Raw genomic sequence first — 144,179 nt, 5'->3', positions numbered from 1 at the left:
GTGGCCCATATGAAACCACCAAGCATTGCAAGTGGCCAAAACCTGGGACACTGAAGTATTATATTCACAATTAAGGAGACCATCCAAATGGCAGCACAGAGGATCCACTGGAAGAACATTCCTGAAATAGCAGAAATATAGTATAGCCAACAAATGGTTAATATTGTTATATACGTAAGTAATAAATATACTTGTCTGCATCAAAAAGTGTCCTCAGAATAGCTGTCCAAACAAAATAATGTAATTGAGCTTTACCCCAATATGACATCCATCCACCTCCTTAATTAACACACTTAATTCAATCCTTGCCACTCAGGAGGCTGAAGGATATGTCAACAGCAATAGGAACTAGATCGATCGATCGATCGATCGATAGATACATACATACATACATACATACATACATACATACATACATACATACATACATACATACATACATACGAAAATTCATATAATCCAGCAGCAGTATACTGATACAAAAAACAATATTAAATTAAATAGTAATTAAAATGCATGTAAAAGCAGACAATAACTTTAAATAAATTAATGTTAGCATTTACTCCCCCGGATGGAACTGAAGAGTCGCATAGTGTGGGAGAGGAACGATCTCCTCAGTCTGTCAGTGGAGCAGGACGGTGACAAAAGTCTGTCACTGAAGCTACTCCTCTGCCTGGAGATGATCCTGTTCAGTGGATGCAGTGGATTCTTCATGATTGACAGGAGTTTGCTTAATGCCCGTCGCTCTGCCACACTCTTTTAGGGCAGATGTCGACTTTTGTCGACAGGAGGGGTTGAGGGTGAATGTCGACTAAAGTCGACATCCAGGGATAGAGGGCGATAATCAGCTGTTAAGGCGACAAATCTCACTGTCACGTCACAGGCATTCCCTCTGTGCTTGGAGGAATGTTAGACTCGTTGACTCGGCAACTAATCCTAGCGTGTGCGTGAGTTGCGAAATGTAAACAATGGCAAGATGGCATCGACATGTGACAAGGGAGCGAAGTGAGTGCAAAAAAGAAAACACTCGGCAGACAATGTTTTGCGCATTATCGCGGAGTCGGACTCTGATTTTTCAGAATCAGATTTTATTGACAGTAATCAGGAGATTGAGCAAGAGAGTGAGAAGCCGGCATCAGCTGATCAAACACCAGCCGATGCTGCGCCAGCGGATCTGCTGCCAGTTGAGCGCTTCGCGCAACGGAGATGAAGCGTGCTGTGGTATTACAAATAGAGATGGGACAGAACTGGTGATATAACTTCAGGGAGCATTGGTCCAAACATGCTTTGTCCCCTGGTGGCTTTGGACAGGTTATGCAGCATGGTGATAGGTACGTGCTGCTGCTGCAAAGTTTTATTCACTTCTGTAATAAACAGAAGCAAATCCCATGGGGTGAGCCAGGCTATAATGCCATGCATAAAGTTCATAAAGTTTCAGAAGATGAAAAGAGGTGACAATACGGTTTTCATGCGGGAAGAAAACTTGGTGGCAGTGGAATGGCACAATGGCAAAAGGGTGACTTGTCTCTCTACAGTACACACTAACAATATATGTGAGAAAGTGTAGCAACAGACAATTTAAAAGGTAGGCACCAAAGCAACATGTATTGTAAGTAGTGCAATGTGGCAAAGACTGAAATTGGCTGCTTTGAACGAGATCAGACTTTGCTGTGTAAAATTTATGTGATATGTATGTGAAATCATAGAGTATGCAGGCTCATACAACATGCAAGACAGTAACATTTGTCAAAAGTAAACATTTTTTGTTGATTTGATATGTTAAACAATTGCTTTGTGTTCTTTTTTAAAAAATGTTAGTTTTTGGAAAAATATTCAGCCCTGGGAGATAAGAAACAAAAAAAAATTAGCTCTAAAAGAGTTAAACTGTCCAACTTTACTCCTACAATAGAGCCTGCCTTCCTCACCAGTTTGTCCAGGTGTGATCTTTATGCTGCCTCCCCAGCACACCTCCGCATAGAAGAGGGCACTTGCAATAACCGTCTGGTAGAACATCTGCAGCATCATATTGCAGATGTTGAAGGACACCAACCTTCTAAGAAAGTATAATCGGCTCTGACCTTTCTTACATAGAGCATCAGTATTGGCAGTCCAGTTCAATTTGTCGTACAGCTGCACTCCCAGATATTTATAGGTCTGTACCCTCTCCACACATTCACCTCTGATGATCACAGGGTCCATGAGGGGCCTGGGCCTCCTAAAATCCACCACCAGCTCCTTGGTCTTGCTGGTGTTAAGGTGTAAGTGGTTTGAGTCGCACCATTTAACAAAGTCTTTGATTAGCTTCCTGTACTCCTCCTGCCCACTCCTGATGCAGCCCACAATAGCAGTGTCATCAGCGAACCTTTGCACGTGGCAGGACTCCGAGTCATATTGGAAGTCTGATGTATATAGATTGAACAGCACCGGAGAAAGTACAGTCCCCTGAGGCGCTCCTGTGTTGCTGACCACAATGTCAGACCTGCAGTTCCCAAGACGCACATATTGAGGTCTGTCTGTAAGATAGTCCACGATCCATGCCACCAGGTGTGAGTCTACTCCCATCTCAGTCATCTTGTCTCTAAGGAGCAGAGGTTGGATGGTGTTGAAGGCGCTAGAGAAGTCTAGAAACATAATTCTTACAGCACCACTGTCTCTGTCCAGGTGGGAGAGGGATCGGTGTAGCATATAGATGATGGCATCCTCCGCTCCCACCTTCTCCTGGTATGCAAACTGCAGAAGGTCGAGGGCGTGGCGGACCTGTGGCCTCAGGTGGTGAAGCAGCAGCCGCTCCATGGTCTTCATCAGATGTGATGTCAGAGCAACAGGCCGGAAGTCATTCAGCTCACTAGGACGTGATATCTTTGGGACTGGGGTGATACAAATCGCTCCCTGGACACCTTTTACTATTTTTACTACTTGATATGGATTTTTACACTCCGAGACTCGCCTATTCAAGTAGTCAACTTAAAGCACTGAGAAGAAATGCTCATGCTGGTGTGGTTCCTTATTTACCTGACAAGGTAAGAAGACGATATCGGGGAAGCCGAGCAGGCGCAAAGATAAAAGATAAGATAAAAGCTAGGCAATTTGAGAGAAAATGGCGTTATAAACCGTCGGTGCCTTCTGTGATCCTGGGAAATGTGAACTCACTACCAAATAAGATCGACGAACTGGCTGTGCTGGTGAAAAATGTCAGAACCTACACAGAATGCAGCTTGCTGTGTTTTAGTGAAACGTGGCTAACAACTACCATCCCAGATGCTAACGTGGAGCTACCCGGGTTTAGCACAGTTAGAGCGGACAGAGACGCAAGTACCTGCGGGAAGAAGAAAGGAGAGGGACTCGCTCTCTATGTCAATACAAGATGGTGCAACTCAGGACATGTAAACGTTAAAATCTCCACTTGCTGCAGGGACATCGAATTGTTGGCCGTAAGTTTACGTCCCTATTACTTGCCCAGAGAGTATCACTGGAACTTAGAACAGATCAATCGAGTAAGACGGTGCCATTATATGTATCTCTTGGAGAGACACAAGCAATAAATCAAGAGGTATGTGTCTCAATCTCACACCACAATGCGAGAGAGAGAGAGAACACTAGGCACACAAATGCCTTGTTCATGCACACAAGCAAGATGGCACTAAAGTACACAGAGGAGTCTGTCTCTCTACCTCTCCTCTCCTTGAGGAGGAGACTGAATGAGCATACAGTAACTATTGTCTCACTCCTTCTCTTCCAACCCTAGTGCACTCATACTCAGCGGCGAGTAGAAGTCCACTAGGGCACACATCTACTATGTCGTCATGCACGCCACCATGAGTAAATCACAGCAAGACTTTGTGGAATACTTCTTGCACTACTGTGGATGAGAGTGAGCAAGAGTCCCCCTAATGGGCATTTACCTCTTTCTTGCACTGCTATCTGAAAGCACAACAGTACATTAGACAGTCATGCTACAATGACTGAGACAAAACAACATGATGACAGCACAATATAAGAAAAAAGCATGTTATCATTGTCTCACACGTGCACATGGGCTTGACTAAATTTGGTATTGCAGACCAGGGGTTGACAGAGTGCACTAACACCTTTTCTCCTTCTTCTGCAGATACACAGAAGGGAAGCCTGCATAACTGCAATACCAGTCCTCAAACATACTCCACTGCCGGTTCTGATTCCCACCCTGCTTCTGACCTCAATTCCGCCTACAACCCCTTGGACAACATACCTCTCCCTCCTCCCCGACTATAAAGCCAACAACTTTTCTTTGTTACGTTAGTCCATCTTGGACTCAGTCCCAAGTGACTACTCAGTCATACTGTATATTAATTTGCTTTGTGCATACTATTGAGAATATACGGGAACCTTAAATCTTTTTTTGTCTCCGTCTTGCTCTTTTCTCACACTGTATACAATTAAGTTATTTGCTCTATTTTTCTTCCATTTTATTTTTACTGTATATATTATGCTGCCAATTTTTGGTAAGTTGAATTCACATCAGTTTATTAGTGCAAGTTCTACTGTATTTTGTACATACATACTCCTCACATCTGCACTGATACATTAGAACAGAGCTTCTTAAATTATGGGTCGCAGGTTGTCATTGTATTAAATGGGAATGGATCACAAAAACGTTTGTGAAGTGTGCCATGGCGGGCTGCACTGGGGTAAGTTACTAATAGACATAACACCACCATGGCAACTGGCAGCAATTCTCAAAGGGAGTATTGGTGATCGGAGGCACCCAATCTGACAATCATCATCGAATTAATCTCAAAGACATCAAGAAGGGCAAAATTGGGTCATGAGAAAAAAATAAACTCTGCATTAGATACATAGAGTTTGTTACTGCTGCTAAACAAAAAGAACACTAGCCATATCACATACACTTCATTCCATTTTCAGTATTCATAGAGCTGATCATTGGCAAAATAACCTACAGCCTTAACCCCAAACGTGGGTTCAAAATATATCCCAGTCAAATTTTTTACTTTCTTACCATCACCAGTATCAAACTTCTTCACTGGAACAAAATTGCTTCCAAAAAAGATGACAGATATTGCACTTGAAACATAGCCATAAACCAGTGCCGAGCTATTTGTGACATTGTGGCTGCTTGTTCTCATGTGGATATAATCATCCGTCATTTCATCCTGGTTACTTCCTTTGACTAAAGGAAAAGAAAAACAAGCAATCAGGATTCCTTGATTTGAAAAATAAAAAAAAAAGCTGAAAGAAAAATATATATCTTGACTCACCTGTATAATATACTGTTTTGTTAATCAATTAAAATACAGAGTGATTCAAAAATATTCATCCGATTTCAAAGTGCCATATTTATATAACCGTGAGGCACCTAGGAACCAATCACATACCAATTGGAAGAGAGGGTCATAAAGTTTCTGACTGTCACCAGAATAAGACTCCCTTCAGTCTATAAGGAGATGGCGACCCCTGAGCAGAAAGCGGTTTGCGTTCTCCACTACAATAAGAGTGAATCTGTCATAACTGTGCAATATGATTTGTGTCGGCAGTATGGCTGTGAGCCTCCAACAGCTCAGAGCATTTATCGTTGGTACCAACAGTTCAAAGATTTAAAGGGAAGAGCACTGGGCAACCTTGTATTTCTGATAAGGACGTTCAACGAATCTGTGAGAGTTTCCAGCGCAGACCAGGCAATTCTACTAGACGTGCCAGCCGAGAACTATCACTCCCTCACGCGACTGTTAGGAGTGTCTTGAGGCAACGGTTGGTGATGAAACTTTACTTTGCATCGCAACATTCACAAAATATAAAAATGTACAGGTACTTTACTCTATATAGCACAACAATTAAAGGGCCAGTGAAATTTCCAGGGAATGAATGACCCCCTCCTTAATTAGAGAAAATCGATGCTGGTTGGAAAATTACAGCCCTTGAGCATGAAAAAGGTGTTACATACCTTATATATTCACGTATAAGTCGGGGTCTTCAAACCCAAAAAATCGATCATAAAATCGGACCCCGACTTATACGCCCATTCAATTTTTTTTTTTTTATTTTTTTTTACACATTCTTGCTTCCTCCAATATTGCACCAGTTTCTCAGACATCGAATTTTGTTGTAGCAGCGCAGTTACCAATTTCTTTTGCCAATTCAATGATTTTTAATTTAAAACCAGCTTCATATTTTCTTCTGATCGTAGATAAGGGATGCTCTTACGATAAAGGTGTTTGAGGGTGTGAGATACAAAAAACACAAAACAGTGCAAACGTCACTTTGGAATAGTTCGGGTATTACCATGTGGTCACGTAGGCACAATACATAGAATTGTGCTCCGTGGTTACTCTCTCAGGTGGGTGTTATTACAGTAATCCCTCCTCGATCGCGGGGGTTGCGTTCCAGAACCCCCCGCGATAGACGAAAATCCGCGAAGTAGAAACCATATGTTTGTGTAGTTATTTTTATATATTTTAAGCCCTTATAAACTTTCTCACACTGTTAACATTATTAGAGCCGTCTAGACATGAAATAACACCCTTTAGTCAAAAGTTTAAACTGTCCTCCATGACAAGACAGAGATGACAGTTCTTTCTCACAATTAAAAGAATGCAAATAGATCTTCTCTTCAGGAGCAGAGAATTTCAGAGGGAGAGAGAGACAGAGAGTGCTCGCAAAGAAAAGCAAACAATTAAAAAATCAATACTTGTGCTTTTAAGTTTGCCGCGGCATTTTTTAAGAGGAGCGTTAGTATCTTCTAAGCAAACAGCCTCTGTGCAAACAGCCCCTCTGCTCACATCTCCTCCGTCAGGCGCAGAGAACGTCAGAGAGAGAGAGCGAGATTAAAGCAACAATCAAAAAATCAATACGTGTGCTTTTGTGCTTTTAAATATGCCGAGCACCGCAATAAAGCAGCATTTTTTTAGAGGAGCGTCAGTATCTTTTAAGCAAACAGCCTCTGTGCAAACAGCCCCTCCGTCAGACGCAGAGAATGTCAGAGAGGGTGAGAGAGAGGCAGAGACAAGCAAACAATCAAACTCCGCGCGGGAAGCATATCTTATAGCATTGAGGAGTTTTAGTTAATATGTAATACATGCTCTGATTGGGTAGCTTCTAAGCCATCCGCCAATAGCGTCCCTTGTATGAAATCAACAGGGCAAACAAACTGAGGAAGCGTGTAGCATAAATTAAAAGACCCATTGTCTGCAGAAATCCGCGAACCAGCGAAAAATCTGTGATATATATTTAGATGTGCTTACATTTAAAATCAGTTATAGAGTGAAACCGCGAAAGTCGAAGGGCGATATAGCGAGGGATTACTGTGTTATTATTTTATTTTCTTACTGTGTCTCTTATTTTTCTATTCTTCATTATGTAAAGCACTTTGAGCTACATTTTTTTGTATGAAAATGTGCTATATAAATAAATGTTGTTGTTGTTAGCATATCATAATTTTTTAGGCCGTTAGCATCAGTTTTCCGCATTCGACTTATACGGCCGACATTACAAATTATCAGAAATTAAAGAATAAAATCAAGCCCCGACTTTTGCGTTGGAGAACTTAAACGTGAATGTATACGGTAAATAAAATGTATTACGATTCTTGCGTACTGTATGACAGAACACGACAATTTCATTGCCATCTAAACTTTGTAAGTACTCAAAAGTACACTTAGTTATGCTAAATAGTTGTGCATTTAAGAACTGAAACCAATACAAGAAATGTTGACTATACAAGCAAACTACCTAATTACTATTAATACAACATAACTGACATACTAACCCAGCAGAACAAATGCTCTTGGACATGTGGGAAATCTGAGCTTCCGAGTCGGAAATTCTATGTAAATGCTTTACCAACTAGGCGCTACAAGTCAGATAATTTGAAAACAACAAAGCAAACTGAATTACCGAGTTGTGATGTGACACTGACAAACAAACAGGGGCACCATGAAGTAAAAAAGTGTTTTGTCATTTCTAAATGCTGCAAACCACAACCCTTAACGTCTGCAATGTGCACTTTAATCACATCTAGATTCTTTGATTTGTAATTTTAAACTATGGAGCAGAGGGATACATCAAAGAAAAATAAGTCTTTGTCCTAAACATTATGGAGGGCACTATCTAACCTTGTGTGCTAGAAATACCATTTTTTGGTCAAATTACATTTGGAGTGAAGCAGGACACAATTAATATGTTTATTTTACTCTTTTATTTCCACAAAAAATGAATATTGTCTTTAATTGTTTGTGTGTCAGAGATCTTGCACTTATAAAAATCTAACATAAAAATCATGTGAATGCACCGAAGATGAAACATCACAACTCTTTACTTTTAACTCAACAAAAATCAGAAGCTGCTGCTGGTGGTGGTTTGACTTTTATTTCTTTATACTGTGGGTTACACATTAACAATGCCTATTGATGGAGACTAGTTTTACCTTTCAGGAATAATGTAATTGAGCCACATTGTAAAAAGGAACTAAATTTTCAGGTTTTTGGGGTATATATTAATAAATGTACGGCTAAATGGCTTAACATAAACTTTTTTCTGTAACTTTATATATGCTTCTACAAAATTTTCCATAACTAAAAATGTGATTTAATTTATAATCAAAATTAAATTATGCCAACTATTTACTTGACTGGCAAAAAAAACCAAAAAACAAATACTACTCATTTTTATTTATAGAACACCTTTTCCATGCTGACTTGCACTCATCTTTAGCTGTAGTGACGGGCTCTGTGTGCAGGCGAGAACAGACAACCAAATAATCCGTAAGTACAAGAAGTGTGGATGTTTTGTACCTCACAAAAATAACAGAGATTCATCTGGTCTGATTTCTTATTTTTTGGGGTTTTTTTTTTTTGGTACCACAACAAAATGGAAAAAAGATTTTAAAAGGTCAAGACTGAAGCACTTGCTAACATATCATACAGCACTGCCTATGTTAGGCAGAAGGTTATTGGCGGTCAGAAAAAGGAGCTGGAAAACCATCAAGAAGTTGTTTCACTTGACATGCCCCGCAATGCTCAGTCACTTAAACTGTCAGGGTTTACAGGCAGAGTGGTAGCTCAGAGGCTAAGGATCAGTGCTGTCAGTTCAAATCCCATTACTGCCCTTAAGCTGAAAATTACATCAAAGGCTGACCCTGTACCCTGACCCCCAAAGCAATAATACTATTTCCCCTCGGAGATTAATACAGAGTACCATATTTCAGTTGATTTACAGCCGTATCGCCACGCTCATGCCAACTGCATGGAGCTTGCATGTTCTCCCTGTGTCTGTGTGGACCTTCTCCTCCAGTCGAAGGATCTACAGGTTAGGTGAATTAGTGAGGCTGAATTGGCCACGGGGTGTGTGTGTGTGTGTGTGTGTGTGTGTGTGTGTGTGTGTGTGTGTTCACCAATGGCGTAGCTGGGGTAAGGGGGACATCTGTCCCCGGGCGCAGCATCCAGGGGGCGCCAAATAGATGTGACTTTAAAATTCTGCTTATGGTTTATAAAGCCTTAAATCATCTCGCTCCATCTTATATATCGGAATGCCTGACACGTTATATTCCAAATCATAACCTTAGATCCTCAAATGAGTGTCTCCTTATAATTCCAAGAACAAAACTTAAAAGAAGTGGTGAGGCGGCCTTCTGCTGTTATGCACCTAAAATCTGGAATAGCCTGCCAATAGGAATTCGTCAGGCTAATACAATGAAGCACTTTAAAACACTGCTGAAAACACATTACTTTAACATGGCCTTTTTATAACTTCACTTTATCTTAATCCTGATACTCTGTACGTTCAATTCATTATAATTACTATTCATGGTGGCTCTAAATTCTGTACTGACCCCTACTCTCTCTTCTGTTTCTTTTTCCGGTTTCTTTATGGTGGCGACCTGCGCCACCACCACCTACTCAAAGCATCATGATGCTTCAACATTGATGGAATAAAAGCTAGAAGTCTACGTGACCATCATCATCAAGTCCTTCCGTGAGAACCCTAAATACAAAGAGGACTGTTTCACTTATGTTAGGTAGAATGCCCAGAGGGGACTAGGCGGTCTAATGGTCTGGAATCCCTACAGATTTTATTTTTTTCTCCAGCCGTCTGGAGTTTTTTTGTTTTTTTCTGTCCTCCCTGCCCATCGGACCTGACTCTTATTCTATGTTAATCAATGTTGACTTAGTTTATTTTCTTACTGTGTCTTTTTTTTGTATTATTCATTATGTAAAGCACTTTGAGCTACATTTTTTTGTATGAAGATGTGCTATATAAATAAATGTTGTTGTTGTTACGAAATTTTAGAATGAAATGTTTTCCATTTTTAAATGCAATAAAAAGTAAATAAAAAACATTTGCAAACTCAGTCCATCACTCCATCAGTATGATATGTTGTTCCTTTGTTTTTTGTCTCTTTCGGATTTCGAAGCACGTATTAGTTCTATATACCCAACAGACAATAATTTATCATCTCCGCTACTCTAACGTGCTTGACTCCCACCCAGAAACATTTCTGACGTTATTAAACAGGTCGCGCGACTGATATGAGGCATTAGGGTATCATTGTCTAAGTTGTTGCAAATATATATTTTTGAACTACCATTGTTGTCTTAATTCTTTTACTTCGTTCTTTATAAATTTAGCGAAACCTTGAAAATATACGCATAAATGTGCTTTAAAAAATTTAAAACTATTTAAAATAAAAAATGACTTTTTTTTCTTAAAATACTGTTATTTTAAATCCATTTTTTTAATTTTCTTTCCCTTCCCCATTGCATTTTGGCAAACAAAAGGGGGAACGAAATCTTCAGTTTTCCCCGGGCGCTGAAAACCCTAGCTACGTCTCTGGTGTTCACTCTGCAGTTGTTCCTGCCTTCAGCCCAATGCCTGCTCGGATAGGCTCCAGCACCTCTGCGATCACTCTTCGATTGAGTGTGCTTAGAAAATGGTATAGCATTTAAATGATGGACTAAAATGACAACCTGGCTTGGATTGAAAATCGCCACCCAAGACTTTAAAGCGTCTTTGCTAAGCACAACGCCAGCGTGCAAAATGTAAACGTTTCATTGTTATTATTATTACTACTTTTTTTGTAATCTTATTATTTGCTCGATACCGATTTATGCCAGCTCTGAAAGTGGGCATCGTACAGTCAGAAACACTGAAAATACTACAAAAATAAATGGTACCTGCTCTCTCCTCCGTACCGGACAGGCAGTTCGTAACCGCACACAAAGCAAGCAGAGTCACGAACAGCGTCGTTTGGCATCGCGCGGCTCTCACCGAATGTACAAACATCCTTTCGACGTTTTCACAATGAAGATATCAGAGCAAATATAATTTACTCGATTTCTCATTCCCTCTCCCGCAGATTAATTGATCGGAAGCACGGAGCTGGAACAGAGGACTTCCTTAAAATTCAATCAGCTGACTTTCACACAATCACGTGACAGTGTAAAGCGCGATACACCGCTGCATTTTGTGCGACTCCCTTTCAAAGAGTGTCACTCTTCCGCGATATTCGTTTGCTGCGCAGTCATTTAAACCTTGTACTTTTGTGCGGTGTCAGCGTCTTCTTACTGTAATGCGTTACGCTATCAGTTTCTTCCGCTTAAATGGTCTTTGGAGAACTTATTTCAGTGAAGCGATGCGTGCTTCAGTTACATCGTACCTCCGCGTTTATTTAGATATTACGGTAGATGCGGTGAGGAGTGTTCGTCTGACCCCAAACCTTCCAGAGCAGCGGATCTCAACTTCAGTCCTGGGTGGGCATCTATGGTAGCAGATTTTTGTTCCAAACAGTTTCGCAATCAGTCAGTTGTTGTTACCTTTAGTTGATCTCATTGTTTAATTAGCTGACCCTTTTTTCAATTTATTTTTCATTTAGAAAAGTGCAATGGTATCAGATTTACACTTATTGGAAATGAAGACATATGTATATGTTTTCTGTATCTTTAAAAGCTTGCTTTCTTTTAGTTTACATTTGCTATGGAGTTTGCTTCCATAATTGTATTAGAATTCAGACAACAATTTGTGTTGATCAGAGTAGTCACCAGCAGTAATGTCTCTGAAAGGAGCAACTCCTTCAGTGTCACCCACTTGTCTGCATATTAGGAAACAATGGGCTAAATAAACAAAACATAAAAAGAAAAAAACTTAAAAGGAAAAAGAATTCGTCACTCATCTAACACAAATAAAGCCTTGCTTCATTCACTAAAAATATAGCAAAGATAGATGGAATAGGGGAAATTTGACTTTTTACAGAAGCTCTTTGAGTCTTTATATATATATATATATATATATATATATATATATATATATATATATATATATATATATATATATATATATATACCACTCATTCATGTGAAAGCTTTTGACAGACACAGTTTCTGCTCTCTCAGCTCTTTTAAATTTTAACATTTTCCTCACTTTTAAGTTCTCAATTAAAGAAGATGTATTATGTCTAAATCTTATTGAAGAATTTTATCACAAAGGGTTATCAACTGAAAAAATGACAACAAGGGGGAATCCAAGAACCAAGAAACGATGAAGTCAAACAAATTAACAACAAAAATGTTGATCAGTTGCACGGCTAATTGGTTAAATGTATATCAATAGACTATGCTGAAATAGTTGGTGGTCATGGTGCAGAAGATGAAAACATTAACTTACAGAATCCCGAAGAATATCTACAACCATTAACACCATCCGCTCTTCCACCGAATGAATTACTGTAGAATGAAGAATGTTTCCAAGAAAGGTAATGTACATCTTCCACGGATAATATTACACAACAAAGGAGATCACTCGTATTAATAGTTTCCCGTTAGAATAGCTTTTGCAAAGACAATTAACAAATCTCAAAACCAAACATTCGAAAAAGTCGTTTTATTTAATAGAGAGAAAGAAACGAAATTCAATCATGGTGGGCAGAACTGGCACTCCAGCCACCATAAAAAACACCTCACACTGTTCCACTCCATCTGAACTAGTGTGGTGCTGAGGTATCACCCGTTGCATGGCTGCACTCGGGTCCTAATCTGGATCCTGTGGTGGGTGCGGCAATGTACTGTAAGAGTGCATGCTCCTAACCTGTTGCTCCTACAGTTATACATTGCATATTTACAATGATAGTCCAAACACAGTATCAAAATTCAATGTGATATTGACGAAAATGTAATTCCAAATAAAGTACTTTTTTTCTGAAGTTCTACAGTAAAAGTGTAAATTTAAAAAAGTATTTGCATGTTAATTTCAAAGCCAAACAGAACGAAATCATATTACGCAATAAATAACACAACATGAAATATAATTTCCTTTCAAATTATTACATTTTACTATTTTTTAATATGGTTAATTACTCACTGTAATGTAAAATAGTTCTATTATGCATGTGTAACAATTCCCATGAAAATAAAAATCTGTTTAAATTGTACATCCACATCCCCATATGCGAGCGACAGAAACACAATGAGGTTTGTGCATAGCGCAGGCACAGGGGTTAGCAAGCGAAGTGAGCAGGGGGCAAAGCCTCCTAGTATATACTGTATATAAGGTATACTAGTATACTTAAAAGGGTTTGGGGTAGCCACCTGTATATTATCCCTGGCTGCAGTGGGTTGATTTTGTACAAGAAGTGTCTTGTTTGGAGTCCAGATGCAAACTGATGAGGGTTTTTAAAGATGATGTTTTTAAGTAGTCAGACCAGAAGTGACATAGGGGAACCAGACGTGACCTTCTTCTGATGTCAGTAGAGGTGCCAGAACTGGAAGTGATGTCCTCCTAGGCATCAGAACCGGAAGTGACGTCTTCAATGCTGAGTCAGACAGGTTTTTCAGCATCTGGTCTGTAGAGATAACAAGAGAAGATTTAGTGCACCCCGCCACCCCCTGTCCAAACCTTCACTTTGTCCACACAACGCCCTCCTACCCACACGTGTGTGACAATATATACATATATATAGATACCATATGATCTGAACACACACCAGAATGACTTAAAAGGAAGACAAATTAGAAAAGAAAGAAAGCGTCTCTCTTGGCAGTCCGAGTCCTAGTGAACCATTATACAGACATGGCTACTACTATAAAGGGACCCCAGTTGTGTTTCTTCACACACTTCTGCTAAATAATTTGTTGGCTGAAAGTCCTCAGTGTTGGTTTGTCAGATAGCGGATGTGCAGCATTGTTCACAATGGCACTGAGTTTTGTTTTAATTCTCTTGGGAGGTCCAGATCACATCCCATAACTGAACCTGCCCTTTAATTTAGATTGTTGATTCTCTTAAAATAATAATGTTACCAGCCCAGCACACCACAGCATAGAAAACTTCACAGGCCATTACAGACTTGTAGAAGATGTGAAGGATGTCACTAGCCATACTAAATGTATTCTACTTCACAGGTCCAGAGTCTTGAGTTTCAATATTCATGTGTTTTTCTCCAGGCATTCAATTGCTCCTTCCACATCTTCAAAAGGGTCTTGTTAAGGTAACTGGCAATTCTAAGCTGAGTTAGCATGTGTGAATTTGTGTGTGGTGTATAAAAGTGCATCATGCTAAAAAGACATCCCATCCATTTTGGCCCACTGCTCTTAAAGCTGTCTTGGTTAGGCTTTGGTTTCCTGTGACCCTGTAAATGTACCTACATTAAGCTGGTTTGAAGATGGATGAACTGAAATCAGATAATGGCCACTTAGTGCATATCAGGGTCAGGTGCGGTGGGTTGCAGAGAATATGTTGGAAGCCTTGAGCCCAAGGGATACACCAAACCAACCGCTGTACAGAATGCCCATCCGTTGAAGAATCCACTCATTCACACAATTATTGACACATCAAAGCCAATTTACTAATTTCCTGTCAAACTAATAGACACATCTTTTGGGAGAAAACTTAAAGTACCCAGACAAAAACCCACAAAGACACAGAGAAAACATGTATATGCCACACAGACAACAACCAGGGGGCGCTGCTGCCTAACAGTAAAGAGACCTGGGTACGCTTCCCGGGTCCTCCCTTAATGGAGTTTGCATGTTCTCCCCGTGTCTGTGTGGGTTTCCTCCGGGTGCTCCTGTTTCCTCGCACAGTCCAAAGACATGCAGGTTAGGTGCGCTGGCGATCCTAAATTGTCCCTGGTGTGTGTTTGGTGTGTGTGTGTATTTGTGTCCTGTGGTGGGCTGGTGCCTTTCCCAGGATTTGTTCCTGTGTTGACTGGGATTGGCTCCAGCAGACCCCCGTGACCCTGTGTTAGGATATAGCTGGTTGGATAATGGATGGATGGACAACAATCAGACCCAGGATTTGACCCTAGGACACTATATACAACTGATTTTGACCGTAAACCTTACCTGTCGCTCTGTGATAGTGAGCCCACATGCTGTTTCCATGTATCTTTTTTGGGATGATCCTGACAAAACTGTGCTGCTCATCCTGCCACCAGCTTCTCACCAGTGAGTACCACCCCAGGATGTCTATTTTGGTTGAAGACTGATTAAATTGATTTAAGAACGTCATCGTAAAAATAATATAGTACATGTTATTTATATAGTGCCTTTTCCATGCTCAAGGCACTTATGACAGTCATCTTTCTGGATTGTTCTTTGTTTGCCCCTTCCCTTAGACATCTTTGACATGGGTAACCTGAATAAGGTTCGGTATGGATGGCTGTGTATTACATGAGGTATTCATGTTCTCTTGCAATTTACTCGTTTTCTTCAGGCACTTACATTTCCTCCCACAGTTCAAAGCCACACTGTCAGATTGACTGCTCAAATGGCCTTTTGCTCATTTAGAGTGATAACCTCTGAATTCCATCTGTAGGCTTGGAAAGTTTGTTCATGTACTGCCAAGACTGTATACAGTAAAACAGAGCGCTGATTTATGACTAAATACAAGAAAAGCTGCAGTGAGGCTAAATGTCTCTGGAGCTTACCTAAAGATAAATGAGCCTTCTAAAAGATAACAGAACATAACATTTCCAAACACACCGGTGGCCAGAGCATAACATGGAGACATTGGATGCAAAGTAGGAACCAAGCCTGCAAGGCCCACCGGTCCTTCACATGGCCCGCTCACACACATACCAACGTGTGGCTCTTTTGGAATCATTAAGTGAGAGAAGGAAATTGGAGGACTTGGAGGGAAAGTCTAATAGATAAAGGGTAGCCATGCAAAATGTCATATGTCTAGCTGAGGAGTGGTGCTCAAGTAACCAGTACACAAATTCTCTGAATTTTTTTTCAGCTTTTTAATACACTTTCCAGCTTTTCGATCTTTGCAAACAGATTACAGCAAAGCAGGTGCTAATAATATACAGCTCAAACAAAATGAAAGCAACACTTTTTAATGAGAGTATAGCATCAAGTGAATTAAACTTGTGGGCTATTGATCTGGTCGGTTAAGTAGCAGAGGGGGTTGTTAATCAGTTTCAGCTGCTTTGGTGTTCATGAAATTAACAACGGGGGCACTAGAGGGGCAACAATCAGACGACCCACAAAATGGGAATGGTTTAACACGTGGAGGCCATTGACATTTTTCCCTCCTCATCTTTTCTGACTGTTTTTCCACTTGTTTTGCATTTGGTCATTTGGTCATATGGTCAGTGTAATTACTGGTAGCATGAGGCCATATCTTGACCCTACAGAGGTTGCACAGGTAGTCCAAATTCTCCAGGATGGCACATCAATACATACCATTTCCAGAAGGTTTGCTGTGTCTCCCAGCACAGTCTCAAGGACATGGAGGAGATTCCAAGAGACAGGCAGTTACTCTAGGAGAGCTGGACAGGGCAATAGAAGGTCCTTAACCCATCAGCAGAACTGACCAGTATCTGCTCCTTTGGGCAAAGAGGAACAGGATGAGCCTACCACAGCCAGAGCCTACAAAATGACCTCCAGCAGGGAGGCCACTGATGAGAATGTCTGTGACCAAACAATCCGAAACAGACTTCATGAGGGTGGCCTGAGGGTCCGACATCCTCTACTGGGCCCTGTGCTCACCGCCTTGCACCATGGAGCTCGATTGGCATTTGCCACAGAATACCAGAATTGGCAGGTCCACCACTGGCGCCCTGTGCTTTTCACAGATGAGAGGAGAGTTACCCTGAGCACATGTGACAGACGTGAAAGGGTCTGGAGAAGCCATGGAGAACGTTATGCTGCTTGTAACATCGTTCAGCATGACTGGTTTGGTGATGGGTCAGTGATGGTCTGGGGAGGCATATCCATGGAGGGACACACAGACCTCTACAGGCTAGACAACGGCACCTTGACTCCCATTAGGTATCGGGATGAAATCCTTGGACACATTGTCAGACCCCATGCTGGTGCAGTGGCTCCTGGGTTCCTCCTGGTTCCTGGAGGATGAAGGAATTGATACCATTGACTGGCCCCCACACTCACTTGCCTGACCTCAGTCCAATGGAACAACTCTAGGACATTATGTTTTGGTCCATCTGACACCACCAGGTTGCACCTCAGTCTGTCCAGGAGCTCAGTGATGCCCTGGTTCAGATCTGGGAGGAGATCCCCCAGGAAACCTTCTGTCATCTAATTAGGAGCATGATGTTGTCAGGCATGCATACAAGCATGTGGGGGCCGTACAAACTACTGAGTACGGTTTGAAGTTGCTGCAATGAATTTAGGCAAAATGGACTCGCCTGCCTGTCGCATCATTTTTTCACTTTGATTTTCAGGGAGTCTTTGAATTTAGCCCTCTGTAGGTTGATGCTTTTCATTTCCATCAAACGATGTGGCATCCTTTCATGGGTAATTCCATTACCCAGTCTATATCAGTATAGATAGCCAGCAGGTTATTTTACTCCCATTGAGATCTGATGTGTTTTCAAAGTGTTCCTTTAATTTTTTGAACAGTGTATCTTTGCTCATCCAGCTTTTTAGAGATACTTCTCTTGGTTTTGTGATTCCAACTTCAGCTAGTCCTTCTCAAAACTACTTAATCAAAGTTAGGGTCACAAGGAGCCTGGAGCATATCCTAGCAGCATTGGGTACAGTGCAGTAAATGGATGAAGCAGCAGTCCATCATAGGGCCACTTTTGTGGACACCCACACTCAACGCAGGAGCCAGTTAGATGTTGCTGTAGAAGTTCCAGTGTTGTTGGCTTTGTTTAATATTGGCCTGTGCCCTGGTTTCTAGGACTCAGTTCCCATGAGCCTTTGTTCATATGCCTGTTTTTTAGCATATATTGTAGGATTCCTTTGATTCTTAGACATGAATTTTATTTAACTCTTTAAACTACCAAGTATTTGCCTGAATGTTTGTGTATTTTATGCTTTCTTGTTGTTTTTGTTAATTTTCAATAATTATTTTCATGTCTATATGGCATTTTTGATAAGGCCATTCTGATTATGGCTTATATTTATATAGCTATTTTGTATACATTTATAATTATTTCTGCTCTCCAACGATGTCATTTTGTTTCAGCACGGGAGTCACTATTTTGTGCTGCTCTTTTGTCCAATGCTAATCAGTTTGCTAGACGCAACAGTGGAGGTTGTGAACTACAGATATCAAAGGCCATGAAGTATATACAGTAAATACCGGGCCCTGGGGTCACTTCCCTTTTTGAGTTTGTGGATACCTTAATACTTTGAATGAGATGTACAAGTTAAGTTGTATCTCATTGAGTCTGTCAAGGTGTGGCGTACCATATAACTCGCGTGTCAGTAAACGGCCACTAGCTTGCTGGTGACCTGTGCTGCCGCATCTCAGTTATCCACTATAGTGCTGCCATCTATTGGATATCCACAGATTTTGGGACAACTTGTGGAAAATAGTGCTATGAATAGACAATCTGTAGTTATGTCTTTGTGAAAGATGTCTAAAGCTGTTGATGTTTTGAAACTACCAGATTTGTTGCAAGATTAATATTTTGATGATAAAGAGAGTGATCAAAATAATGACAATCAGCAGGATGTTGTGGAACCTGTAGGCTCTGGCACTGATGCGTATAATTGCTCTGAAGGTGTTTCTTCAATACAAGGCATCCAATTTGACACGACTGTTAGGAGGGCACTTGATGGACATTCTGCCACCCCTGACTGCACAAAGTCATCAGCTACCACATGTGTTGTACGTAACAAGTGAGGACAGAACAAAGAAATGCATTATATTAATGGCACATGTGCTTTTAAGCCTGCACCCTGTGTGTTGCCATACTTTTATGGCTCTTATTCAATTGCAGACTTTTAGTCGTATTGCTGTTCAAAATGAAGCAATTAACATACATCTATTCTTGATAATAAAAACGTTCCTTTATATTTCCTTATTTATTTGCATAGACCAAAACTGCAGTGCCCGGGTAATAAATGGTCCAGCAGTCATGCAAATGTGATTTTGTAAGTGTGTACTGTCACCTTAAATGTAGTTGTGTTCTTTTTGAATAGAGCCCCAGGAGGCAGGGCCACCCTGATGTCACCACTCTTGGGCCCTTCCTCAGGCCATTTAAACTGGTGGATAATGGTCAGGAGTTAAAGGTCAGTATTGCCATTTCTTGTTGAAATTTCTGGTTTTGTGACCTCTTTCTGTTTTAAGGATCCTGCACTCTTAACATCAGCCAATTCTGATGAGGTTCCTCGCACCATCACCCTCTGCTTCCTGTGTCTGAGCCAATTCTGCACCCATCTACACACCACACACTGAACTCCCACTTTTTTTTTAGTTTGATTCCCATCCTTTCATATCCAATGCTTTTTGAAAGTCAAGACAAATAATATCACATGCTACACTTGCAGTTACAAAGCAAATGAAAAACTGGAGAGAGCTGCTTCAGAAGCAGACCCGATATGCCATCTGGCCCCACTGCATTGTTGGTTTTTATTTGCAGCCACGTTTTCTCTACTTCAGTTATACTGACCTCAACACCAGTAATATTTCTGCCAATCTATCACAATGTCTATGCAAAGCTAACAATTAAATGATTATAATGGTGTTACTTTCATTTTACTGTAATATGTAATCAACTTATTCCTCTGAGATTGTCATGTTCCTTTTTGAACAAATCACTTCTGAGAAAAGAAGAACCCAGATATTTCAAAGAAAGGTCCTCATTGGACTTGTTATACTTGCCGACCGTGGTACTGGTGACATTTCCCATGTTGATCAGACAGGCAAATGAACATTTCTCAGCACCCTGCTCAGGACAGGAGTGCCAATAAAATGTTGACATATCCCTACACTAACACTAGGGGTCACCAAAAGCACACAGTTTAATACACATTTACTATTACAGAAAAAAGAAACTATTGGGAAGAAAAGGATGCCGTGTGGCAGTCACAAACTTTTTGAACTTTGTAAGTTTTGAATACCAACTTTTTTTTTTTTTACCTAATTTTTTTTAATTGAAATTGAATCATGTTATTTAAAAAGAATACTGGCTTTTTTAATTGACACTAGAACTGGTTTTATTGGTTTGTGTTTTAATTAAACAGCTTAAGTTCCATTAGTTTAACTCAGTGTTTCTCAAATAGTGTGGCGCGCCCTCCAGGGGGGGCGCGTGGCTCCATCAAGGGGGGTGCGTTTGACCTCAGGGAACATGCTTTTTTATTTTTCTTTTAAATTTTTTTTTAATTTAGAATGCATTTAAATCTTTTCTGTTACATTTAATAAAGCTATTCTTTGTTGTAAATTGGTCCATATTTCTGTCTTTTTTTATTCTCTTATACGTTAATAAGGATACAGTGTTATGCAGAGGTGTACTTATAACAATTTTATAGACAAATGATACTATTTATAGTCGCGCGGGGGGGCAAGATGTTTTCTTCTTCCTAGGGGGGGCATGACAGAAAATAATTGAGAAGCACTGGTTTAACTGATCATGTTTCTATCTCACATACAGTGTAAAACCATTAGAGTCGTGATGCAGAAGTCCATCCAATGGATGCAACCATTACAGGGTTGCAGGGTAAGAAGTCATCCTTGTGACATGAGGACGAGTAAATTCATTTTGCACACTTCGGCAAATTCCAAATTATATGTCAGGCTCACAGCAGAAGCCTGCACTTAATGAGGTGCCAGGGCACACTCACACACACCACACAGTGCCATTTTGGAGTCTCTAATTAACTTACTGCACTCATCATTTAGATATGTAAGGAGAACCAGAATTAACAACAGCTAACGACCCATTAAGATACAAGCTGAATAGGCAAACTTTACACTGGTTTGAGCCCAGCTTCCTGGACCTGTCAATCAATCAATCAATCAATCAACATTTATTTATATAGCAAATATTCATACAAAAAAAATGTAGCTCAAAGTGCTTTACAAAATGAATAGAAAAATAGAAGACACAATAAAAAATAAACATAAGTCAACATTAATTAACATAGAATAAGAGTAAGGTCCGATGGCCAGGGTGGACAGAAAAAACAAAAACTCCAAAGGCTGGAGAAAAAATAAAATCTGTAGGGGTTCCAGACCACGAGACCGCCCAGTCCCCTCTGGGCAATCTACCTAACATAAGTCAAACAGTCCTCTTTGTATTTAGGGTTTTCATGGAAGGACCTGATGATGATGATGGTCACGTAGACTTCTGGCTTTCAGTCCATCAATGTTGGTGCATCATGATGCTTTGAGAAGGTGGTGGTGGCGCAGGCCGCCACCACAAAGAAACCGGAAAAAGAAACAGAAGAGAGAGTTGGGGTCAGTATGGATTTTGGAGCCACTGTGAATAGTTATTATGATGAATTGAACATACAGAGTATCAGTATTAAGTTAAAGTGAAGTTATAAAAAGGCCATGTTAAAGTAAAGTAAAGTCAAGCTACAAAGTGTGTGGTTGCTTGTTCAGTTCCCCAGTAACAATTCACAATTTCAATGCCCTTTACCTCTTGAATTGAATTAGTTAGTCCTGTACCTTTATTCTGTCTAAGTGCTTCCTGATTGGTCAATGGGAACTGAAATAGGGATTCAACTTACATGACCTCTCACATTTGATGAACTCAGGTTGATAGTGCCTGCTTTTATTATTATTATTATTATTATTATTATTATTATTATTATTATTATTATTATTATTTTATTTTATTACCACGATTATTTTAACTTCACCTGTTTGTTGTCTGGCACAAATCTTGTAATCGATACTTAACCCACTTCCTATTGTCCAAATGACTTGAAATTTTGCACATTTACTTACTTTCAATGATAATACAGTACATGAATCAATAATCAATTTCACTAATTGATCAATTAATAATAATAATAATACGTTACATTTATTGAGTGCCTCTCACAAACCCAAGGTCACTTTACATACAGAGTAAAAAAAAAAATTACGCAGATGACAAAAGTTTGTGGAAGAGGAAAGTTTTCAGTTGAGATTTAAAACTGCAGAAAGAGGAGCAATCTCAGAGAGACTGAGGAAGAGAGTTCCAGAGTTGAGGAGCTATAGCCCTAAAGGAGCTGCCGTCCAGGGTGGAGAGTCTGGTGTGTGGGACAGTATGGAGATGACTGTGTGAGGACCTGAGAGAGCGATAAGGAGTGTAAGGAGATAGTAGCTGCGTGAGGTAGAGGGGGACAAGGTTATGTTGGGCTGTGAAGGTTAGAAGCAGAATCTTGAATTTAATCCTTGATGGAAGAGGTAACCAGTGAAGCTGGGAGAGAACGGGGGAGTTGTGAGCAAAACGCTTTGTGTGGCTGCGGAGTTCTGAATGTGCTGTAGCGTCTGTATAAATTTTGCAGGGAGGACAATGAAGAGGGAATTACAGTAATCAATACGAGACATTAGGAAACAATGAACCAGAGTTTGAGCATCATTAAAGGACAGAAATGGACGGAGGCAGGCAATGTTACGGAGATGATAGACTGAAATTTTGGAAAGAGACCTAATGAGTAGCTCAAAGTTAAGTGATGAATCAAACAAAACACCAAGATTTCTGACAACAGGAACGGGTTTGACAAGTGGACCATCAACAGAAATAGAGAAACTGGATGTCTTAGAAAGTTGGCATTTTGGACCTACCAGTAACACTTCAGTTTTATCGGTATTAAGTTTGAGAAAGTTATTTTCCATCCATAGCTTAAGATCAGTGATGCAGTCAATGAGTGTGCTGGGAGGTGAATCTGTAGGGGAGTCTGTACTAAGAAATAATTGTATATCGTCTGCATAACGGCCCAAGGACTGAACCCTGAAGGATACCACACGACACAGGTGAGGTAAAGGATTTATGTCGGCCAAGTGTGACAAACTGTTGCTTATTAGAAAGATATGATGTGAGCCATTGAAGGGCTAAGCCAGAGATGCCTACAGCAGAGAGATGTGACAGGAGGATTTCATGATTAACAGTGTCAAATGCTGCACTTAAGTCAAGAAAGAGGAGAATATTAAGGAAACCGCAATCTGCAGACCAGAGAAGATCATTGACTACTCTGAGAAGAGCTGTCTCAGTGCTGTGCTCTGTACGAAAGCCAGATCGCAAAGGCTCATAGAGTGTATTATATAGAAGAAAAGCATGGAGTTGTATAGCAACCACACGTTCCATTAACATAAAAAATAAAAGCATGGGTGGTTTTCATCAATCCACATTCAAAAGCCACGCTTTTTTAATGAGTGATGTATGAGAGACTTATTTTTTACTTTTTAGTACACTTTTTAATTTAATATAAGCGTGGTTTTTAAAAAGTATTTTTTTATATATATATATTTGACCTCATTTCATACCTTGCAAGTAGCAGCATTACAATACTCAATGACTTTCTCATGGTGCTTGAAGTTCCAAGCAGTAAAGAGTGCCAAAAATGCCCACTAGAGGGGAAAAACGTCAAACCCAGCTAGTAATAAGGTGTCACACACGTGCGCAAAGGAGGAAGGTAAAGGGCTCAAAGGAAGGTAATTCCACTCCAGAACAGAGGGTGGCGAGGTGCACTAATCCTTTCTCTCTATTCACTGCAGACTCATTACAGGAAATTCTGCCTGGCCTCCATGAAGTCCATTACAGCCACAAGCCCAATGACATCACTTCCGGTCCAGATGATGTCATGTCCGGTCATGAGCCCGATTATGTCACTTCCGGTCCAGACAAAGCCACTTCTGGTCATGAACCTGATGATGTCACTTCCGGTTCAGGTCATAATTACCTCACTTCCTCTTCCACACTTGAAAAAAAAACTAATAATAATAAAATTTATTAGTTTGTCCACTGGTCTGTGCTATAAATTTGTTTTCTGTATGATTCCAATAATTTTGCTCATTTTAAAAGTCAGAATCGCTGAATTGATGCATTTCCTATTCAAAACAAAGGAAAAACACGAGTTGCAGCAGCGCCTCACTTCACCTCACCTCACCTCAGACTGCGCTCATCCTCACACAGGTTGATGCCTGCAATTGGCGTGTGCCTACTGCTGTCTCTCTGCATGTCGCCAATATAATGTCTGCAGGCACGTTTATTATACACCCTAACTGTCCACAGTCTGGCTAATATCTTTAATGAATGTGGGTGACATATTTAGTCTTGCTGATCAGACATAAAACCACAGTGAAAAGGCACAAGGTGAGGCAGACAGTACCGTGCCACCCTGAAGGGGGCGCATGTAAGCCCAACACGTGCTTGTTGCTGAATTGTTTGATTTGTAATTTTAAACTGTGGAGCAAAGGAGTAAATCAAGGAAAAATATGTCTTTGTCCCAAATATTATGCAGGGCACTGAATTTATGAATAATCTTGACCACTTTGCAGAGATCTATTTTTCATTTTGATGTTAAAGAGTTTTTTTACTTTCTCACATATGAAGTGTTGACCTTGAGATTTTAATGAATCTTGATGTTTTAGACCTCCCTGAGTCCGATTTACTTTCTCATAGACGAAGTATTGTAATCGTCCAAAAATTCCATTTTGAGATTTTGATGAATCTCAACGTTTTAGTCCTTCCTGAGTCCAAAAATGCCATTTTTAGAATTATGTCTGTGTGTCTGTCTGTGTGTGTGTGTGTGTGCATGTAAACACGATAACCTGAGTATGCTTTCACTTAGGTCAACCAAATTTTACATACAAGTATTAGGTACAAAACCTTTGAGCTATTTCCACTAACCGGAAGTGATGCTTTTTTATTCATGCAGCTGCAGAGTCCAATTTATTCAACCTTACTTTTATAATAATTGTTCAATATATTATTAATTTGATTTGATTTGTTGTTGATGGTTCTTTAATGTACAAAATATAAAAATATAATCATTGTCTTGCGGTTTACTCCTCAAATATCCATCCCCAAATATGAGTATACGAGAAAATCTAGGGGAGACCACTTTCGATTTTTCTGTTGATGAATATCATAAAAGGCAAACTGAATCCATTATGATTCAATGTTGTGGAACAATAAAATGTGAAAACTTCCAATGGAGTGAATACTTTTATATGCACTGTAAGAGTTATGCACTGTTTGGCTACTCAAAGTGTTTGCACTGCTAATTTTTAGAATAATTTTGCACTTCTCAACTCCACCAGAGAAAACCTTTTCCAGCATTAAATTATACTAGCCAACCCGCGGCATAGCATACGCCGCATAATCAGGCCGCTTTTTAAATGATTTTTAAGCACAGAGGAAAAAATAAATAATTTGAAAAATCCGTAATTTAATAAACCACCAAGAAAAGTAACATTGCAACAATGCACGCTATGAACCAACATACAATTGTCCATGACTGAAAACCGGAGGAGGATGTCCATTCTGCTTCCTCCGTCATGCTAGTCTGCTGATTTCTCGATCAGTATGCACTGCCCGCTTATGTGCCCGCCCCCAACTCCCTACCTGAGTCGCTTTCGTCTGTGTACAGTCCACACGCACCTGTGAGTCACGTTGACTATTAATTTTCCAAACACCGCCTCAGTCGGTTTCCACGTTGACTTTTCATTGTTCTTTGCGGTTCCGGCTGCTTTTCTATATATAATCCACCAAGTCACCCGACCGGGGTGGGGGGTTTACAAAGGGCAGGGACGTAATCAGTGCGAGCGTATGACCCGCACGTACTGGGAATTTCTCGTTCGTGGGGAACAATTGCAAGACCCAGTCTCCATCATGAATGGGGTTCAACGGCTTACCCACGCCGGGTAGACACACGTTGATCCATTCAGTGTAGCGCGCGTGCAGTACCGGACATACAAGTGCATCACAGACCTGTTAATGCTCAATCTCACGTGGCTGAAAGCCACTTGTCCCTCTAAGAATTTGAACGCCGACCGCTGTTGGGTCGTGTAACTATTTAGCAGGCGGGAGTCTCGTTCGTTTTCAGAATTAACCAGCCAAATCGCTCCACCAGCTAAGAACTGCCATGCACCACCACCCACAGAATCGAGAAAGAGCTATCAATCTGTCAATCCTCTCCGTGTCCGGGCCGGGTGAGGTTTCCTGTGTTGAGTCAAATGAAGCGAAAGGCTCCACACCTGGTGGTGCCCTTCCGTCAATTCCTTTAAGTTTCAGCTTTGTAACCATTACTCCCCTCTGAACCCAAAGACTTTGGTTACCCGGTTGGCTGCCTGTTGCGGGGCCTGCATTGGTGAAGCAGGTGAGACGGTAATGAAACAGAGGCACAGGGCTTATTGGTTTTTAAAGACTGCTTCCTTCATTGGGTTTTAACCAATGCCCGGAACGAACCAACACACAATCGTCCGTACGGCGCTCAGGCGCGGAGGGTGGAATGGGAGGAGAGGAGAAGGACGTCCACTCCGCTCCCTCCGTCATGCTTGTCTGCTGATTTCTCATTCAGTATGCACTGCCTGCTCCTGTGCCCACCTCCAACTCGTCACTTGAGTCGTTGTCGTCTTTGTACAGTCCAGATGCACCTGTGACTCACGTAGACTTTTAATTGCTCTGTGCAGTTTTGGCTGCCTTTCTATATATAATCTACCAAGACACCCGACCATGGTGGTAGCGAGGTGGGAAGGGGGTGTGAACAAAGTGCAGGAGTATCTAAGAAGACGCATGTTTGTCGCGGATGCGAATTGCTGTATGTAGCGTGTAAAACAGTTTGCTAAGGTACACGCGGTCGTGCGTCATAACCGAAAAGTCATTTTTTAAAGACTGCTCAGTTCATTGTGTTTTAACCTCAGTTGTAAAGGAATGTTTTAAGGATCCCATGGGATACTCCTCGCAAACAGTTTTACACGCTGCATATGGCGATTCACCTCCACGAGAAACATGCCTCTATTAACAGTCAACGTGGGTCGGAGCAGCATGTGACCTCTACGACAGATGAATATAAATGACGCCGGTTTTTCTGTGTCGTCGCGTTCGAGTTGGTGGGCGTGGCTCTGTGAGTTGTCGTCGTATCCAATGGTCTTGGAGTTGGTGGGCGTGGCTCCTTCCTGCGCGCGACATAGATGTCTCACTTGTCGGCGGCTTAGTGAATCCACGCCCCTTCCGCCGTGCTTTCCATGGTTGTCTTGCCTTAGTAAATTATATATATAGACAAGCAGAATGCCCGCGCTTCACAGCGGAGAAGTAGTGTGTTAAAGAAGTTATGAAAAAGAAAAGGAAAAATTTTTAAAATAACGTAACATGATTGTTAATGTAATTGTTTTGTCATTGATATGAGTGTTGTTCTCATATCTATATATATATATATATATTGTGAAGGACCGAGGAGACAGCAATAAGGGTTGGGGTTTCCGGCCCCGTATATTGTACACAGCAAACAAAAACACCGGTCAAAATTATAAACAAACAGTTCATAATGCGCGACGCCGACTCCTGGCGCGCCATTTTATTGGGGTGGAGCCGAAGTGGAGGAATGCTGGGAAGGACCGCAAGGGAGGATGGGAAGGATGACGCCAGGGCAAGATGGCGGAGGAAGGGCGGAAGTACGCACTGCGGTCAATCCAAGCCTATGGTGCAGGAAGGTCTTTCTTTCTACGAGGAAGCAGAGGGAGAAAGTTAATACCCGCCATTCCTGGCGCTAATGGTTTCCAGGTGTTATCGAATCAATCCGCTGCCTCCTACTCAGTATGTGACAATATATATATACAGTATATATATATATATATCTATATCTATATATATATATATATATATAGCAAAATACCCGCGCTTAGCAGCGGAGAGGTAAAAAGAAAAGGAAACATTTTAATAATAACGTAACATGATTGACAATGTAATATACATATATACACACACACATATACTATGGGGTGCCAAACAGGCAAATACATTGATTTTATGAATATATAAAGTCGGCGTCAGAATATATAAAGTCAAAACTTGAATATATAAAGTCAATCGCTCGAATATATAAAGTCAAAACTTGAATATATAAAGTCAGCGTCGGAATATATAAAGTCAGCGCTGGAATATATAAAGTCAAAACTTGAATATATAAAGTCAAAACTTGAATATATAAAGTCAGCACTGGAATATCCATCCATCCATTTCCCAACCCGCTGAATCCGAACACAGGGTCATGGGGGTCTGCCGAAGCCAATCCCAGCGAACACAGGGCACAAGGCAGGAACCAATCCGGGCAGGGTGCCAACCCACCACAGGACACACACAAACACACACTAGGGCCAATTTAGAATCACCAAACCACCTAACCTGCATGTCTTTGGACTGTGGGAGGAAACCAGAGCACCTGGAGGAAACCCACGCAGACACAGGGAGAACATGCAAACTCCACGCAGGGAGGACCTGGGAAGTGAACTCAGGTCTCCTTACTGCGAGGTAGCAGCGCTACCACTGCGCCACTGTGCTGCCGCACTGGAATATATAAAGTCAAAACTTGAATATATAAAGTCATTCCCAAATATATAAAGTCAAAACTTGAATATATAAAGTCAGCGTCGGAATTTATAAAGTCATTCCTGATTATATAAAGTCAACATCGGAGTATATAAACTCACTCCTGAATATATAAAGTGAAAGTCAAAATCTATTGATTGAAACGACTCTGAACTGAACTAAGTTAACAAAAACGTATTCAGAAAAATCAATTAAAAAAACACTGTTTGGTTAATGTTTTGAAAATGATGCATGTGCCCTGCCCAGGATTGGTTCCTGCCTTGCGCCCAGTGTTAGCTGGGATTGGCTCCAGCAGATCCCCATGACCCTGTGGTCGGATTCAACGGGTTGGGAAATGGATGGATATTCCAGCTCTGGCTTTGTATATTCAGAAATATTCCAACGTCGTCTTTATATACTCAGGTTTTGACTTTATATATTTGGGAATGACTTTATATATTCAAGTTTTGACTTTATATATTCCAGCGCTGACTTTATATATTCAGGTTTTGACTTTATATATTCAGAAACTAGTTTTGACTTTATATATACCGACGCTGACTTTATATATTGGGCCGTCGCCTGCCTGCCTGAATAAGTCACCCTCGCTTCGCTCTTACTTTTTACCGTTCATTTAATCATGGCTAGTGGCAGAAAAATTATAAAATGGAAGGAGGATTACACTGAGTATGGCTTTACCAAAACAATTATTGATGGCGAATTGATTATTCATAAAGCTTCAATTGGTGATCTGTTTTTCTGTGTTAACCTCATATTTTTTCATACTTCTTCTCAAACCAAGGGGGTGCGAGGGTAAAATGAATCGGGAAGCGCTGATCAATGTAATCGGTGTACCAGGAAATTATGCATTGACAGAAGTTCCCCTTTGCTTGGAATGCAAAGTGTGATTAAATGCGTTATTTTTTAATGCGTTATGGAGCACATGCATCGAAGCTTCTCAGCTGTGCTTGTGCTAAGAAAAGGAAACATTTTAAAAATAATGTAACACGATTGTAAATGTAACCTTTTGTAAGTAGTGCCTGGATGATTCAGTGTGGAGAAACTCTACAGACAGCGTGTATATTAACTTGTGGATGTTTCTGTGAGTATTTGGTGGCAGCGTCACAAACTCGCTCAGATACACTGCGTTAGCTGCGGAGCTCAGCTCAGAGCGAAATGAGGTGAATGGGAGGGGAGATGATGACGTGACTCCCCCACCCGCCTTAACTGTCAATCTCCCACAAACACAGTCTCTCGGAATTTGCATAAGCACAGCCCTTCACCTGCAATTTTAACTTAGTTACAAAGTGATCAAAACTCTCGTTTATATCCCGCGCCCTCTCATTAAACTTGTATCCTGCATTACCCGTGGGCATGAGAAACGCCAGCGCAGCCTGTCTATGAACTTAATTTAAAGTTTAGGTTTACTTACTGCTTTCTTTTCGAGGTAGCAGCACTCATGAATATGGTAGTATATGTCACCGCCGCTTCTTATTGTTTCGCTGCCTTCTCAATTATATAATGCATGTTTTCTTCAGCGCTTTTTGGAGGTCTTCCTGGTTTTCTACGCACTGTGTTGACAGTCAGTTCATATGATTACGTGGAGGCTCAACTCCATTACAGTAAATGGAGAAAAATAGGTTCCAGTTATGACCATTACGCGTAGAATTTCGAAATGAAACCTGCCCAACTTTTGTAAGGAAGCTGTAAGGAATGAGCCTGCCAAATTTCAGCCTTCTACCTACACGGGAACTTGGAGAATTAGTGATGAGTCAGTCAGTGAGTGAGTGAGTGAGTGAGTGAGTGAGGGCTTTGCCTTTTATTAGTATAGATTTACACCTGCAGTGTCTCTGTAGCATAGCAGAACAGTTATACAAGAGCTTATTCCTCCCATTCATTCCTCCCACATACCACAGATATGCAAGTTATAGTTAATTAGTTACTCTAAACTGACCCAACATGACAGTGTGTATGTGTTTGGGGTGTTTCTGAAGGGTGTTATTTATATGCCTGAAAGCAGCTAAGTTCATGTGTCTGAGAGATATGACAACAGGTTAAAGCACCAGACAGGTGAAAAAAGCTGTTTTGTTATTTTATTGACATATTTTAATAAAGCATCATAAATATGTTTTCAAGCTTTGTGTACAGAAATAGGGAAATGGCATGTGAATTTTATATATATATATATATATATATATATATTTGCATATAATAATCATATACTGAGAGATAATAAATTATCAAGCAATAATATGAATTATATATATATTGTATACACTGTGGAACCGGACCCGGACCCAGACAGACGGACATCGTTTGTTCACCCAACACACGTTTATTTACACAATATTTACAGTAAATGTTCAGTGCCCGTCCCAGTGCCTCCAGCACCGATCCCCCAGTCCAGGCCTCACAGTCTCTGGTGCCTTTCCTGGCCGCCTCCACTCCTCTCTCCAAGCTCCGTCCTCTTCCACCCGACTCACGCTACTGAATGAAGGGAGGCGGCCCCTTAAATACCAGCCCGGATGGGCTCCAGCTGCCTTCCCGGCAATCCCCCGAGGACACACCCCTGTGTGGCGGAAGTGCTGGTTGCGCACCCGGAAGTGAATTGTTTGATTTGTAATTTTAAACTGTGGAGCAAAGGAGTAAATCAAGGAAAAATATGTCTTTGTCCCAAATATTATGCAGGGCACTGAATTTATGAATAATCTTGACCACTTTGCAGAGATCTATTTTCATTTTGATCTTAAAGAGTCTTTTTACTTTCTCACATATAAAGTGTTGACCTTGAGATTTTGATGAATCTTGATGTTTTAGACCTCCCTGAGTCCAAAAATGCAATTTTTAGAATTATGTCTGTGTGTCTGTCTGTGTGTGTGTGTGTGTGCATGTAAACACGATAACCTGAGTATGCTTTCACTTAGGTCAACCAAATTTTACATACAAGTATTAGGTACAAAACCTTTGAGCTATTTCCGCTAACCAGAAGTGATACTTTTTTATTCATGCAGCTGCAGAGTCCAATTTATTCAACCTTACTTTTATAATAATTGTTCAATTGTGCCGGTTGCGCACCCGGAAGTCCTCCGGGTGTCCCCAGTCTTCTTCCCCCCAGCACTTCCTGGTGTGGCAGAAGTGCTGAGGTCCAGGGATCTTCAAGCACCGGGGCGCCGCCTGGGGTGGGCCCCCAACACAACCAGGGCGGTTGCCCCCTCGTGGTCTGGAGGAGGCACAAGCCCTCCTCCGGTCCTCCTGGACGTCCCAGCTTGGCTCCACCCCCAGTCGCATGCCACAACACACATACATAGAATATGTATTTGAAACTAATGTACAAATTAAATATGAATTATTAAATCACGTATTTTTGATGTGATTAGAGGGGACACCACCTCGGAATTACAGTATAAGTGATCCCTAATAAGGAAATCCTCAATAAGATCTGTGATCACTTGCTCACCTATCAGCAACAGGAGCAGTCTTTACACCAAAGAAGTCTACCATCGAACGGATCTTGGCACTGAGGGTTCTCATGGAGCACAAATGTGAATACTGTTACAGTTTATTTACAGCCTTTGTCATTTTTTATAAAGCTTTTGACTCGAGTTGCCCTGTGGGACATCCTGAGACTTTGAGGGATCCCCCCGAAGTTGCTGGATATCATGGCCAGCCTGTACACCCATTTGATTCTGGAGATCATCAGGGGTGTGTTTTGCTCCTACTCTGGTCAATGCTTGTATGGACTGGGTGTTGGTGTGTTTGGTCCAGTGGAAGTGGGGTGTCTGTTGATGAAGAAAGATTCACTGATCTTGACTTTGCTGACGATGCTGTGATCTTCGTGGGGTCAATGGAGGCTCTGATCGGAGCTCTTGAGAGACTGAGCAAGGAGTCTGAGTGTCTGGGCTTGTGAGTTTCCTGATAAAAACCAAGATCCAGGCCTGTAATGAGCTCTTAGGCACAGCCACCAGAAGTGTGTCAGTCTGCAGAGAGAGTGTTGACCTTGTCGAGAGGTTTACTTACCTCAGCAGTGACATTAATGTCTCTGGTGACTCTTCCTATGAAGTCAGTAGACAGGTTGGGAGAGCATGGGGGGTCATGAGGTAACTGGAAAGGGGTGTGTGGTGCTCCTGATATCTCTGCAAAAGGACTAAGGTCCAAGTCTTTAGAGTCCTAGTGCTTCCTGTCTTGCTATATGGTTGTGAGACATGTATTCTGTCCAGTGACCTGAGATGAAGACTGGACTCTTTTGGTACTGTGTCTCTTGGGAGAATCCTTGGGTACCACTGGTTTGACTTTGTGTCGAATGAGTGGTTAATCACAGAGTCCCTAATGAGGCACATTACCTGAGGGTGCATCAGCTACGGCACTACAGTCATGTGGCACATTCCAAGGATGATCTGGCTCACAGGATGATCATTGTTCAGGATCCGAACGCCTGGACCAGGCCAAGGGAGCATCCACGTAACACCTGGCGGCGGCAGATAGATGGTCTTTTCTGGTGGGTGGGACTGGACTGTGTGTCTGCCAACCGGGATTCCAAGCTGTTTTGTCGTGTGGTGGGTGCTGCAACGTGCTGTACCAGTTCATGTTCCCCAAGCAGACTTCTCCTGACCTGATCTAAAAATGAAGCAAACGACTCAATAGAATCAATTCTCTTAAATGTATAGTTCAAAAGAATTGATTCAGTAAATTGAATGGAAATGTCCATCACTACTCACATGTCAGGCAGCTCTTGCCGAGGTGTTTGAAATGTCTACCAGTATCAGCGTAACAAAGGGCGCTGATGACATTGTGTATGACAACTTGTTCATCCCCACAAACTGATTCCCACTGAAAAGAGTCGCTGAAAAAGAACGAATCGGACGCGAATCGCCCATCATGACCACACACAAATCACAAGAAACATCAGAGAACAAGATTACTGACAATAAATTATTACACAAACAATATAAGCATTTAACAATATTTACATAAATGAATAAAAAATGAACAAAAAAATGAATGCATTAAAATTAAAGATTAAAATTTGGGTGGCGCAGTGGTAGCACTGCTGCCTTGCAGTTAGGAGACCTGGGTTCACTTCCTGGGTCCTCCCTGTGTGGAGTTTCCATGTTCTCCCTGTGTGTGTGGGTTTGCTCCAGTTTCCTCCCACAGTCCAAAGACATGCTGGTTAGGTGCATTGGCGATCCTAAATTGTCCTGTGTGTGTGTGCCCTGCGGTGGGCTGGCGCCCTGCACGGATTTTGTTTCCTGCCTTGCGCCCTGTGTTGGCTGGAATTGCCTCCAGCAGACCCTGTGACCCAGTAGTTAGGATATAGCAGGTTGGATAATGGATGGATGGATGGAAATAAAAATAAAAAATTAAACATAAGCTAGGGGAGAAACCCACTGGCTTATATATGACACTATTTGAAATACGCATTTTGAAAATAGCTCCTTATATACCGAGGTAAAGACAGCTTAACATTTGACATTCCTTAGATATATGGATTTTGAGGCATCACTTCTCCAAAAAGAAAATACCAATGACATTAAAGCCAAATATGGAAAAAAAAAATCACATTGCTCACAATTTATTTACAAGCATTCATTTTTCTAGAAATGTCATTATTTTTTTCATAAAAATCAAAATGCCAAAAAAAGTCAGAATTTAAATTTTATGACAATCTATACAGGGTGGCGCAGTGGTAGCGCTGCTGCCTTGCAGTATGGAGACCTGGGTTCGCTTCCTGGGTCCTCCTTGCGTGGAGTTTGCATGTTCTCCCCGTGTCTGTGTGTGTTTCCTCCCACAGTCCAAAGACATGCAGTTTAGGTGCATTGGCGATCTTAAATTGCCCCTAGTGTGTGCTGTGTGTGTGTGTGTGTGCCCTGCTCGGGGTTTGTTTCCTGCTTTGCTCCCTGTGTTGGCTGGGATTGGCTCCAGCAGACCCCCGTGACCCTGTAGTTAGGATATAGTGGGATGGATGGATGGGACAATCTATACGTATTTTGTGAGTGTTACTGACTGTTTAATTATTTTTAATGACTCCTTTTATTGGCTAACTAGAAAGAATACAATATTCAAGCTTTCATGGCAACTTAAGCCCCTTCTTCAGGAAAGATGTAAAAGGTGACGTTTTGATTAACTTCTTACCACTTCCACAATGGATAATTACCTTTAAGTATATCTTGTATAATTTATATACTATAATGTTTTCCAAAAACATTCAGCAGCCTATTGCTGCTAATTAACCCGTATGCGTGTGTGTGCACGCGCGTGTGTGTGGGAGAGAGAGAGAGACAGAGAGAGAGAGGGCTGAAATTTAAACGGGATAAAGGGAATCACACTAGTTATCTACAAATCTCACCAGGTTTATTTTACTAGACTGGGAAACCCGCTTCTCATCTTCTCTTTCAAGGCACAAAGACTTTTTGAATTGCTACTCCACTTTTAAAATAGTTGTATCTAGTTATTACAAGTTTCTTACACAAGTGAAATGGTAGTATGTAGGATAACGGCACTTCTGTCAGACAGATATTCATATTTTGATTCATCAGATAAAACCGGTGTGTGAAATTCTTTCTCTCTCTCTCTCTCTCTCTCTCTCTCTCTTTATCTTCAGTTGGCTTCTCTCCAAACGCCCCCTCCCTTTTTTCCTGTCTATGCAACTCAGTTGTCATTCACTTCAAAACCGGACGCTGCCTTCGGGCGGACAGAACGTGGCTGCCAACTGAGCTTCGTGACGTTTTTTTTTTCTTTTTTAGAGAAGAGTAATAGTCTGACGGCGCACTGTCAGCTTAGCTTCTTACGCAGTGTCCAGTATTAGCCGTCGGCCGAGGGCTATCTATGCGGTCCATCATGTTTGATCACGATGGACGCATACTTCCCTCATCTTGGCCGCGCTGTCAATGCGTTTCTTTGCCATTCGTGCGCTTGGCTCTTCAGGGCATGGAGCGCCAGGCGCGTCCGCTCGAAAAGAAACCTGTTGATCGCGAGCGCCTGTTTTATATATCTGTTTTTTATCTTCACTCGCGCGGAAGATGTTTTGCAACGGAACAAGACAGCTGCAAATCTACATTTGAAAAAAACACCTGGCGCACAGTGGCCAAATGTCGCAGTCCATCCAGAATTGGATCGCAACCCACCTGAGGAAATCTATTTGGAGCACAACGGTACAAGCATACAGCCCAACGTCGTGTACATAACCCTGAAGTCCAAAAGGAGTAAACCTGCCAATATCAGAGGAACAGTGAGGCCGAAGTTCAGGAAGAAGCGCACGCTTAAAAATGTACAAAGGGGCGCCCAAATGCCGGGGAACCCCGATTTTTTGGCGCAGGACCCGGGAACTCAGAAACAGTTTACCAAAGGAGGAAGGGATGTGCCAGCAAGGATTAAAAAAGTGGCCACCCACCCCGGTGGGCAGAGAGAAGCACAGGAGAGTAACATAAGGATTTACAGCGAGAGCCCACCGCCCTGGTTAAGCAGAGAAGACTTTAGCGCGCTGAGGTTTTTAGCGGACGGCAACATCGCGCAAGTCCGACACCTTCCATTTACCCAGCGGTCGCATCTGCGCCTGTTTGACTCCGAGCCTTCAGACCAAAGCAGCACAGAGAGATCGGGCACAACAGTCTGCCGAGGGCGTTGCGGTCTCATTAAAAGTCCAATGGATATGAGCGAAGTGTTTGCTTTTCACTTGGATCGGATATTAGGGCTGAACCGGACCCTCCCGGCTGTTAGCAGACGTTTCAGCTTCCTTCAAGGTAAGGAAGGGGTGAACAGAGCAATAACTTAAAAGAAAACTCGAATCAAATGGGTAATTTATTTTAGTGTATACTGTATTTCTTAATCACGGCTGAGAACGATGCGCCAGTATTTTAGTGCTACTGATCCTCGGGGATCCAGTGTTAAAAGTTACACAGACGCCCAGAAGGCAATGTGAGGTCTTTAAACCCCAGGTACTCTCTTAAAAATTCTGCTTCTTAAATGGCACTTTGCTGGGTTGTGTGTTTCCTCATAGAACAATTGCTTGACAGAGAAGCATTTCATTCTGGGAAGGTTTCTTTGCATTTGAAATTATGTCTTTGGGCTTTGAAAAGGTTCATAACATGTGAACAAAACATAAATCGTGAATGTATAGCAGGATGCTAACATATCAAGAAAACCTAAACTTAGCCTGTGTTATTTTATCCATTTAAAATCAGAAACCCTATGATATTTAACAAATCTGTTATCATCTGTTGTAGCTATTTATTAATCTTGTGAAATAAATAAATAATGTTTCTTTTATAGGAACTTTTTATATGGAAGGTCCTTTTGAGAACCAAAAATGTTTCCCCTGTGGGATCGCACTGAAGAACCACTTTAGCATCTTTATTTTTAATATAGACAGTGGCCAGCAAGGGCAGATTTTGAGGTTGGGCATCAAACTAAAAGATGCTGGAGTTCAGGGTGTTGTGTGAAGGTGGGTGCAAAACTGGCTCAGACACGGGAAGCTGAGGGTGATGGTGTGAGGATCCCGATCAGAATTTTGTTATGTTAAAAGTGGGGTCCCTCAGGGGTCAGTTCTGGGGGCTGCTGCTGTTTCTAATATATGGAAATGATTTGAACAGGAACATAAATAACAAGCTGGTTAAGTTTGCATAGATGATACCATGATAGGTGGATTGCCAGATAATTGGAAATCCATTAAATCATTACAGAAGGACCTTGACAGCATATGTTTTTTTTTGGAGTTTTTCCTTGTCTTCTTAGAGAGTCAAGGTTGGGGGGCTGTCAAGAGGCAGGGCCTGTTAAAGCCCATTGCGGCACTCCTTGTGTGATTTTGGGCTATACAAAAAATAAATTGTATTACAGGCTTGGGCAAATTTGTGGCAAGTGAAATTTAATATAAGGAATGTACAACAACAACAGCAATTATTTTTTTCTACTGCCCAAAAATCACACAAGGAGTGCTGCAGTGGGTTTTAACAGGCCCTGTTTTTTGCTAGCCCCTCACACTTGACTCCCTAAGAAGACAGGATAAAATAAAAAAAAAGCCCTTCTAGGATAAAAAATGGAATAAATGAGGAAGGCAATTCAGAGAAAGACCCCTTTCAAGGTAGGTTAGGCATGCATTGGGTGTCAAAAAATGAGGTAAATACCACATACAAAACAGAACACAAGTAATCCTCTTCACAGAACTAGATGGCCAATCTATCATGGCCACCTCAAAAATACAATGCAGACGTGGGAAGGAAAAATACTAGGTTTGAATACACAAAGGGAGACCTGAAAATCAAAGTACACCTTATGAGAAGGATTTAGAAGTTATAGTGGACTCGTCAGTGTTCCAGTGTTCAGAAGTCATTAAAAAAGCTAAGGGAATGCTTAATGAGGAGTGTGGAGACCAAGTCACAGGAGGTTCTGCTCAACCCTTGTAACACACTGGTGAGGCCTCATCTGGAGTCCTGGGTGCAGTTTTGGTCTCCAGGCTACAAAAAGGACATAGCAGCACTAGAAAAGGTCCAGAGAAGAGCAGCTAGGGCTGATTTCAGGGATGAGTTACGAGGAACGATTTAAAGAGCTGAGACTTTACAGTTTAAGGCAAGGGGAGTTTAAGAGGAGACCTGGCTGAAGTGTTTCAAATTCTGAAGGAAATGAGTCCAGTGGATCGAGACTATGACTTGCTCTTCTCTCGACCTGTTCTAGTGTCGCTGTGTCATTTTTTATAGTCCAGATACCCAAACTGCACACAGTTCTCCAGACGAGGCCTCACCAGTGCGTTGTGCAGAACTTCCTTGGACATGTACTCTACACATCTTGCTAAATAACCTAACATTTTTCATGGCTTCCCTGTTCAGAATTGGTTCTTTGTGTTTTGTAAAAGTTCTTAATACGAAGACCATCAAATATCTGTAATATCCAGAAGGCCCACCTAGCAGGGTACAACAAATCAAAAAACTCAAACGTAGTCTGTGTGATTTTATGCAGAGAGGGTCCTTTTAAAATCAGGAAAACATTTCCAACAAATCAGGAAACCAAACCAACAAGTCTCTTACCATTTAGTCATGATTATTGATCTAATCTGTCATGGATCTACATAAGCAAAGGCTCTTTGTGGAATCTTCACAAAAGTCACTGTTGTTTTTAATGAGAATGAGTTGTGGATGTTTTGCGATGTAGGCCGCTGAGGATTGCTACGGGTTGATTAAGCAATTGACATTGCTCCAATGGTCATTCTCAACCCCCTAAACAACGAGTAGCAATTCTCCAATGGGGTCTGATTACAGATTGCCCCCCACCCCCAGCTCCGTTCTGACAGTTGTCAGTGGCACTTAACAATATAATAGACTTTGAAGACAATGAGTAGGGCAAAATCTGGTCATTCCAAAAAACATTTAAGGAACCCTGGTTTAGGGAAAGTTAGTGCTGGTCTACAGGACGGTAGTGAGACCGAGTATATTGGGAATAGGATGCTAAGGATGGAGCTGCCAGGCAATAGGAAAAGAGGAAGGCCTAAGAGAAGGTTTATGGATGTGGTGAGAGAGGACATGCAGGTTATGGGTGTAACAGAACAAGATGCAGAGGACAGGAAGATATGGAAGAAGATGATCCGCTGTGACGAACCCTAACGGGAGCAGTTGAAAGAAGAAGCAGAAGAAGTGCTGCTGGGTTCAAATCCCACCTCTGCATGCTATCTCTGTGTACCTTGTGTATTCTCTCTACATGTGGATTCTCTCCAGGTACATCCTTAAGATGTGTGTTTTAGATAATGTTAGAGTGCTAGTAACATTTTAACTTGGGTGTCGATACCAGCTGTTGGTACTGTAGCAAAAAAAAAGATAAGAACCCTCTCAGCCTCCCGTACTCTAGCCTAACTTGTACACCTTACTTTTACTTCACATCAATACAAGGACCTTCCAGTGTTAGGTTTGACCATGAAGTTTGCAGTGAGTCAGAGTTTGGGGAAAGTTCCTCTTCGTGAAGCCTTCATCGCATCAAACCCTTCCTTTATATACTCTACTACATATCAAAAGAGCAGGTGGGAGGACGGATGGAAGGAAAGTTATGTTTACTTCCGGTACCAAAAATACAGAAATGCTGGCACCATACTGCTTTGAACAATATATTTAGAACTGATATACTGGGCAACTGTAGTTTTTGAATGAAAGGCAAGTCTAGATGTGGGAGTGTGCGTGTGCTTGGAGTGGGTCCAATGATGGACTGATGCTTCATTCAGGCTGCCACCTGCACTGTGTCTGATGCTACTAGGAAATGCTCCAGCACCCCTGCAATATTTAGCCGAATTAAATAAGCTTAAAAATGTTATGTTATTATCTAATTGAGAGGTTACAGTAAATATTTGACAGGAAAGGAAGGAGAAATGGAATGCTGTTTCGTTTCCTGGTATTTCTCTTGGGGTAAATAATTGCAGTGTTTGTTTCTGGCTTGGCTGATAGCTCAGTCACTAATATGAGGAGGATATCCTTTGTTGATGAAAAAGAAAAAATTGGCATCTCCAGTGCTTCGTTATGGAAGTCAGTTATGTCACTCCAGAAGTGTCGGCATCTAAGGTACTGTGATTAATGAAGAGACTTGTGATATGTTGTGCCTGGGATGGAAGGAGTCATAAAGAGCTGTGTGAATCAGTAGATTTGTACCTAGTGCCTAGTGTGTGATTTTACTCATATATACAGTGCCCTCTGTGATGCTTGGTACAAAGACACATTTTCTTTTGATTTCCCTCTCTGCTTCACAGTTTAAAATTACAAATCAAACAATTCAGATGTGAGTAAAGTGCACATTACAGATTTTAATTTTAAAATTATAACACTTTTTTATATGGTCCCCCCATTTCAGGGCACCATAATGTTTGGGACAATCAGCGTTGCAGGTGTTTGTGATTCTTCTGGCGTTTTTCACTGCTTCATAAGACATCTCAGCTTGCTTCTACTTTTTGGAGTCTCTAGTTGCTCAACATGAGGAGAAGAGCTGTGCCAATGAAAGTCAAAGAAGCATTGAGCAAGACTTGGATAGATGGTCAACCCTTCATCTCACTCTAGCTGGAAGAATTAACGTTGTTAAGATGAATATTCTTCCTAAGCTTCTCTTTTTATTTCAAAACATTCCAATATACATCAATAAATAATTTTTTAAGCAATTAGATTCAGCCATAACCTCATTTATTTGGAACTCAAAACATCCATGTATCCAAAGAGCGACCCTACAAAGGCCTAAGGCAGAAGGTGGCATGGCTCTACCCAACTTTCAGTTTTATTACTGGGCAGCAAAAATACAAGCTATAAAAACCTGGACACAAATAGATGAACATACACAGGCTTGGTCAGCAATAGAAATAAAATCCTGCAGTACTTCTTTATATTCCCTGCTTTGTGTCCCAATAAATGCAACTTATCACCAATATACTAACAACCCAATTGTGCTTCACTCACTCAGAATTTGGAACCAACGTAGAAAACATTTTAAGACGGAGAATCATTTATCTGTGGCACCTCTGCATGAGAACCACCTTTTTTTAACCCATGCAAACATATACAGTTTTTAATATCTGGAAATCATTTGGGATTAAATTGCTTAGAGATCTTTATATAGACAACATCTTTGCATCCTATGAACAATTACATTCCAAATGTAATTTTCCAGCAACACATTTCTTTCACTATCTTCAAACTGGAAACTTTGTCAAACAGAACCTGCCCGATTTCCTTCATCTCGCACCTTCCTCTATGCTGGAAAAAATATACAGATCTAATTATGCAATTTTCATTACGCTATAACTTATTAAGTTTATTTGAAAATCATCCAAAAAATCCCACACCGTTGAGAAGTGTGCAAACTGACGACATGAAGAATCGTCTTCACGCCGAACTGGAATCGTCCCCGCATAAATCAAAGTCATCCAGACGATCTGGATCTGCATAATTAGATCTAGTCCACCCTGTATTGCTCAGTTTAGAGGATTCACACAGCATTTCTGCAATATATAGAATTATTTTACAGTCCCTTCCTTTCAAAGGACCAAGAGGGCAATGAGAAAAAGATCTCTCACTCAACATCTCAGAAAAGAAATGGAAGGTAGCAATGCAGAGAATTAACTCGAGCTCCTTATGCGCATGCATACAATTATTCAACTTAAAATTATATATCGTGCACATCTGTTTCGCTTAAAACTGTCCAAAATGTTTCCAGGGCAAGATCCAACCTGCAAACATTGCAATCAAGTCCCAGCCTCACTGGGGTCACATGTTTTGTTCCTGCACCAAATTAACATCATTCTGGACAAAATTTTTAAGTGCTTTTCAGACAGCCTTGGTGTCACAATCCCTCCTAACCCACTAACAGCTGTGTTTGGTGTTCTTCCAGATGGGCTTAAAGCGGAGAAGGACAAACAAACTGTGATCGCCTTCACTACACTATTGGCACGCAGACTTATTTTACTAAACTGAAAGAATCCTAACTCTCCTCTTTTAAGTCAGTGGGTAACTGATGTTTTATACTATTTGAAATTGTAAAAAATTAAATTCTCAGTTAGAGGATCTGTACAGAACTTTTTCAAAACCTGGCAGAATCTAATCAATAATATTTTAGAATAAGCTGTTAAAGCACTGAGGAAATACACTCACCTAAAGGATTATTAGGAACACCATACTAATACGGTGTTTGACCCCCTTTCGCCTTCAGAACTGCCTTAATTCTACGTGGCATTGATTCAACAAGGTGCTGAAAGCATTCTTTAGAAATGTTGGCCCATATTGATAGGATATCATCTTGCAGTTGATGGAGATTTGTGGGATGCACATCCAGGGCACGAAGCTCCCGTTCCACCACATCCCAAAGATGCTCTATTGGGTTGAGATCTGGTGACTGTGGGGGCCATTTTAGTACAGTGAACTCATTGTCATGTTCAAGAAACCAATTTGAAATGATTCGAGCTTTGTGACATGGTGCATTATCCTGCTGGAAGTAGCCATCAGAGGATGGGTACATGGTGGTCATGAAGGGATGGACATGGTCAGAAACAATGCTCAGGTAGCCCGTGGCATTTAAACAATGCCCAATTGGCACTAAGGGGCCTAAAGTGTGCCAAGAAAACATCCCCCACACCATTACACCACCACCACCAGCCTGCACAGTGGTAACAAGGCATGATGGATCCATGTTCTCATTTTGTTTACGCCAAATTATGACTCTACCATTTGAATGTCTCAACAGAAATCGAGACTCATCAGACCAGGCAACATTTTTCCAGTCTTCAACTGTCCAATTTTGGTGAGCTCGTGCAAATTGTAGCCTCTTTTTTCTGTTTGTAGTGGAGATGAGTGGTACCCGGTGGGGTCTTCTGCTGTTGTAGCCCATCCGCCTCAAGGTTGTGTGTGTTGTGGCTTCACAAATGCTTTGCTGCATACCTCGGTTGTAACGAGTGGTTATTTCTGTCAAAGTTGCTCTTCTATCAGCTTGAATCAGTCGGCCCATTCTCCTCTGACCTCTAGCATCAACAAGGCATTTTCGCCCCCAGGACTGCCGCATACTGGATGTTTTTCCCTTTTCACACCATTCTTTGTAAACCCTAGAAATGGTTGTGGGTGAAAATCCCAGTAACTAAGCAGATTGTGAAATACTCAGACCAGCCCGTCTGGTACCAACAACCATGCCACGCTCAAAATTGCTTAAATCACCTTTCTTTCCCATTTTGACATTCAGTTTGGAGTTCAGGAGATTGTCTTGACCAGGACCACACCCCTAAATGCATTGAAGCAACTGCCATGTGATTGGTTGATTAGATAATTGCATTAATGAGAAATTGAACAGGTGTTCCTAATAATCTTTTAGGTGAGTGTAGATTCTCTTCCCCATTTTCCCTTTTGTTTTTTGCTTTTTTTTCATCCGCCTATTAAATCCATCAATTTATGTATTTAGATCAGCTTTAAGTTTTACTCTGTTGGCCATACTCTCTTTCTCAGAGGTGGGGGTGGGGTTGATTTGTTTTCAATCCTATTTTTTGTAAAAATGTATCTATCTCTATGGAATGATTACAATAAAGTCAATAAAATTAGAAAAAAAAAAGTCAAAGAAGCATTAAGAGGCTTAAAAATAAGAATAAAGCAATTCGAGATATCAGTAAAACCTTAGGACTACCTACATCAAGTGTGTGTTGTAGCAGTTAAGGCTTTGGACTTCAGTCCCTGATGTTGTGGGTTCAAATCCCCCTACTGACACTGTGTCACCATGAGCAAGTCACATGACATGCCTGTGCTCCAATTGGAAACCCAATAGAAATGTAACTACCGTATATACTTACGTATAAGTCGGGTCTTGAAACCTGAAAAACTGATCATAAAATCAGATCCAGTTCTTCTTGCCTCCTCCAATCTCGCACCAGTTTTTCAGACGCATCAAATTTTGTTGCAGCAGCACAGTTACCAATTTCTTTCACTACTTCAATGATGTTTAATTTAAAACCAGCTTCATATTTTCTTCTGATCGAACGCTCCATCGTAGATAAGGGATGCTCTTATAATAAAGGTGTATGAGGGTGTGAGATACAAAAAACACAAAACAGTGCAAATGTTGCTTCGGAATAGTTCTGGTATTACCGTGTGGTCACGTGGGCACAATACATAGAAAAAAAGGCTGTGTGTGGTTACTCTCTCAGGTGGGCATTAGCATATCATGATCTCTTGGACCAATAGTGTGAGTTTTCTGCATTCGACTTATACAACTGACATTAAAAAAATACTGGAAATTATACAATAAAATCAAGCCCTGACCTCTCCGTGGGAGAACTTATCCGCGAGTATATACGGTAATTGTATCATACATGTTACGAGAAGTTGCCCTAGATAAAGGCATCAGCCAAATAAGTAAATATAAATGTTTGGAATATCAGTAAGGTGAAACAACACAATGTTGGGCTCAGCAATCACAAAGGGACTGGTAGGCCAGGGAAGACCTCCACTGTTGATGACATGCTGATGGTAAAGAAAAATCCCCAAACGCCTGTCTGACAGATCAGAAACAGTCTTCAGGAGGCAGATGTGGATGTGTCAGAGACGACTATCAGCAGAAGACTTCATCATAATTGAGTAAACACAGAGGCCACACTGCAAAATGCAAACCACAAAAACAGGATGGTCAGATTACATTTTGTGAAAGAGGACTTAAAATAGCCTTCAGATTTCTGGGAAAAGGTGTTGTGGATCAGACAAGATAAAGATGAATCTTCTTCAGAGTGATGCAAGAGCAAAATGTGGAGATGAAAAGGAATTGCCTAAGATCCAAAGCAGACCACCTTATCTTTTTTAAGGTGGTGGGGTGTTATGTCTTGGGCATGTACTGTATGGCTGCCTCAGGTACTGGCACATTTTTCTTCATTGATGATGTGACTGCTATTGGCAGTGCCACCATGAATTCTGAGGTGCATAGAAAGATCTCCATTGCCTCCAAACTCATTGGACACCGCTTCATCCTACAACCAGATAATAATTCCTAATGTACCGCTAAGGCAATGCAGAAAGTTTTTCAAAGCTAAAAAATTGAAAATCCTTGAATGGTCAAGCCAGTCATTCGATTTAAATCCAATTGAGCAGGTCTTCCATATACTGAAGAGAAATGTAAGAGGACAAGCCCCCGAAACAAGCAGTAAGTGAAGATGGCTGCATTAGAGGCTTGGCAGAGCATCATCAGAGAAGGTCCTCAGCACCTGGTGATGTCAATGATTTGAAGACATCAAGCAGTCATTGCTTGCAAGGGATATGCAACAAAGTCCAAAATATGATGGCTTTGATTGCTGTGTCTCAAACATTATGGTGTCCTGAAATGGGGGGACTGTGTTGAAAAAGTGGTGTCATTTCTACATGCTGTGACCAAAATGTATGCAAATCCCCTTAACTCTTTGAGGGCTGAATATTTTTTCCAATAAACATACTTTTCTGAAAAGCAAAGGTGTCAAACAGACATCAACATTAAACGTCTGTTGCTACATGCTGTGGCTGCTAGTTTGCCAAGAATGAGCGGCAGGCTTGTTGCCAGGCTGTCTTTGCGTGGCTGGGGCAGCAGCAGCTGTCACTGTTGCAGTGCATTGCAATCTGGGTTCTGCCTCTTGTCATTGTTAAGTGGCAGTCCACCCAGGCGAGCAGTGCCATAGTCGTCTTAGCTACTTGAACCTGATCAGCACCACGAGTAGCGGGGGGACCAATCAGCTGAAGCCAGAACCTCACAATCGTCTTTGATCACTTGTATCAAAATCAGAGTCTGACAGGCAAAACGTCATCCCCGGAGTGTTCTACTTTACAAGTCCACTTGGATCTCTCGCCAGGTGTCAGGGTCAATTTTGCAGTTATTTGTGCCTTGCTACTCATGGGAGTGCAAGAAATCTCAGGTCAATACCAACAAAGCTAACTTTCTTTCTAGCGACAAGACTCCAACTAAAACATAACGGTTGGTTTTGTCACAGTTGACAGTCGATTACTATCGTCAACTCCTCCTTTTGAAAAAAGTCGACATCAGCCCTGTAAGAGTTAAGTTAAAGTGTGCAATGTGCAGTTTAATCACCACCGAATTGTTTGTGGAGCAGAGGAGTCCATAAATCAAGGAAAAAGGTGTCTTTGTGTACAGTGATATCTCCACACTAAAATCACTGAAAACACAAATCACACAGCCATTCGAAAGAATGTAATGCCACCTGGCCACGGGGTTTATCACAAAACTTTTGCAACTGGTAAGTTGTTTGCCTTTTGTGCATGTGTGCAGCATTCAAACTGTACAAAATGCAATTTAGATGCATACAAGTTAACAACACAACAGGCGCCTTGGAAAGCAACTCCTCTGTGCCCGCTATGTTGTAATTTGGTTTTCCTCCTTGAAGAGTGACCAGCATGTGAAGAATACTTTGTATATAATAAGCAGGATCCATGCAGGGACGAGTTATATAATAAGCTTAAACAAATCAGAGTGCGAATAGAGTCTTGCTTATCTGGAAAAAACTACCAAGCCATGGAGCTGAAGCAGAAACCTTGACAGCCTTTTAAGAAGAATCTGGATGAGGCACTGGGACAGCTTAGCTATTAGCTAAACAAACAAGCTTGATGGACTGAATGATCTCCTGTTGTTTGTCCAATTTCTTACATTTCTTACGTTTCTTACGTTTTCACCCATCCGCATTACATAGCCGTGCTGCCTTTTTCAGAAGCATACGACTCTAGAGAACATTTTCAAAAATCTCTGATTTTCGGGATTAAGAAACGCCGGAGTAGTGAGGGTGAAAGGCAAAAGTAGAGACTAATGTCTGCATTTCTAAAAGGAAACCTAGTAGTGTGGCTGTAGTGCTAGACGCCAAGTAGCATATGCTTGGCCATGTGTAAAAAGTGGCGAAGATAAATAAATATCAAAAGTTTGCCAATCAATGGAAGTGGAGAAAGTGGCTAATGTTGTTACCTTCATGGAATATAATACAAAAATGAATGCAGTAATATGGCTATAAACACACTCAATCTGCATCAGCCTGAAAATGTGTGTTCAGTATGTAAGGTTGTCCAAAGTGGTGTTTCCGCTGTGTGTGTTTATTATTATCTACTGTGACAGTAGATGGCGCTATACCAGCGCTTAGCCCGACACTGACAGACACATGAGGCACACTAATAAAACACAAATTGTTTCTATTTTTCTTTTCTTTGCCTGTGGGCAACGCCTTCCTCATTGCCCACAGGCACAACACAGTCCCAATAAGCACTACCACAACAATACAAATAACTCTTCTACCTCTTTCTCCTCCACTCCTCTCCGGCAAGCTTAGTCCCTCTCCTCCTGACTCTGGCTCCTGGAGTGGTGGCTGCTGGCTCCTTTTATAGCCCACCCAGAAGTGCTCCAGGTGTTTGATGATCTATTTCCAGCTGTACTTCTGGGTGTGGCAGAAGAACCACCCACACGGGCTCAGGAACAACTGCAGCACCCCTCTGGCGGCACCCACGGATCCCAACAGGGTTGTAGAGAACTCCATCTCCCACTGAGCCCTGCTGGAATCTGAGGCACCACTGCCACCCATGCCATCTAACGTCCCGGGGGAGGTACTGTTCTGTGCATGCTTGCTCCCCTGGTCCTGTCAGTGAAGAGGCGTCCCGGCCAGACAAAGACCCCGGCGGTCTGTGACACTACATATTCTTTGCGTTCATTTCTGCATGTTATGCACCTTACAGGTTCAGCACCTGAGTTTATGGAGACACTGGTGAAGTCCACTCGGGTCTGCCAGTGGATAGCGTCTGGTGATGCCACCTCTGCCTGGCATCAAGTCTCAATCCAGACTCTTTTCATTTGTAGCTGCTAGTTGGTGGAATGGTCTACCTACCTTCATCTATACTGCTGACTCCCTCAATGCATTTAAGAAGCAATTGAAGATCCATTTGTTTAGTGAATATCTGTCTCATTGATCAAGGGAAAAAAAAATAAACACTTTGCTCTGTGATATTTTATATTGTTGGTTAATTTGTTGTTAGCTTAAGTTTAAATCAATGGTTCTCAGTCTCAGACCTGGGGACCCCCTGTGGCTGAAGGTTTTTTGTTCCAACCAACTTCTGTTTTTAATTGGACTGCTAGCCTAATGAAGTGAGTAATCTGTTTGTTACCCAGTTTCTGTGTTTTGGAGTCAATGTAAAAATGACGAAATTACATTTGCTAATTTTTTATTAAAATGTACTAAGCAGTCATATTGGAATTGTATTTTTTTACTTTTTAACAATATTTTCATTCTGATTTTCATTGTTTTCTTACAGGTTTTCTGGTTATTTAGTGTTGCTTTCCCAGGTGTCTGCTCTGCTTCTTTATAATTGTCATTATTAGGATACAGCGAAAGAAGCAAACTACACAGAAAAAGGTCCAAATAATAGAAAAAAAAATGAGTTAAGCATTTAAAGATATTGAAAAAATAGAAATACTTCTAAATCTACTCTCTATATATAAAATCCTAAGCCTAAAAGTGCAATTAATTATTGTGTAACGATTTTATGTGACGTTTATATGTCACATTTTTTGTCATACTTTAAATCGGGCTTATTTTCCATCCATCCATTATCCAACCCGCTATATCCTAACTACAGGGTCACGGGGATCTGCTGGAGCCAATTTCAGCCAACACAGGGCACAAGGCAGGAAACAAACCCCGGGCAGGGCGCCAGCCCATGGGCTTATTTTGAAACCTACATATATATATTTGGTATCATTCTTTTCAGAATTTATCAAACTTTAATGTGATGTTGTTAGATTTTCAGATTCTTATTCTGTTTTTAAAGTATAAACTAAAAAATATCAAGAACTCATGTCCCGTGAGACAAGACTTTGTGCCAAGAGATGTAACCATGTATGGGGCCGGAAATAAAAGGCAAAGAGTAGATGACAAAGGCAGCTGCTGTACAAGCTTTAAAATGATGCAGATCACATGGCATGGCAGCAGCAGCAGTTGGTCAAGCAAAGAGGAGGTAAGAAAAACAACTGTACGTGACCATCATCATCATCAAGTCCTTCCGTGAGAACCCTAAATCCAAAGAGGACTGTTTCATTTATGTTAGGTAGAATACCCAGAGGGGACTGGGCGGTCTCATGGTCTGGAATCCCTACAGATTTTATTTTTTCTCCAGCCGTCTGGAGATTTTTTTTTCTGTCCTCCCTGGCCATTGGACCTTATTCTTATTCTATGTGAATTAATGTTGACTTATTTTGTTTTCTTATTGTGTCTTTTATTTTTCTATTCTTCATCATGTAAAGCACTTTGAGCTACTGTTTGTATGAAAATGTGCTATATAAATTAATGTTGTTGTTGTTGTATTTGTTTCCCATTGTATTATTTAAGAGGGGGTTTCAGAGGAGCGATTGCATCTCCTTGGGGTGCGTTGAGCCCCTCTCTTCACAATGCTAGCGGTAGAGATGCAAAGTGGCTGGTGCATAGCGCAGGCCGGGAGGGGTTGGCGAGTGAAGTGAGCAGGGGGAACCCCCTAGTACTTTACAAAAGTAAAAATCACACTATTGTGCTTTTCTGAATGTAGAATAAGAGAAGAGAAAAAAGACCAGCTAACTAAATGAGATCAGTTATTGTCACTCATTGGGAATCTGGTTGGCACAAAAGCCTGTAGCCTCAGAGGGTCCCCAGGACAGAGTTTGAGAGCCCCAGATCTAAATGCTTTATCGATTGTAAGCTATGATTGTAAACTTATTATTTACAGTATTACATGTTCCCTTGCTATACAAACAGGCCATAGCCTAATGTTACTCAGTTATGTTTGGAAGTTGCTTTGGATAAAAACGTCTGCCAATCAAATAAATTTAAATGAAATGTAAATGCAATTCATTTCCAGATGTGTTGTATTATTATTATTACTTGGCTGACGCCTTTATCCAAAGCGTCTTATAACATCTGAGATTTAATTGGTTAAATCTTGCTACCTTCCTTACCAATCTATCTGTAATTACTCCAAATATAATTCTTCTGGGGGATTTTAATATACATCTGGACAATACCAATATCCCTCTCACTAGAGACTTTTTATCTTGCCTCTAGAGTTTTGGATACCAGCAGCACACTGATGTTCCTACCCATTGTAAAGGACATGTCTTGGACCTGATTTGCTGCTCTGGTGTTGTTCCTTTTGATCTTACAGCAGATGAACTCACTATAACCGAACACTTTCTCCTCTCATTCAACGCTAAACTTACCTTTTCTGTTCCTAAGCTTCCACGTCTCATAGCCTTTCGTAACATTAAGAATATCAACTTGAATTTGCTGTCTTCTAAAATTGATTCGTAAATGGACTTTTATAATTTATCCACTCCCATAGAACTGGTCTCATATTATGACACTTGTCTTAATGGTATTCTTAATTCTCTGGCTCCGCTAAAAACCAGATCTGTTTCTTTTTCCTTTTCTGCCGCCTGGTTTACGCCTGAACTTCGGCTTCTGAAAGCTAAAGGCAGGCAACTTGAAAGGTTGTTTAAAAAAAACAGACTCTTTGTCCACAAAGAGATGTATAACAATCATCTACTCTATTACAAGGATTGTATAGCTCAAACCAAATCTAATTATTACACTCAGTTAATTACTAGTAATACAGGTAACACCAAGTCTTTGTTTTCTTTACTTAATAATGTTACACAACCTCCAGACTCTTTACCATCTCACCTTTACTCAACTGCCTTCTGTAATTCTCTTATGTCTTTTTTCAATGAGAAAATCCAAAAGATACATCAGCACCTTGGTCCAGATCCTTTCTGTATTTCTTCTGAACTACACTCACCTATTCACTCTTTCTCTTCTTTCCAGCTTCCCACTTCCTCTGAAATCTCAGATCTCATCTGCAAATCCAAGTCATCTACTTGTCAGCTGGACCCCCTGCCTACAGTTTTGGTTAAAGCCTGCCTCCCTCTCTAGTCCCTCTTATTTCTGCCATCATTCACTCTTCTCTTACTACTGGTATTATTCCCTCATCTTTCAAAACTGCTGCTATAACCCCAATACTAAAAAAACCTGGTTGTGATCCTACTAATTTCAATAATTTTCGCCCCATTTCTAACTTGCCCTTTATCTCCAAAATTCTTGAAAAATAGTAGCTATCCAACTTCACACCCACTTGTCTCACAATAATCTATATGGAAGTTCCAGTCTGGTTTTCGCCCCTTCATAGTACAGAAACGCACTTGTTAAAATTACCAATGACCTCCTTATGGCTGCTGATTCTAGGGCTAATCACTATTCTCATCCTTCTTGATCTGAGTGCGCCTTCGATACTATTTGTCATACCACTCTCCTTAATAGATTATCTTTGATTGGCATTACTCACACTCCACTTGATTGGTTTAGATCTTACCTCTCAGGCCGCACTCAGTTCATACAGCTTAAAACTTTCACATCCCAACCCACCGCTGTTACTTCTGGTGTGCCCCAAGGCTCTGTCCTGGGGCCTCTTCTTTATTATTTACCTTCTTCCCTTGGCAATATTTTTCGCAAATATAACATTAATTTTCACTGTTATGCTGATGACACCCAGCTCTACCTTGCTGGTAAACCCACCTCCTCTTTTCCACCACCCTCGCTTATTGACTGCATTTCTGAAATTAAATCCTGGTTTTCTTCAAATTTTCTTAAATTAAACAGTGACAAAACTGAGGTTCTCCTCATTGGTTCAAAATCATCATTATCCAAAACCAATAATTTTCTTTTATTATTGATAACTCTGTTGTTTCCCCATCATCTCAGGTCAAGAGTCTGGGTGTCATCCTGACAGTACTCTATCTTTCCAATGTCACATTAATAACATCACCCGGTCTGCTTACTTCCACTTACGTAATATTAATCGCATTCGCCCTCCCTCACTCCTCATACCACTGCCATTCTTGTTCATAGTCTTGTCACTCTCGGCTGGACTACTGCAATTCACTCCTCTTTGGTCTCCCTAATAAATCTCTTCACAAGCTTCAGTTAGTCCAGAATTCTGCAGCACGTATCATCACTGGAATCCCATCTTTTCACCATATTACTCCGGTCTTGCAGCAGCTTCATTGGCTCCCGATCAAGTTTCGTATTGATTTTAAGATTCTGCTACTAACATTTAAGGCCATCCATAACCTCGCACCTCCATATCTGTCTGACCTTCTACATGTTGCCATTCCATCCCGTAACCTTAGATCCTCTTCCTCCACCCATCTGACCGTTCCTCCCGCCCGTCTAACCACCATGGGAAGCAGAGCTTTCAGCCGTTCTGCTCCCAAGCACTGGAACTCATTACCTGCGGACCTCCGAAATATCAAATCATATTCATCCTTCAAATGTAAACTTAAAACACATTTGTTTAAAATGGCTTTTTCTTCTTCCTCCTGATTATAGTGGTTTTGTTTGGTTTTAATTTTTAGATTTTCTGATGTTTTAAGTTGTTTATAATTGTGTTTTATTTATTTATTTATTGTTTGTTCGGTGTCCTTGAGTTCTCTGAAAGGCGCCTTGTATAAATAAAATGTATTATTATTATTATTATTATTATTATTATTATTATTATTATTATTAAATTCATCCTTTTGGTTTGCCATTTGGAGCACAGGAGGTGATGTGACTTGCTTGTGGTCACACAGTGCCAGTAGTGGGATGTATGCCCACAGCCTCAGGCTACCAAGTCCAAATCCTTAACCACAATGCCACACTGCCTGGCCTTATGTATTTTTATTCTTTATTCTGCTTGGGATTATAAAGTTCACATGACATCCAATGTTGTGACATCTGAAGTGTCACCAGAGTGCTGTACATTATCGAGATATAAAGTATAAAGCATCCCGACTTTGTTGGAGAGGGCTGCTTTACCCAGCTGGGAGGCCATAATGGGTGGATAATGGAATGAAAGAAGCAATCCGGCATTGATGGCTAATGCTTTCCTAACCCAGTCAGGACAGTTGGGGTGTAGTGAATGGACTGGAACAGTTTATCCCCCATCATGGGAGATGGCAGTGCTTCTTCAGTCAGCTCCCAGTTTGGACAACTGCAGGGTATCATGGGACCTGTGGTCACGAAGGGTAACCTTGATGGGGTCTCATGGTTCCACCAGAGGGCGCTGGCAAAAGAATCTCTCCCTTTTTTGAGGAGCTTAAAGCTGACTTGGAATAGCCTCTCACGTTCACCGCCCTGACAATGGAAGATCTCTTGAGTCTTGTTTAAAACGAGTCACCTCTCTTCAACTCAGAGAGTCAAAGTCAGGAGGTGGAGGATGAAGCTCACCTGGAAGAGTGGAAGGAGAGGAAGGAGGAAAAGAAAGAAGAAGAAATCGCGCTGGTGTGAGTGCTTAAAAATAACCTGCTTGAAGATATTTGTTAAAATGAATTACTAATTAAACCAAAAATTGTGGTGGTGCCACTGTGTTTGGGGCTTGGTGGCTCAGTGGCACCACTTACAGGTCACGAAAGATTGGGCTGCACATATGTGTTGACTGGTGGTCCCTCCTGGCTGGTTTAGGGTTTGCACCCACTGCTACCGGGGTAGGCTCTCTACCACTAAGCCCTAAATTTATTGGATAAAACAGATTTGAGGTTGTCATGCTATGTATGTGACGTGTATTTAGACCTGGACTAAATTTTTTATTCCACCTTTTATCGTGTCTTTTAAGAAGTACTTTTTTCTCCAGACTGGTCTTTTCATTGTCTTCTTCTACAAAGCATAATCTCTGTTATGCATAAAATTCATTTTAATTGGCACAAGAATAATACTGATCTAATGATGGTTAGTTACTGTTTTATTTAAGACTGGATGACTGACTAGCTAAGCTTTTAAGGTGACAACTGTTGCTGCTTTCTTTCTTTTTCTTCAGGTGGTCATCCTTGTCCTACAATTCTATGGGACTCCTCTCTTTTGCCAGCAGACAATGAAGAGCAGTCCACAGTAAGACTGACCTGGAAAACGTACCAGAACTCTCTTAAACAGAAATGTTGGCATCGTGGCATAGTGCCTAAAGCGGAATGGGGATGTGCAGACGTACATCACTACGAATGGAGCAAACTGACTCTCTTTGACTTCTTGCTGCAGGTACAGGACATTTCTTATTAACAACTTCATTTAATCTGAATTTAGCACACTATGGTGATACATAGTCTTTAACACTATAGTGCTATATTTGTCTTTAATTTAGATCACTCTGCATTTTTTCTTTTGTTGATCAGTGTAAAAAAAAAAAAACAAATTAAATTCATTGAGATTCAATGTTGTGTAACAATAAAATGTGAAAACCTCCAAAGGCTCAAGACTTTTTAAAGGCATTGACTAGGGATGTCATGATGCTACAATTTTTGTATTTGATATCAATACAAATAAAATTCTGTGATACTCAATAGCCTTTCAATAACACAGAAAAAACAAAAATCTCTCTTCCCGGCGTTTTCATTAAATGTAACTCCATTATTCAAGTGGACAATATTGTACCATTCTCTGTAACAGAATGTAAAATACAGAATTACCAAGTAAATTAGTACAGTAAATTCAAAATAGTGATATATCATTCAAGTAATTGTCCACCTAACATTTACTGTATTCATAAATAGCAAATAACGATGCAAGGTTTGAATTTAATGTGTGACAGACATGGGACTTCTGCCTGTGTAACCAAAAATGGGAGGATGTTATTATAAAATGTTATTATTCAGCGCAGGCTTTAAAAAAATGATCTTCATGGATAACCTGATTTATCTTACACTATGCACATTCTTTATTATATTTTATTCACTGACATTTTCTCACCTGTAGATAGATAGATAGATAGATAGATAGATAGATAGATAGATAGATACGTGTAAAAGGCACTATATGATAGATATATTTGAAATCCACTGTATAATAGACTAGCCATGTGCACCCAACTACGTTGCGCATGTTAAAGTTGTCTGTGAAGGGCTCCCTGTTTAAACGCGGCTGCCAGTCGTGAACTGAGGCCTTCGTCGCACAGCATTATGATTTTTTTATAAGAGAAACAAAATTACAAAAGAAAACCGTTGGATATTGATTCGATAGGAACAGCTTACTCAAAATCACTGTCTGAATTGTAATTATGTGGTGGTGTGGGAGTATTTCTGCTTCTGTCCGTTCACAGTCCGTCTCATTTTCACGATGCTATTGTTTCCTCTCACGATCTCTTCTCAACCTTTCTCCAATCCAAAGAGACAAGATGGCAATCCAAAGAGTAAGGCAATATACACGGAGCGATGGTTATAAAAGGGGCACACATAGATATCCAGGCTCTTTAAAGCATAAATAGGGATCACTTTACTGACATGTGAGCAAGCCACGGTACAACTGTGAGACGCGCAGCACTCGCCGGCTACAACGTAACCATAATAATTTCTGGAACGTGGTGTTACGTTGTCATTCATCTTACCCAGTGTCTTTCTTTCATACATATGTTACGTAGGCACGTACCTTTTATCTTTGGCAATCTCATTCTGTAACCAGGCCTCAGGTGCTAACCAGCGTAACACTGTCCACCACCCCTTTCATTATTCCGGCACATTGTTGACATCCGTGAGTAACAACAACGTACTAAACAGGAAGGTGGTCTACGCATGCGTGGAATTTGCGGACAAACAAAGATCAAGATCTAAATGAAGATCTCTTTAGTTAATTTAAAGCACAAGAATTTGTTTAGTTTGAATGTCTGTGTTTTGAGGTGTGACTGGTGTACTACAGTCTTCAGTAGTATAAGATAGATAGATAGATAGATAGATAGATAGATAGATAGATAGATAGATAGATAGATAGATAGATAGATAGATATGAAATCCAATATATAATAGATAGATAAATAGATAGATGGCCCCAGGGGGAAATGTGGTTTTTCACAGAAGCTCTTCAAATAAAAAATGCATAAATAGAGGTGGTGGTGGCCTCACAGTAAGGAGACCAGGGTTTGCATCCCGGATCCTCCCTGCATGGAGTTTGCATGTTTTCCCCATGTCTATATGGGCTTCCTTCATGTGTTCTTGTTTTCTCTCACTGTCCAAACACATGCAGGTTAGATGGATTGGCGGTTGAGGTGTGTGTTTGTGTGTGTTTCCACCCTGCAATGGACTGGAGCCATGCCCAGGGTTTTTCCTGCCTGGCACCCTATACTAGATGGGATAGTCTCCAGCACCCCCTACAACCCTGTTCATGACAAAGTGGTTTAGAAAATAACTGACTTTGGTCTGAAATGACACTGGAAATACAATAAAGCAAGAAAATTCAAAAGAAAGAAAAGTTCTGACTTGACTGTCACAGTCATATTGAGGCATTATGCAGTTGTATTGCTGTTAGTATGGAGGAGCCCCCAGTAGCATTTCCAGACTCACTTCTGCTGAATAATTTGTTGGTTGAAAGTCTTCAGTGTTATTGTGTCAGAGAGATAGGGTGTGCAGCATTGTTCATAATGACACTCAGTTTTGTTTGAATTCTGTCCTTCTCTATGACCTCCATGGGGCTTGGAGCGTATCTGATAATTGAGTCTGCCCAATTGATGAACTTGATGATTCAGTGGGCCTCTCTATAAGTCATGTTACCAGCCAAGCACACCACAGTGTAAAAAATCACATTGGCCATAGCAGAGTTACAGAAAATGCGAAGGATATCACTTTCCACATTAAAGTAGCACAGTCTCCTACGGAAGAAGAACCTGCTATGCCCTTTCTTATACAGTTCCTCTTTGTTCGAAGCTTTTTAAAAAAAATACTAAACAGAAACTAACATTTAATGAATGAGTGAAAATGTTTGGTAACACTTTAGTTTAGGTACTGCAAAAATGCACCTATGACTCATTTACTATTATGTAACATTCATGTCTCCAGTGACTCTTCCTATGAAGTCAGTAGATGGATTGGGAGAGCATGGGGGGTCATGAGGTAATGGAAAGAGGTGTGTGGTACTCCCGATATCAATGCAAAAGGATGAAGGTCCAAGTCTTTAAAGTCCTCATGTTTCCGATTGTAAGACATGGACGCTATCCAGTGACAGATGAAGACTGGACTCCTTGGGTACTGTGTCTCTTTGGAGAATCCTTGGATACTTCTGGTTTGACTTTATGTTGAATGAGCGGTTGCTCACAGAGTCCCGAATGAGGCACATCACCTGCATTGTGAGACAGCGTCAGTTACGGCACTATGGCCATGTTGCGAGATTCCCCAAGGGTGATCCGGCTTGCAGGATGCTCATTGTTGAGGACCCAAGAGGCTATATTAGGCTGAGGAGACACCCACATAAGTAACACCTCACCGTGGCAGATAGATGGTCATTTGTGAAGGGTGGGACTGGACCACATGTCTGCCTGGGGGGGGGTTGCCAACTGTGTGGTGGGTTGGTAAAGCACTGTACCAATGTATGCTTTCCAAACTGACCTGACCTAAACCTAACAAGACATTAACATAAATTTCGTAGGGTCTTCATAACACTTACAAAGCATCAGTAAAGTGTTTATTCATCTCTGGTGCAATTTCACTTTGGATTGGCTAGAGGTTTTCTCTTGATATTCCATACTTAATTTTAAAGTATGTATTCAGTATTTGAATCCTTCATATTAACAAGTCGATTTACTGTCAGTTCAATATGCCACACTGCACAGAGATGAATAACTCATGTACTGATATTTTAAAAATGTTATGAAGACCAGAAAAAGACTTTGTTCAGGTCTTATTACACAAGAGTACAGTAAATGAAAATTTTTTGCAATACCTAAACTAAAGTGTTTCGAATCAATTCAAATTTCATAAGTCACGGACTGCTGAGGGTTTAATTGTTCAAATCGTTACCTTTTTTGCATTTGTCCCTGGTTCTTGTGTGAAATCATACCTGTCGGTTTTACATGAATCCATTATTTAAGAACTCTTGTAAAAACACCCTTTGTTGTGCAGTTTCATAGCATCTTGAATGAGTGATCAGACTTTGTTATTACTTAGCCTCTGTGCAAATCCAGAAATACACTAAATACTGGACTTGCGCTACTTGTAACTACGAGACTGCATTACATTCTCCAAGGTACCATTCAAATATATGATAAACAGTGCAATACAATGCAGCTTATTTCTTGTATATCACAGGTGCAGAGTGCTGTGAACAATTCTCTGTTAAAATACAAAGTACAGGTTGACAGACAGACTGGAGTCTCCGTTGACTGAGATGTTCATGGATGACGTTGTAATCTTTAGTGAGAGTAGACCGCAGGTTGAGGCGAACCTGGAGAGGTGGAGGTATGCACTGGAGAGAAGAGGTATGAAAGTCAGTAGGAGTTAGACGGAGTACATGTGTGTGATTGATAGAGAAGGTGGACTGCAAGGAGAAGAGGTAGTGAAGGTAGACAAAATTAAATACTTGGGTTCAACAGTCCAAAGCAACAGAGAGTAATCTAGCAGTCTGCAAAACCTGCAGATAGCAGATTTTATTTATTGAGTATCTGGGATTATATGTATCTACCTGTACATTATATAGGGTGATCCAGATCTAATTATGCAATTTTCATTACGATATAACTTATTAAGTTTATTACACAGAAAATCACCTGAAAAATCCTGGACCATTGAGAAGTGTGCGAACTGAAGACATGAAGAATCGTCTTTGCGCCGACCTGGAATCGTCCCCGCAAAAATCAAAATCATCCAGACGATCTGGATCTGCATTATTAGATCTGGACCAATCTGTATTATATATACTCATGACACAGTACTGAAACACAACAATAATTTGAAAATTAAAAATGACCAGGCAGTATCTCAGAAGCAGAACCAAGATGGGTGGAGAAGAGCGGCAGAAGTAATTTGTGATAGAACAGTATCTGCAAGATTGAAAGGGACGGTCTATAAAATGGTAGTGAGACCAGCTATGTTGTACGGATTGGAGACGGTGGAAATGATGAGAAGTCAGGAGGCAGAGCCGAAAGTGGCAGAGTTGAAGATGCTACGAGTTTCGCTCGGAAACAAGAGTAGACAAGATTAGGAATGAGTATATTAGAGGGACAACAAGGGTACGACAGTTTGGTGACCAACTTAGAGAGGCTAGAGTAAGATAGTTTGGGCACATGAAGAGAAGAGATGAGGGGTATGTCGGGAGAAGAATGTTGAAGATTGGGACTGCCAGGGAAGAGGAAAAGAGGAAGGCCAAAGAGGTAGGTTTATGGATGTGGTGAGCAAGGACATGAAGGCTGCTGGTGTGGCAGAAAATGATGTAAAAGACAGGGATAGATGGAGACAGATGATCCCCTATGGTGAACCCTAAATGGGAGCAGCCAAAAGAAGAAGAAGACTACTAATTACTAAATATACCGAATATACTTTTGCTACATTCATCACATTAGGGGTTTTATAATAGACATTAGTTTGCTTTCAAAAACCAAACGACTGATAATAAATTTCACCGTTTGTAGAGTCATATTCAGGATGGTGTTTTGTGTGTATTACTATGCAATGTGTGTCTATTGAGCCAGTATGTGTCATCTTACTAGACAGGCATACCTTGTGCTTCAAAGCATCGAAACACTAAATAAATGTTATTGTGATAGTGACAAATGGAGGAGCTCCTTTCATCGCCAATGTTGACAAACCAAATAGCCTACAGCTGTTGTTAGAACTTCCAAAATACGGTCTCCTCCCATAATGCACAGACCTATAAGAGTGACCCTAATGCCACTTAGAAAATGGATGGATGCTTAGACGAATATCCTTAGACTAACAATCAGAGAAAGAATGGACAGCCTCCATAGATCAAGGTATTAAAAAGCGATTAATCTCGCCATCTACAAGTTCAACAATTATAACTTAGTGTCTAATTGTTAAAGTCAAACACTCTTAAATTACGCACATACGTATTTCTGAACTGTTTCAAGCTTGATTCCTGAATGTTCATGCTGAAGGTTTCATTTCCGGACAAGGCTTCTACCGTTTTTCTTTTCGAGATGTGTTAACGTGGTACTGTAGCACTGTGAATTGTATTCATGTGTAGTTTTGACTCCTGACTTTATCGAGTATTATTGCGTCTTTGGAAGTAATATGTCTACTTGCAGTCATTCATCAGTGTGGGCCAGATACTGTAAAAAAAAAGCTAGTGCTGTTATGTATTCGGCATTTTGGTATTGACCTGGTATCAGAAAATAGAAAATCTCCAGCACTAACTGTCAGTAGTCCAAGATTTTGGCAGAGTTCTCCTTGTGTCTCCTTCATTTTGGTTATTGAATGTACTAATCCCATGTCTACTATAACTGTCGATTACTAACACATCAAGCTAAAATTCTTTTCCTATGTAGGTTGTTGTAGCCACAAGCTGTTTTATGTATGGCAGACTCCCTTTAGTGCTTTTGAGAATTGCTTCTGCATTCTTTAACTGTAGCTGAATTTTCAGTTCTGAGAATGTTTGCTTAGATATAGCTGCTGTGTTTCCCCTATATTTGATTTACAATTTATTTTAGTCTTTGAAACCATTAGCTGCCCTGTCCATGGACTCTTGCACATTAGTTATGGCCCCAGGAAAAAATGTTTTTCTGCGCCTCTCAGCATTTCTCTGGCATCTATGTTTAATCATTGACTTTTAGAGTGTGACATATGGTGGTATAATTGCGAGGGAGCTGTCCCTGTGATGAAGTGGCTGTCCCCTATCACGTGCCCAGAGCTGCTGGCATAGAACCCCCGTGACCGTGAATTAGATTAAATGGGTTTGAGAACATTATGCTATTTCTTTTAACACACAGTACCACTCATGAAAGCCCAGCTGTCATGGCGCTATGACTCTGAGAAATATGAATGTTTCCCTTCAGCTGGTTTAACAGCTTCCTTGGAAATTACAAGTTTTAGATAATAGCGTCTTTCAGAGCACACACATTCCATTTGCTGAGTACTTTTTCCAAAATTAGCTGTGGATCATTCATCTAAAAAAGAAGGCCATTATTGTAGAAAGGCTGCAAAATAGGAAATCTTTACAGCACCATTACTAAGTACGGGACATTCTTAATTCAGCCTGTTCTGTTGGATATGAAGTAGTATTTGGAACAGTATTAATAATTAAAAAAAATGTTATCTATGGTCTACACTCATTTTTATGAGCCAGTTGATGTGTTTTGGGTGAGCAGTTAGGATGCCTCCTGTAGGAGATGCACTAAGCATAGGCCATTGGGAGAACCATGACATCTGGAAGGATTAAATCAGGCATGTGGCAGTGTCTGGGGCTGGAGGAGGATGCCAGGGATAAGGAACTCTGGGTCATTCCAGCCGAGCATTTTGCCACCATGACCCTCATCAGGGTAAACACTTAGAAAACAATGCCAATCAGATTTATTGGGTGGTACAGTGGTTGCTCCAGAAGGATAAGCTTCACATCTCATTCCCGTCACTGCTCACATGTGTTTTAATTCTGCTGTTGAGTTTAAAATTGACCCTGTGTGTGTTCGCAAGTAGAATGGATTCAAAAAGTACCCAGACGCCTTCACTTTCTGTATACTTTATTGTGTTGTACAATTAATTCCATTTTTGCTCATCAATCTGCAATCAATAACACATAGCGACAAATTGAAAATGTGTTTTCAGAAAGTTTATATTAAGAATGTATTAAAAATTGAAATAGTGAAGTCTCAAAATCCAAACCCTTGGATGCGGCACTCCGAATTGCGCTGAGCTGTATCGTGTTTGCTTTAATTGTCCTTGAGATGTTTGTAGAACTTGTTTGGAGTCAACCTTTGGCAAACTGGGTTGATCTGACCTGATTTAGAAAGGCACACGTGTACCTGTGTATAGAAGGTATCACTATTCACACATCATGTCAAGATGAAAACCAAGCCACGAAGTTCAAGGACCTCTCTGTAGACCTCCATGATCAAATTGTGGTGAGGCAAAGATCAGGGGCGGTTTAATAAAGGCATTTCTGAAGGCTTGGGGTGTTTCTAGGAGCACAGTGACCTCAATAGTTGTGAAATGGAAGACATTTGGAACCACCAGGACTCTTTCTAGAGTTGGCCATCTAGGAAGGGTGTTGGTCTGGGAAATGTTCAAAAAGTTGATGGTCACTCAAACAGCTTCAGAAATCCACTGCTGAGAAGGGAGAAGCCATACAAAGGAAAACAACTTCAGCACCAGTCCATAAATCAGAAGCTTATGGCAGAGCATCTAGATGGAAACTACTCTTGAGTAAATGGCCTCTATTAGGGAGACCGTGTCAGATAGATGACCACCTCAGCACCACACCATCAATCAGGCATTTATGGTTATGTAGTTAACTTCTGCATGGTGTTTGCCAAATGGCTCTGAGAGGATGAGGAAAAAGTTTATCTGGTCTGATGGGACAAAAGTTGGAGTCTTTGGGCAGAGTTCTATACACTATGCCCAGTGAACACCAGGCACTACTTGTCACCTGCCTAATACAGTCCTTACGGTGAACCATGGTGGTGGCAGCAGCAAACTCTTTGGTGGTGCTTCTCAAAGAGGTCCTTAAAGAAAACCTGCTCCAAAGTGCATGAAACCCTAGACCTCACCTTTTGATATGACAATGACCTGAAGCATACAGCGAAGACATGCCTGGAGTGGCTTTAGGACAAATCTCTGGTGGTCAGTCATGGTTCTGACAGCATGGCATTATGAAGGTGCTTCTAAGAGTCAGGAACAGGGAGACTGGTCAGAACTGAGAGCGAAATACGGAGAGGTCCTTCAAGAAAACTTGCTCTTAGAGCGCTCCAGACTGGGGCGATGGTTCACCTTTTAGCAATGACCCAAAACATACAGCTTAAACAGTGCCAGAGTGGCCTCAGGATAAGCCTCTGAGAGTCCTTGAGTGGACAATTTACAGACTCAAATCCCAATGAACATCTTTGGAGAGATCTGAAGATGGCAGTTTACAGACACTTCCCATCCAATCTAATGGAGCCTGAAAGAATCTGTCAGGAAGAAGGGGATAAACTCCAGAAATCCTGGTGTACAAAGCTTGTAGATGCATATCCAAGAAGACGTGAAGTTATAATTGCTGCCAACGGAACTTCTAAAAACTGAAGAATTAAGGGTTTGAGTACTTCTATGAATGAGAGATTTCAGTCTGATATTGAATAAATTTACTAACCTTTCTGAAAATATGTTTTCACTTTGATGTTACAGATTATTGAGTCCATTTAAAATTAAATCTACAACTCAATAAAGTGTGCAGAAAGTCAAGGGTTCTGAATAGTTTCTGAAACCACTGCACATCAGTGTGCCCTGTGATGGACTGATGCCCCATTCAAGATTGGCTCTTTCTTTGTCACCAATGCTGACAGCTCCCCTCAACTGGATTAAGCAGGTTGAAAAAGTGTAAGGATTATAACTAAGATTATAGATAACGTGTAAATATATTGAATGTATTTATTTTAATATGTTTATTCTGGTGTTAATATAGCCACTTCAGCAAACACTATCATCATTTAGCATTTAACAACACCCTATGGTGATATTGCACACATTCCTGCTGGTATCTGTTAAATTAGCTGAACTGCACAGCTGCAGTGCATTTCTGGGGACCTCCATTTGCTTCCTGGAAATTGCACTGTCTACGTGGAGTTAGCCCACATGTGTGCATCGGATTCTCCAAGAACTCAAGATTTTCTCACAGCCCGAAATGTGCGTGAGTGTGTGTGTGTGTGTATGTGTGTGTGTGTAAGAGTGAGTGTGCCCTATGCCATGCTATCTGGAATTGTTATCCTGCTTCAAACCAGTCATAATCAGACTTCAGTTTATTGGCCAGGTAGACTAAAATGTAGTATTGGTGCAACACACAAGGACAACACAAATACAAAAAGATCATACAGTATATGATGCAGCATACAAGGCCAACACAAAATATAAAATGATAAAATTGAATAAAATATGACAAAATGTTAGGAGACCCGGGTTCGCTTCCCGGGTCCGCCCTGCGTGGAGTTTGCATGTTCTCCCCGTGTCTCCGTGGGTTTCCTCCGGGCGCTCCAGTTTCCTCCCACAGTCCAAAGACATGCAGGTTAGGTGCATTGGCTATTCTAAATTGGCCCTAGTGTGTGCTTGGTGCGTGGGTGTGTGTGTGTCCTGCGGTGGGTTGGCACCCTGCCTGGGATTGGTTCCTGCTTTGTGCCCTGTGTTGGCTGGGATTGGCTCCAGGAGACCACCGTGTCCCTGTGTTCAGATTCAGTGGGTTGAAAAATGGATGGATGGATGGATCACAAAATGTGAAAAAATGTCAAAGGTGTGCAGGCATATATAGGTACTGAATAAAAGTTCAAAAATAGTTTGTGTGCATTCTATCTATCTATCTATCTATCTATCTATCTATCTATCTATCTATCTATCTATCTATCTATCTATCTATTATATAGTGCCTTTTGTATCTATCTATCTATCTATCTATCTATCTATCTATCTATCTATCTATCTATCTATCTATTATATAGTGCCTTTCGTATCTATCTATCTATCTATCTATCTATCTATCTATCTATCTATCTATCTATCTATCTATTATATTGTGCCTTTCATATCTGTCTATCTATATCTATACTAATAAAAGGCAAAGCCCTCACTGACTCACTCACTGACGACAGGGCAGGTTTGACTTTCAGCATTAGCTTTGATGGCGATAGAAAGGGACGTTTTGATGGAACTGAAGCGCACAGATAATCCGTATGACAGAGTAATTGAACTGTTTTTGAGGAAAGAGAGGAGGATGGATATTGTTTACAAATAATCAGAATTTTTGGTGAGTAAAATGTTGCGATTTTCCTAAATAATATTGCAATTTTATGAGTTATTATTGATGTTTTTTATGTGTGTCGCGGCTGTGGCTGCAGTATAAAGGAACTTGCTCACCCCTGGTTTGTGTTTTCAATAAAGGCATTTATTGTGGATACAGGAGCTATCTTTTATATATATATATATTCCCCGATCTACATACTGTCAAATAAACGAACCACACGCCGTGGCACAACACAAGAGGCTTCGCCTCTAGTGCTGATGTCCGAAGTTCAATTCCCGAGAGTGAGTGCAGTGAGTGTGTACGCCTGATGAGCCCAGAATTAGGGCGAAACACATGCTGCATACTCTTTGCTTTATTTGGCAGTAAAACTATTTACACATATATTATATATACACACACACATACATATATATATATATCAGCGCTTCCCTCACACCCTCTTGGTTTGAGAAGAAGTATGAAAAAATATGAGGTTAACGCAGAAAAACAGATCACCAATTGAAGCTTTATGAATAATCGATACTTTATTGGCCATCAATAATTGTTTTGGTAAAGCCATACTCAGTGTAATCCTCCTTCCATTTTCTAATTTTTTCACGACTAGCCATGATTAAATGAATGGTAAAAAAGTAAGAGCGAAGCAAGGGTGACTTATTGAGGCAGGCAGGTTCGATGTAGTGCATGTCAAGTCGATCTAAAATGCGCGATCAGATTCGAAAAAATATATCTTTTCAGGTTCTATTTGGATATAAGTAGGTTCTATTTAGTCAACAGAAATATCTTTGGTAGGAATGTAAGTTGAATTTAGCCTTTAAATTTCTATGGTGAAGAAAAATTTATGCAATGATGACTAAATTTAACTTACATTCCTACCAAACATATTTCTGTCGACTAAATAAAAATTACTTATATTTAAAATTTAAATAGAACTTGAACAGATACGATAGTTCATAATACCCACGCAGCACTAAGTGCACGTAAGAGCAGGAGTCATCCGTTTTAACAAGCAGCGTATTGCACTGATACGAAATAGCCTGCCCATTTAATTATTTACGAATGGATAGATAAATTAAGATTTTGTACAAATAATGTTTTCATTTTTCTTCCTTGGTGGATTCTTTTTTTTTTTTTTTTTTTTTTATTTATTAATTTTATTATAATCAATACATAGTAATCAAGTTTTTACAAAAAAAAAGAATTATGCTAAGAACAGATCGATCCCCACCCTTGAGAGAGAGAGCAAGCCAAACGGTGTAAAATTTAAGGCTTGTAAAAATACCTAAATCAACAAATTCTCTGTGCTTTATAAACTCATTTCAAAATATTACTGATTAGATCCTGCCATGTTTTGAAAAAAGTCTGCACAGATCCTCTAACTGAGTATTTGATTTTTCCAATTTCAAATAATATAACACATCAGTTTCCCACTGACTTAAAGAGGAGAGTTTGGGTTCTTCCAGTTTATCAGAATAAGTCTGCGTGCCAACAGTGTAGTGAATGCAATCACAATTTGTTTGTCTTTCTCCACTTTAAGACCCTCTGGAAGAACCCCAAACACAGCTGTTAATGGGTTAGGAGGGATTGTGAGTCCAAGACTGTCTGAGAGGTAATTAAAATTTTTGTCCAGAATAATGTTAATTTGGTGCAGGCCCAGAACATGTGACCCAGTGAGGCTGGGGCTTGGTTGCAACGTTACAGGTTGGATCATGCCCTGGAAACATTTTGGAGAGTTTTAGTCGAGACAGATGTGCTCGATATATAATTTTGAGTTGTATAATTGTATGCTTTGCATATGGAGCTTGAGTGAATTCTCTGCATTGCTACTTTCCACTCCTTTTCTGATATATTAATTGAGAGGTCATTTTCCCAGTGTCCTCTTGGATCTTTGAAAGGAAGGGATTGTAAAAGGATTTTATATATTGTAGAGATGGAGTCTAACTCCTTGAAATTGAGCAATATTTTTCCAGCGTGGATGAGGGTGCAAGATGAGGAAAATCTGGAAGGTTCTGTTTAACAAAGTTCCTGATTTGAAGATAGTGAAAGAAATTTGTAGCTGGAATGTTAAATTTGGAATGTAATTGTTCATAGGATGCAAAGACGTTGTCTATATAAAGATCTCTAAGCAAGTTAATTCCAAATTTTTCCAGATATTAAAACTGCATATGTTTGTGAGGGTTGAAAGAGGTGGTTCTTTTGCAGGGTGCCACAGAAAGAAGCTTCTCCGTCCTAAAATGCCTTCTACATTGGTTCCAGATTCTAAGTGAGTGGAGCACAATTGGGTTATTAGTGTATTGCCGATAGCGTGTGTTTATTGGAGAGCATAGCAGGAATACAAAGAAGTACTGCAGGATTTTACTTCTATTGCGGTCCATGCCTGTGTATGTTCTTCTATTTGTGTCCAGGTTCTTATCGCCTGTATATTTGCGCCCAGTAATAAAACTGGAAGTTAGGTAGAGCCATGCCACCTTCTGCCTTTTGTCTTTGTAGGGTCGCTCTTTTGATGCGTGGATGTTTAGAATTCCAAATAAATGAGGTTATTGTTGAATCTAATTGCTTAAAGAACGATTTATTAATGTATATTGGTATGTTTTGAAATAAAAAGGAGCTTAGGAAGAATATTCATCTTAACAGTGTTAATTCTTCCAGCTAGTGTGAGATGAAGGGTTGACCATCTATGCAAGTCTTGTTTAATTTTTTCCATGCAGGCACGAAATTTTGTTGATATAGAGCTTTATGTTTACTTGTGATGTTTACCCGAGGTATTTAAACTGTTCTGCAATGATAAAAGGAAGGGTGTCTAATCTAATATTATATGCTTGCGAATTCACGGAAAGAGTACACTTTTATTCAGATTAATTCTGAGACCAGAGAGCTTTTGAAATTCTGTGAGTGCTGCTAAGACTGCAGGCACAGAATTTTCTGGGTCCGATATATACAGTACCATGTCATCTGCATATAATGAGATTTTCTGTTCCAGTCCTTCTCTGCTAATCCCCTTTATCTGATCAGTATTTCGACAATGTATTGCCAGTGGTTCAATGGCAATTGCAAACAGCAGTGGTGACAAAGGGCATCCTTGTCTTGTGCCACGTTCTAGTTTAAAGTAGTCTGAGCAAATGTTATTGATGCAAACTGAAGCTTCTGGGTTAGTATACAGTAATTTAATCCATGCACAAATGTTGGGCCAAACCCAAACTTCTCCAAAATAGTAAAAGGTATTTCCATTCAATCATGTCGAATGCTTTTCTGCATCCAATGATAATAATATTTCTGGGGTGTTTGATTTAGTTGGTGAGTATATTACATTAAACAGGCGTCGAAGATTTGAAGATAAGTGTCGGCCCCTAATAAATCCAGTTTGGTCTTGTGATATTACCGAGGGGAGCACTTTCTCCATCCTTCTAGCTATGATTTTAGAGAGTATTTTAACGTCGTTATTCAGAAGTGAAATTGGTCTGTATGATGCACATTGTAATAAGTCCTTATTTTGTTTTGGAAAGACAGTGATTAGTGCTTGGCTAAAGGTTTGTGGAAGAGATTGGTTATCTCTGGCTTCTGTAAATGTTGCTAATAGGAGGGAGCTAGCTGAGCGGAGAATTTCTTGTAAAACTCTGCAGGGTAGCCGTCAGGGCCTGCTGCTTTTCCACCTTGGAGTGACTTTATAGCATCCAGTAATTCTGATAATGACAGAGGTTTATCGAGTTCCTCCACACTAAAAGCGTCAATTTGCTCCTTGGTGGATTCTGGAACCCCCAGCAACAGCTGCTCGCATCCCAAAAGGTATTTACAGTGTGTATATATATATATATATATATATATATATATATATATATATATATATATATATATATATATATATATATATGTGTGTATATATGTAGATATATATATATATGTATATATATATGTGTATATATATGTATATATGTATATATATATGTTTATATGTGTGTGTGTATATATATATATATATATATATATATGACAGCAACACTCATAACAGTGACAAAACAATTACATTAACAATCATGTTACGTTATTTTCAAAATGTTTCCTTTTCTTTTTCATTGCTTCTTTAACACACTATTTCTCTGCTGCGAAGCGCGGGTATTTTGCTAGTATCTATTATATAGCACCTTTCCTATCTATCTATCTATCTATCTATCTATCTATCTATCTATCTATCTATCTATCTATCTATCTATCTATCTATCTATCTATCTATCTATCTATCTATCTATCTATCTTTCAAAAGACTTTTTGTATCTAAAGCGATCACTACTTGTAATATTATACCTGTGACACTGAACTGGAGAAAATGGGTGTTAAAAATTGTGGAAAGATTTTTGGGTTGTTTGTTTTATATTTTTTAGCAGCATGTGCAATTTTAGCCTAAAATGTTTTAACAGTGATATATAACGTGCAGATGATACAGATATAAATTTGTCGGATGACAGCCAGCCTGGGTCCTTGGGAAACTGACCTTGCCCGGTTTACATTCCATCTTTTTTTTTTTCAAAACTTTTCAAGAATTTAGTCCGTTGAGTAAAAGGAAGCTTGGAGAAAAAAAGGACTGCAGCTGTCTTGTTTACTATACAGCATGACAGCTTGTAGTAAAAGTGTAAAAAACATAAAGATAAATTATAACAAATATATTAAACCTTATATTCTTAAACCTGCTTACTCCTTTACTAGGTCAGGTGGAGATAGAAGTCTATACTAATAATATTGGGTGCAAGGAGGGAGTCAATCCACCAAATCTTTCAATTAGTAAAGTAAAACTATATTCATTATGTAAAAATATTTGTATTAATTAACCAATACCAATATAAATATGTTAACATACTATGCCATCACCACCAGAGGTTGGGGGCATGCGCTGATAGCGCGTTTCTGTACCCACCACACAATGAACCACCTAGACTGGGACTCGAGTGCAGCACCACACTGGAACAGTGTGAGTTTTTTTTACAGTGGTTGGAGTGCTATATGTAAGTTCGCTCCATCACAGGGTGGCCTCTGAACACACTGGAGGCTGTTGTTAAAAATTGGATGCCATCATGAAAAGCCTCCTTTATCCCCTCTCAGGGCTGCTGTCTTGGAGCACTTTTAACCACAGGTTCGTTCCACCATTCCTATCTGTGCTAAGAAGCACCTTTGGGGGTCTTTTCTGCCCAGTGCTACCAGGAAATTCAATTCTTCCACCTGATGTAGTTGTTAAGTTTATTTTTATTTATTTATTGATTTACTTATTGATTGATTGATTGATTGGCTATGATTTCTGTAATGTGAGCCTGTATCCTTGTCTTTTTTATGCTTCTGCTGTTGTATGCATATGAATTTCCCCATGGGTTTAATACAGTTTATCTAATATACAGTAATCTATCGTGAATTAGGACACTGTATAATGCCCGACCCGGCACAGACTCACACTGAGGCACAAGTAAAATCCAACAAAGACTTTATTTTTCTTCACCTGTGGGGCACGTCTTCCCCGTGAACCCCACAGGCATAACACAGTCCCAAAAGCACTAAGGCAAACACAATAACACTCCTGTTTGGCACCACCACTCCTCCCTGGAAACCTCATCCTCTTCCACCCGATTCTGGCTCCAGCGTGGTGGTTGCTGGCCCTTTTTATAGCCCACCCGGAAGTGCTCCAGGTGCTTGATCACCTGTTTCTGATTGCACTTCCAGGCGGGGCTGTAGAGGTGTCCAGTCTGGCTATGGGACCCATGCAGCACCCCCTGGCAGCCACTCCAGATCCCAACAGGGCTGTGAAGAACTCCATCTCCCATGGAGCCCTGTGGGAAAATGAGGCAACCTCGTCAGCCAGGAAAGCTGCCACCAAGTGTCCCGGGAGAGATACTGAAAAGCCCGTGGTTGCTCCCCCAGAACATATGTAGAAGTGGCATCCTGGTCCGGTCATGGGACCCGGCCGCCCGCCACACTATATAATAATATCCACCCTAATAAAAAAGATAAATGTCTGTGTGTCTGTGTATCTGTGTGGCAGTCCGGTTGCTACGTCTCTGTCATTTCAATAGATGGCACATAACAAGCATTTCCAGAAACAAAATGCATTGCATTTATCGTTCCAACAGATGGTGCAATGCATTTTATTACTACAAATGTTTGTGATGTGCCATCTGTTGCAAACAGACGCAATGCATTTCATTACTACCTGCATTACAAAGTGCAAACCTTAGACCTGCTGAGGTCTGAGTTGATTACTTCAGATGGGCAGCACAGCTAGTTACTCAAATAAGCTCACTGGACAAAGAATTAGGCACCACCCGTGTAAGAGGTGATACATATTTCAGGCACTGACAGAGGGCACCCCAGTATGAATATTGTCCTACAAATCGTGTGCCACAGGATTCATAGGAGTAACAAGGAGTAGTGGTGTGCCACATGTGTTTGGTTCTCTCAGTGAAAAATGGGTCGCTTGACAGATGTGAATGATTAGGAAAAAGGGGTCATTGCATTTGGCTATGCCAAAGGGCAGAGAGAATAATAAGTTGCCAAATTTGCAGGTGTCTCAACATTCTGTCCACCATCAACAGTGTTATACAATGCAGTAAACTGCTAATGTTCGCCAGAAGTGCAGGTGAAAGATGGTGCCTACAACCAAGGACCATTGCCATATGTCAAAAATGTCGACAGCAAACAGTTTCTATAGGTGTCCCAACTTTTTTTGATTACTTACAGTACAAAACCACCGCTTAAGTAAAAAAATCTTCCAAGGTGACAACTGTTGCACGCACAGGGCTGGAAAAGTGTGCAGTTGGAACAACGAACATTCTGAAGCATTCTCGCATGTTGAATGGCCCGCAAATATGTCTACTATTTCATTATGGTTTGAATATTCTTGATTAAGTTAGAAGTTTCACTCAGCTTGATGATACTAGAAATGACGCCATTTGTGAGTGAGATGCACAGAGAGCTACAGCAGTAATTCATGCAGAGACATTGCAAAAGATGATTCTATGATTTTGCTTGAATCTGTTATTTAGACTCCATCCTGGGACTGATCCAAGCCTTCTACCGTACTGTATGGTTTGTGTTGTCCTTCATTATTGATTCCTGCCCTGCTCCTGATGCACCTGGGGCAGCTTATGGCCCACCATGAATCTGTACTACAATGCGAGGGTTTGGGAGGGAAATGAATGTAGTAGGTTCTCATTGAACCCAAAATAAGAATGTGTTGTCTTTTTCTTGTTACAGATTTACAATCGCCTAGACAGGAACTGTTGTGGGTTTAAACCACGGAAGGAAGATTCCTGTGTTGAGAATCTCCGGAACCTGAACTGTAGCAGTCAGGATGATATTAAACTTGTTCATATCATCCAGAGGAGTCTTGATCCTAGGCATCTGGTTTTTATTGATAATAAAGGTTATTTTGACAGAGATGAAGATAATCTCGATTTTAAATTGCTGGAAGGAATTAAAGAGTAAGTATACTGTATTTAAAATATTAATATTTCAAAAGTTCATTTTCATTGGGGCAGCCATTACATTGATCTGTGCCTGAATTACCAGTGACATGCATGCACAATACTATTCTGCTTGTACTGATCACACATTTTAACCCTTAAATTGCCGGAACCGGCTATAGTCGGTTCCGAGTGAAATTTGCAAGCATGCTGGAGCCGAGTATATTTGACAACGTACATTCATTGAATGGCGCAACCGGCTGTAGTCACTTCCCAGTGCAATTTGCCAGCACACCGGAGCTGATCAGTCCGTGCCATACATCCGTTGAGCAGCCAGCTCATAACCACTGCCGCCCCCTAGCCAATCAGCAACACTGTCCCTGGGATTCAGCACTAGACTAGCCTGTTAGCATCAGCGTTGGCCTCCGTGTGCTTGTGTGCAGCCAGTTCAAGCACAGCTGGCCTGGTGATTTACTGAATTTCATCCATGGCGTCAGTTGCAACTTGTGCATATTGTTCCAGTAGTTTTTAAAATAGTTTTTACAGTTCATTGGCAGTGTTGCAGTAATTGTGATGCTCTTTGCATGGAAAAAAAAATGTGTTCCATTAAAATTTAACTTTTTCTTGGTGAATTGTGAGGTTTACTTAAAAAGTGCAAGAAAAATGTATTTGGCATCCAGGGGTGCATTAACCCCAAAGTCTGTGGCAGTTTAAGGGTTACTGGCAGTGATGTTGGGAACCCATGCTGGATGTTTATCTTTAACTTCCTTCCCTACACGTTCCACCATTTTAAAAGAGATCCATGTTTGTCACGTCACACTCTACCACATACATACACATTTTTGATCCTGTTCTTTTCTACATCCTGCCTAAATGAATTTTTGGTTCTTCTTCTTGGCCAATTGAAGCAGCCTTTGACCTAATATTATAGATCTGACTTGCCAACTTATTTTATGTACAGTGGAATCATAAAGTATTCAAACCCCTTCACTTTCTTCACATTTTGCTATGTTGTAGTTTTGTGCTAAGTTATTTAAATCAATTTTTCCCTCATAATGAAACACAAATCCCACAAAGCGAAAAACGGGATTTAGAATTTTTTGAAAATTTATTAAAAAGAAAAAAAAACCTGAAATATTACATTGGCACAAGTATGCTACCACATTTGAAATTTGGCTCAGGTCAATCCCATTTTATTGATTGTCACTGAGATGTTTCTACACCTTGTTTGGAGTCCATCTGTGGTCAGTTCAGTTGATTAGGAAAGGTACACAGCTGTCTACAGAAAGACCCACAGTTGAGCAAAAACCAGGCCATGAAGTCAAACAAAACTCCCAGCATAGCTTAGAGTCATGATTGTGTTGAGACACAGATTTGGGGAAGGATACTAAATAAATTCTAAGAGAATTGGAGGTTCCCAAGAGCACAGTTACCTTCATAACTGTTATACAGAAAAAGTATGGAATAACCACAACTCTTCCTAGAGCTGGCCACCTGGCTAAACTGAGCAATTATAGGAGAAGGGCCATGAATGAACTCCAGAGAACCTGTGTGGAGATGGTAGAAACTTCCAGAAGGACAACCATCACTATAATACTCAATTGATCTGAGCGTTATGTCAAAGTGGCCAGACAGAAGACTGTCCTTATTGAAAGGAAATATGGAAACCTGCTTAGAGTTTGCAGATAAGATATCTAAAGGGCTGTCAGACTGCGAGGAACAAGATTCTCTGGTCTAATGAAACCAAGATTAGCATCATGGCTGGAGGGAACCAGGCACTGACCATCACCTGTGCAATACCATTACAACAGTAAAGCATGGTGATGGCGGCATCATGCTATGGGAATTTTTGTAAACCAGGAGTTATAACTTAGCTTGTTTTTTGTTCTGAACTCTCTACTTGTTATGATCAACTCTGCAGTCTAGTAGGGCCTGGTGTATAATGCAGTATATCAGTCTGGAAACAAACATGAGTGAAATGTGTTTAAAAGTCGGTGGTGTCACATTTCTAGACCAATCCAACACTTCATGAAGACAGTACTCAAAGTAGAGGTAGAGATTTTGAACTGCTAAGAGTAACGGTGCTCTTGTGAACATCGTCCAACAGAGAGTAAGCCTTTGATAATTACGATAAACTGTCTACAAACTCCCTTATTGAACATATAGTTGTGTGTCACGTGTGCAGAAAGCACATTGCGTGTATTAAAATTTAATATGATCTGTTGCAAGAGAAACACTTTTCTATAAAAAATTAGATTAAACATTGGCATTCGAAGACGTTGATGGGCCGGTGGCAAACGTGAACAATACATTTCACTTGGCTGTATGCTTCCGGTCGTTGTCGTTGCCCCAGTCCGAAGTCATGTGCACTCTGGAGCAGATTTTCTTCAATGATCGCTCTGTATTTGGCTGTATTCATCCATCCCTCAATTCTGACCAGGCTACCTGCCACTTACAAGCATCTCCATAGTATGAAACCTGCCATCACCCTGGTTCACCATAGGAATGGTATTAGTTGATGAGTACCTGTAGTTCCTGGGCTTCTCCAGACATAGCGCTTGGAGTTCTGCCCAAAGAGTTCAATTTTTGTTTCATTTGACTAGAGTCCCCTAAATGCCATTTGGCAAACTTCATGTGAGCAAGTCATATGCCTTTTGCTCAAGACTGCCTCTCATCTAGCCACTATACCATAAACACCTGATTGATGGAGTGCCAATGAGATGCTCATCTTTTCGACATATTCTCCCATCTCATCAGAGGACTTCTGATGCTCTGTTAGAGTGATCTTTGGGTTCTTGGCCACCTCTGCCCGGTTATTTAATTTGACAGGATGACCAGCCCTAAGAAGAGTTCTGGTAGTTCCAAACTTCTTTCATTTCACAGCTACCAAGACCATTGTGCTCCTGGGAACACTCAAAGCTTTACAAATGGTTTTATCCCCTTTCCCTGTGCTATGCCTCACCACAGTTTGATTGTGGAGGTCTACAGAGAGTTTCTTGGACTCCATGCCTTGTTTTTTGTCCGACTTGCAGTGTGAATTGTGGGACCTTCTGCACACAGGTACATCCATCCATCCATTTTCTAACCCGCTGAATCCGAATACAGGGTCACGGGGTTCTGCTGGAGCCAATCCCAGCCAACACAGGGCACAAGGCAGGAACCAATCCTGGGCAGGGTGCCAACCCACCGCAGACAGGTACATGAGTGCCTTCCTAAATGATGTCCAATCAGTTCAGTTTGAAACAAGTGGACTTCATTCCAGCTCGGTACACGTCTTAAGGAGATGCACCGGAGCACAATTTGAAGTGCAACAGCAAAGGGTCTGAATACTAAGTTTTTGATTATTAATAATTTTGGGAACTTTTCTGAAAATATGTTTTCACTTTATTATTACGGGTTAATGAGTGTAGATCAATGTGAAGAAAGTGCAAATGTATCCATTTAAAATTCAGTCTATAATATAAAAGATGTGTGCAGAAAGTGAAGGAGTCTGAATACTTGAATCCACTGTAAGTACAGTTCATGTAGCCTCTACTACAAGAATTAGAGAATGATACGTCAAAACGCCTGGAAGAAAACCAGTGGGTACTGTGGCTGAACTAACTAGCAATTTATTCACGTGTGGGGCGTCTCAGAATGTGGCTTGTTTATATTCCCTGATTACTGAAGGGGATTATAACAAGCCATGGGAAATGTAGCTTCCTTTCCTTTTCCGTTATTTGTTCTGTCAGACTTGCTGTTGATGTTCTGTTTTGCTAATCACATCCAAATGGTAAAATTTCACTTTTTCAATATCAGCGGTGATTAGAGTCCTAGCTTGCACTGATGGATAAATACATCCTAAGTACTTTAAACTGTTTTGCACCCGCTATGATTTATTTTCTTATTATACAATATACAGTTTAAAGCTGAAATTAATACTACCAAATTCCTTCTCTATATTGACATGTTTTAGCACAACTATAGGCACTTTAAAATGTTTGACATATTCTATCCTACCTACTGATGAACCGATGTGTAATCATGTCCAAATTCACAGCTATAATATTGGAATAAAATCCAGTAAACCACATAACTTCCAAGCTATCTTTCAAGAGGGATACATCATATGATAATTAGCATGTTATTCTGAAGCCTCGTTGGTTATTAGTTCAAAGCTGCAGTAATTTTGACATTAACTGTTTCCTTATTTAATTTTTCTGTAATAATTATAAATATTATAAGACATCAGGGCGGCACGGTGGCACTGCTGCCTCACAGTTAGGAGACCCGGGTTCTCCCTGCGTGGAGTCTGCATGTTCTTCCCGTGTCTGCATGGGTTTCCTTCGGGTACTCCGGTTTCCGCCCAAAGAAATGTACGTTAGGTGCATTGGCGATTCTAAATCGTCCCTACTGTGTGCTTGGTGTGTGGGTATGTGTGCGTCCTGCGGTGGGCTGGTGCCCTGCCTGAGGTTTATTTCCTGCCTTGCGCCCTGTTTTGGCTGGGATTGGCTCTGGCAGACCCCCGTGACGCTGTAGTTAGGATATAGAGGGATGGATGGATGGATATAAGACATTGTATTATCAAAGGCTGGGTGAGGCACACCTTGTTCATTACTAGATCGGTCTACTTTCACACCGTAAGATTAACACACTCAAACACACACGCAGATCCTATTCACACAATTATATATGAGCCTAAATGCTATTCACTCCATTGTATACCACACAGGATCCCATTTATATGAGTACCTTTGAGTGATGTCTACAATGCCTGTCAATCCTCAGTATTTCACCTAAGGACTCACTATCTCCAGCACTGACAATGTACGGATGTTCCCCAGACAGATGAAGGCTCATATACCTTTTGGTTAAATGCCACTTACCAACCAACCGGGGGTCTTTCTTCTTCCACACTTTTTCTTACTATTGAGGTGCAACCTCTCAGCCTTGACAACCCTGCAGGGATGAGCAAATGGTAATTTCCCACTATACCAGGTTCCCTAATATTTGCTATATTACTTTAGTCACTGTAGATGTAAAGACAAATTATAGCAATAAAAGCAATGTATTACATATTAACTCTTTGAGGCTGGCTGCCAGGCTGTCTTCATGTGGCAGGGGTGGCAGCAGTGGTTGCGGTTGCAGTGTATTGAAATCTGGTTTGTACTTCTTGTCATTGTAAGTGGCAGTCCTCACAGGTGAATACTGCATCACCTACACAATCCTGTTCAACACCATGATTAGCTGGGGATAGATCAGCTGATGCTGGTACCTCACATTTGTTTTCGATCACTTGCATCAAAATTGGAGTCCAATTCGGCGATACCATACAAAACGTCATCTACGTATTTTGCTTTACGCATACAAGATGTCGATACCATTTTTGCTGCTGTTTGCTCCTCACTACTCACGCGAGTACAGGGAATCTCGGTCAAAGCAATGAAGTTAATTTTCCTTCTAGCAAGAGTCTAAAACATAACGGTGGGCTTTGTCACCATTTACAGTTGATTACCACCGTCAGCCCCTCCTTTTGACAAAAGCCGACATCTGCCCTGAAAGAGTTAAAGTATAATGCTACCAACAGAACAAAGTATAACAGAAAATAAAATAGCAAAGTGTAAATATTCATCGAAAGCACACTGTAAATCAGTAATGTCAAGGGTGGATGTTGCCCTTGGTCATGGATCCTTTTTAATTCAGCAATCAGTGTGATGCATAAGTGACATCCAGATGAAATGGCCTCTCTATCTTTCTAATTTGTCTCAGTTTCTGATGTTTCTTCCTATGTCGTCATAGGACAAGCTGTTATTTATAATCACGTGTGGGAATCCGGGACATGTGACATTTCACACACATATGATTGGTTAGCTATCCTGGTGGTGGATAGTTCTGCCCAAAACCTTTAGAACATTAGAACATTAGAACAATCTAGACGAGAACAGGCCATTCAGCCCAACAAAGCTCGCCAGTCCTATCCACTTGTTTCCTCCTTTGATCCTGTACGTATCTGTACAATCTCTTGCTGCCTGTATTTTGAGAATTGTAACTATAAATCCCTTGGATGACAAAGCAGATGCATTAAAGTTATAAATTACAAGTAAAGTATGAAGTAGAAATGTATTTGGTTCATAAATTATTATTTCAGAACAAAAAGGATGCTTTCTGTGTAAGGTGCCTCTGTACATTACCTTAAGGGTCCTGTAAATTCCTTTGTAAATTAGTTCCTTTATAGTTTAGCTATGCTTCCCGATTAAGACGGGTTGATATCTAAATAATCAACAAAGACCTCAGTGTTAATGTTTGCAATACACCACAAGTGTGTCTGTTATATGTCATTTGAGATGGGATTCATAAAAGCAGCGTTAATGTTTGTGATGCACCATCTGTTGGAATGAAAAATGCAGTGCATACATCTCAATAATATGCCATTTGGTATGGAATTCGTAATAGCATATTGGAATAATGTGCCATCTTTTCAAATAATGGAGACACAGCAACCTGATGGACACACAGATACTTATGCTTTTGTTAAAGGTTCATTTGAGCAAAACTAAAAGACCTAATATAAGAAGTCTGCAGTTTCAAAAATGTATGATTTTATTCTCCAGGACAGACAGCATCTCCAGGGATTATTCTGAGAGAGGTGAAAAAAACCCAGAAGTAATTAATGCAAGACGAGAACTGTAGTAAGGGCCAAGTCAGGTCAAAACCAGAGGATCAAAAAAACACCAAAAACCGAAACAAGGCCTAATTGAGCTGAACAATAACAATCCCTAAAGATTTGTAAAGTTTATGCAATCGAAGGGTACCCGCACACAGAACCACCACCATATTTATACTGTATAGCATCATGTGATGCATCTTTAGTGTCCATCCATCCATTATCCGACCTGCTATATCCTAACCACGGGGTCACGGGGGTCTGCTGGAGCCAATCCCAGCCAACAAGGCAGGAAACAAACCCCAGCCCACCGCAGGGCACACACACACTAGGGACAATTTATAATCACCAATGCACCTAACCTGCATGCCTTTGGACTATGGGAGGAAACTGGAGCACCCGGAGGAAACCCACGCAGACATGGGGAGGACATGCAAACTCCACACAGGGAGGACCCGGGAAGCGAACCTGGGTCTCCTAACTGTGACACAGCAGTGCTACCCACTGCGCCACCGTGCCACCCATCTTCGGTGTCATTTGCTCAAAAGAACAGAACAAAACCAAACAAACAAAAATGGTCAGATGCCTCAAAACATCAGATTCACCTGATAAATAATGAAGACACAAAGCCCACATATACAAATGTGTAATTAATAGGAGTGTAACAAAAATTGTTATACTAGAATGCTCAGTTTAATTATCATTGATACATTGAGGGCATGTATTAGAACTTTTTTGTCATTATGAAAATGTAGAAGCAATGAATTTTATTGACACTTGCATAATAAGCGCTTCTCTTGCAGTTACATGTCCCGTGCTTGCTTATGAGTGAATTATTCTGTTACTCAGATTTAGCCAGTTCAGCTTACAGTTACAAGCTTAAAACGAATGCCTTGTTGGTCTGAAGGTGACATGTCAGCTCTCCCTTCATTAACACCTCTTCTTATCAGGTGAAACTCAAAGCATGCTGACCAAATGTTGGCAGAGCTGCAGTTTAGTGTTCGCTCTGGAATGCACACGGGGTTAAGCAGCTGGCTTTCTGTATCCCTCTTCAGTGTGCTCTCCTAGCAGGCCTTTTGTGACATTGAAAGACAAGCAAAATGGGGTAATGACCACTTTGTTCAACAAAAAAAGGTGTCAAAGTCAAGACCCTGTTGTCCAGATCCAGCTCTTGACCTGTTTAAAAGAGGCCTACTTAAAACATCATAAGACCCGCCATGACCATTAGTGTTCTCAGACACCTCATTTAAAATGTGTTTCAAATATAGATTATATCCATATATAATTTGCCCAGATTACATTTATATCTGGCATTAAAATCCATCTCCAGTGTCAGGTGACCTAAATCAGTGCAACACAGCCCACCACAGCTAATATAATCTGTAGTTTAAATGGAAACGGGCTGCTCGTAATCATCCAACAAGAAAAAGTTACAAAGATGGTAAAATGCCACTTGGCATAAAGAAATGTAGATAGATAGATAGATAGATAGATAGATAGATAGATAGATAGATAGATAGATAGATAGATAGATAGATAGAGTCGCATATTGTGCGGGAGGAATGATCTCCTCAGTCTGTCAGTGGAGCAGGACGGTGACAGCAGTCTGTCGTTGAAGCTGCTTCTCTGTCTGGAGATGATCCTGTTCAGTGGATGCAGTGGATTCTCCATGATTGACAGCAGCCTGCTCAGTGCCCGTCGCTCTGCCACGGATGTCAAACTGTCCAGCTCTGTGCCTACAATAGAGCCTGCCTTCCTCACAAGTTTGTCCAGGCGTGAGGCGTCCTTCTTCTTTATGCTGCCTCCCCAGCACACCACCGTGTAGAAGAGGGCGCTCACCACAACCGTCTGATAGAACATCTGCAGCATCTTATTGCAGATGTTGAAGGACGCCAGCATTCTAAGGAAGTATAGTTGGCTCTGTCCTCTCTTGCACAGAGCATCAATATTGGTAGTCCAGTCCAATTTATCATCCAGCTGCACTCACAGGTATTTATAGGTCTGTACCCTCTCAACACAGTCACCTCTGATGATTATGGGATCCATGAGGGGCCTGGTCCTCCTAAAATCCACCACCAGCTCCTTGGTTTTGCTGGTGTTCAGTTGTAGGTGGTTTGAGTCGCACCATTTAACAAAGTCTTTGATTAGCTTCCTATACTCCTCCTCCTGCCCACTCCTGATGCAGCCCACAATAGCAGTGTCGTCTGCAAACTTTTGCACGTGGCAGGAGTCGTATTGGAAGTCTGATGTACAAGTATATAGGCTGAACAGGACCGGAGAAAGTACAGTCCCCTGCGCCGCCCCTGTACTGCTGACCACAATGTCAGACCTGCATTTCCCGAGACACACATACTGAGGTCTGTCTGTAAGATAGTCCATGATCCTTGCTACCAGGTATGAATCTACTCCCATCTCTGTCAGCTTGTCCCTAAGGAGCAGAGGTTGGATGGTGTTGAAGGCACTAGAGAAGTCCAGAAACATAATTCTTACAGCACCACTGCCTCTGTCCAAGTGAGAGAGGGATCGATGTAACATATAGATGATGGCATCCTCCGCTCCCACCTTCTCCTGGTATGTGAACTGCAGGGGGCTGAGGGCGTGGTGGACCTGTGGTCTCAGGTGGTGAAGCAGCAGCTGCTCCATGGTCTTCATTACATGTGACGTCAGAGCGACAGGCCGGAAGTCATTCAGCTCACTAGGACGTGATACCTTTGGGACTGGGGTGATACAAGATGTTTTCCAAAGCCTCAGGACTCTCCCCTGTTCCAGGCTCAGGTTGAAGATGCACTGTAGAAGACTCCCCAGTTCCAGCGCACAGGCCTTTAGCAATTGTGGCGATACACCATCTGGACCCGCTGCTTTGCTGGCACAAAGTCTCCTCAGCTCTCTGCTTACCTGGGCTGCTGTAATTGTGGATGGGGATGTCTCTCTTATGGTGGTATCAGCAGAGGGATGGGTGTAGGGTGCATTACTCCGAGGTGAGAGTGGATTAGGGTGGTCAAACCTGTTGAAGAAGTTGTTTATCTTTTTTGCTCTCTCCACATCTATCTCAATGGTGGCACCCCGCTTTGAGCTGCAGTCAGTGATGATCTTCATCCCATCCCACACTGCCTTCATGCTGTTATTCTGCAACTTCTGCTCCAGCTTTCTCCTGTTCAGCTCCTTCGTCGTTCCTGGACTCAGAGTCCCTTCTGCACACGTTTGAGCTCATGCTGATCATCGCCTTTAAAAGCCCTTTACTTCTGGTTCAAAAGGCTCTTGATGTCACTTGTAATCCATGGCTTGTTGTTAGCATAGCAGTGTACTGTTCTTACTGGAACTACAATGTCCATACAGAAGTTGATGTAGTCCTGTAGTGTTTTAGCATGATGCCATAGAACTGAGATGGCACCTCAGCTTCACACACTGCTGCTTACATACTGCTCACTTGTTAAAGCTACTCAGGTGTCAGGGATGACTTCGCTTTCATGGCTTATCTGGCTCTTGCCACCACCCTACACAATTGTTTTGTCTGTTTCCCTGACTTGGTTGCTGTATCTGGATAGAAAATGCATTGTGTTAAATGTGATTGCTATCCACTTCCGACTAACTCTGAGTGTGAGCTGTGTGACCCATCACCAGTGCATTTAAATGGTCAAGTACCGTGTGATCGTGGTGTTTGTCAGTGCAGGTGTAAATTGATGGACTTCAGCTATTTGTCCAAACTGACACTCTTACTGGCCTAATTTGCTGATGTCATTTTTTCACTCAGTGTTGATTTCAGTCCTGTGGCTACTGATAGATTTCATAATGTGCTGCAATGTTCAAGAAATAAAAAGCTAATATATATCTATTATAGGAACAATATATTCTTAAAAATGGTTATCTTCACACATTAGAACACATTATGAGCACATGAGAAAAGTAGATAGTATATTTTACTAAGCATGAAGATGTAAGAGTTATGATTTAAAAGGCTCATGCCTACATATATTTAATTCCCTGTATAAGCTAGAAACTACCAGTATCTCATAAGCCAAAGATTAGACGTGCAGGAGAGCTGGAAAAGGATGGACCCCTCACTTAGAGAGAGAATGTGAACTCTTTGGCTGTCAATAAGGGAAGCAAGCGCTGAGCTAGTAGGGAGTACAGGTAGGCCTTGTCAGACAGACATTATTGGCAAAGAGGGGTTATCTATTTATCTATTATATGGTACCTTTCACATCTATCTATCTATCTATCTATCTATCTATCTATCTATCTATCTATCTATCTATCTATCTATCTATCTATCTATCTATCTATCTATCATATAGTACCTTCCACGTGTATCTATCTATCTATCTATCTATCTATCTATCTATCTATCTATCTATCTATCTATCTATCTATCTATCTATCTATCTATCTATTAAAGTGTGTAGTTATAGACAATTAAAGCATTTGATTTTTGTAGAATTTTAAAAGGTTCCATGTTATTATTCAAATTTAGAGACACAAAACTCTCAAGATAAGGCAATATGTATTATAACTAATCTTTCTTTCTTGGTTTATCTCTTAGATTTCCTGATTCTGCGGTTTCCGTGCTGAAGGGTCAGACCTTACGCCAGAAGCTCCTGCAGTCGTTGTTCCTTGATAAGGTTTACTGGGAAAGCCAGGGGGGGCGCCAAGGAATCGAGAGGTTAATTGATGTTATCGAAAGAAGAGCAAAGATTCTCCTCACTTACATTAATGCTCATGGGATTAAAGTGATACCAATGAATGAATAACTGAAAAGACACCGTTCTGGAAATCACTTCTCAATTTGTACTGGAGTCCCATCTGGCGTTTGCTTCCATCTTGCACTCAGTGCCACTGGGATAGACTCTGGGCCAGTGACCATGTGTTAGATAATTCAGGTTTGATGGCAGATGTATGGACTTTCTCTTTTCACATAAGGAATTATCAACATCACTTTCATGTAGCAGCCAGTGCCATTTTCAATACTGCACTGATTGAACATTGCAAGATCTTAATCGGGAGGAATATATACAGTAAAGCACTTGTATTAAAAAATTGTAAAATTGCACTCTGAACTTTACTTACATTATTAAAATAATATGTTTTTATACTTCTTTTGGGATCTTTAACAAGCATGTTTATGAACATTTGTTCTTTACAGGCTTTCTCAGCATATTGTGGCTGGGTGTGGGAATGACAAGTCTTCCAAATGACAAAAGAAAGTTTTAGGGAGCCAGCCAGGTCGTTCCTTTTATTGTTCGCGGACAAATGTAAAGCAAAGAAAACAGAAATAACGCTCTAAAGTGTGCATTCCTTATGCAGGAAATAATAGGCAATGTGACCACAAACAGTTGCCTATGGTGGAGCTCCGTCCAGCAGTTAATGACGCCTCCTTCCCCAACGTCTGAGACTTTATGGCAGCTAAACTGGAAGGGCAGGCATAATCAGTGTCTCTGGGTGGCTTATGGGTTGTGAGGAAAGAAGAAGGCAGGGCTAGTGGCAGTGCCCTCTCTGTTCTCATCGGGTTACTAAATATGTCGACTGAGCCTGAGCCTCCGACGCACATGTGTGACATAACAGTTAAGTAACTGACATGTTAAATTAACTTAAACAGAACATCTCTGTATATATATGAGGGACGTTCTAAAAGTTTTTCACTTTTAAATTTTCGTTGGAAACAGTGAAGACGGGAGGAGTAGTAATTGGTCGTGTCTGAGAGTGTCATGTGACTAGTTCTGTCTGGCAAGCCAGCTGCCTTTTCAGTTTAGTATAAGAGTTGTCACCTTATGGTGAAGATGGCTGCGAAACTTACAAATTACATCAAAGAGGAACAGCGTCCTGTCATACACTTTTTGTGGGCAGAAGGTGTGCCAGGAGCATAAATTCATCTCCGCATGTGTGCTCAGTATGGGGATGAAGTTCTCGCTCGTAGAGTATGAGTGGATTGATATGTTTGAAAATCGCCGTACTAGTGTGACGGATGCAGAGTGCTCTGGAAGAAGATTTTCATGTGATGATGATGTGAAAGCAGTGGTGCATCTGTGGCTACACTCCCAACCAAAAACATTTGTTGCTGATGGCCTTAAAAAGTTGGTACGATGTTGGGGAAATTGCATTGCAAAGGAAGATGACTATGTAAAAAAGTGATGTAATTTGCTTTTGAAATTTTTAATAAATAGAGTTTAAAAAAGCGTCCTTCGTAAAACAACAAAATGACCAGTGTGCATGCCTGTGCCTAATGTTGTCCACTGTCCAATGAACAAAGGCACCAAGAAACATAACGGAAGAGGAATGCATATATGGTGAACAGAGGTGCACAATGTAATCGAAACAGATGGACTTACTATTTTACCATTGTGCCTATTTTACTAGTCTGGCATGTCACTGTGCTAGTATTAGAATAATCTATAACTGCTTGGTAATCTTATTCTTTATAGCAGAATTTCATAACCTAGGAGTTGTGATTCCCCCCCATGTCAATTGCTGATGATTCTCCAAGGAAGACCCCCGACATAAATATCATCATGGTATAGGTCTTGAAAATGCTAAGATATTCTGTTGTCTCACAAATCCAACACTGATTGCCGTCCACGCAGAGTAGCACAATCTGTTTGTGTCCATGTATTTTTTCCTCTGCGAGTTTCGATTTTCCACCCACATCTCAAAGACGTGCTGTATTATCATGGGATTTGTGATATTTATCAGGTTCAGGTTATTATTAAGATTAGCACACACACAGCTATGCACACATACATGGAGGACTTATCCAGACAGAGTTTTCTCGGATGGTGCCAGTTGCAAGTCACCCCGGTCTCTTCACACATATACATAGAGAGATCCTAGCTAGTCAAAGTCTTGAGTGGTGCCAGTTGTCAGTCACTCTGCAATTTTCCTCATAGGATGCTCTACATGGGCACTCTTTATTACCAGCACTAACAAAATGCAGATGTCCAGGCACTACACGTAAAAGTTCAACTCTTTTGGTTATATCCCACTTACTAAGCAAACAGTGTCTTACTTTTGTGGCAGTAATTCTATTTATTGAGGAGCAACCTCAAAGGTCTTCACAAACCCTGTGGGCAAGAAAACAACAATCTTCCCCAAACTTTAATCATTTCAGTCACTGTAGATAAAAGACAAAGAATAAAAAATATAAAAGCAATGTAGTATATACTGTATTAAGGTATAGTAATGCCAAGTAGAATAAAACATAACAGAAAATAAAATGGATAGTAAAGTCTGGATATAAACATCTTAGAAAAGCCTACTGAAAATCAGAAATGTCAAGGAGTGGATGTTGTCCTGGGCGGCTTTTGATTTAGCAGTCTGGCGTTATTCATAGATTATGTTTTCTAATGTCCAGATGAAATTGTCACACATGTCTCGATCTCTGAAAATGCCCTGCTGCCGTGGCCTCTCTTGGTCCCTCAGACAAATCATATTGTAAGAAGGGGAAAACAAACAGAAAAAGGTTTGGGGATCCACCCCGTATATTGTGAAGCAGAATTATCAATATGGTATCGCACCAAAGTAGTCTCAAAAGGCAGAGTCCAAAGCAGAACTGAAGGAAAGGTGAGGTGGTTGGACTTTAATAGGCCATGGGCAGGAAGAGGCGGGTCCATGAGGGAACTGGTGGAATTGAGGTCAGTAGGATGCCGTGGTCTAGAATGGGGTCCGGATGTTGATCGTGGTCTAGCTGGGTTTCCCTTCTGATGATCTGTAGAAGAGGGAGAAAAGACATTAGTGCACTTTGTCAACCCCTGACTTAGCATCTCACCTTCATTTAAGCCCTTTGACTGCCCTCTTATGCGCACATGTGTGACGATATATATGTTAAAATGCACTCATAGGATTCTGGGGCACATGACATTATATACATTTGATTGGCTACCTTTTCCTTAGGATGAGTGACTCTGATTAGAGTGTTTGAATTTTTAAGTACCTCCTGTGGACAATTAGCCCAGACACAGACAGGCGGACACAGAATGTTCCACAACACAACGTTTATTTTACAAGTCCCACACACAACACAGTGCCTCTTCAAACACTCTTCAAAAGTCCCTCTCTCTCTCTGTCTAGGTTGGACTTCCTTATTCTTCTCAAGCATTGCCTCCTTCCTCCCGACTCCTACTCGAGGGAGGCGGCCTCTTTATAAGCCACCCAGATGTGCTCCAGGTGCTCTGTGAGGGTCTTTTGGCAGCACTTCCGGGTGTGGCGAAAGTGCTGCATGAGCACCCAGAAGCAAACCGGGTGTCCCTGGAATTCCTTCCGGCAGCACTTCCGGGTGTGGCGAAAGTGCTGACATCCAGGGCTCTCCTTGTGGTGCCCACGGGCCCCAATAGGGTTGAGCTTCCATGCTCGGTTCATGTGACCTCCATACAGACCAGGGCAGCTGCCCTCTCGTGGTCCAGGGGAGGTATAATCCCTCTCTTGGTTCTTCTAGGCGTCCCAGCCGGGCATTGGTCCTGGCCATCCATCACACTCCATACTTCTTCCTTTCTCAAACTATAAACTAATTCGATAACTTCTAGTCCTGTGATGTCCATCCTTTCCCAGGATATAAACTAATTGAAACAGGTTCTATAGCTCTGTGGCATGCATTTACCTTCTTTGCTTTCCACCATTAGGTTGTAAACCAGTTAACACAGATGCACTAAGGTTATAATTTATTAGTACAATATAGGAAAAACATACAAGAAACAACTTTCACAATGCCTGTAATTAAAGTCCTGTAAATTCAGCTAATCCTGGTTCATTTGAGCAAAGTAATTAAAACTTAATTAACTTCTGCATTTTCAAAAATTGAAGATTTTACACTTCAGGACATGTGCAGGTTAGGCTAATGGGCGATTCAGAATTACATTAATGTTTGTGTTTGAGAGCGTTGGCAATCAATGGACCAGCACCCGCTTCTAAAAGGGTAACCTAAAAGACACTCAGACTCTGAGAAACAAGATTCTCTGGTCTAATAAAAACCAAGGTTGAACTGTTTGGCTTCAGTTCTAAGTGTCTTGTTTTGAGGAAACTCAGCACATCTACACTACTATTATAACAATGAAATGTAGTGGTGGCTGGGGTTCTTTTTCAGAGGCAGAGACTGGAAGACAAGATAGAGTTGAGAATAAGATGTACGGAGCAAATGAACATCTGCTGTGGAGCCCTCTGGACCACAGACTGGGCTGAAGTTTCACCTTCCAACAGGACAATAACCTAGAGTGCAAGGCAACGACAACAGAGGAGTGGCTTAGGGTCAACTCAGTGAATATCCTCAAGTGGCCAAGCCAGAGCCCAGACTTGAACCCAATTGAACATCTCTAGAGAGGCCTGAAAATACCTGTCCATGGAATAATGTCCACAATTAATGTTATTATCAAAAGAGACAGGACTCTTACCACTTACTGATGTCAACCTTACAATGATGGACAAATGAGAAGACTTTCTTATGAAAACAATAGAAGGGGTCTGAATACTTTATGAATCCATTAATGCCTAGGAGTGGATTGTTAAAATTTCAAAGGCTTTTACCATGATGGTACTGTATAATAAAAATTCAATATTTACATACTTTAAGAAATACTAGGGGGCTCTGCACCCTGCTCACTTCACTCGCCAACCCCCAGGTGGGCACTACGCGCTAAGCCACTTCACATATATGGAAATGGATGTACAATTTAAACAGATTGTTATTTTCATGGGAACAGTTACTTATGCATAATAAAACTGTTTTACATTACAGTGAGTAAGTAACTATAGTTAAAAATAGTAAAACATAATAAATTGAAAGAAAATTATGTTTCGTGTTGTGTTAGAGGTATTCGTTGTGTTATACGTTTTCATTCTGTTTGGCTTTGAAATTAACACGCAAATACTTTTGAAACTTACACTTTACTGTAAAACTTCAGTAAAAACAATTTTTTTAATTAACTTTTCGTCAATATCACATTGAATTTTGATTCCGTGTCTGAACTTACATTGTAACAACGCAACATATAACTGGCTGTGAGTGAATTTCTTTTCTTTCTCTCTAATAAATAAACCGACTTTTTCAAATGTTTGTCCCTGTGATTTGTTAACTGTCATAGTAAAAGCTATTGTAATGGGAAATTGCAAATGTTTTAATACGAATGACATATCAAGATCTCCTTTGGTATCTAATGTTATCCGCGGAAGATGTACTACATTCCCTATCTTGTCGCCTGTTAAAATTTTACATGTCATTGCCGTGTAACCGAATGACAAGTTTTGCGTTAATTCATTTGACTTCCTCGTTTCTCGGTGCTAGAATTGCCTGTGTACTCATTTCTTCTGTTGATAACACTTCGGGATGAAATTCATCAATAAGATTTGAACATAAGTCTTCTTTTATTGGGAACCTAAAGTGAGGAAAACGTAAAACTTTATAAGAGCTGAGAGTGCAGGAACTGTGTGTGAGAGGACCGTGGGTGTGGTTGAAAATGGTTGAGAGGAGGGCGGGACTTGACAAAATCTCTTGGCAATAGTCTCGTCTCAAGATTTTCTTTTATAATAGAGAGATAACCAAAGGTGCTGCATAACCAACCATTTGGTTATTGATATTCTAACTTGACATTGACATTTAGCCAAACAACTAAACATAATTCTCAGTCATAATAATAATAATTTTATTTATATAGCACCTTATCATACATTTACATGCAACTCAAGGTGCTTTCCACAGATTAAGCAGCAAAAACAATAAAGATACAAACACTAAAGTGCAAAACAATGCAATAGTGCAATAGTAATAGTACAAGTACAGAGCAAAATGCAAGAGTAGATAATCTATCTATATATATAAAATTCTTTGCGCTTTTGAAATGGAAATTGCATATGACCACGCGAAACGGAAATTACATATGACCACAGAACATATAATACAGGAACTAATCACTTCGTTTTTGGACGCCATTTTTATGTCGTCTTTACGAATTGTTATTATTTGTGTGAGAGTTATTTTACTGATATTGAAAAGAAGTAAACACAAACACGCTGATCTATCCCATAGAAGTTCGCCCTGCCCTCCTCTCTGGACTCCAGCGCTGAGCTGTCCGCCGCCAGGCGCGTTCTGACAGAGAAGTTTTATTTATTCATCCAAGTGACTGTCGCGGAAACTGACACATTGTAACTATTTTTTTAATTGCCAGTACGTGATAGTAGAAGAGATGAAGAAAACAGCTTTGCGTCTTTCTACTTTTTAACTGCGCCGAGCTGTAAACAATGTGAAGACGAGACCACCTTCAGCGGTGAGGGGTCGTGACAACAAAGTGGACGCTGGGAGGCACAGAGTGTCGGGCTGCTCTGCCAGATCGACAGCTTCACAGTTTCGGGCAGCGTCCTCTCTTCTCGCACTGTTTGTGACACTTCAAGTGCCCCCTCAGCTCCTTGGACAGTGGAAATCTTTGCAAATGAGTGTAATCGGCGCCATCGAAGCAAGACTCTCTTGCGGTGCATGGCTACTTACTCTCCATTAAGGTGAGTTTGGGTCACAAAAACCCCACAACTTTCAAGGTTGCTTTTGTGATGAACTATTTTAAGAAGATGGAGGGTTTACATCTAAGAATATGTACCGACCTCTCCATGTGAAGAATTGGACTTGGGAATTGTTTGGACTTTCTGCCCGTTAAGCATGGAAGGGCAGCGTCCACATTTCTCAGAATAAAGTTTCTCGTAAATCACAGGCACGTAGTGCAAAGTTGTCAAGCAGGTAGTTTACCCGAAACCACTGCAGTAGTACTCAATGTATCTTTAATTCTTAAATGGTAATGTTTTACTGTTTAATAATTTATACACTTCTTATATATCATTTAAATTCTCTTATGGAAATGTTTTACTGTTTAATAAATTATACGCTTCTTATATGTTCTTCAAATTCTTTTATTAAAATGTTTTACTACTTAATAACTTTTCTTATAAATACTACATTTTATTTTTTTTCCCTTTACTCAGTGAGCAAAGCCACTGGGTAATCAGCTAGTATCATATAAATATGCCCTAAACCAATTTATAACAGTCCCAGACAAACCAATCCACTCCTTAAGATGATTTAAAAGTATACTATGATCAACTGTATCAAATGCAGCACTTAAATCAAGGAGCACAAGAATAAAATGTTTATTCAAATCTATAGAGATTCTTAGATTATTCACAACTTTCACTAAAGCGGTTTCAATGCTGTGCTCTGCCAAAATAAAGCCATTTCCACAAGAGACTGAATCGATTTACTCCATGCCTCATGTTCATTTTTCTGTTAATGACCATGGGCTTGTAAAGGCTTATCTTATTTCCAGATGTTTGTGGAGGCGTTCAGACATTCATTCCCATCTGTAAAATCAAGATGCAAATCAAGAAAGCAAAATAGTCCATTTGCTTATTCTTGTCTCATGCCAAATACAGCAGTTGCTGATGCAATGTGATTACTTAATGATTGGCCCTGTGTTTGTGTGAGCGTGATGGTGAGCATATGTGTGTCGTTCTGTCAAGAGTTGTTTTTCCGCCTTGTTTCTAGAGCTACCTGAATCGGCCCCAGCTCTCTGTATGATTAAATAAGTTTGAGATGGTACAGCATTATGTTGTCACACAGGCGTGTCAAGAGGAACACCTTCATAGCTCATCACAGGTACGCAATACCCCGTCAGGGCAAGAGGGGGCACAGCTGCAAACATCCTCATCTGTTCTCTCCTCTGCAACAGTGAAAAGATGCCCCTTGAAGGAAAGTAACCCCACCATTTCCAGCCGTAAGGGTATAAAAGTCTCATTTGTAACTGAACTTAATGAAAGGACGGAGCTTCCTATGACTGACCTGCTCTCAAGAGCCAAATGTTTCAATGATAAGGCAAGGAGGCTGCTTTGTTTTATTTCTTTTTTGTCCTCCTCTTGCATTGATTTAAGTTATAATTGAGAATCAAAAAGGGGGGACCCCCCAACACTTTTAGGACTCACCTTGCTATCATTTACCATTTCACAATGTAAGCACTAGATGTGCCCTTGGATTCAGTTCTTAATATGTAGTGTGGAGAAAAGGGTACAAGATGAGGGTGTTGTGCATTTGCTATAGCTGGAGGGAGAGGTAACAAAGGGGAGGACGTGATGGCTACCATCTGTCATGCTGATTAATTTGTGGGCAGCAGGATAAAGGGCTAGGTGATGGCTCAGGAAGGTGGATACACCCCATCAGCTGAATTGCGAAGGAGGCAAGAAGAGGAAAGGCAAACTGAGAGCTGGTAGAAGGAGGGATGTCCTGATGTAACAGCATCCATGGGAGGGCATGGTGCCATGGGTGCCATAGACGTGACATATATGATTTGCTCGCCAACCCCCCGATCTACAAGTCTCCGACTTAAAGTTTAAAGTAGAGCAAAATCTACATACTTCTGTCATTTCACTTATGTCTATATATTCAATCTCTTTTCGATGTTCTGTTATTTCACCAAGTAATAATTTCCGTTTGTTTGTGCTAATGCGATCTTTACTATCAGTTTTTTGAGACTTCCGAATTTTAGTGCTTTCATAATCTGTATCGTGCCAACATTTTTTAACCTCTTTATGACCTTCTACTTTGTATTCTACTCTTTACCTTTTATTTCCGACCCTGCTTGGAGCTGAGAGCGCAGGAACTGTGTCTGACAATAGCATTGACACGAATGAGAAGTGAGTGGACCGTGGTTGTACAAAGTCTCGTCCCAGGATTTCCTTGTATAATACGTATATATATATATGTATATATTGTGGAAGGTACCCTCGGACACAAACAGGCAGACACCGTAAGTCCCGAACACACAAGTTTATTTACAATAAAAGTCCCGCACACAACACAGTGCCCCTGCACACCCTTTCAAAGTCCGTGCCTCTTTCTGGTCCTTCTTCCACCACCTCTACTCCTTTCCTCCGAGCTTTATCTTCTTCCTCCTGACTCCGGCTCTTGACTGGGTGAAGGCGGCCTTTTTATATCCACGTGCACTCTGACGATCTTCCTGTGACACCTTCCTGGTGTGGCTCAAGTGCTGCATGAGCACCTGGAAGCACTCTGGGTGTCCCTGGTATTCCTTCTGACAGTACCTCTGGGTGTGGCAGAAATGTTGACATCCAGGGCTCCTCAATCCTCCAACCGCCCCCTTGTGGTGGGCACGTTCCCCAATAGGGTTGAGCTTCCATGCTCGGTTCCCATGGCCGCCATACAGACCAGGGCAGTTGCCCTCTCATGGCCCAGGTAAGATATAATCCCTCTCCCAGTCCTTCTATATATATATATATCCATCCATCCATCAACCAACCCACTATATCCTAACTACAGGGTCACGGGGGTCTGCTGGAGCCAACACAGGGCACAAGGCAGGAAACAAACCCCAGACAGGGCACCAGCTCACCGCAGATATATATCACCTCTGTATACGAGAAATTCAAGATAAGAGAAACTAGAAATTCGGATCTAAATACGAGCATTGGCTCGCGTAACGAGCCATGAGCCAGGCTGTGGTTATGCGTGACGCGTTTCCCGATCTGCCTCGACTCGGGGATTCACCTAAGCTGACGCTGCCAGCCCGTCAGCTCACTTAGTGTTCCTTGTTCTCCCATAGCGTGAGGATCTACGCGTTTGTGCGCTTGTGATTTCATTGTTTCGCTATAGCAGTTCGCTGTATAAGCGTATCCAAAAATATCGCGGACATGCAGACGGAGAATAGGAGACGATTGCCCTCAAGAGGAGAGAGAGAGAGAGAGAGAGAGGCGCACGCACGAGATAATGAGGGAGAGAGGCGCAAGCGAGCGAGAGAGATAAGGAGAGAGAGAGAGGCGTGCGCGAGCGAGCGAGATAAGGAGAGAGAGATGTACATGAGAGAGAAGAAGCTCAGTTATGCTCACATGACGCTCAGCAGACAAAGTGTATCCATACTACTTGTATTGCAAGACATCGCTCATTTTATAAAGTCAAAATTAATTAAAAAATTTAGCTTGTCTTGCAAAACACTCGTAAACCAAGTTACTTACAAACCGAGGTTCCACTTGTACTGCATATATTATTTATCAGTGTTATTTGTTAGGAAAATTGATTTTTATGTTGATATTTTTGGGGGTGCGGAACAGATTAACTGGATTTCCATTATTTTCAATGGGGAAGTTTGTTCTAGATACGAGAGTCTGAATCACAATCTGATTGTATGGGTGGTTACCTACTAGATAACGCTTGTGGTTGGTCTGCAAGTCGGCAAACATCCGCCACAGTGCCCTCTTTTAGTTGCGAGAAGCAGATCATAGAATGGTTGAATAGTTTTACTGTCAAATAATGCAAAGAGTACGCAAAACGTGTTTCGCCCTTACTTGGGCTCATCAGGCGTACACACTCACTGCACTCCTTGCGGGAATTGAACCTCGGACGTCAGCAAAGACAAAGTCCCTTTATGCTACGCCACAGTGTGTGGTTCGTTTATTTGACAGCCTGGGGATCGAAGTAACTGCATTCATAGCATCCGTAGTCTCGATCTGATTGTATTGGTGGTTACTTACCAGGTAATGCAGGTGGTTGGTCTGTCAGTCGGCAAACATCCGCCACCGGCCCTCTCAGTTGTGAGAAGCAGATCATAGAATGTTACATAGTTTACTGTCACATAATGCAAACTCAGACTCAGACTACAGATGCTATGAATATATATATATATATATATATATATATATATATATATATATATATATATATATATATATATATATATATATATATATATATATATATATATATATATATATATATATTGTGAACTTGAACCCGGACACAGACAGACGGACATCGTTGGCTCCACCACACACTGTTTATTTACACTAATTATTTACAAATTACGTGCACTCTCAACCCCAGTGCCTCCAGCACCGATTCCCCAAAGTCAAGGCCACACAGTTCCACTGCCTTTCTCCTGGCCGCCTCTAATCCTCCCTCCAGCTCCGTCCTCTTCCACCCGACTTCTGGCGATGACTGGAGGGCGGCGGCCCCTTAAATAGGAACCCAGATGGGTTCCAGCTGCTTCCCGGCAATCTTCTGAAGACACAACTGCGGAAGCCCTCCGGGTGTGACCGGGTGTCCCTGCTCCTATTCCCCCCAGCACTTCCTGGTGTGGCGGAAGTGCTGAGGTTTAGGGTTGTTCTACAGGGTTGAGCTTCCAAGCCCTTTACCCGTGGCCCCCAGCACAACATGGGTGGTCACCCCCTCGTGGTCTGGAGGAGGCACAAGCCCTCCTCCGGTCCTCCTGGGCGTCCCGGCTGGCTCCACCCCTAGCCGCATGTGACAGTGCCCCACTGCCAGCGAAGACACGTCAGTCCGAGTCTCACATCCCGAGAGGGCAGTTCGTCACCCGGTTTGGGTCCTACTACATATCCAGGGCCAGCGGGTGGGACTTCCAGTCTGTGGCCATTTTGGCTCTATTCTTCCCAGTGCGGTGGCATGCTGGCTCTCCCAGCTGCTGCTGCGTCAATGAGGCACCACGGATCGACATGCGCCTACCACCGCCAAGGATCCGGGCAGCCCCTGCCTGTTGAACACAAAACACACGTGGCCCCGCAGGGCCGGTTGCTGGTAAGCAGGGAACTTACCTTCCGGGTCCTTTCTGTCCAGGGAAACGTCCCCGGCATGGCCTCGCTAGGCGACATGCCGTCCCGGGCGCCTTCTGCGGCGGCATGCTCGCGGGAGCCTGCTATACTCCAGCAATGGCCATTGTCCTTCCTCCACACCCGGGGAGTTGGCTATACTGCGGATCGGCGGCGGTCCGTGCGGAGAACCGCTCCCGCGGCGTTGTGCACGCGCTGCTCCCACGGCGAGTGTGTGGGGTTTGCTGCTGCGCCGGGCCGTCCACAGAACAAAGTTTTTTGCTTGTACCAGACGGAGCAGCCTGCCGACTACGCCACTGTGGAACTGGACCTGGACAAAGACAGGTGAACATAGTTTAGTACCCAACACACACGTTTATTTACACAAAATATTTACAGTTTGTTCAGTGCATAGCCTAGTGCCTCCAGCACCAATCCCCCAAAATCCAGGCCTCACAGTCTCCAAATGCCTTCCTATCGGCCGCCTCCACTCTTCTCTCCGAGCTCCGTCCTCTTCCACCCGACTCTTGCTACTGAATGAAGGGAGGCGGCCCCTTATATAGGAACCCGGATGGGCTCCAGCTGCTTCCCAGCAAAGTTCTGCGGATACACCCTCGTGTGGTGGAAGTGCCGGCTGCGCACCCGGAAGCCCTCTGGGTGTCCCTGCTCCTCTTCCCCCCAGCACTTCCTGGTGTGGCGGAAGTGCTGAGGTCCAGGGTTGTTCAGGCACCGAGGCGCCGCCTGGACCCCAACACAACCAGGGCAGTCGCCCCCTCGTAGTCCGGTCCTCCTGGGCGTCCCGGCTGGCTCCACCCCCAGCACATGCGACAATATATATATATATATGGTATAGGGTGCCAAACAGGCAAATAACAATGATTTTCGGAATATAGTCAGTATCGGAATATATAAAGTAGGCGACAAAATAGATAAATTCATTCCCGATTATATATAACGTCAATGCCTGATTATATAAAGTCAGTGTTAGAATATATAAAGTAATTCCTGAATTTATAAAGTCAGTGTTAGAATATATAAAGTAATTCCTGAATATATAAAGTTAGGGCAATTCACAAATAAAATGGTCTAGTTCCATTAAATATTCTCTAATTTCTGTGCTTTTCATTCGATTTGTATTTTACTTTATATATTCCAACGCTGACTTTATATATTCAGGAATGACTTTATATATTCCGACACTGACTTTATTTAATCAGGCTTTGATGTTATATTTTCAGAACACTGACTTTATATATTCAGAGGATCATTGTATTTGCCTGTTTGGCACCCCACAGTGTATATATATATATATATATATATATATATATATATATATATACACACACTGCTTATGTGTTTATGTCCAATTTAACAGTGTATGTCAAAACTATAATAAATAAATTTTTAAAATAGCTGTCTTTTTGTCCTTTATAACATATGGATAAAGTGCATGCAGTTTAGGTTTCAGTCATATTACACGCCACTTGTAATCCACTGTCATGCTCTGATGAATGTTGAGTCTGTGTTTATGAATACATTCCTAACTCTACGTTTTAAACAGGCTGGGAATACATATATTGTTATTTTAACCCCTTTAGGCCAGTGTTAACCAGAGTCATCAAGACAGTCTCTTGCTCTGTTTTCTTAATCCACATCCTTTATGGAGGCGCTCTGCTGATCCAGCACATTTTCCATGGTGTGACAGATTATCTCACAGAGGTACAGTGCTTTGTAGTTAAATTGGGGATTAGAGGTTAGACAGATGCATGCATTTTAAGTGGCTGAGTCAACACAAACATCTTCCTACATAATTATTAGACAGTTTCATTTTAAGGCATATGTTTGTCCTTTACTTTGACTTTCACATGCCAAACACTGACCTGAATTAATTATTAGCCCAATGTAATCCATTGAGAGATCCCTGTGGTTACTTTGCAGTTTCTGTAACCGAAACAGTTTTGAGCGTAATATACAGCATCAGAGTATTATTGCAAAGCATTGTAGCCAAGCTCAGCAGCATGAGATTTGAGGCAGGACATGTGGTTATGCTTCTTTAGTGTCGTCTAAAGTACATTCTTTGGGACAAGTAAGAAAATCACAGAACACAGAGAGGCTCCTTGCAGGGAGAGGAGAACAAGAAAACTCTACACAGGCAGAGACTAAAACAGGATCTCAGCCCGGGTCTCTGGAACTGTGCGGCAGCATTGATAACAAATGCGCCACTCTGCTTATAAATATTTTTGCGTCGCACATTGTTTTTGGTTTTCAATGCCAATCTAGTTATGACAGTCAGGTCAGGTAGAGGAGCAGGCACTGGTACATTGCACTGGTAGAGCGTGTCGCTGCACCCACCACATGACGAAACAGATCAGGATCCTATGTGGATATTGCAGTGAGCTGTTAGAAATCAATTTTCTCATCTTTAATGATCCTAAGTGTGTGTTCAGATATTAACAATGGAAGATAGGGGGCACAAATACCCGTAAGAAAGTTAAGGTCCCAGGAGAGGTTCAGGGCAGGTTATCCAAAACTTGGAGACGCATGCTTGCAGATGGTGGGTATGTGCACACAGTGGAGAAGACGCAGTATTTTAGAAGGAACCCACCAGAAGGGAAGTATGCAGGAGGTGGACATCACGTTTTCTTTGATTGGAGATGCCATACAGATATTGGCAGGGGTTGGCCAAGTAACTGGTGCCCAGTATATAAAAAAACTAAAAATAAAACTGCCAGGGTGGTCTTTTGACTGTCTGTTGAGAAGGTGAGGTTCTGCAGAGTCACTGTTCCTTGTGTATTTTGTGTTTGGGTTTTTCATTTTTTGATTTTGGATTACTTTTCTTTTTTGTCCTCTTGAACTATGAGTATAGCAGGAGGAAGAAGATTCTTTGTGTGTGTTCTTATTTTGCTACAACTTTTCTTTTCAGCCACTGTGTATACTGTACAAAACCACATGAACTTATTTTGTTTTTTGTACATATATGGTGTGTCATTGCTGTGAACTGCGTTTACATTTGCATGACACTGAACTGTCATTTTTGGCTCCTGTAAATAAAGTGAAGTGCTATCTTACATTATTTGATCTGATCTGAGTCTCAGATCTGTCAACCACTGATTCATTCAGATACGTTTTTCAGATGCTAAGAGTTTTGAGTGTGTGTAAGGGGTACCAGCACACAGGGCATTACCACTGCTTTCAAAATTAAGCATGCAATGATTTCAGAAAATAAAAAAATCAGAAGTAGTTTTCAAAATTCTCAGAAAATAAAAAAATCAGAAGTAATTTTCAAAATTCTTCAACCACTAATTTTGAAGAGAATTTTGACAGAATTTGATTTTCACAGAATTTGTCATGGCAGACAGTTACTCCTAAATTAATTACATATACGCTAATTTGCTGTTGTTGATTTGGCAATGGGCATTTCTGTCATGAATAGCCACATTTAACATAGATAGATAGATAGATAGATAGATAGATAGATAGATAGATAGATAGATAGATAGATAGATAGATAAGCACTATATAATAGATAGATAGATAGATAGATAGATAGATAGATAGATAGATAGATAGATAGATAAGCACTATATAATAGATAGATAGTGTCACACACGTGCGCATGGGAGGCAGCTAAAGGGCTTGAGTGAAGACAGTTCTGAGGCAGGCCGGGGTGTGGCAGAGTGCACTGACTCTTTTTCTCACTTCCCTGTAGACCATCCCTGGGAGACTCCACCTGGCTCTCTTGACATCACTTCCGGGACCGAACCAATGGAGACAGAACTAACCGGCGCCGGCCCCCCTGATGTCACGCCCGGGTCTGATCCAATGAGTGACGAACACATGCCCGATTCCCAAGACCTCACTTCCTGTCTTCCCCTTTAAAAGCCTGCCCCTTTTCCATTTTCCCTCAGTCTTGTTTTGGACTCAGTTGTATGCACTTCAGTGCTGATTATTTGTAAAAACGACCTTTGCAGCCAGGATACCACATTATACAGGTGGCTGCCCCAAACCTTTCTTGGAGTATGTCTCAATTTTGTGACGATAGATAGATAGATAGATAGATAGATAGATATTAATGTGAAACCACAGTAAGCCAGGAAGTACAAAGACGTAACATTCACGGTTCCCACTCTGAAAGGACAGACACAATTATGTAATCCAGTCATACACAAAAAGAACAAATTTTGGACTCAATGAGAGCACACAAATTGATAAAGAGGTAGTGTAGATGATGGGATGGGACAGCCAACAATGACAAAATGGTCACCATTTAGAAATCACAGAAATATCTGCTTTCTTACCTTTATCTATCACACAAATATACCCAGACAACTACTGGGTACTTAGACTAGGCAAAAAATGAATGGGCCAAAAATCAAAAATACTGAAATCTACTGTACTATTAATTTTTAACCAAAATGTCAAGCCTGAAACACTAAAGAAAGTTGTAGTCTAAGAAAGAAGAACAAGAAGTTCGTAAGCCTGGAACGAAACTAGAAAGCATCCAATAGATTTGAATTGAATCATATTGTCAGTCTTTGCATAAGCCGTACATTGATTTGAGAACTGTCCACCATATAGCAAATTACTTAAAACTAAGCTTGGCTAAAATTTCAACAAGTTTATATTTCAGACCAGATGATAAGGAGGGTGGAAGATGAAGAAAAGAAATGCCAGTGAGCAGACTCATTAGGGTTAGGCACTGTCACAGAGTTTGGAAGAGGTGGCCAGATAATGAGCAGTCATCTGCAAGCACTGCTTGTAAAGTCCAGTAGTCTGGACACAAGGCTGAGGAAAGTGAGGCAGACGATGCTGTCTCTGAGCCCAAGTGAGGTGTAGGGTGCAGCCAGAAGTGTGAAATGTCCAGGCAATAAATGAGGCATATGGGAGTGAGTGTGGCCACATTAAAAGAGCCGTGCAAAATGGGAACATTGGTAGAGGCTTTGTAGGGCAATCAAAGAAGGCAATGGCTGATGGCCTGAGAACCATGACAGACACTTAAACCAAAAATATGTATCTATATTCCTCCTATGTTAAATCTATCTCTGATAATGAATGCATAATGTTTGGGACAAAGACACATTTTTCCTTGATGTACCCCTCTACCCCATAGTTTAAAATTCTAAATTAAACAATTCAGATTTGATTAAAGTGCACATTGTATAATTTCATTTAAAGGTTTTTGCATACATTTTGGTCAGAGCAGGCAGAAATGACAGCACTGTTTCTACACGGTCCCCACATTTCAGGACACTACAATGTTTGGACATAGCAATGGCAGGTCTATTATATATTAACGCCATCATATTTAGTCCTTTGTCACATATCCCTTGCATGCAATCAAGGTTATTATAGTTTTGACTTTTTATATTAGTTTTTATTTCAATTTTTCTGACCTTACTTAGGAATTCAGTTTAGTTTTCGTTTTCCTTCATCACGTATTTTTAGTTATAATTTCATTTTTATTTCGCAAAGACATTTCTATTTTATTTTAATATCTATTAGTTTCAGTTTTAGTTTTAGTAATTATGGTATGGTTAAAGAGCTACTATGGAGTTTAGTTTTGTGTTACAAATTAGACAGAACTGTACACTTAATAGGTTAGGATATGAGTTTAAAGGTTTACTACACTACATCATTTACTATCTGGTTTTGTTTGTGTCTGGTAAAAACAAGTATAATCAAAACCAGATACTGGTTTATACAAATTTATAATTTTAAAAAGTATTTTCTATGTCATTTGTGTTGAACAAATGTGCACTGACTGTTGGCACTTTTTATCTTTTTCTTTTATTGCCCAGAATGGGACAATTTGTAATGAAATTAAGGTGAATTTTAAGGTTCAAGGGTTTCGTTTTTTTTTTTTTTTACTGTAAATGACTATACCACACAACATATCCTGCTCCAAGACAATGTGCTTATAATGAATGCCTTCAATATTGCATTCAAAAATCTCCCATACTAGGGTTTGTTATTTTCTAGCAGCCATATTGATCTCTGATTCCATCTCAGTCACATTACTTTTTTAAAGCAAAAGTGGTTGGTCAGTAACAATATGCTGATCTTGTATGATGACCTAGTCAGTGTCTTGATCAGTGCTTCTTTATTTTGAGAAAGGATTTCTACTGTGTGAAGTGGCGGGTGAATTATTGTCAACAAAATGCAGGCACCTGAGAAATAAACTAAAATGTTACTCACTCGTGATTTTATTTCCACATGGTAAAGGTTTTGTTGACCAGCAGATTCCAATTTCAGGCATTTTAAATTACATCTTGATATGCCACAAAGGCAAAGAAAGGCGGCACAGTAAATCGCTTTCTATTTCATATTTTTTCTGTGCCCGTAGTCAGCTCGCTCTGTCACTGCAAATGCTATGTGAACAGCCACCCTCTGTCACCAGCTGCCGTTCACTTGATGAATATATTCAGGCGGCACATGGTGAATTTCTCTCTGTTTTAGAGTTAAAAGTTAAAAGTCTTAAAGACTAATGGCAAGAATATTTATTCAAAAATTAAAACTAAAAATAATTTTAATAAATTATTGTTTTATTTCAGTTAGTCTTTCCAGCTACTTTAAAAGTTTAGTTTTAGTTTTTCATTTTGGCTTTGTTCATTATTTTATTTCAGTTTACGAAATGTTTTTTTAATAATAGTTTCAGTTTTGATATTAATTTTCGTTAACTATAATAACCTTGCTTGCAAAGTCAGCTTGAAGTCTGCCATTCTTTGACATCACCAGGTGCTGAGGAACACCACTCCCAGCAAGTTTCATCCACCTCCTCCCGACTCTGACTCTCAGACTGGAATGAGGCAGCTCCTTCTATTCAGCACCTGAGAGTGCTCCAGGTGGTTCATCAGGATTACCTGCAATCACTCCCATTTGAAGTAGAAATCCATCATATGGCTCTGCAGCTCCCCCTGGAAGCCCTCACAGATCCCAAAAATTCCTGGCGTGCCCTGAAGGAATCCGTGGTGCTACAGCCACCCAGGAGGTCTGCCCTCTAGCATCCCAGGGGGGCTTGTGCCTGGCGTCCTGGCCAGGTAATGGCACTATATATAATCTCCCAAACCATGAGGACTTGGGACTTGAAATTTGGAATGTAAGTTACCCTTGGCCCATAGGTGCTCGTTAAGAAACGGTTTTAAAAATTTTGTGGTCCAAGCACGTTCTGTCTGTATGTCTGTTCGCTTTTCACGAGAGAATTACTTAACGGATTTAGTCATCACAGCAGCCTCTCGTGTGGTGGGCGGGTCCACCTGACAGGCAGTACTGAGCAACTCCGCTGCCGTCGCGTCCCGCCCCCTTTTCTCTGCGGTGCCGGCTTCACTTACCTGCACTGCTCTGTCTTGCCGGTGGGAGGCTGGCCACCCGCCGTCACGAAGCCATTCAGACAGGGCCCCGCACGGGATACCGAGCTTCTTCTCCAGCCCCTCCTTCGCTTCCCGCAGGACCTGAAAAACTTGCAAAAGGGACTGTAGGGCGAGGACAACAGATTTCACCTCCCCTACAGCCCAGGAAATATTAATAGTGGCGGCCGGTGGTGGATTTGGGCTCTCCGTGTCGCCCTCCGCCAACCGCGTCTCGGCCAGATCCTGTGGATCCCCCACGGGCCCCTTCGGGAGGAGAGGGAAGAGCGTCCATCATCCTCGCCTGCCGATCCTCCTCGGCGGGTGATTGACACACGTCCCCCCCCCCGTTTACCTGTCTCTGGAAGCTGCTCCGGCTCTCCTTGCCGGGACACCACGCTGGGAAGCTCGTCCGGGCTCTCCTCCCCCAGCCGCTGGATCAGGCCGAAAAGGAGACACTGCTCTGCCTCGCTCTCTCCCGAGCTGGTGGCTCCAGCACGCCAAGGACACATGTCCCCCTGCCCGCATCGGGTGCTTCGCCACTCGACGTCCAGAAGGTAGAATGGCCCACATGCGGAATAACACACCCGCGGCCCTTTACCTACCTCCGGCTGCGATCCGTTCGGCGGACTAGCGTGGTGGCGCCCGCCACTTGGCCTCTGTGTCTGCCCGGCTTTCTTCTTCCCCATTGCTGCGGTGCCTGCAGCAGCTCTTTGGCGGCCTCAGTTGGTGTCTTGTGCTGTGCGGTGCGCGCCGACTTGGGGCTCCTGCTGCGTGAGGGCGCTTTCCACCGCTGTGCTGAACTGTCTGTACTGCGTCGGGAGCGCGCTCTCCGCCGCTGCTGAGCCGAACGCGTGCCCCGCGCTGTTGTGATTCGCTATGCCGGGTCTTGCAACAATAATTAAAGCAGATTGCGACCCAAATGGATGGGCAGGGATCCTGCCGGCTACACCAGTGTGAAAAAGGCACTTTATAGCGCCCGACCCAGCACAGACCATGCAGAGGCACGTGTTCACACTCAAGAATTTTATTTTTATTTTCTTCAGGCGTGGACACACGTCTTCCCTGTGTCCCACAGGCCCAACACAGTCCAAGCACAAAAACCCAAACACAATGCAAATTTTCCAGCTCCACCACTCCTCCCAGGCAACCTCGTCCTCTTCCTCCTGATTCTGGCCTTGATTGCTGGGAGGCAGGCCCTTTTATACCCCACCCGGAAGTGTTCCAGGTGCCTGACCAGCTGGTCTTAATTGGGGCTGATAAACCGTCCAGTGTGGTGGCTTATTCTCTGCAGCACCCCCTAGCGGCCACCCCATCTCCCAACCGGACTGCTGTGGTGGACTCCATGTCCCATGGAGCCACGGGGGAGATTGAGGAGAGATCCACGGCCAGGGGGAGTTACTGCCATGTCCATGATGGCTCCCCCGGGACGTATGCAGAAGAGGCGTCCCGGCCGGGCATGGGACCTGGCTGTCCGTCACAATATATATATTGTCACACACGTGCGCATGGGAGGCAGCTAAAGGGCTTGAGTGAAGGCAGTTCGGAGGTATGCCGGGATGTGGCAGAGTACACTGACTCTTTTTCTCCCTTGCCTGTAGACCATTCCCGGGGGAGTCCACCTGGCTCTCTTGACATCACTTCCCAATGGAAGCCAATGGAATTCTACCTCACCATCTCCGGCCCCTCTGATGTCACGTCCGGCTGTGATCCAATGGTTGAAGACCACGTGCTCAATCCTTATGACCTCACTTCCTGTCTTCCTCTTTAAAAACCTGCCCCTTTTCCCTCAGTCTTGTTTTGGACTCCGTTGTATGCACTTCAGTGCTGGTTATTGTGACAAAAACGACTTTTGCAGCTGGGATACCATATTACACGGGTGGCTGCCCCAAACCTTTATCTGTTCATGTCTCGTTACTGTGACTATATATATATATATATATATGTATATGTGTGTATACTAGCTGTGTAATTCTTAGTTCAGACATTTTTAATAAATATTATTATACACTAGCTGTGTAAGCCCATGCTGTCTTTCTTCTGATGTTTCGTTTTGCTGATGTGCTAGTTTTCTGTTTTCTCAGAGGTGAAGCCTTTACCCCGACTCTACCTCTCACTTCTGGGCCGGACAGACACACACACTTACACACATAGACGTTTTTATATAAGATATATATATATATATATAGTGAGACACGGGTCCGAACACCTCCAGACAGACACCAACACTTTATAAAACAAAAGTTTATTCAATAAAGTCCACACAGCACACAGTGCTCTCACACCAATCACCGTTAACTTGGGCCATCTTCCCAATGTCCTTGGACCGCCCTTCCTCTGCTCCCGGGAGCTTCGTCCTGCTCCCACTCCTAAATCTAGCTCCCTGATTGGAGTGAGGTGGCCCCTTTTATTCCCACCTAGATGTGCTGCAGGTGCCTGATGACACTCTTCCAGCAGCACTTCCTGGTCTGACGGAAGTGCTGCCCTTGCAACCGGAAGCACTCCATGTGTCGCTGGAAGGATCTTCTCCCACCTTCCCAGGTGTGGTGGAAGTGTCGATCTCCCAGGCTCCGCGACGCAGTGGCCACAGGCTTCATTGGGCTTGAGACTCCTTGCTCCTTCCCCGTGGTCCCCTCAACATCCAGGGCGAATGCCCCCTCGAGTACCGGAGGATGTAAAGACCACCTCCCGGTCTTTCCAGGCACCCTGGCTGGGTCTGACCCCCAGCCTATCCTAAGGCATCCCAAAGACTGGTGACTGTAAACCGCACGGCATTGGGAAAGGCTCTCTGATCCCCAGATTGTGTTCTGTTTCTGTGTGGTCTTCTTTGTGCTGTCCCACTTCCTCTGAGACACGGATCTACTCACAGTTTGCATGTTAGATGTTTGCTGTGGCATGGAATGTAAGAGATTTCTTGTAAGATAACACCATAAAATAGTTTCTGTGAATCTTTAAACCTCATACCTTGAAAATGTAAAAATAATGTAAAGTAAAAATGTATTTAAGGAAAACTTCTGTAAGCTTCAAAGTAAATTCAAAAATGGAATTGTCTCTTTTTGAAGTTGTTTTGATAACTATTTCTGTAGGGAAGTCATAACACATTTTCTGGTTGTCTCCTCTTTTGACTGATAAGGGGAAAAATAAAGGAGGTTCTCTGTAAACAGCATTCAGACGTAGTCTGTTATCTCTGAGTGTGATAGGGCACCTTAGTTGAAAAGCTTAGTGATAGTCAGTGGTCTAGTGTTAGGCATTAAGTGTTGAGCATTACGATAAAATCTTGCAAGAGAAGTGATTAGAGATCACTAAGGGTCCTAAAGAGTACAAGTCCTGTATATTGTAGGTGTTATGATCTGAACGGTTGGAATGGTGTCTCAGCACATTGCTATTGGTGACTGTTTGCCCTTAACAGAGTTCTTTTTTGGATGAATTGTTTACATCCTGTTTAGACAGGAGAGCAAAAATTAATTAGTGGGCCTTTTATAATGATAGTTTTGAGTGGGTCACTAATCAGAGTCAGGTTAGGGTCAACGTTCTCTGTTTTCTACATTGGCCTTTGCCTTCTTTAATTTAGTCCATGTAAACTCATATTTCAGACAATCTGCCTTACAGCTTGTGTGATCCCGGCTCAAATCTAGCCATTTTCAGGGTGTTCTCGTACGTTTTCTCAGAGTAACAATAATAATAATTCTTTAGATTTATATAGCGTTTTTCTCACTACTCAAAGCACTTTACAAGTGAGTGAGTAGCCACTTCAACCACCACTAATGTGGAGCACCCATCAGAATGATGCAAAGGTAGCCAGCTTTGTGCCAGTACACTCACCATAAATGAGCTATTAGGTTTTGAAGAGGTGAGAGAGACAGTTAGCCACTTAGAGACAGGGGATAATTAGGGGGCCAGAATGACCAAGCCATGGAGGTCAGTTTAGGCGGGACATAGGGATACGCCCCACTCTTTACGAAGGATACCCAGGTATCTTTATTGACCACAGAAAGTCATGACCTCAGTTTTATGTCTCATCCGAAAGATGGCACCATCTTTAGAGCACAGTGTCCCTATCACTGCACTGGGGCATTGGGAACCACATTCAGACCATAGGGTAAGTGCTCCCTGCTGGCCTTGCCAACGCCTCATCCAGCATCGACCCAAGCTTTTCCTGGTTGGTCTCCCATTCAAGTACTGGCCAGGCCCGAAAATGCTATAGATAACCTCTTCTGAAGTGCATGTGGTATTGAGTGCATAGTGTTTGCTGTTTTTAAATTGACTCTGCCTTGGGGTGGACTGTTGTCCCCTCCAAGTTTATTAGTATTCCTGGAATAAGAAATCTCTACTTTTAGCTTGTGTACTTTTACAAGTAACTATCCTTCGTTATTAGTCCTCTGACCACCAATACAGATGAGCAATGAGGCATTGCAACTTCTCAAACCCACAATAGCTTGTTAGGTGCAATTTCACACAGTGAGACCCATGTGTTTAGGTACATTTTTACCCTGAAACTTTCCAGCAGGACACCTGTCATTACTTTGGCATTAATCCTGAGACTCCCTAGGGGATATAAAAATGGTTAAGCCCGAATCAGACTTGAAATGACGTGTAAGGATCAGCCTGAATAATGCATGAGACAGTGTTCTGCTGCCATCTAGTACACAAATTAACATCAGGCTGCAGTAAAGTCATGAATATGTCTATGCATTTTACCACTCTATGGTACCTCATCAATGTTCATGAATTGGACAGAACCTTTAACCTAAAAACAAAACAGCATGTATATGAAAAGCTGTAAATCAAGTTTTAGATCAAACTGAAACTGAACTATTACTTGAATCAAGCAATAGTGAAGACCATGTGAAATGGTCATCAGAAGTCGACACAAAAAGTGAAACTGCTGCATATGGAATTATACAGTATGACTGAAGCACCATGGCATGACTGATGAATTCAAGTTTCACCAAGCTGCAAGTAGGTGAATTGCGATCAAGTGTAAAGACAAGAAAGACGTTAGCACCCTAAGCATTCTTTACAATGCAGCAACTGTCAATGTTCATATTGTGGAAATGTGGAAGTCAGTAAACTTTGCTCTGTGGTAGCCTAAAATAATACTAGGGGTGTTTCAAGGATGCAGAACAGGCAGTGATATTCTATCCTCTCATGTGCAAGAAACAGAAATATCTCTCTATTATAAAAGAAAATCTTGAGACAAGACTTTTGCCAAGAGATTTTGTCAAGTCCCGCCCTCCTCTCAACCATTTACGGTTACAACTCACGCCCATAGCCTCTCACCTCTCATTCGTGTGAATGCTTTTGTCAGACACAGTTCCTGTGCTCTCAGCTCTTATAAATTTTTACATTTTCCTCATGTTAAGTTTCAAATAAAAGAAGACTTATTATGTCCAAATCTTATTGAAGAATTTCATCCTGAAGGGTTATCAACAGAAGAAATGAGTGCAATCCTAGCACAGAGAAATGATGAAGTCAAACAAATCAACGCGAAAATTATTGATGTAAGTCCTAACTCGGAATCAAAATTCCATTTTTCAGTCAATATGTAAGTTGAAAAAGTATTTGCTTGTTAATTTCAAAGCCAAACAGAAAGAAAACGTATAACGCATCGAATACCTCTAACAAAACATGAAACATAATTTTCTTTCAATTTATTACATTTTACTATTTTTTACTGTGGTTAATTACTCGCTGTAATGTAAAATATTTAGTTCTATTATGCATACTGTATGTAGCAATTCCCATGAAAATAACAATCTGTTTAAATTGTACATCCGCATTCCCATATGCGAACGGTAGATGCGCACAGTGTCCTGCCCGGGGGTTGGCGAGCGAAGTGAACAGGTGGCAGAGCCCTCTAGTATTATAAGAAAAGAGAGCAAAAAAACCCCCTTATGCTGTCCAGACTGTGACGTTAGGCTTTGCATTAGTGACTGTACTAAACATGTACTAAACCAACATCAGTACAGCAATGGACACTTAACTTTCCTGCTATTTTTTTAATACTATGTAATTACTAGTACGCATAACATTTTTTCTTGTTGAAAGCATTTCAATGTTTTTGAATTGTTTTCACATTGGTTAACATAAATCTAAGGAGGTTAAATTAAAGTTTAAGTCACAGCAAGACAAAAGCCACACTTAGTCCATTTTCTGTACATTCCATAATGCCTCAAATATTACGAAAAGGAAGGAAAAGGGTCATTGCATGTTTCCGACAGGGACAATATGGTAGGTGCCTCTTAACTATTCTGGTGACCAAAATCTTGTAATCCCTTTGACTTCGATTCTGGTTTGCATTCTACTTTTTAGTGTCAGAAAACTATTTGACTTTTCAGCGTCGACTCTTTTTCTTTTTCTGATTTTTGACTTTGATATATTTCCTGGTCTCATGTGTTCATACCGTAGCATCCCTGGGTTTGGACGTGAAAGGAACATGCTCTTTAGGTGGCCATGGACTGGCTAAGGAGACCAGGGGCCTCATGTATAAACGGTGCGTACGCACAGAAATGTTGCGTAAGAACTTTTCCACTTTCAAATCGTGATGTATAAAACCTACACTTGGTGTAAAGCCACGTACTTTTCCACGGTACCTTATACCTTGTCGTACGCAAGTTTTGCAAACTGGCGGCACCCAGCATCAAAGCAATGCGACTGTTCCTGTGTGGTTACTCCTTATTTTCCTGACGCGGTTTTATTATACACTGAAACTAACCGCATATTGTTAATTAGTGTAATGCATCGGATTGTAATTAACTTGTAACAATATAATGGTCCAGGGAATAGCCATAGTATACCAAATACCATAACTGCTTTAGCGTTGTTACTCTAACTGCACCTTCTACTTCATTCCGCTGCTCCCGTTAGGAGTTGCCACAGCAGATCATCTTTTTCCATATTACTCTCACTGCACGACTCGGAGTATTTATATCACTGTATCTGAGTGTGAATCACAGCAGCAGCTGATCGGAAAGAGAATTATCGGTATACGGGAATAAGCACATGCTGTCTCAGCCACGGCAAAATGTTTCAAAGCCTTACCTGTACGGATCTCGCAGTTCAGAAACAGTTTCATCCCAAGAACTATAAACGCACTCAATCAATTGCTCCTTGTAGAACTGTTTGTACTTATAAGTACAATTACCTCACTGTAAACTTGCACTACAGTTATAATATTACACAACCTGCGCCACTTTATAAAGCGTATTTACATATGATGATGATATCATTTTTAAGATGAAATGCAACAGAATATGTTTATTATATTTTACAGATAAAACTTTAACTTCATTTAAATAATCTATATTCTTCACTGGGACTGTCGTGAAGGATAGAATAATTAAACATGTACTACGAAGATATTTCAATGTTCCTTTAACGTTTTGAAGAATCGGCGCTCTAAGCTTACAGATGGCTTATTACAGAGCTGATTGTGTGGCGATCTACTATGCATAAGATAACATATTGACATTGGACTTTTTCTATTGGACATAGAGCCGCTCCTGAGTACTGCTGCAATAAATAATTTCATCGAAGGTCACACACAATCACTGCACCATGAAACTCATGTTTAATAACGTGCTTTAATCATATCCTATCATCATGAAAATGACATCACGTATACATCTCAGTATTTTAGTTATTCAGAGAGCTGTAATATCACGAATGTAATGGATTCTGTGTCCAGTTGGAGGAAGAGAGCCGGTTTAAGAAGCAAGTAGTGATTCACACACATAGAGCACATGGAAGATCAAATACAAAACAAAGCATTTAACGTGCTACTTTAATTATGATGTGATTTGAGAAACTGGTTAATTAAACGATTTTAAGATGAAGTTTATGATGTTCTACTTTAATGACAAAATAAACTACGTGATTAAAGTGGGAATGTCGAGGTTGAAGTTAACATTTTGTGCTTTTCCCCCACTGTGTGCCTTTTTTTCTCTGTACCCTAATAAGCTTTCATATGACACTCAGACAGTGGGCTACAACTCTCCTTTTCATGGCGACTTTGATATGTGACTTCTTTTTTATTTCCGGCACTGTACGATTTTATGAACGTGAGCTTTCAAGTCTCTCCAACATGCTATGTCACTCGATCAACTTCCTTTTGTTGATTATACCACGGTTTATTTGAACAAATAGTATGTTTTTCCTTTGCCTCCACTTGGTATTCGCTGAAATTCTTATATTTTCCCCCATGCTTTTCCCATTGTCTTTTCACAGAAGGCTGAGCTTAAGGGCGATTTATATTCATTTGCATATTCAAAGAGGCGTAATTCTGGGAGGAGTTGGGGAGTTACATAAAGCACGTGCACGAGCGTTACTTTTCAGGCTGATCGGGATTTATGTAGCGGAAGAACGTGGAAGTTGGAGTACGCACTGATTCCTGCATCTGGATTTTTCTGAGCGTAAGCACATTTCGGCTTTTGTGCTTACACCATGTTATAGTGCGAGTTCTACGCACGGCGTTATACATGAGGCCCCAGGAGATGTATTTGAAGAATCTGGTTATAAAATCAGCCCTGTGAACAGCATGAAGGAAAGTAGGGGTGCAGACACAGCAGTTAGAGAGAACTTTATAGGCGTTTCTCAGCTGCTAAAGCCCATAGGTCCTGACGTGCACACACCTGTGATCCTCAGATTTTGAACCTAGGCTTGGGTTTTCTCAGTGTGTGAGAGAGTGTCGACCTCATCGAGAGGTTTACTTACCTCGGCAGTGACATTCGTGTCTCTGGTGACTCTTCCTATGAAGTCAGTAGTCAGTTTGGGAGAGCGTGGGGGCGGTCATGAGGTCGCTGGAAAGGGGTGTGTAGTGCTCCTGATATCTCGGCAAAAGGACGAAAGTCCAAATCTTTAGAGTCCTGGTGCTTCCTGTTTTGCTGTATGGTTCTGACACATGGATGCTAAGAGATGAAGACTGGACTCCTTTAGTGCTGTGTCTCTTTGGAGAATCCTTGGGTACCATTGGTTTGACTTTGTGTCAAATGAGGCACATTACCTGCATTGTGAGGGAGCATCAGTTATACCACTACTGCAATGTGGCGCGTTTCCCCGAGGGTGATCCAGCTCGTAAGATCCTCATTGTTGGGGACCCGAGTGGCTGGACCAGGCAAGGGGTCACCCACGTAACACCTGGCTGTGGCAGATAGAGGGTCATTTCCGGATGGTGGGACTGGATCGCGTGTCTGTCTGGGGGGTTGCCAACTGGGATTACGAGTTGTTTCATCATGTAGTGGGTGTGGCAACATGCTGTACCAGTGCATGATCCCCAACCGGACTTGACCTGGGGCCTGCTCATGAGTTGGAGGAGAGTGTGGCACAAAGGGTGCCTCTGACACTGGGAATGAGAGGACAAAGGGACAAAGCAGCTGGGAGCACATGCGGCCATTTAAGACCTGAGGAAGCTAACAGTCCTTTCTAGGGCCATATACCACCAATCAGGCATAAAGTGACTAAGTCCATTCCTTCTTTACTTTGGCGGCAGTGGTGGGATAAGAACTGTCTTTGACACTGAGGTGAAGACCTGGTTTAACACTGACACTGGCAGATCATGTTAAAGACTGTGCACTTCAGGCTGGTCAGACCACATCACCTTGCAACCCTCGAAGATGCCAGTGGATGGAGCTCATGTTACCCTCAAAGATGAGGGTTCTGAGAGGAAACCTGTGTAGCACCCCCTGGTTCCAAACATGAGAGGGACACACTCTTCAGGTGGCCGTAGACTGTCTGAATATCTGAAGAAGCCAGCTACAAAACAGCCCCTAGTTATGGATTAGCCCACGGAGACAGGAAAAAAGGTGGCATATGGGCTGCCTCTGAACCCAGGTGAGTGGTGTGAGTTAGAGCTTGGCGTATTGTATGAGCGGACAATGGGACAGAGCAGCGGGGAATGAGAGTCCCTGTTGAAGACGTGGTGAAAGCAGCTGCTGACGAAGCCAACTGTCGTTTTTATGGCGACATACCACCAGTCTGGCATAAAGTGGCTAATTCCATTCCTCTGTCTCTGACACCCTGGGTTGTTACAATACTTTATGCGCGGCTCACTGTCTAAAAGGAGAATCTATGAAAGTACTTTGAATTGTTTTAGTAAGCTAATTACAACAGTTGCGAAATATTATCTTATTTACATCCCAGTAATGATATTGCAGGGACATCCTCGTCGTGAATTATTTTTTCTTTCTTAAATCAAGCATCCCCCCAAGTAAATTCAGTTGAATATAGAAATGCTGATTTTTTAACACTATACCATTCTAAAAGCACAGCTAAGAAAAAACAAAGATTCAAACCGGCAACCTTCTGGATACCAGCGCAGATCCTTAGCCTCCAAGCCATCTGTGGAGAGACCCGAAGACGGCAGTGTACTGATGCTTCCCATTAAATCTAACAAAGCTTGAAAAAATGGATAAACAGCCCAAATCCAGGTGTGCAAAGCTTGCAGAGGATTACCTAAGAAGACTTGACGCGGTAATTGCTGCCAAAGGGACTTCTACAAAGTGCTATTGTCTGCTTTTTTCTAAATTTTTTTTCATTTTTCATTTTTATTACTATTTAATATTTTTTTTTTGTATCAGTATACTGCTGCTGGATTACGTGAATTTCCCCTTGGGATTATTAAAGTATCTATCTATCTATCTGAATCAATAGTCGGGTAGAGGGGTCCTCTCATCGGACTGGCTAGCCCAGCGCCAATGCCCAATAGGGGGAGGCAAATTGATGGCCAAATTCTCCAGAACGCTGAGAAAATCTGAATCACATTATGTAATATCATCTGCTGTTAAATTCTGCTCTGTACTTGTAATATTTCTATTGCACTATTACAGTATCTCACAAAAGTGAGTACACCCCTCACATTTTTGTAAATATTTTATGATATCCTTTCATGGGACAACACTGAAGATATGACACTTTGGCACAATGTAAAGTAGTCAGTGTTCAGCTTGTATCACTGCGTAAATTTGCTGTTCCCTCAAAATAACTCAACACACAGCCATTAATGTCTAAACCGCTGGCAACAAAAGTGAGTACACCCCTAAGCGAAAAATGTCCAAATTGTGCCCAAAGTGTCAATATTTTGTGTGGCCACCATTATTTTCCAGCACTGCCTTAACTCTCTTGGGCGTGGAGTTCACTAGAGTTTCACAGGATGCCACTGGAATCCTCTTCCAGTCCTCCATACTGGAGCTGGTGGATGTTAGAGACCTTGCGCTCCCCCACCTTCCGTTTGAGGATGCCCCACAGATGTTCAATAAGGTTTAGGTCTGGAGACATGCTTGGCCAGTCCAGCACCTTTACCCTCAGCTTCTTTAGCAAGGCAGTGGTCGTCTTGGAGGTTATCATGTTGGAATACTGTCCTGTGGCCCAGTTTCCAAAGGGAGGGGATCATACTCTGCTTCAGTAAGTCACAGCTACAATGAACTGTAGCTCCCCAGTGCCGGCAGCACTCATGCAGCCCCAAACCATGACATTCCCACCACCATGCTTGACTGTAGGCAAGACACACTTGTCTTTGTACTCTTCACTTGGTTGCCGCCACACACGCTTGACACCATCTGAACTAAATAAGTTTATCTTGGTCTCATCAGACCACAGGACATGGTTCCTGTAAGCTATGTCCTTAGTCTGCTTGTCTTCAGCAAACAGTTTGTGGGCTTTCTTGTGCATTATCTTTAGAAGATGCTTCCTTCTGGGACGACAGCCATGCAGCCCAATTTGATGCAGTGTGTGGCGGGCGTATGGTCTGAGCACTGACTGGCTGACCCCCCACCCCTTCAACCTCTGCAGCAGTGCTGGCAGCACTCATACGTCTATTTTCAAAAGACAACCTCTGGATATGACGCTGAACACGTGCACTCAACTTCTTTGGTCTCCCATGGCGAGACCTGTTCTGAGTGGAACCTGTCCTGTTAAACCTGTCACTGTATGGTCTTGGCCACCATGCTGCTACTCAGATTCAGGATGTTGGCAATCTTCTTATAGCCTCGGCCATCTTTATATAGAGCAACAGTTCTTTTTATCAGATCCTCAGAGAGTTCTTTGCCATGAGGTGCCGTGTTGAACTTCCAGTGACCAGTATGAGAGAGTGTGAGAGCGATAACACCAAATTTAACACACCTACTCCCCATGAGACCTTGTAACACTAATGAGTCACATGACATTGGGGAGGGAAAATGGCTAATTGGGTACAATTTGGACATTTTTCACTTAGGGGTGTACTCACTTTTGTTGCCAGTGGTTTAGACATTAATGGCTGTGTGTTGAGTTATTTTGACGGGACAGCAAATTTACACTGTTATACAAGCTGTACACGGGCTACTTTACATTAAATCAAAGTGTCATATCTTCAGTGTTGTCCCATGAAAAGAAATCATAAAATATTTACAAAAATGTGAGGGGTATACTCACTTTTGTGAGATACTGTATATTGTATTGAGGATCACATGTATTTTGTTCTGTGTATTGTATTGTGTCTAGATGCATGCTCATTAATCCAGGTAAGGAAATTCTAGAAAGTTGATTCTGTTCATCTGGGCATAGTTTTTGTCCGATACGTTTCATCATCCATCCAAGTGACTTCCTCAGTCTCAGTTGACTGCAGGTTTCTCCAACCTTTTAAACAGTACCTTGGCCTAATGACAGAACTAGCACCATATTACACATTTAAGTGCCAAGAGGATTGCCATGAATCATACATCGGGGAAACCAAACAACCACTGGCGAAGCGGACGACACAACACAGAAGAGCTACCTCATCAGGCCAGGACTCCGCAGTCTATTTACATCTACAGGATAGTGGTCACTCTTTCAGTGATGAAGATGTGCACATCCTGGACAGGGAGGAATGTTGGTTTGAGCGAGGAGTCAAAGAGGCCACTTACGTGAAAAAGGAACGACCATCTCTGAACTGAGAAGGGTGCCTAAGGGTACATCTTTCACCATCTTACAATACGGTGATTGCAGCCATTCCCCAACTCTCTGTGAATGGTACACATTGCTATTGATCAATGGACAATTTGCATATCATTGATCACATGACCCATTGTTAGTCAATGATGGTAGTTTGGTCATTAGGCCAAGGTACTGTTTATAAGGTTGGAGAAACCTGCAGTCAACCTGAGACTGAGGAAGACACTTGGATGAGTGATGAAACGTATCGGAAAAAAAAACTATGTCCAGATGAACAGAATCAACTTTCTAGAATGTATTGGATTTTATTTACCCCCTTTTTTTGACACCCACTGCACGCCCAACCTACCTGGTCTCTCTTTGAACTCCCTTTCCCAAGGTTTCTTCCATTTTTTCCCTACAAGGGTTTTTTTTTTGGGGAGTTTTTTCTTGTCTTCTTAGAGAGTCGGGGCTAGGGGGCTGCCAAAGGTCAAGGCCTGTTAAAGCCCATTGCGGCACTTCTTGTGTGATTTTAGGCTATACAAAAACAAATGGTATTGTACTGTATGGTCTGAATACTTATATGAATGGGATATTTGGATTTTAAATAAACGTGAATATCTTTGGCTTGATTTTTGCCGACATGAAGTGTGAATTGTGGGATTGTCTATACACCGTGTCTGTCTATCTAAATGATGTTCCGATTAATTCAGTTTGCCACTGGTGGACTCCAATCAAGTTCTAAGCACATCTCAAGGAGTAGTAAAGCAAAGAGGACACATTTGACCACAATTTGGAGTGCCACAGCAAAGGCTCTGAATACTTATCTGAATGAGTTTTCATTTCATGTCACGGAGTCATGGCATTTGTAAGAACTGAGACGTACAGCCATTGTGTAAGAGGTGCCCTCATTAATTGAAGACTTTGGGATGAAGGAACTCCATTTTGTTATCCAGAGAGTCCTCCTGAGCAGAGACCCTGTTGCCCAGGAAATTAAAATATCCCCCCCTAACTGACACAGTTTATAGCAAATTGTACTCCTTGTGTGATGTTGAGCTATCCAAAAATAAGTTGTTTTGTATTGTATAGTCTGAATACTTACCGTATATACTCGCGTATAAGTCGGGTCTTGAAACCCGAAAAACTGATCATAAAATCAGACCCCAAATTATACGCCCGTTCAAAAATGCAACAGTTACATTATTTTTTTTTTTTTTTACATCTTCTTACCTCCTCCAATCCCGCATCAGTTTCCCAGACACATTGAATTTCACTTCTTCAAAGGTGTATGAGGGTGTGAGATACAAAAAACACAAATCAGTGCAAATGTTGCAGTTCGGGTATTACCGTGTTGTCATGTAGGCACAATATATGGAAAAAAAGGCCGTGTGCTCCGTGGTTAATAATAATAATACATTTTATTTATATAGCGCCTTTCCCATGCTCAAGGCACTTCACAGAGTTTAGGAAGAACGGCAGACTATACAGTATATAGCATTGTACTAAACCAAATAAATAAATAAAGAAGACTAAGATAGTAAATTCAGGGAAAAGCCTAACAGACAACACAATTGATGGTCCAGCGCACACACACACAGGTTACATGAGCATCTTGACAGAGAGGTAAACTGAGAGAGGGGTAATAAATTCAAGTAGAGCTAAAAGCCTTCCTGAGTTGTTTTTTAAAAGAATTCATGGAGTCGGCTGATCTGATTAATTTCGGTAGGTCATTCCAGAGTCTGGGCACTATAGAGCTGAAGGCCCTGTCACCCATGGAGTGAAGATTAGTGTGGGGCACAACAAGATTGCCAGAATCAGAGGACCTTAGTGGGTAGACAGGCACATAGTGATGGAGAAGGTCACTGGGCATATCATAATCTACTGGACCAATAAGCGTGAGTTTTCCACATTTGACACATACAACCAACATTATAAAATACTGGAAATTACATGATAAAATCAAGTCCCGACTTATCCGCGGGAGAACTTATCTGCAAGTATACTCAGCAAAAAAAGAAACGTCCCTTTTTCAGGACTGTGTATTTCAACAATAATGTTTTAAAAATCCAAATAACTTTCCAGATCTTCATTGTAAAGGGTTTAAACAATGTTTTCCATGCATGTTCAATTAACCATAATCAATTAATTAACATGCACCTGTGGAATGGTCGTTAAGACCTTAACAGCTTACAGAAAGTAGGCATTTAAGGTCACAGTTCTAAAAACGCAGGACACTAAAGAGACTTGTCTACCGACTGTGAAAAACACCCAAAGAAAGATGCCCAGGGTCCCTGCTCATCTGCGTGAAGCGTGCATTAGGCATGCTGCAGGGAGGCATGAGGACTGCTGATGTGGCTAGGGCAATAAATTGCCATGTCCGCACTGTGAGACGCCTAAGACAGCGCTACAGGGAGACAGGAAGGACAGCTGATCATCCTCGCAGTTGAAGACCACGTGTAACAACACCTGCACAGGATCGGTACATCCGAATATCACACCTGCGTGACAGGTACAGGATGGCCACAACAACTGCCCGAGTCACACCAGGAACACACAATCCCTCCATCAGTGCTCAGACTGTCCGCAATAGGCTGAGAGAGGCTGGACTGAGGGCTTGTAGGCCTGTTGTAAGGCAGGTCCTTACCAGACATCACCAGCAACAACGCCGCCTATGGGCACAAACCCACCTTCGCTGGACCAGACAGGAGTGGCAAAAAGTGCTCTTCACTGATGAGTCACGGTTTTGTCTCACCAGGGGTGATGGACGGATTCGTGTTTATCGTCGAAGGAATTGAGCACGTCTGGGACCTGTTGGATCGCAGGGTGAGGGCTAGGGCCATTCCCCCCAGAAATGTCCAGGAACTTGCAGGTGCCTTGGTGGAAGAGTGGGGTAACATCTCACAGCAAGAACTGACAAATCTGGTCCAGTCCATGAGGAGGAGATGCACTGCAGTACTTCAAGCAGCTGGTGGCCACACCAGATACTGACTGGTACTTTTGATTTTGAGCCTCCCTTCATTCAGGGACACATTGTGAAACATTTTTAGTTTATGTCTTATGGTGTTGACTCTTTTACTGTTCATACAAATATTTACACATTAAGTTTACTGAAAGTAAAAACAGTTGAAAGTCAGAGGACGTTTCTTTTTTTGCTGAGTATATATACGGTACATGAATGACAGATTTTGATTGGAAGTAAATGTGAACACCTTTGGCTTGATTTTTGTCGACATGCAGTGTGAATTGTGGGATCTTCTATACATCGGTGTTTGTCTATCTAAATGACGTCCGATTGATTCATTTTGCCACAGGTGAGGCGTGAAGCTCCATCATGAGGGACATCCTACCTTGTGCCTGACATAGTCAGGGATGGCTCCAGCTTCTGCAGTCTTAAATTGGAGAAAGCAGACATCAAGATGCATTTTTTTTTTCTTCTCATGAACTGTCACCTTGTCTTTATTTGGCTCCTGTTTTGTATCTGATTTGGCCAAGATTAACTCCTTAATAAATTAATTAAGCGGGTTAATACAAAGGAATAGAGCCATGATTTTTCAGCCATCACATAAAAACTGCAGGCCTGTTAAAAGTGGCACGTCCTTGTGAATCGTCAGTTATGTTATGATAAATGAGCTTGCATAGTTCGCTTTTTGGTGCTGAAGTGCAAGCAGATGAAGAGCAAATCGGCAACAGCCTGAGATTTTGGAATTATCTGCACATCAGCTGAGCCCCTCATAAAATCAGCCTTAGAGAGCAGTGAGCTCAACGTGCATGACACAGATTAAAGGATAAGCATCACGATTCTCATCTGACTGACCATAAGTAAAGGTCCATATGAGGTTGTTTTTGCATATGCCACGGGAAGGCATCCCAAATATGTGCTTGGAGATATTTTTGGAAAATGTGACATATGTGCTCCTTTTAAGTCACAGTCCAAAAATATGACAGCACATTTCGAATCACAAAATCCTTATTTTTTTATTTGCCCTTGTATTTACTATCTGACTTGAACTAATAAAGACGATGAAGCAGTTTTTAATTTCTGGTAAAGTGTTTCTTCATGATGACTTTGCCAATTAGAAACAAGAGAACAGCAGTAAACATGCCATCAAACTTTTATAGCAAGTAACAAAGAGGATATGAATTTTTATGAGACCACACTTGATTTGCACCACCAGGGGTTTCTTCCCTGAGGTTGTTGTCTTTATTGAAAAGAACAAAAGGAGTTGGTGAAAGACGTCTTGCACGCCAGCATGCCTCTAACATCAAAATCCGAGAACATCTCTTCAGTTCTGATGTCACTACATTGGTTACCTGTGCCATGTAGAATTGAATTTAAAATACTGCTTATGGTTTATAAAACCTTAAATCATCTCTCTCCGTCCTATATTTCAGAATGCCTCTCACCTTACACTCCAAATCATCACCGTAGATCTTCAAATGAGTGTCGGCTTAGACTTACAAACTTAAAAGAAGTGGTGAGGCGGCCTTCTGCTATTATGCACCTAAAATCTGGAATAGCTGACTGATAGACATTCGCCAGGCAAATATAATGGAGCACTTTAACAAACTGCTAAAAACTCATTATTTTAACATGGCTTTCTCATAGCTTCATTTTAGTTTAAGTATATGCATTCTGTATATGCATTGAATTATCTTTTTTTTTTTCATGGATCTGAAATCCGTACCAACCCCTACTTTCTCTGCTGTTCTTTTTCTGTTTTTTTGTGGTGGTGATCTGCACCACCACCACCTGATCAAAGCACCGTGATGTCCAAACATTGATGGATTAAAGGCCACATGACCATCATCATCAAATTCTTCCATGTGAAGCCTGAACACCATGAAGACTGATTGAGGTCATTTATGTTAGGTAGAATGCCTAGAGGCTCATGGTCTTGGAACCCCTGCAGATTTTCTTTTTTTTTTTTCTGTCCTCCCTGGCCGCCGGACCTTACTTTATTCTGTGTTAATTAGTATTGCCTATTTCGGTATTCTTATATTTTTATTTTTTCTTTCTTCATCTTGTATGTATTTATATGAACACATGCTATAGAAATAAATATATGTTGTTGTTGTATCAGTGCAAGATGGGAAGCACTGTCCTAATGAAAGTGAGATACAGTATCTCTAGTGCTGACAGAATGCTTTCATCATCTAGGGATTGTGCAGAAAGACAAATAAAATGTTATGTTACATCATAAACACAGTTGAATAAAATCTGAGGGACATTATACTTGGACTATATAACATATTTGTTAGGCAATTCAAGAGTTCCAAACCTTGTAAATCACAATCAGTTCCAAAAATGCCCACTACAGAGGGAAATCCCATCAATAAACCCTGGCTAGTAATGCAGAGGGGCAGGTACAAACTTTATAGTAAATACAGTATAAAATAAAAGATTATTCTTAATGAAAATGCTGTGAAATAACATTAAGCTCCATAGCTATCCAAGGTGAACAAGTTAAGGTCAAAAAATAGAGCAGAAGGTCAATAATTCCAAAAACACAATAAGCATAAGCAGAGGCAGAGAAAGCACTCACTTAAATGAACCACCTCTTGGGAGGACCACTTACAAAACACAAGGCACATAACAAAAGGACATGATGTACAGACAAAATCAGATACAAAGAAGTCTACAAATGAATACAAACAAAAAGAATCAAAAATGAACAAAACAAAGAGGAACCCTGGCTGAAACATAACAGCACCAGTGAGACCACATCAGGAGTACTGAGTGCAATTCAGCTCACCAAGTTACACCAAAGAAAGAGCAGCACTTAAAGCTGTGCAGGGGAGAACAAGCAGTGCATCCTAGGACTTAAGGAGATGTCATACTCTGAGAGACTCAGAGGAGTCTGCATAGGGAACTTATCCAGGTGATTCAAGTTCTCAAAAGCACAGATTAATTAGATTTAGCAGAATTCTTTGAGCTTAAGGGTGAATTAAGTACTAATGGACATCAGGAGAAATTAGGTGGAAGTGTATTTAAGACTTCTTTACTGAAAGAGTTGTGGGAATCTGGAACAAACTACCCAGACATGGAATTAAAGCAGAAACCTTGATGACATTTAAGAAATATCTAGAAGAGACATTTAGAGTAAATTAGAGTCTAATTAGAACAATTAGACGAGAACAGACCATTCATCCCAACAGTACTTGCCAGTCCTATCCTCTTAATTCTTCCCAAATAACATCAAGTCGAGTTTTGAAAGTCCTTAATATCCTACTGTCTACCACACTACTTGATTGCTTATTCCAATTGTCTGTGGATCTCTGTGTCTCTTGTGCAAAATTTGCCATTAACAATTTTCCAACTGTGTCCCCGTGTTCCTGATGAACTCATTTTAAAGTCACAGTCTTGATGCACTGGACTAATTCCTTTCATAATTTTAAACATTTATATCATGTCTCCTTTTAATATTCTTTTGCTTAAACTGAAAAGGCTCAGCTCTTTAAATCTTTCTTCATAACTCATCCCCTGTAGTCCTGAAATCATCCAAGTTACTCTAGATAGATAGATAGATAGATAGATAGATAGATAGATAGATAGATAGATAGATAGATATGTGAAAGGCACTATATAATAGATAGATAGATAGATAGATAGATAGATAGATAGATAGATAGATAGATAGATAGATAGATAGATAGATATTGTGATGGATTTCATGGCACTGAGTGGGCACAAAGAAGGGCAAGATGTTTCCTGCTCTTGCCAGGCGATTAATAAAGCATTCCAATTTACAGGTGGGCCTGGTGGCTTCCCAGAAATGATATACCAAAAATCCTTTCCCAGTCTAGAAGCCAGTAGGATGGAGTAACATGGGGACACTACCTGGCAGTGCTACTTACTCCCCCAATATGCTAGGTGGCAGCCTTCTTGGCTGATGCTACCTGTGTGGACACACTCAAGGCATGCTGGAGTCTCATAAGAACAGCTTTGTCAGATTCTGTGGGTGCTGCCAGGAGCTGCTGCAGGGATATGTGTTCCCTTGTGTTGGAACTTCTGTTTGACCTGGAATTGCTTCCAGCAGGCTATGTCCTAGTCCCTGGTCTAAGATACAAGGAGCTGCTCAACTTCATCAAAGCGACTTGGAATTGAGTATGGAGGATGGACAAAGTTTGCCTGGGAGGTGTGGAGGAGAATAAAAGAGAGAAAGAGAAAGAAAAAGAATCGTGTTGTGTTTATGCCACTGTTGAAGATATTTCAAAAGGTATTTGTGAAGATAAACCTTTTTATTATACCGGGACCTGTGTCTGTGCAGTTGTGTCTGAGGCTCAGGGTGCTGCAACGTCTCCTACTCGTCACAATAGACAGGCATGGCGGCACAATGGTTGCGCTGCTGCCTCGCAGTAAGGAGACCCAGGTTCGCTTCCCGGGTCCTCCCGTTGTGGAGTTTGCATGTTCTCCCCGTGTCTGCGTGGGTTTCCTCCCACAGTCCAACGACATGCAGGTTAGGTGCATTGAGGATTCTAAATTGTCCTTTGTGTGTGTGCCCTGCCCGGGGTTTGTTTCCTGCCTTGCGGCCTGTGTTGGCTGGGATTGGCTCCAGCGGACCCCTGTGACCCTGTGTTAGGATATAACAGGTTGGACAATGACTGACTGACTAATACTATAATAATCAAGACAAAATTTTCCAATCATGTAATTAACTTTTAGTATTATCTTTTTACTAATTTAAATTTCTAGAGGTGTTAAGATTATCCATTTGTATAATTCATAAAGCAAAGTGCAACTGTTAACATGGGAGTCTAGTAATTTTAAGAAAAAATTGCTACTCGGATGCATTATGCTGAAAGGAATATTTTCTCCTTGCTTTTCACTAAACAATTTCCCTCCTTATTATCATCTGTCTTTTTCATGCATACCAGACTTTGCCAGCGTAAGCAACTCCATTCCACTTGTAGATAAATAAGAATGCCTCGTTGTAATCTGAGCTCTGTGGGAAGGGCTTTGGGGCGAAAGACCAGCATATCTCACATTCAGAGCCCACATTTCTTAGGTATTCTGACTGCTGCAGGCATTAGCACATTTCTTCAAGACAGATGAATTTCTTCTAGATTGGGCAAATTTGCTTTATTTGTACTTCAGTCATTTACAGATGTACTCTTCAAAAATTCACTAAATAAAGAGTAGTTAACTTTGCTGCCTTACAGCTCCAGCTGTGATTTATAAAGCCCAGCCAAGGCGCTGCCTCCACGGAGTTTACACTTTCTTCCCATGCCTGCATGAAATTCCTTCTTGTACTCCGGTTTTCTTCCCACGTCCCACTGACATGAGCAAGACGCTAATTAGCAACTCTAAGCTGGCCCAGCGTGTGTGACTGTGAATAACGTGCATCCAGTAAGTGTGTTGTGTGATGGACCAATGTAGACTCACACCTTGTGCTTTGAGGCACCCTGCAACCCTGAACTTCATAGGCAGATGATAAAATGGACAGCAACTACTTGAAAAAATGATACAGCAAAAATGTCTTGTTTATTACATAAAGTAGTAATTCCTGTTGTTTAAGACACCAGTCTAATCAGCTGAAGCACAGTAGATAGATAGATAGATAGATAGATAGATAGATAGATAGATAGATAGATAGATAGATAGATAGATAGATAGATAGATAGATAGATAGATAGATCTAACATGTTCTCACTTACCCTTTTAAGGGGTAAGATCAAAGATGGGCAGATGGATCTATCTATCTATCTATCTATCTATCTATCTATCTATCTATCTATCTATCTATCTATCTATCTATCTATCTATCTATTGAAAGTGTTGTCAAGGATCGTCTGCCATCCTGACTAGGTCAAGAACTAGTCCATTTCCAGGATGGGAAGCCAGAAGGGTGTAGGGATCATAGGAGTTAACCTTCCCAGAACCTATAGATAGATAGATAGATAGATAGATAGATAGATAGATAGATAGATAGATAGATAGATAGATAGATAGATAGATAGATACTTTATTAATCCCAAGGGGAAATTCACATAATCCAGCAGCAGTATACTGATACAAAAAACAATATTAAATTAAAGAGTAATAAAAATAACATGTAAAAGCAGACAATAACTTTGAGTAATGTTAGCATTTACTCCCCCGGGTGGAATTGAAGAGTCGAATAGTGTAGGGGAGGAACGATCTCCTCAGTCTGTCAGTGGAGCAGGACAGTGGCAAAAGTCTGTCACTGAAGCTACTCCTCTGCCTGGAGATGACACTGTTCAGTGGATGCAGTGGATTCTTCATGATTGACAGGAGTTTGCTTAATGCCCGTCGCTCTGCTACAGATGTTAAACTGTCCAGCTTTATTCTTACAATACAGCCTGCCTACTTAACAAGTTTGTCCAGGCGTGAGACGTTCTTCTTCTTTATGCTGCCTCCCCAGCACACCACTGCGTAGAAGAGGGCGCTCGCCACAACTGTCTGATAGAACATCTGCAGCATCTAATCTATATTCCCCTGATACACCAGAGGGCAGCATTCTTGTGTCACTGACCCTTCTTTTCCGACCAAAGGCATGCTGGGAAGTAGAGCCCAGCGCTGCAGCCCTGTTGAATATCATGCCTACCAGAAGGGGGAACTGCAGAGTGGAACAATCAATGCCTTCTAGAGACTTGTGCTAGATGCCTTCTGCTAGATGCCGCAAAGGCACACACCTGAAGGACTCCCGGGATACGGTTTAAAGAGGACCACTCTTTACACTTTACCTTGTAAAGTCGGTGTCACGAGGCAGAGCACAATACTTGCAAGAGGAAGGGAGTTGGGAGAAGAAGAGAGAAAAGGAAGGATTCACCGTCCATTTACAATTTGTAATGTTTGGAACATATTTGGAAGAATAAAATCTGTTATTTGAATCCATGACTGTGTTTCAGTGGGATTTGTATGTGGAGTTTTTTGTTGCTCAATAGTGCCCCCTTTCTTTCTATCTATCTATCTATCTATCTATCTATCTATCTATCTATCTATCTATCTATCTATCTATCTATCTATCTATCTATTTTCATCTCTAGGGCTCCTGTTGTGCTCTTTTTTTAGATTTAGCTTTAATTTTACTGGGAAAACAAAACTGATATTCTTCTTGTAGGGTGGACAAAGTATCTCTCAGTTCCTCCATCAAAGTTTACTTGCCGTTTGTATGTCCCCCTGCACCTTCATAAGTTTTTCTCTCACATGCCAGTGCTTGATAATTGCAACATTTTGAAAACCCAGACATGGGGTGAACATACAAAGCCCACACAGACAATATTCAAACACAGGACGTAAAAAGTGGCCAAGTGCAAACCATTCACTGTGCCACAGGAAACAAAATAAATGAATCTTTAAAATTGAGATTTATATGCTAGGCAGACTCACTTATCCAAAGCGAATTGCAAAAGAAGTCAACATAACCAAGTAAACATCATCCTGGTGGAGTGATGGGGGACAAGTGTTATAGGACAAGCTTACAAGTTGATCCTCACAAGTGAAGACCTTAAAACCAAATGCAAGTTGGTGACAAAACCTATTTAGAGTTACAGTATACAGTGTCACACACATGCAAATGAGAGACAATGACAGGGCTCATCTACTGGTAATTACACTCCAGATCACAGGTTAGGTGCTGTCACTTAATGACTTTTCTGTTCCTCCCTCTGCAGAATGGATGATTGACAGACAGTCCACCTCTGACATCACTTCCTGTCTCCTGGCCCCTTGAACCCGCCTCTTCCGCATCATCCTGCTCCTCTATCTTGGAGTCAGTCATATCAAGGCTCTCATTTGAAGAAGACATCTCTGCAATTATCAGCTATCATCTCTCATTTATATGGGGTTCATTTAGGTGCCCCAACTCTTTATAACTTGTTTTCACCATAATTTAAAATATTAAATTAAAAAAGGTTCATTTTGGAGCCCTTAAATAAATATATGTTGGAGTTTGATCATGTTGGGCTTTTAAAGTGAGGGTAATGGGATCAGAGACTTAGGAACTCATGTTGGCTAGAAACCACTGTGACCAGGCATAATTATAAAAGCCAGATTTTTGATCATTCTGCATTTCTGATCTGAGACTTTCCAGCAGCAGCCAAAAGGATATTAAAGTAACATCGAAAACAGAAGACGTATTTCAAGAGATCAATTAAAATGTGATCTACGCAAACATAGAGACAAAATCTTCACGCTGGCTATATCAGAAAGGTCGGTAATCATAAAAGCAAAATACTTGATGCCTCCCGGATATGGATGGGGGTATAAAAACTTTAACAGGAATGCATTTATTTTTATTTCTCCATGTCCTTAGCTGAACTTAGGAATTTGGCAAAAGAAAAACTACCTTATCAGAAGGTCATATGATATCCTTTTTTAAGTTTCTATCCATTGAAGGATCTCAGTGTATTTAGCTTCACTAGGAAACATGTGGCTGCTTTGAAGATTAGATAAGGTGGAGACCTGCAGTGAAGAAAAAGCAAGAAACATCATTCTGGATGATAGCACAAGTCAGAAACATATGGAAGGGAGTGTTTACACTTGGGGGTGTGATGCCCCTGGTGCCAACAGCCTTGGCATCCTTCCATTTCCTAGGACTTCGATAGTCAAGAACTGAGATGGACTACGGGGTATGAGGGTACACAACGGCAAGCTCTGGTGCAAAACTGCTTTTATTGAAAGCAAACAGTGTCCACAATTCGGTGCAGAAAGACATCAATAAATAGCCCACAAAAATGGTGCTGTGAAGACAAAACTAATATATAAACTAAAATTGGGGATAAAACTAAGGACAAGATTGTCTCCCCCATTCACCCACCAGGGTTTTGCAGCAAGGCTGTCAAATGCAACCTTCTGACTCGTGTCCCAGCAACCTCCATTGGTAGTCCATCTCCACTGTCCTACCACCTCTGTCGGTCACCATAGAACCCTCAAAGCCCACGGTCATGCCTGCTCCTTAGCTCAGCAGGGCCAATCTGCCCCTGGAGCACCATTCCCCTGGGGCCACCATAGGGCCTATACCAGTTACAGTCGTGGCCAAAAGATTTGAGAATGACACAAATATTAATTTTCACAAATTTTGCTGCCTCAGCTTTTATGATGGCAATTTGCATCTACTCCAGAATGTTCTGAAGAGTGATGAGATAAATTGCAATTAATTGCAAATCTGATCTTTGCCATGAAAATGAACTTCATCCCCCAAAACCCATTTCAGCCTTGCTACAAAAGGACCTGCTGACATCATTTCAGTGATTCTCTCATTCACAGAGGTGAGAGTGTTGACGAGGACAAGGCTGGAGATCATTTGTCATGCTGACTGAGTTAGACTAGAGAGATTCAATTGTTGTGAGTTTCAGGGCACCTAAGAAAGTCCAGCAAGTGCCGGAACCGTCTCCTAAAGCTGATTCAGCTGCGGGATCAGGGGACCACCAGTACAGAGCTTGCTCAGGAATGGCAGCAGGCAGGTGGGAGTGCATCTGCATACACAGTGCGGGAGGCAAAGACTTTTGGAGGATGGCCTGGTGGGTGTCAAGAAGGGCAGCAAAAAAGCCAAGAAAAACATCAGGGACAGACTGATATTCTGGGATTGGACTGCTGTGGACTGCTGGGGTCAAGTCAAGTCGCTACCATCAGTCATGTGTCACGCCAACAGTAAAGCATCCATTCACGCGTGTGGTTGCTTCTCTGCCAAAGCAGTGGGCTCACTCACAATTTTGCCCAAGAACACAGCCATGAATAAAGAATGGGACCAAAACATCCTCTGAGAGCAACTTCTAAAAACAATCCAAGAACAGTTTGGTGACCAACAATGCCTTTTCCAGCATGATGGCGCACCGGGCCATAACGCCAAAGTGATAAATAAGTGGCTTGGGGAACAAAACAACGAAATTTGGGGTCCATGGCCAGGAAACTCCCCAGACCATAATCCCACTAAGAACTTGTGATCAATCCTTAAGAGGCGGGTGAACAAACAAAAAACCCTCAATTCTGACAAACTCCAAGCACTGATTATGAAAGAATGGGCTGCCATCAGTCAGGATTGGACCCAGAAGTTGATTGACAGGGCAAATTGCAGAGGTCTTGAAAAAGAAAGACGGGTCAACACTTCAAATATTGGCTCCTTGCATAAACTTAATATAATTGTCAATAAAATCCTTTGAAACTTATGATATGCTTGTAATTCTACTTCAGTATACCATAGAAACATCTGACAGAAAGATCTAAAAACACCAAAGCAGCAACCTTAGTGAAAACCAATACTTGTGTCATTCTCAAAACTTTTGGCCACGACTGTATTTTGCCTTCTCTCTCTTGCATTATCCTGTTTTTTTTTCACTGTCCTTCTCTTTTTCTTCAGTGTTATCCTCCTTCCATTCTCCTTTCATTTTTACCTCTTTCAAACTACTTAGACCCTTTATACTCTTGGGAGTGTAGGTCTTGCACTCATTGACCCACAGAACTGCTAATGAGTGATGGGTGTGCACACGTGTATAAATAATGAATCCATTGGCACTCCATGACCGCACATCTATCCTGCCTATACCTACACTTGTATCTGTGTCTGAGTTGCACCTGCTCTAATCTACTATGGATCCCTTACACGCCCTACAGCACACCACCCCTGACAAGCTTTCAGTTTTCAGGGTATGGATACACTTTTAAACTGACTCATGATAATCTGAAAGCCAAGGTCCATGACATGGATCTCACACCCCATTTCTAAGATCAAATAACCCAAGACTTCTAAACATGGTCATTAAAGTAGTAATAACTTTTAAAAGTAATTAAACAATCGATAAATTGACAACTCATTAAAATCTGTTATTCCCCAGTACATCAAGCCTTGAGTATGTGGGTTTCCCATTATTTGGAACCAAATCCTCTTGCTGTTGTTCTTGTTCCTTCATTCCACACTTTTGCTAATCCATCCCACCGCTGCCACCACTCCTGTCTGTCTCTTTGGTCTTTTTACCTCATTTTATCCTATTGCAGACCCCTTTAACCGCCATTGGCTGGGCAAGCTCTCATGCCACTATGGAGCAGAAAACTGCTGCTGATTAGAAACAATTAAAACCTGTGGCGTGACTCGCTTTGCTGTATATGTATTTAAGGATTGCATTAGCTATTACTCTTGGGGGCAAAGAAAACTCAGATGTCCTCTATCTTGGTTACCCTTTTGTCACTGTGGCTGAAACTTTAGATAAGGCCATTGGCCCATTTTCCTCCTTCATCCCAAAGCCATGATTGTTAGATTAATTGGCAACTCTTTGTGAATTTGGTGTGAATGGCCATGACTGTGTGCATTAATGAGTGAGTCCCAGGATGGATTGGCACAGCATGCACCCATTGCTGACAGGATAAGCTCAGACTCTGTTGGAGACAATCTTTGTAATAACCCTTCAGCATCTTGGATTTTTAGGCTCTCAAGGTTTTTTCTAATTGTGCTAAAAAACCAAGAGTTGTTTTAAGAGATGCAGCTGTGTTCAACCTATCCTTGAAAGAATGTCACAAAAAAAGTAACCATTAAAAACATAACTTTATACCGAATCCTGTCTACTTGCTTTAAAGCATGCAGAAGCCTCTCCAGGAAGCAGCTTCTGACCTTGAGTCCCAGCAAGAAGAATAAATGTATTTATTGTTGTTTAGTTCATGTGACTTTACAAGTAAATGTTCTTACCTATAATTTGTGTGTTATATACCATATGCTAAAGATGCTCATCTCTCTATTATATAAAACAATCCTTCTACGTGACAAGACTTTCTGGAGACAAGACTTTTTGGAAGAGAGATTTTTTCAAAACCCGCCATCCTCTCAAACATTTTAAAAAAAAAACCACGGTCCTCTCAACTCTCATTCGTGTGAATGCTTTTGTGTGACACTCTTCCTGCGCTCTCAGCCCTTATACATTTTAACGTTTTCCTCACTTTAAGTTCCTAATTATAGAAGACATATTATGTCCAAATCTTATTGAAGAATTTCATCAAAAAGGGTTATAAACATAAAAAATGAGTACATGCACAGGGAAACGAGAAAGTCAAACGAATTAATGCCAAAAATGGTTACACAGCAAATTGGTTAAATGCATATCAATAGACTATGCTGAAAAAATTGGTGGTGACCATGCTGAAGATGAAAACATCAACTTACAATATCGCGAATAAACTCTACAACTGTTAAAAACGTCTGGTCTTCCACCGTAGAAAGAACAACAACATTTATTTATATAGCACATTTTCATAGAAACAGTAGCTCAAAGTGCTTTACATAATGAAGAAAAATAAAAGACACAGTAACAAAATAAAATAAGCCAAAATTAATTAATATAGAATAAGTGTAAGGTCCAATGGCCAGGGTGGACAGAATAAACAAAAAAAACTCCAGACAGCTGGAGAAAAAAATAAAATCTGTAGGGATTCCAGACCATGAGACCACCCAGTCCCCTCTGGGCATTCTACCTAACATAAATGAAACAGTCCTCTTTGGATTTAGGGTTCACACGGAAGGACTTGATGATGATGATGGTCACGTAGACTTCTGGCTTTTATCCATCCATCATTGTTGGAGCATCATGATGCTTTGAGCAGGTGGTGGTGGACAGGCCACCACCACAAAATAACCGGAAAAAGAAACGGAAGAGAGAGTAGGGGTCAGTACAGATTTTAGAGCCACCATGGATAGTTATTATGATGAATTGAACATACAGAGTATCAGGATTAAGTTAAAGTGAAGTTATGAGAAGGCCATGTTAAAGTAATGTGTTTTCAGCAGTGTTTTAAAGTACTCCACCGTATCAGCCTGGCGAATTCCTATTGGCAGGCAATTCCAGATTTAAGGTGCATAACAGCAGAAGGCCGCCTCACCACTTCTTTTAAGTTTAGCTCTTGGGATTCTAAGGAGATACTCATTTGAGGATCTGAGGTTACGATTTGGAATATAAGGTGTCAGACATTCCGATATATAAGATAGAGCGAGATTATTTAAAGCTTTATAAACCATAAGCAGAATTTTAAAGTCAATTCTGAAAGACACAGGCAACCAGTGTAGTGACATCAAAACTGGAGAGATGTGTTCGGATTTTCTTTTCCTAGTTAGGATTCTAGCAGCTGCATTCTGCACTCATTGCAAACGATTTATGTCTTAAGAAGGATGAATCCAAGAAAGGTAATGTAGTACATCTTCAGGGGATAACATTAGACAACAAAGGATATCTTGATATGCCATTCAAATTAAAATGTTAACAGTTTCTAGTTAGAATAGCTTTTTTAAAGACAATTAACAAATCTCAGAGCCAAACATTCAAAAAAGTTGTTTTATTTAATAGAGAGAAAGAAGCAAAATTCAATCACAGACAATTATATGTTATGTTGCGTTGATGCATATGAAACAATTCCCATGAAAATAAAAATCTGCTTAAATTGTACATCCACATCCCCATACACAAGTAGCAGAACCACAAAGAGGCTAGCACATAGCGCAGACAGGGGGGTTGGCAAGCGAAGCGAGCACGGGGCAAAGCCCCCTAGTCTTATATATAAAGGTCTACGCGTGGAAGTGTGTGTGTCTGTCTGTCCAGCCTGGAAGTGAGAGGTGGAGTCTGGGTATGAGCTCCACCTCTGAGGAAACAGAAACTCATTTAGCCGCTAATACACAAGCGAGGTGAGCGCATCAGCAAAATGGTATCCCTTTTACTTTTCCCCCTGCTGCTAATACACAAGTGAGGTGAGCATGTTAGCATAATGAATCCTCCAAAGAAAGACAGTCGCTTAGCCGCTAATGCACAAGCAATGCAAGCACATCGGCAAAACAAAACCTCCTATGAGAGAGATGCCCAGAGTAATTCCGTTCAATTACTTGACATCTCCAGCTATCCATTATCCAACCCAGTATATCCTAACTACAGGGTCACGGGGGTATGCTGGAGCCAACACAGGGTGCAAGGCAGGAAACAAACCCTGGGCAGGGCGCCAGCCCACTGCAGTACTTCAATAGTTTCTTGGACCCTGGGCATTTTACAGCACAGGCTCACACAGCTAGTGTGTAATAATATCTATTAAAAACTTTGTCTGAACTAAGAATTGCTAGGATATCTGTGATTATCTCTGGATTTGGGAATTTTCTGCCATTCCTTTCTGCAGGTACTTTCAAGCTTGGTCACGTTGGACAGACAGTTATTTTTAGGTCTCTCCAGAGATGCTAGACTGGGTTCGAATCCAGGCTATGGCTGAGCCACTCTAGAACATTCACAAAGTTGTCCCTTAGCCACTTCTGTGTTGTTATTGCTTTGTATTTATTGTTATTGTCATACTGGAAGGTGAAGCTTCAATTCAGTCTGAGGTCCTGGTGCAGGTTCTCATTAAGAATACTTGTGTACTTTGCTCTGTTGGGTTTTCCCTCAATCGTGTCTAGTCTGTCAGAACCAGCCATGGAAAAACAAGCTCACAACATGATCCTGCTACCACTATGGTCCACATGCTTTCTGCACAGGTCATGAGAAGCACCTTGTTTCCCCCAGACATGATGCTCATTTCTGCTCTGTGCCCAGTGGTATGGCTCCTACTACTCTACATTTGAAAGAGTGAGCTGAGATAATAGATGATGGCATATTTTATTAGTATTAAAACAATAAAAGATGATCATAAACTAAAGCTTGAACTCTTTGTGTTTGAACCCTAGGCAGATGCCAATGTGGACTTTGCATCTTCTACCTGAGTCTGTGTGGATTCCTTTGGTGTCATCCAGTTTCCTTTGGTGATAAGTTAATTGGTGGCCCTCAATTGGCCCCACGTAAGTCTGAGTGTGACTAGTCATTGGCTTCTATCCCAGGGATTGTTCCTAACCCTGTGCCCGTTGCTGCTGAGACAGGCAGCTGCACCCCATGACTAACTTTATGAATTAAAGTAATGCTGTGCAAATTTTTCTTGCACACACGTCCACTACAGAAGCCGGTTACAAGTTTGACTTTTATCTATCTATTATTACATTCACTAATCATGGCACTGGAGAGTAAGTGACAGTTGCATGAATGTTATAGTGGCCTGTACTGTTGTCAATAATGAACCTGTAAGCCTAAATCCCTAGGTTACAAAATGGATGGATGTTCTTTTCCAATTCATGTTCTGCACTGCTTGGTCATTTTGAGAGTTTAAGTAAAGCTAAACTTTTACATCAAAAGCAGGAAGCATTTTTTTAATTTTTTGGAAAAATTACTGCCTACAAGACTACATAAAACACGGGTGTTTAACCTTAGGCGTTCTCTTGAAGCCACATTCTTCTAAATTAATAGTTGTGACTTGGTTGTATATTGTTATGTGGTTTGACATTGCAGGGACGCTGCCAGCTAACTGAGCCTCAGGCTTTTTATGAGTGGTTCAGACTTTGGTCAGCTGAATGGTTATTTATGGTAGTAAAGTCAGCATGACTGGAAGTGAACATGATTAACTATAAAAGCAAACCACAGCTAAAACGGGGTATCTCATGATGGGACCGTCTCCATTGCTGGCTGTATTATTTTAACCTGAGGAACCTCCTTTTGTTTCATTGGTTAACTTTGCAATGGGCTGATTAGGTGTAGGAAAGTTGTACTCTGAAAATGAGTTAAAAAATGTTCTTTCTTATTTTCTTATTGTCATAACATAGCATTCTCAAACCAACTTTATCCAGTTCAGAGCCACCAAAGCCTAGGCAGAAATATTGGGCACAAGAACAGACTGCTAGTAGTCAGAAGTACAATTACACTTTTATATATAGAACAAAGCAAGTAAAAGCTATAGGAATAAATAGATGGGAAATGGACTTGTAATTAGTGCATTATAAAAATTGAAAGGTACAAATTTGGCATAAAAAGAAAATAACAATACAACTTTAATTATTACAAACAAATCTGTATCTAAAATAGAGATTGCTCTAGGATTCTAGTTTTAAAATTCCACAACCAGTCAGTGTTGAGGTGGTGAACCCTTGCATGTTCTCTTCGACCGGTACTAAGACAGGAACACAGACAAAATTTTGGGGTGCCAGTGGGCAAGCATCCTTTCTTGTAAACTCTTCCAGTTTTATAGCAGTAATTTATGTATCTGTTCCATTGTGTTTCTTTTTCAATATATTTATGACATGGGAATGGAAAATAAGTACAAATGACACAGAACCTCTTTTAATTAATTTGTAACCTGGAAGCAAATGAACACCATGGGACAAGGAATTACAAATTTAGTTTACAGCTTGAGAAAGTGAAGAAATAGGGAGTGCCATGCATGCACATCTGTCGACCACTTTCCCTGGGCTCATCTGTGGTATGGACTACCGCTCTGGGTCGAGAGGGGGCACTGACGCTAACCTTCTCCTCTCTTGTTCCCTCCACAGCGCAGAGAAGACACTCAGTGAGAACAACTGATTCCATCCTAATGCCACTAATCTTATACATCACACTGCTTCCCGAAGGAGGGGTTCAGTCTTTTGCTGAACTTACTGCAGGACAGAGTTCCTTCCTGATAGCAATCTTGTTTTGGAGAGTTTTCTTTGTATTGTCACACAAAGTGACCCTACTTTTTTGTTAATTTTTCATATATTTTTGTCGAAATTAAACAGGAATGGCCGGGTTGGTGACCTAACATTTTCCAGTGGTGACATGCAGTTCTTTTCTTGACACCAGGTGGTGCTTATAAGATTAAACATCCCTCATCAGAGTCATTTGTCATCAGGACAAGATAGCCAATCAATGTGTTCAATGTCACATGTTCCAAAATCCCACATATGCATTTTAGCATAAATATAACTCATCTGAGGGACCACAGATGACAACAGAAGGGCAAGAAAATAGGAAGTGACCTCAGAGACAAACATTGCGAAACCATCTGATATGAATGTCAGAAAAGGTAATCTATGAATAAAAACAATCACTAAATCAAAAGCTCCCCAGGACAATATTTATTCCTTAACAGTTCTGATTTTATAAGACTGTTTAGATAGATAGATAGATAGATAGATAGATAGATAGATAGATAGATAGATAGATAGATAGATAGATAGATAGATAGATAGATATGTTTACGTAATTTGCTGCAATTTTAAAATTGTATTCAGTCATCAGCAGTCTGTGACTGAAGCTACTCATCTGGTGATGATCCTGTTCAGTGGATGCAGTGGATTCTCCATGATTGACAGGAGCCTGCTCAGCGCCCGTCACTCTGCCACGGATGTCAAACTGTCCAGCTCCATGCCTACAACAGAGCCTGCCTTCCTCACCAGTTTGTCCAGGCATGAGGCTTCCTTCTTCTTTATGCTGCCTCCCCAGCACACCACCACGTAGAAGAGGGCGCTCGCCACAACCGTCTGATAAAACATATGCAGCATCAGCATTATTACAGATGTTGAAGGATGCCAGTCTTCTAAGGAAGTATAGTCGGCTCTGTCCTCTCTTGCACAGAGCATCAGTATTGGCAGTCCAGTTCAATTTATCATCCGCTGCACTCCCAGGTATTTATAGGTCTGTACTCTCTGCACACAGAACCCTGTGATAATCACAGGGTCCGGGAAGGGCCTGGGTCTCCAAAAATCCACCACCAGCTCCTTGGTTCTGCTGGTGTTCAGTCATAGGTGGTTTGAGTCGCACCATTTAACAAAGTCCTTGATTAGGTTCCTATACTCCTCCTCCTGCCCACTCCTGATGCAGCCCACGATAGCAGTGTCATCAGCGAACATTTGCATGTGGCAGGACTCCGAGTTTTACTGTTTATATCCAGTTTTTGCTATCTATTTTGTTTTCTATTATATTTTCTTCTATTTGGTATTGTTATATGGTAATTAGTACCACACTGCTTTTATTTTTTCCATACAATGTCTTCTATCTAGAATGATTGAAATAATAAGATGGCACCTAGTGTGGGGTAGATTCCTGTTTTCTTGGCCACAGGGTTTATTAAGGCTCCTCAATAATTAGAACAACTGCAATAAAAGAAAGGCATCCCTTGGTTAGTAAGTGGTATATAACCAAAAGAGTTGCACTTTTACATTCATTAGTGCTGGACATAGTGAATTTCTATGTAGAGAATCATTTGTGGAATATTGTGGAGTGATTGGCAATGGCATCACTGGAGACTTTGTCTGAATAGGATCCGGGTGTATGTGTGTGTAGTTGTGTCCTATATGGAATATTGTGGAAAGATTGGCAAAGACTCCACTCAAGACTTTGTCTGTATAGGACTGCTACGTGTATGTGTGTGTATATCTGTATGTGTGTTAATCTTCAAGGACAAGAGTAAACGAACCTGATATACATACCAAGTAATTGTCAGCGGCTTCATGACAATACAGTGGGCAAGAAGGCCCTTGGTCAGGGAGGTGAACAAGAATCAAATTGATATTCTTAAAGAGCTTCAGAAGCCCACTGCTGAAATGGGATAACCTGTCAATAGAACAACCATCTTACCCCTACAATCAGGTGTTTGTGGTAGAGTGGCCAACTCCAGCTTGTATTGTATATTGCATTTAAAGGCCACAGAGAGCATGAGGGAAAAGATTCTCTGGTCTGATGATGCAAACATTGCAGTGCCATACTGCATGATGTGTTTGAGAATGGTATGAGGAATACGGCTTTGAAATTCTCCAAATCTCAATTCAACTGAGCATCTGTAGGATGTGATGAAACACAAATTTGATCTGCAGTGGCTCCACCTCACAACTTACAAGAGTTAGAGGATCTGCTGGTAACGTCCTGGTACCAGATCTACAGAGGTCTTCAGAGATCACACTTCAGTCAGTTTTAGCACAAGTATAATAGGTAAGTGGTCCTAATGTTTCAGCTCATCATCTCTAATATCCTGTAGCCTGGAATACCAAACTCTGAGAAAGTGCTAAGAACAACTGGAACCTACAAATATGTGACCGTGTAGCTCATCCTGGTCCCAGCTGACCACATTATCTGTAGATTTTAATTACAATTTGATGTCAGCTCTTAACTGAACTTCTCCTTGAATGAGCCCAGCTCTCGGTCTGCAATGCCAGATATGCATAATTGCACAAGTTCTACTTCTCTTTACAATTCTGTAAGGTGCTCGTTTCCACCATGGCTTTTTGGTCATTGACAATCATCTAACACTGACCATTTCTGTTTTTAGAATTTTAAATCTTTCTTTATTTTATTCTTTGAATAGCAAATAATTAAGGATGAAGTGCAAGTTATTTCAGTTAATCATACATCCTCTGATGCACAGACTTGGACACATCATCAATGTTGTTTCCTGGTGTCACAAGATGTTTCGTGTCTTACAACAGACACCCTCTCCCAGGTGACCCAACCAAGTTTGATCAAATCTCAGCTTAAGTCCAAGTGGCACCTTGCAGTCCCCAAACATCACCCATTTTTAGGCAGATCCATCTTTATGCTATCTCTACAGCCTCCATGCTGTTGTGGATGGCTCTTCTCCCACTTGCACCGGTGATACCCAGCATTCCATAGGCTTTGCTGAGGGAATGGCCTGTAAACCCTCAAAATCACACTTCTACTGGTATGCACCTGGTCCTCCACCTATTTCTATGACAGGCCTCCAGGAGTTCCTGGTATTTTTCCCTCTTCCTCTCCTACATGTCATCCACCCTTTCCTCCCAAGGCACAGTTAGCTCTAGGAGTCAAGTCAAGTCAAGTCAGGGAGCATGCACTGGTACAGTGCGTTGCCACACCCACTACACGATGAAACAACTTAGGATCCCGGTTGGCAACCCCCCAGGCAGACATGCGGTTCAGTCCCACCTTCTGGAAATGACCGTCTATCTGCCGCAGCCAGGGGTTATGTGGGTGACCCCTTGGCCTGGTCCAGCCACTCTGGTCCCCAACAATGAGAATCTTACGAGCTGGATCACCCTCGGGGAAATGTGCCACATGGCCGTAGTGCTGTAACTGACGCTCCCTCACAATGCAGGCAATGTGCCTCATTCAGGACTCCATGAGCAACACAAAGTCAAACCAGCAGTACCCAAGGATTTTCCGGAGAGACACAGTACCAAAGGAGTCCTGTCTTCATCTCAGGTCACTGGATAAGTCCATGTCTCGCAACCATATAGCAAGAAAGGAAGCACCAGGACTCTAAAGACTTGGACCTTCATCCTTTTGCATAAATATCGGGAGCACCACACACCCCTTTCCAGCGACCTCATGACCCCCCATGCTCTCCCAATCCGTCTACTGACTTCATAGGAAGAGCCACCAGAGACATGAATGTCACTGCCAAGGTAAGTAAACCTCTCTAGGAGGATGAGATGCTTTGTAACAACCCTAACCCTAACCCTAATTTGGAGCCATCCTCCCTTGTGAGAGTTTTATCATAAAGAAGCTCTTTTAGTGAAATATTTAGAAACAAATGAAAAAGTGATTAAGAGGCTGTGATTTTCTGTATTCCGTAAGGCATTGTGTTTATTTAATCAGAAAGTTATTACGTACTTGTATAGCTTATAACAAGACTAACAGCATCAAATTAAACAACATGTTCTGTGAAAAGCAAGAATTCATTTCTATTTAAGAATTTGTGTTAGAGGAGAAGCATGCAGCCGCCGCAGCCCTCTCAGACCAAGAGTGGACCTTCATCTCCGCCCGTTCCTCTTGATTAAAACCTTGACGCGATTATTTGGATGGCTTTACTTTGTGTCTGCAGTGGAAGGAAATTACATCAGAAATAAATCCGACACTTATCAGTAATGAAGTTGGCAAGACGTTCGAAAGGCTTTTATCTTTGTTGTTTCAAGATCTGTATGGGATTTTTTAGTAGTTAATTAAGTTTGTTTTATGTGTCATACATACAAGGAAATGTTTGTCTGCTTGCTACCTCAATTACTCAGAAAAAAAAATTATCAGGAAAATCGTTCCATTTCTGAATTGTAGCACTTTGCCTTGTGCTCAGAAGCAGCCGTCTGATTTCATGGTGACACATACAGACGTGGGAAAATATTTTGATACCCTTCCATGAATTACCCACAAATGTCTCTGAAATAACTTTAAACTGACAAAAGTCATTGTCTCCCATCATTTCTTATTCTGTGTTTAACAAAAATTAGACTTGGCATTAGAGTTTTGATTCAACAGAATATTTCAAATAATAGCACAAATGAAATGGCATAGACAGAAATGATGGGACCCTTAACCTAATATTTTGTTGTACAACCTTTAGAGTTTGCCATCACTACACAAATGCATTTACTGGAGCTCTCCATGAGATGTCTGCCCCTGTCCACAGGTCATTTGGCCCACTCGTCCTGAGCAAACTGCTCCTGCTGTGTCAGGTTTGAAGGGGGTCTTCTCCAGACTGCATGTTTCAGTTCTCTTCATAGATGTCTGATGGGATTCAAATCAGGGCTCATAGAAGAACACTTCAGAGTAGTTCAATGTTTTGTTCCTAGCCATTCTTGGGTGCTTTTTGCTATGTATTTTAACTCCTTATCCTGATGTATGATCCATGACCTGCGACCGAGACAGGGCTTTTTGACACTGGGCAGTACATATCATTCCAGAATGTCTTGATAGTTTTGAGATTTCATTGTTCCTTGCACAGACTCAAGGCCCCCTGTACCAGACACAGCCCCCTCCATGTTTCATAGTAGGTATGGTGTTTTTTTCTTTGAAAACTTCATTTTTAGGTCAGTGAACTGATTCCAGCTTTGTCTCGTGTTCCAAAGGACATTCTTCCAGAAGCATTGTAGCTTGAGGCTTTGAAAATTTCAGTTTGGCATTTTTTATATTTTTTCTTCCAACAATGGTGTCCTCCTGACTCTTCTTCCATTGAGGCCAATGTCATTCAAAAAATGACGGATGATGTGATCAGACACTGCTAGACCTTGACCTTGGAGTTCAGCTTGTATCTCTTTGGAAGTTGTCCTTGGCTTTTTGTCTACCATTCTGACTCTCCTTCTGCTCATTCTGGGGTTGATTTTCCTCTGCGTCCATGAAGGTTGGCTACAGTCCCATGGACTTCAAACTTCTTAATAACATTTGCAACTTCGGTTGGAGATGGCCTTATAGCCTCTGCTTTTAACATGCATGTCTATAATTTTCCTTCTGATCTCCTCAGACAACTCTCTCATGTGCTTTCTTTGGTCCACGTTCATTGTGGAAAACACGAGGATACCAAACTACAGAGTGATGACTTTTCTTCATTTAAATCAGCTGAATGACTGATTGCACAATTCATGTGTGAAACTAATTCAAGAAAACAGCTAATCACTCAAATTCAGTTATTTAGAATCTTTTCTAGGGGAACCAACAAATGTGTCCGGCCTTTTCAGAATATCTTTGTAGAATAAGCAACACTTGATCTCTTGTCACACTTGCTTTGCTTTACTCGATGGCATATCAAAGGCATGCAGGTATACAGTGGACTACTGCTTTTCACTCAATAACTTTTCATCATGTTTTCAATAAGCTGTAAGGGTACCAATAAATATGTTCACGGCTAGAAATTAGTAGGGACTGTAAAACCGGCTATGAACAATAATCCTGAGGTCCAGAAAGGGACTCACAGTTCCAGAGTCATGGATTCAGCTCCCAGTCAAGTGATGTCTACATGTTCTCCTTCATTCCTCATTGATATTCCCCGATCCTCCTATTTATTGCATCATCATAACTGAACAGATTAAAACATGGCAAGCTTTTGAGGCCTCTTTGAATTCAAGTTGCCTAAAGAAGGGGCCTAAGCTGCCTCGAAAGCTTACATGTTGTAATCTGTTCAGTTAGCCAGTAAGAGGTGTCATTTTTCATGACTTCTCATTGCACTGATTATGGCTAACACGGTACAACACCCGACTACTACAGTGATACTACAGTGGATACTAATGGAAAAGAACACTGCCTTTAGGTGTGGTGACAAGGCTCTCTACAGCATGACATGGTGCAACCTGAAGAGAGGCATCAGAAAGGCTAAGGGACTACAGGAGAAGGATTGAGAAGCACCTGGACAGTAACAATAGCATGCAGGCTCGGCAGGGAGTCCAGCACTTCACCAACTAACAGGACCAGTCATGGAGATGCTGAAGGTGACGCCTCAATGGCAGAGGAGCTGAACTACTTCTTTGCTCGCTTTGAGGTGGAACCACCAGAGGCAGCTGTTACACATGCAGCAACAGCTCACAACAACATCATCCCCGAGGTGAGATGCTCGCTCACTCCAGGCTGCCAATCCTAGGAAGGCAGCAGGTCCCGACGGCGTCCCTGGATATGTATTGAGGAGCTGTGCAGAGCAGCTGGCTGGGGTCTTTTCAAAGATCTTTAACTTGTCATTGTCACAGGCCCCAGTTCCTCCCTGTCTGAAATCCTCCATCTTACTCCCTTTACCAAAAAAATCACCCATAACCTGCCTGAATAACTATCGGCCAGTAGCGCTCACCCCCGGTGTTGATGAAGTGTTTTGAGAGACTGGTCTGGAGTCATATCATGTCCTTCATCCCTCCCACCTTTGATGCACAATTTTCTTACAGGGCTAACAGGTCTACTGAGGACACTGTTGCTGCTGCTCTCCATGCTATCCTGTCCCATCTGGAGCACCAGGGGAGCTACGCACGTCTCCTCTTTATTGATTTTAGCTCTGCTTTTAACACCATCCTCCCTCACAGATAGGTGTGCAAGCTGCTAGCTTGGTGGACTCCCGTAATCCACCTGTATATGGATTAAAGACTTCCTGACAGACCGCACACAAAGGGTTACGGTGGGCCCTCACATCTCCTCGGCCATCAGCATCAGCACTGGCTCTCCTCAGGGCTGTGTGCTGAGCCCCCTGATCTTCACGCTGTACACACATGACTGCTCCCTCGCCCACCACAGCAACACCATCGTCAAATTTGCAGACAACACTACTGTGGTGAGGCTCATCTCTGGGGAGGATGAGCCCACCTACAGGGACGAAGTGGAGAGGCTGACAGCACTGGAGCACTGACAACAATCTGCTCCTGAGCACAATTAAGACCAATGAGCTCATTGTGGACATCAAACAACTCTACATCAGAGGGTGGAGAGGGTGTCAAACTTCCGCTTCCTGGGAGTCCACATCATGGGATGTGAACTCAGCTGAGCTGGCAAAGAAGGCTCAGTAGAGACTTTATTTCCTAAGACTCCTCAGGAAAAATAACATCCCCAAATACTGCAGGTGTCCTTCTATCGCTGCTCTATTGAGAGTACCCTGTGCTACTCCCTCTGCATGTGCTTTTCCAGCTGCACAACAGCGCAGAGGAAAACACTTCAGCGGATTGTAAAGACTGCCCAGCAGATCATCGGCTGTTCTTTACTCTCTCTGGATGAACTGCACTGCTCTCGCTGCCTTAGGAAAGCAGAAAACATCTTGAAAGACTCCTCACACCCCGCTCATGACATGTTCCAACTGTTGCCACCAGGCAAAAGATATAGGAGCATCAAAACAAAGACTAATACTCTGAATAACAGTTTCTACCCTGTTGCTATTAGGGCAATGTGCAATTGTGCAATGTTGAATGTTTGTGTTTAACCTTATTTCTTCTTATCCTTTCCTATCCTTTTGTAATTATATTTATTTATATTTTGACACTGCAGGGACTGCACCTAATTTTATTGTATTTGTTACAATGACAATAAAGAGATTCTGATTTAATGAACAAAGCACTTCAAACTCACATCATGTAAATCTTTGTCTCCCCCTTGAGGCTGATGATGTGTATTGCACATTTATGTTAACCTTAGTTTATGCTAGGCTAGTACTTGTACTATTGGCTTACAAGATTAATTTTCCTCCGTTTCATACATTAGTATTTATTTCTAGTAAGATGTAATCAAAAGAAATGTATTGCCAGTAATAAATACTACAAATACCTTTATATGATACTCATCTATATTTACATTGTTTGCTTAGCAGATGCTTTAATCCAAAGCGACTTACTGAGGAGGTTAATCGAGTAAACATTCAGAGGGTCTGTTTGGGAACAAGCACTAGGACACAAAATTGACCATCAGAAGTGAGAGGCTCAGAACAAAATACAAGCGAGTTACAATTCTTTGGTGACAAAATCCAAACAGCTAATATCAACTAGATAAAAGAGTCTTTAAATGCTTTCTGAACACATTAAGGGAGTCAGAGTTTCGAATGCAGGGGAAATGAAATGCGCAAACTCACACTTATGCGAACGTCTTTTACTTTGTACCGACTGATAGTTGGCTCCAGCAACATGTCAATTGAGCAATTTCTTTTTCTTCGATTTTATTCTTTGTCGCAGATGGCTGGGGTTGAGCGATCTGGCCGGGATGCCCAAGAGGACCAGAGGAGGGCTCACGCCTCCCCCAGACCATGTAGGGTCGATCACCCTGGTGCCTATTGGTGGACTTTGGGGTTGTGTGACACTATTGTAAATATTAATAATGGTTATTAAATGTGTGTTGGGTGAGTTGAACGTGTCCGCCTGTCTGTGTCCGGGCCGGCTTCCACATCTTGAATAATGGCATACTTGTTTTGTTACACCTTTTGTGAAAGTGTTTC

At 41.4% G+C, this 144,179-nt stretch overlaps 2 protein-coding genes across 4 annotated transcripts in view; one reads left to right on the top strand and one right to left on the bottom strand.

The window, feature by feature from the left end:
* The window catches only part of tmem144b (transmembrane protein 144b), a 150,837-nt gene extending 139,410 nt beyond the window's left edge, over nt 1–11,427 (bottom strand). The window contains exons 1-3 of one of the 3 annotated variants that reach the window (XM_039750304.1): nt 11,166–11,427; nt 5,000–5,170; nt 1–121 (exon numbers count right to left, since the gene is read on the bottom strand). The exon at nt 1–121 is cut by the window's left edge and continues 2 nt beyond it. In XM_039750304.1, the coding sequence (XP_039606238.1) occupies nt 1–121; nt 5,000–5,170; nt 11,166–11,274 (401 nt within the window). In that variant the 5' untranslated portion in view covers nt 11,275–11,427. The remainder of the gene's footprint in view (nt 122–4,999; nt 5,171–11,165) is intronic. The other 2 variants (XM_039750305.1, XM_039750307.1) reach the window with 2 other exon arrangements.
* Nucleotides 11,428–35,443: 24,016 nt separating this feature from the next.
* Nucleotides 35,444–84,649, top strand: gask1b (golgi associated kinase 1B). The gene is made up of 4 exons (XM_039750303.1): nt 35,444–36,435; nt 54,001–54,215; nt 72,096–72,322; nt 83,488–84,649. The coding sequence occupies exons 1-4, from the start codon at nt 35,547–35,549 to the stop codon at nt 83,693–83,695; spliced, it is 1,539 nt and encodes a 512-aa protein (XP_039606237.1). The 5' UTR covers nt 35,444–35,546; the 3' UTR covers nt 83,696–84,649.
* The last annotated feature ends 59,530 nt before the right edge of the window (nt 84,650–144,179 follow it).

Source organism: Polypterus senegalus, chromosome 4 (assembly GCF_016835505.1).
Source record: "Polypterus senegalus isolate Bchr_013 chromosome 4, ASM1683550v1, whole genome shotgun sequence".
Lineage (NCBI taxonomy): Eukaryota > Metazoa > Chordata > Cladistia > Polypteriformes > Polypteridae > Polypterus > Polypterus senegalus.
This window is presented reverse-complemented; position numbering and strand designations above follow the sequence as displayed.

What these genes read in the sequence shown, in the direction of transcription:
- gask1b (XM_039750303.1), top strand. Translation starts at nt 35,547, where the DNA reads ATGGACGCATACTTCCCTCATCTTGGCCGCGCTGTCAATGCGTTTCTT. An exon ending in ACGTTTCAGCTTCCTTCAAG is followed by an intron (nt 36,436 to 54,000) that starts GTAAGGAAGGGG and finishes CTTTTTCTTCAG; the next exon opens with GTGGTCATCCTTGTCCTACA. An exon ending in TCTTTGACTTCTTGCTGCAG is followed by an intron (nt 54,216 to 72,095) that starts GTACAGGACATT and finishes TTCTTGTTACAG; the next exon opens with ATTTACAATCGCCTAGACAG.